Genomic DNA, 144,179 nt, shown 5'->3' with positions numbered 1-144,179 from the left:
CTCTTTGTAGATGGGCTGTACATCTCCGTAGAGAAAAAAAAAAAACTATCTTACCTAAATCATTCTTCAGATGTGCAGCAGTTTTGAGCCATGGCCTGTGTCATGTCTCAACAGGGGGGATGGTGGCACTCATATGGGAAGTATTCACAGCCTAGGGGTTTACAAACTACTTAAAAAAAAATTTTTTTGTCTTGTATTATTTGTGCTAAACACAATGCAGAAGGGAGTATAAGACCAGGAGGGGACCCGATCCTACACATGGGGGATGCTGGGAGAGCTCTGAGTGTAACTTCTATAGAAGGAATGACGAGCGCCATACTGGTAGATCTGCTTCCTGACTTACTGACTGCAATCCCTGCTAGCCATCATAAACCGCTCCTGCAGTCATACCGATTCTGCCGTCGCACGGCTGGATGTCTGACCATTGTCTATGTGTGTGGCATCCCTCGCTCTCCACCTCGCCATACTGTGCACATCTCCACCTCGCCATACCGTGCACATCTCCAGCCCTTTGCTTTCTGTATCACCCCACTATTCGTAGTATGTAAGCTCGTTGGAGCAGGACCCTCACCCCTATTGTTTCCATCAGCTGATTACTATGTAACCGTGGTTCTGTAATGTTTGTACTTTTGTCTTTCTGTATCCCCCTGTCTATGTAAGCGCTGAGGAATATGTTGGCGCTATAAACAAAGATTATTATAGATGTGTGTCAGATGAGGGACTTGTTGGCATTGCACACGAAGGTATAAGGTGTGGCTAGATGCTTGCCTGGCTTGATAGTACTCCTAGTCAGGCCACGTCCCTGGCGGCCATCTTAGTGCTAGTCATGGTCTGCGGCCATTTTAGTATCTGCTGTAAGACCTTCAGCCGCCGCCCAGGCGCCATCTTGGCTGCTTATCTCCCATAGATGTACCTCCTACCTAGCATCCCAATGCTTGCACTTGTAGTACACAACACCAGTGATTAGTGCCTTCTCTGAATTGCATAGGAATAGTCAGAAGCCTCCATCACTGTCCTCTGTGTGTTGATGATATGTTGTCTACCTTATTAAGTGTGTGCTATAAGATAGGCTCAGTATGATATTTAGTCTAGTGAGGAATATATAAGGTCTCCTTCAGATAAGTGTCAGGTAGTGAGGGGACAGGTTGCTATGGGTAACAGTAGTACTGACAAGGATCAGGGATAGTAGACAGAAGGGATGATTACATGATGCAGACAGTCCTGGGATGAGACAGTGAGGGAATGAAAGGTTACAGCAGTATTAGATGAAGATAACAATGGCCTGAGTGCTGCTCTGTGTGGTGGGGTCAGCTCACAAATGGTTAAATCATCTGTTACATTGGAATGCTTGTTTCACCCTCGCCCCCACCTTTCAGCTTTAGAGTTCTGTGAGAAAAAGGGAGGGGGAGTGGGTATGTGACTGACTAGCAATGCTCTGCTTGCTTGATATGAATAGACCTGTAATGAAGATGATCAGGAATGAAGTTTAGTTTAAACCTGTGTGAAGAGGGAACGTTCATTCTTGCTGTTATTTATACATGTCAGTTCTGTGATTGTTTTGCAGTGATTTTGATTGTTAAATGGTGTTTTCAATGTGATAATGTCATGCAAGATATAATAATAATGAAGTTGTTGATAATGTGAGAGCTGAGTGTCCCTATTAAGGGGAGGATATCACAAGGATGCTGCAGTTAGCTGAAGGAGTCCAGCCACAGTTAAAGCTTTGTTTATCTTAGCGGAGCCTGGCCGGAGATGTAGATAGTCGCATCTCAGAGTAGCTCCTGCAAGATCCGACATTCCCATCCTGTTAACGGGACCCAGAGACGCCGAAAGGCAATCAAAAAGCAGCGGAGGCACAGTAGCAAGCTCCGGAGACAGAACAGACAGCAGCAGAGTTAATGATGCGAGGCAAGGAGCGGGGGAAGGCAGATGAAGCCGGCGGCAGGCAGAAACAACATGGTGCCGGAGGGAGGGAGCCGAGAACGCTCATACCGCGGCCCAGCACAAACAGTGCAGACACAGCACGTAAACTGGCAAGGTATGCCAGGGAGGAGGGGGGCAGAAAACAGGACTCCATAAGCCCTAAACAACAGAGGGGAGAGCGGGAGAGCCCACAGAGAAGCACACAAACGGAGGGAGCAGGAGGGGAGGAAGAAACTGCAGACACAGTACATGCAGAAAGTGAAAGTCAAAAGGAAAGAGCAGACAAAGCAAACACAACAACGGACCCTGCTAAACACAGCAAGGACAAGGAAAAACAAAATAGTCTACATGCTGTACAAGATCATGCTGGAAATAAGCAGGAAGTCACAAGTCAGGCAGACAACCCCAACTACAAAAATAAAGGTGCAAACAGTGTCAATCCAGACGAACACTACACAGAAGACAGCATGAATAATGCAAGCAGCCCAGGCATATGCACGCACAGCGCAAATCACGCAGACACCTCAGAAAGCACTATACGAGACACCTCCCAAAGTGCTGAAGATGCCGCCAAAAAAGATCAAAGGCAGGAGGACGAAAGGTGCGCCAGGGAGCCTACGTTGAAAGAAATATTCAGCGAAATCACTAAAGGCAACGCATCACTGAACAACCTTAATATGCAGATGGGGGCGATGCAAAGTAATGTAAACCTGCTACGGCAAGATATGAGGAAAATATCAGAGCGTCTGACAGAAACTGAACAACGTATAAGCGACGTAGAAGACGCAATACAGCCGATGCAGCGAGACGTGGAAAAAAATCTGCATGACATACAATATCTACAGAACAAGGTAGACGACCTAGAAAATAGGTCAAGAAGGAACAACGTGCGGATTGTGGGCCTCCCAGAAAAGACGGAAGGAAGAAACCCTGCAGAATTTTTTGAAACATGGCTGCCCGAACTGTTCGGAAGAAGCACTCTAACTGCAATGTTTGCAGTCGAAAGAGCCCACCGTGTACCGACACGACCCCTCCCCCCGGGGGCTCCAGCCAGACCGATACTCATCAAAGTACTGCATTACAGAGACCGTGATACCATACTCCAAAAGGCCCGCGAAAAGCGTGAAATCCAATATAATGGTGTGAAAGTCTCCTTCTATCCAGATTTCTCCACGGAAATACAAAAGAAGCGAGCAACATTTGTAGAAATAAAAAGACGACTGCGAAACCTACAAGTGCCCTACGGGATGCTGTACCCGGCTAAACTGAGAGTGGCGGCGCTGGGCACGACACAATTCTTTGAAAACCCAAAAGATGCAGGTGCCTGGATAGATCAAAATGAAGAACAGATTCGGAGGGGAAGATCGCCGCGCAAGACACCATGAAGAGGCTGCACCTAAAGAAACGTTCATGCAAAGGGAACCGAAAATTTCTGAAAGGAGCTCCTGGGACGACAGGATGCATCGCGTAGGAGAATGGAGGACTGGTACCCCGATCCGATGAGACAACGGATCAGTGAGTTACATGTTGGGGGTGTCTGTTGTTTGGTCTCTCTCTCGCATATTAGGGGAATATTAGATAAGATACAGTTAAAAGGGATAAGGTTAAACGATAGAAAAATGATTCAGGGTGGGATAAGGGGAAGAAATGTCAACGTAAATGTACAAATGATAAATGTGTTGCAAATAACGAAAATATGTATAGTAAATGTGGATAAATGTCTGTACTGGGGGATGTGGGGGACCAAACCAAAATGTTACTGGAGAAGCCCTATGCGGAGAACAAACAGTAATACACATACACATATACGGGGCGACACGGGCGAGACACAAATACAGAGATGGGGACCCTCCCAGTGCGACTCACTCATAAAAACAAAAAGGGGTGGAGGCGCCCAGAAAATAATAACCCTGCGGAAAACAAAAAACAAGGAAAATGGGTAGTAGGATAAGGGTCGTATCGTGGAACGTGAGAGGTATGAGTGACCAGACAAAACGATCAGCAGTACTGCAAGTCATCAAGGAACAAGGCCCGGCTATTATATGCTTGCAGGAAACACATTTATCAAAAGAAAATACGGACACGTTCAAAATAGGGGGGATGGGTCAGAGCTTCCACTCCACACACACGAGGTATTCCAGGGGGGTCAGCATAGTGATACACAGAAATATACCGTTTAAATGTCTCTCACGAAAAATTGAACCAGAAGGCCGCTTTATATGCCTACACTGCAGAATCTACAACTACACATGCATTATAGCTTCAGTATATATCCCGCCACCATATAATAACATGATAATGAGGCAAGTTATAGGTTTCATAACAGATAAACCGGACATTCCAGTCCTTATCATAGGCGACTTTAATTCGGTCATTAACCCTGCACAGGACAGACTAAGGGCAAGAAACGCAAACGAAGAAAGGAACCTGACACCACTAGGTAAACTACTAAACGAGATATCATTGATAGACATATGGAGAACACGGCACCCCACAAACAAACAATACTCCTGCTACTCATCCACATACCAATGCTTATCTAGAATAGACCTAGCGGTAGGGAATATTCAGATATATAGAGATATAACCTCGATAGAATATCTACCAAGAGTTGTTTCTGACCACTCCATCCTACGTCTGGACATACAGCACAGTAACACTGTGAGTCATTCCCAAAAAAGATGGAATCTGAACTCGCACTGGCTAAACATATTAAACAAGGAAATAGTGAAAAAAACACTAGAGGAATACTTCATATTAAATAAGGATACCACAAGTATGACGGTCTGCTGGGAGGCCATGAAGGCATATATGAGGGGGGTATACATACAGCAAATCACACAGGCAAAAAAAGGACATAGAGAAAGAGGGCAAAAAATACGAGACAAACTAAAAGAATCAGAAGAAAATTACATAAAAGAGAAAACTATAACAACACTCAACCTATGGAAACAGGCCCAAGAGGCCCTTAATAAATACGTCCTAGAAACGGCAGCCACTAAAAATGGGTTCAGGAAACAGACATATTATGAGGAGGGAGAAAAAACGGGACATATGCTGGCAGTTATAGCCCGAGCACAAACTAGCCCCACATACATCATTGAACTAAAAGACGCACAAGGCGAGATAGTCAGGGACGCAACATCCATAAGAGAGATTGCACGGGAATTTTACTCCTCTCTGTATTCCTCGAAACTGGAAAAAACGGTAGAACAAATCGAGGAATACTTGGCGGATATAAGAACACATAAATTGACGGAGGAACAGAGAGAGTTTCTAGATGCACCAATAGACTTGGAGGAGATGCAAGAGGCAGTAAAAGATATGCAAAATAACAAGGCCCCAGGGGAGGATGGTTTCCCAATAGAATTTTACAAACAACATGCAGACACTTTATTACCACAACTCCTGGAGACATGGGCGGGGGCGGAAAAGGAAGGGGAACTACCACAAACAATGCGAAAAGCAAAAATAATAATTCTGTTAAAACCAGAAAAGGACCCCCTGTTGATGGACTCGTATAGGCCGATATCGCTGTTAAACGCGGATGTCAAAATTATAGCAAAAGTTTTAGCCAAGCGGCTATCACAAGTGGCATCCACCTTGGTGCATCCAGACCAGAGTGGGTTTATACCAGCAAGATCAACGGCTACGAACATCCGTAGAGTATTTCTAAACCTACAAATACCCGTAGATAATACCGGAGACAGAATCATATGCTCACTGGACGCGGCCAAGGCGTTTGATAGCGTTGAGTGGCAATACCTGTGGAAGGTACTAGAAAAAATGGGCTGTGGCCCAATATTTGTGAGACGAGTAAAACTCCTATATGCTAGAGCGGAGGCGGATGTGTCCATCAACGGGGGGTCATCAGAAACATTCCCACTACATAGAGGGACAAGGCAGGGATGCCCACTATCGCCACTCCTGTTTGCACTTGCAATAGAGCCCCTAGCATGCAAAATTCGGTCACACCAGGAAATAGTGGGATTCATAAGAGGAAACATGGAGGAGAAAATCGCTTTGTATGCAGACGACATGTTATTATTTTTAGGGGACAGGGAAAAATCTTTAGAAACCACGATGCAAACAATAAAAGAATTTGGAGCCTTCTCAGGACTCGCTATCAATTGGACCAAATCCGAAATACTATCAATAGACACCCCAGACATGCAGGTTGCCAACAGAGAATTAACCCTGAAATGCACCCCAACAATTAAATATCTGGGAGTTAAAATTACGAAAGAGGTCAGTGAGTACGGGAAAATAAACCTGGAACCACTTATGGAAAAATGGAAACAAAAACTTCACATATGGAAAAAACTACCCATGACAATCATAGGAAGAGTGAATCTTATAAAAATGATATGGATGCCCCAATTACTGTATCTAATACACAACTCCCCACACTGGATAACACAAAAATTTTTCCACAAGGCCAAGGGACTGTTTAGAGAACTCATATGGGGAGGGAAGACACCTAGGATAAAATTAGAACTGCTATACAATTCAAAAGAAAAGGGAGGATTAGCCTTGCCCAATCCGTTCTCGTACTTCATGGCCTCCCAGCTGCAACATCTCAGGGGATGGGAGACAGAAGAAACACACGACGCTAGTTTCAGAATCCTTAAAAATCTCTTTAACGGATCACATTTGTTTGAAACCCTGGAACGTGGAGCGTTTAAAAAAAACGGTCAAAGTGCCCCCACGCTATTATTGATACATAAAATATGGTGGAAGACCAGAAACATGCTTGATATAAAAAACTGCACACAACATACCCCCATATGGAATAACCCGCACCTGCCAGAAATCAACAAGCTAAAAGGATTCCAAGGGTGGAAAGACAGGGGAGTTAGGAGAATGGACCAGATGCTGGAGGGGGGGGAACTAAAAACCTTCGAGCAGTTAAGGCAAAACCACGACATCCCCAGTAGTGACTTTTACAAATATCTGCAACTTAGACACGCTATACAAGCGGAAAAAAACACGGCGGAAATAACAATGGTAATAAATATAGTAGCGGACATAATAGGAAAAGCCACCACCACAGCGGGGAAAATATCTGTACTATATTCCCATATACAGGACACGGTCAATGCACACAACCCGTTATCAACAAGAGCAAAATGGGAGGCAGACATAGGGCCCATTGAGGAGTCGCACTGGGAGGAAATCCTACAAATGACACCCAAGCTATCTCTGAGCGAATCACACAGAGTCTCACAAATATTTCTAATACACAGAGTGTACCGCACCCCGGCCTTCTTACACAATATAGGAATGAGAACCTCCCCGATATGTGTAAGGTGCAAAACCCACACGGCGGACCTAATCCACATGCTATGGCGATGTCCGAAATTGCACAGATATTGGATGGGAATAAGAAATGCAATTAACGCGGCATTTGGCATACGTATGGACTTTACACCATACGTGTGCATTCTGGGATACATACAGGATCTAACATTAGATGATCATGAAAAACTAGCGGTAGCCAGACTATTGTATATAGCCAGAAAAACAATAGCCCAGCGCTGGTTGGACGAAGAACCACCCACGCTGGGAGAATTCAAAAATAAGGTCAACCAAATTTTACCGTGGGAAAGGAGTATTTACACTAAGCGTAAGACCAGTCAAAAATATCAGGACATATGGCTGAGATGGATACACGCCCAGAGCAGTAATGTTGGATCAAATACATAGGGAGTGGTGAGCCGTGTGGGGAGGCACCAGTAAACCGGGGATTTACTAAGACATAACAACGTATGTAATGGATATATATAAAGTTTATTGGGAAATGTAGAACAAATTACAGACTCGATATACAATAAAATAAAGTGGTAAGGAGTAATGGGGAAAAGTTAAGAAAGGAGGGATTGGAGAGAGAGAGACCGGGCAACGGGCAAAAGAAATATGACCCCCCCTCGAATGCAACAAAAAATCTAACCCTGAATCAATAAAAGAAAACAGCAAGAAGATAAGCAACACGAAGACCAAAGAAGAAAACAAATATACGTCACAAGAACTGTTATTATTGTTTACAACACAACACTGTGTTCATTCAGAGACAGTTTACCCAAAGAACAGAACGTTGAGAGAGAGATCTTAGGGGGGATGGGGGAGGGAGGGGGGTGAGGGGAAGGGGGTGGGTGAGAGGGGGAGAGGGAGGGAGGGAGGGGAAACCAAAGATTTGTTAAAAAAAATGTTTTAAAATATGCAAAAGGTGAAAAAGTTTAATAAAAAATACTTTAATTTAAAAAAAAAGCTTTGTTTATCTTACTCCATCACCTCTCCCTGATAAGAGAAATTCCTGAGGGGGGGTTGTTAAGGTTGGAGGACCAAGCAACTGCAGATGATTGGAGTAGTAGTAGTTGTGTGAATCTTAATGTTATGCAGTAAATATTGTGTATAGAGAATGTTATTAATAATTATATGAGATAGAAAGACTTGATCCCATGATAGATAAAAGTTAATGACAAGTCTTCAAGCTGTGATGAACGTAAAATGTGTGATTAAGCTTCTTAACTGTACCTACACCCCACAGATAAGTGATCCATGTTATACATTGAGTTTGCTGTTTCCACCTGTGAGCAGGGACCAAATACCTGCTGTTGCCTCTGATCCTGGGGTTATACTTGTTTCGCGCTACCTGGTAATGGGACCAAGGCAGACTACGGGAGACTGCCTGAGGGATGCTGTGCGGAGAGGAGAACCCTAAGGGCACGCTGTCTCTGGGATATGGCCTGAGCTACAGAGAGCACGCGCAGACGTGTGGGGGTTGTGTGGTGACCGGGCCTAGAACAGGTGCCAGGTACAGCCCTAACAGGATTGTGCTTGGTACAACTGATAATACCTGTGTATCTCATGACCTCCGAGGGCAACAGCAAGGGCCGTGTCTGGAGAACAAGGAACTCCTCTCCCAAAGGTTCCTTTGACCCATCGGGGTCCCAAGGGGGGTACCGGACGAGTGTAGGGCGAGAAATCGGATGGCTGCAGGGGGTTTGAGTCTCTTCTTGTATGGTGGGTAACAGTGAATGAAGATGTAGACTGGATTATATATATATATATTATAACCAACAGAGATTTGTTAATTATACAAGAGATGCAATCAGGGGACTAGCAGAACAACTAGGACACACCTTACTCATTGCACGGCAACATAGAATGGCTCTTGTTATATGTTACTAGCAGAGTTTGTAAAATGATTGGAGGATATTGTTGTACTATCATTCCTAATAACACTGCATGAGATGATACCTGAGCACGGGAAGGGTTAAATGCATAATAAAATGAACTAGCTGATAACTCTGGTATAGACAATCCATTCACAGACTGGTTGGAAAACTTGTTTGGACACTGGTCACAAGTCATATACTCCACATTAGTTTCTATGTCAGTATTTGCCTCCATTCTAGTACTCTGTGGTTGCTGTTGTATTCCATGTATCTGAGGACTGTTACAAAACCTTATTAAGACTTCCATCACCAAAACTATGTTCCAAAATATACAAGATGACGAAGAACAAGATGATTTACTGGGTCAGGTGACCACCTCTGTATGACAAGTGATGGTTAAAAGTTCTACGAAGAAAGCGCCATTTTACTTTGATGATTCTGAAGTGTGACATTTTGATTCCAGTGCGTTCTGATTGTATCGGAGGATTGCTCTAATAACTGAGTGACATTTCAATAAGTAAGATTTTATATCATGATGGACAATCATTTATATATGAAGAAAGGAACATCAATCTCATAATAAATCAAGGCCAAGCTTCTCTTTGGGGCGGGCCTAATTTTGGGTACAATTGCTGGAATGACTTATATATATATATATATATATATCAATGTAATGCTTTTATATGAAATAATTATATACTTAGTCTTGAAGTGTGAACCCAGGCGTCCTGGTAATAAAGCTTCGGGCCTGAGCCAGGGGGTCTGTGGTAGAGTCATTATATATGTGTATTACTGTTATACTGTGTTGATGTATTGATCTAAAGTGGGGAATGTTAAGAAAATTGTAGATCAATGTATCAGTTAATTATTCTATATTGCATTGTAGATTAGAAAGATATAGCCTGCTGCTAGTATAAGTACTGAAGGGGTTAAACGAAACCCTTCTATAGGCCTCCATGTCTTCTCAGGAAAATAGATTAAAGATGAGAGTCTGCTAGACCCCCCATGTATGCATATCTATAGACAGGAAACTATAAGACTACAGGGGGTAGGACTGTAAGGTATTACATGCATTCCTTTCTCCTGAATTCATAATGGTCTCATTGTATGTAATAGATACACCCTAGAAGGTGTAACTTATGTTAATCATTTTTTGTTTTAGCCTATTATGTATTCTATTCATCCTGGAGGTATATACTTTTTGCTGTGATGTCATTTAGGGTATATATGCTTTGTCCACCTCAGAATAAAGTAGAAATCATCTAATACTGCACAGGCTGGTGTGATTTGTATTTCTCCTGGGTCCAGACTTCTGCACGAGATCTGGGATCGTCTTCTCTTTGATAAACACATAAATTCTCCTTACACTGTAGGGCCACAGCCCTGTGCATTAGCCACAAGACTATAGGGGTTGTGGTGAGCAGTGGGAGAAGTCCACTTATACTTACTTCCTGCCAGAATATAGGAATACCTTTGGCGGCTAGGGAAGGCATGTTCTACAACTCCAGCGGTACTTTCCCTTCCCCCTTGCAGTGAAGGGAGAGAGGGGCACTGTGGCTGGCAGATCATGGTCAAGTGCCCTCCTTTTCTTCTGGAGTCGGGCACTTAACAGAATAGTTAAGTTCTATTCTCCCGAAAGATATGTGAAGAGCGGTAACAAAAGGTCTGTTTCCTATGGACACCAAGCTAAAACTGGTTATCTTGGTGCTTGCAGGAGAGATATAGCTAGTGGAAAGAGCTAAAACTTTTTTCTGCTTAGTATCCGCCACATAGTGGCAGTAGCTATACCCATGGTCAAAGCTGTGTCCCCACAATCAAAGCTGTGCCCCCCCCCCAATGATACGGACAAGAAAAATTGCTTTACAAAGCTGCACACATATTGCTTTATCTGTGGTTCACCCAGATTCATATCCAGTGGTTACAACCTCTACGCATCACCATTTTACTGGTTAGGCATGCTCAGTGCCTTCAATCTCAGTTTGTACAGTCATGAATGTGTACTTGTCAGTAACTGGCAGTGGGGCATTGTGGGAGATATAATTTTTGCACTTGCCGGCGGTCATTTTAAATAATGTGGAAATATGGAGTTGGCTGGAAAGCAGAGGTGTTGCAGGTTGGCAAAAAAGGGGTCAGTTTGATGATTTAGATGGACATTTGGAATAATGACAATAAGTGGAAAACGTAGGAAAATGTAGTCCAGTCCCCTGAATACCCCTTTAATGTATGTAGTAAGGCATAGGCAACCTGTGGCTCCCATAATATTTAGAATGGCTTGTATCTGTAATTCCACAAAATCTGAAGTACCTCGAAACCTGCCTAAGGTATTGATAAAAAAGTCTTACATTCTCTTGAATAATTGTAGTCAGTGACTTACAGCGTGCAAAACTTGGCCTCTGTTGGTGAAAACGGCAGCTTTTAATGCGTCTGGTGGCTGATCTTGGCACGTATACAGAATTCTTCATTATTGCAGGCTTCATTGCATCAATCTCTGCATTCCTGATACATTCTTCAAAAAACTCTACAGAGAATCAAAACAGTAAGTGTTAATGACAATGGACTGAACTCTCTAAACTTTACTTCATAAATGTCCTTCCCTTAGTCCTTGTTGACTTTACTAGGTTATATTCTCTTCAAGATTTGGAATGTGGAGCAATAAAGGATAATTCATATGGAACTAGATGATATACCCGGCTTTGCCCGAATTAATTTGATACAGGTGTTTACTTGTTGTTCGCACAGAAAAGTTAATGACGTCAAGGTTACTTTAGAGGAACCGAGGAATAAAATACGTATACACATAGAGGAGCGCCAATTTTCATGTTTGTACAACACCTGGAAGTTAAAGAATTAGATTAGGTACATTACATAGAGTGCCAATACTTTTGCACTTAGCATTGAATAATCAAGTTGTGACCCCTTTACTTTTCCTATTTAGGACCTTAAGAGTGGTTGCTCCAAATTTCATGTTTGTATGACACCGGGAAGTTAGAGAATTAGATTAGGTACATTACATAGGGGTACCGATACATTTGCAATTAGCCTTGAATTTTTTGAGTTGTGAGCCCTTTACTTTTCCTATTTAAGAACTAAAGAATGCTACCTGGAAGTTAAGAGAATTAGTGGTGGGTCAGTCGGTGAGGGCTTACACACACACACACTATATATATAACTAGGCTAAGTGTGGTCATAACTACAGTTCTGAAACTGATACTAATTATCTTGTGTTATTTCAAAGTATATAACAGGAGTACCAAAAAATTGCTCTCACACTAATACTTCTCTTATTATATTTTTCTACTAATCTTTTTTATCTACTAGGACATTGTCTACACTTCTTTCTAAACGTATACTTGGGTAACATGGGCTTCATCCAAAAGTTACACCTGTATTCTTCACCTAAATACCAATAACTTCACCTGCCACCATATACTACGATGAAATACTGAAAGTGATTTTATATTTTTGGAGTAAAGAATTGACAAGACGTCTACCTTACACTTACTCTTCAGATGACTGACATCTGCCCTCATTTTTTCCTCTTTGTCTTGGTTTAAGATGGTGGAATTCAGGCCGGCTTCAAGTCTCCTTAAAGCTTCCTCTGCTTCATGAAGCTTTCGCTCAAGGTCTAGTTGCACCTTCAACTGCATCTGATAAAAAAATATAGAATTACATAGAGTGACTATAAAAGAAATGAACACCTTTAATGTTACATAGAACCAAAATCATCAAACAGGCAGACATGCAATATTCCTAGTAGCATAGAGTTGGGATGAAAGCTTTTACAACTAACTTTTCGTGACGTCAGCATCACATGAGCACATGTGGAGCAAAATATTTCATAGCACTGGTGGTTTATGGAAAGGGAAAAGTTCTGGGATACCACCTGTTTCAGAGGAACACATGAACCATGTTGCTGAAAAGGCTCACATCTAAACATAAACGGGCTCACATGTCCGTAAGCGTAAAACGCTGCGGGAATTCTGCAGCATTTCACAGCGTTTTTATAGCTGTGGAGCCAGCCGGGACCCTGTGCAAAGTACACCTGTTTTTTGTATAAATTTCCCGCACCGTTGTCTAGTGAAGGCACATATACACGCCATCCATACACAATGTAATTGCTTATGGGTGTGCAGATATATGCACCCATAGAGAACAATGGGCTCTATTTTGCGTATATACGCGGCAAAATACAACATGCTGCGTTCTTTTTTGTGCTAGCGTATTATGCAATTCCGACATGCTAATGTGATCGGAACTGTGTAAGGCAATGTAATTGACTGCTGCAAGTTACTGCGTATCACACGGGCACACAGAGCCCGGGTAATACATGGTAAACATACGCTCATGTAAGACCAGCCTTCAGGTGTATTTACAATGGAAAAATGTTTTCATCAATTGTATTTACACTTAAGTGGGAGCAGACCTTTCTCTACTGCTGTACTTGGCTGTCTTCATCAGTCCCATAGATAGCGAATGGAGTGGAAGTACGAATGCATGACCATTGTTCCACGGACACAACATAGAACATATGGAAGTTGCTATATTAAAAAGCAACTTCAAATCTCAACATCATAGAAGAATTTGGGAGTACAAGTTTTTAACCATCTTTGACACTCTCAAGAGTGCATCAGTGAAGAATATGAGAAATCCATAGCAGAGATAACACACAGGCCTGGTGACCCCCTAACACCAATATAGAGACCATAAAACTTTACATCCCTTATCAGTGGACTCATATACTCCTCTACTCATTCTGTTCTAGTATTGTTTTAAGTGCAAATTAATCACATCATGTCTGTGCCTTTTCATATATATATATATATATATATATATATATATAACACCTTGTCAGATCTTTTTTTCATTAATCCTAAAGAGAAGAACTCTGCGTAGTTTGAAAAGCTCGCTATAACATCATGTATTTTTGTTAGCCATTGAAAGGTATCATATCTACAAGATTACTTGGTTTCTCTTGCTGAGAACAATCACACATTGTTCCATTCAAACATAGGACTTGGCACCCTGGATTCTCATGATCAATAGGGGTCCCAGAAGTCAGGACCCCATAATTATACATTTATCACCCATGCTATTGATAAGTGATAGATGTTTTTTGTGGTTAGACCTGATCTTCAAAAAAGAGGTATTATGTATTTTGATGATAAAATTGTAACTGTATTAACTTTTTAGTCAATGATATTTAGTATCAGCAGATACTGAGTGCAGTCTATAGATATAATAGACATATGATATTTAAGCTCTCCCAAGCTGACTTTTATGGTTCTTTAAAAAACAATTCTAAGGTCCAAGACTCTATCCTGCCCCATTTATACATTCTACATAAACCATCTAAATGATCTGTTCCATTTTTATGATTCTATTAATATGAATACATAGTGAACAGCTGTACCCATAATACTGCAAACTTGGCCTATGTGTCTTCTTCACAAGTCTAGGAGTTTACATTATACGCCCAATTCAGCATAAGGTTCTTAGCTTATAAAAGGCCTTTTGTTCAGAGAAAGTACAGTATGGCTAGTAAACTTTCCAATTGTAAAAGTGAAACTGGGTCAAGCAGATTGCATTGTTACGGCAGCTCTACAACTTGTCATTTTTCTACCTTCAACTCCTTCTCTGTTTGTTCTTTCTCCACCGTGAGTTCAGCTAAAGAGTTCTGTAGGTCCTGAGACTCAGAAACATAGAAAGCCCTCTCCTTCTCCAGTAATCTGAATCGCTCTTCGTTTTCCTTCATCCTGAGAAGCAGATTATAGTACAGTATTAGAAGATGCAATACTGGCATGCTATATTCATACACTAAATAGTCATCATCATCACTATATATCATTCATATCACAAATGGTCTATTGTTTTTATGTTAAAATTTTCAAAGCTTCTTGGCAAGTTATTTTTATTATTTTAAATGTCACTACTAGAGATGAGCGAACCTACTCGTTTCGAGTAATTACTCGATCAAGCACCGCGATTTTCGAGTACTTCCGTACTCGGGTGAAAAGATTCGGGGGGCGCCGGGGGGCGGTGTGGCGCAGCGGGGGGTAGCAGCGGGGAACAGGGGGGAGCCCTCTCTCTCTCCCTCTCCCCCCCACTCCCCGCTGCAACCCCCCACTCACCCACGGCGCCCCCCGAATCTTTTCGCCCGAGTACGGAAGTACTCGAAAATCGCAGTGCTCGGGCGAAAAAGGGGCGTGGCCGAGTACGCTCGCTCATCTCTAGTCACTACCTATAGTTAATAAAAATCCTGAAATCCTGAAGTTTTCACTCTCACCACTGAACCTCACAATAGGCTGCCACTTCCTGTTCTGCAGAGAGATTTCAGTAGTCATCTCATCACAGGCAGGATTAAAATGACAGGTAACACCTATATAGAGAGATATTACAGGATCAACTATTCACAATTGGTGATGTCACAGCTCACCCCTTCCCCCTTTCTACACCTCTGTATATATCACAGAGACCCACAACACTGCCCGATAAAAGTTACTGGCATGTGAGAGACTTGCTAAAAAATAACATTACTACCGTGTTTCCCTGGAAATAGCACCTACCTTGATAATAAGCCCTACCCTGATTTTCTTGGGGGGGGGGGGGGGCTTGAAATATAAGCCTTACCCCAAGATAAGCCCTAGCTACACTACATGCAAAAAAAAAGCAATACCTAGCAGGCGCTGTCCGGGTACCTCCCCCTGCTCTCCGGTAGGCATCCGTGCACTCCTCAATGCCGACAGAGCATCTCTTGCTGGTGACGGGGAATTTAATACCCTGCCTCCAGCAAGCGATTGGTCCGATTGGTTCATGAGCGCTGCCTCAGCCAATCCAAGCTGACGCTCGATGAACCAATTACAGCATTCATTGAATGACATCATTGAATTAAAATTAATGGTGCAGAGCCTGCAAAGAAGTACAGAGTTGAAGTTTGCAATCAGCAAATAGGTTTGATCGCTACAAAGAACCCGGATTATGCTGTTGACATAATATTCTTAGCTAATGCTGAGATATATATTTATAAAATAAATAAAGTATTTGTCTTTTGTTTTTACATGCTAGGGGATAACAGAGGCTGCAGTTTCCCTGTAAAGGGGCAACAGTTTTATAAATGGCAAATGATACTCATTGGCCCTTTTATAGATTTTGCATCTGGTCTCATAAGTCTTGTTATGACTCTCCCTACCATGAGTCTATAGTATAGGACTGGCCTTGTATGGCAGGTATTAGAATGTCCAATCCATTCTACACAGAATGTCTAAACAATGAGCTTTGCATTAAAAGCTGTCATGTGAGGCTGGATTGTACTTCTTTATAACACCTTTGAATAATTCACAGTGTAAAAGGTACCTTTACAGGGTAAAACTGTTAGGCGCATTAGTGCATGGCAGCCGTGCCAGTGACTATCGCTCCTATGCTTTACACAGGAGCGATAGTCTGTCAGATAACATAGGTGGAGCGCGCCGGGATCGTTCGGCCTGCCACCTTTCACAGTAAACAGGAGTTGCTCATAGATTGGCAGCTACAGTTTACACGGAGCGCGAAGCCACTCAGCAGTCGTCCCCGTTCAGTGAGCTGAAATGGAATGACAAGTGATAATCGAGTGACTTCTTGCTCCGCCCCCTGATGGGGTCATGTGTATATGTGCTAACAGTCCGCCCAAACGCGCATTTGAGTGACTATTGGACCATGTAAAGATACCCTAAGTTAAAACATAGTATTGTGGCTGTGCCTGGAAACTGCTGCATCCTTACATGAGGTAGGGAAGTCTATTTCATTCTCGTTCCCATTTCTTCAAATTATCTGTGATCACTAACTTTGTAGATGTTTTACTATACAGTGACTAGTAAAAACCTAATCTGACATTTATAACGGTCATTAAGAATAGGTTTGGCGTGTTCTTCAAGCAGGTTTCAACGCAGGATCCAATAAGTCTACGAGATTTGGGTTACAAAATTTCTACACATTTATGTGGCTCATCGCACCTGCTTTCAGCCTGAAGCTTCTCCTCTAGTAATTTCTGCATCTTGTTATCGATTTGCTGCAGGTTGCCATGCACACTTGGCTTGGAAGGCTCTGTACAACTGCCGGCGGCATGGGTTTGATGCTGACCGGCTTCCAGTATAGCTATGGCCCTCTGTTTCTCCACAGACAGTTCCTATGTATAAAAGACATGTAGACTGCATTACAACCACATAAAATTACAAAAATTCAACATTTATATATTAGGCTACAATTATTATTTAATGATGGGAGTATGAATGCTGGGACCCAATATGATCCCATGAGACCTCCCCCACTTCAAAAGGACACAGAAGTGATGGAAGTAGACTTGTGACCAATGCCAGATTATGATATGGGCAGTTTGGGCAACTGCCCTGGGCTCAAGCATCGGGAAGGGGGGGGGCAGGGGGGGGGCCATGACCACTTAAATTGCCTCTGTGATGCCCCACCATCACTAAGCACCACTCTTAACACTCACTGTTGCTCGGCCTGTCTCTGCTTGGTGCCCACACCAGGAATGCCAGAAGGCAGTGGTCACAGAAGTGCGCCGCTTACAATCAGGAAGGAACTCTCCTTTTATGTCCCTCCAGTCCAGTGCAGCTGCTTTGGTCCTGGAGGCTCTTGCAGTGGTTACAGGCCATTCATCAGTCATGGGACCTCTAAAACCAAGCCATGACTGCTGAGGTCGGTGATTGGCTTCAGTGGTTACTTGAACGAGGATTGGTCCATAACTACTGGAGCTAGGATTTAGGAGCTTCTTGGATTTGTGCTGCAGGGCTGGACATTTAAAAGGTGAAAAAACCCTTAAATAGCAGTAAAGGGGTTGTTCAAGTTATGGATAAAAACTGAACTTCTTGGAATGCCATAGAATATCAAACTACTAACAACCACTTGTCTGTGTGTGTGTGTGATTCTTATGCTTCACGCCTGGTGATGTCATCGCTCCGCCCCCTGGTGACATCATTAAAGGACCTACAACATATATAAAACACAGAGTCTGACCGACAGAAGAACAACACAGTTAGGGCTCTTGAAAAGGGGAGGACAAAAATAACAGAATGAGAATACAACTAAACTGCTATTATGTCAGACACAACTCAGCAGTCCTGACAGAACACACTGACCTACCTCCACCACAAAGATCCGGTCGGCTAAAGGACCTGTGGTGATATCACTGCTGTGGGAGGAGGCAAGCTGTGCTTTTCTTTTTGTGGTAATCAAGCTGCTGTGTGTGTGATGTGTAGGGATCATAATGGATGTACCATGTAACAGAGCTGTGTGGTGCATTGCGCCACCAGAAACACTGGTACTATAATTTCCTAATAGTTACTAGTAGAGATGAGCGAGCGCACTCGTCTGAGCTTGATGCTCGTTCGAGTATTAGGGTGTTCGAGACGCTTGTTACTCGAGACGAGCACCACGCGGCACTCGACTCCATTACATTTCCTTCCCTGAGAAATTTGCGCCCTTTTCTGGCCAATAGAAACACAGGGAATGCATTACAACTTCCTCCTGTGACGTTCCAGCCCTATCCCACCCCCCGTGCAGTGAGTGGCTGGCGAGATCAAGTGACCCCCGAGTATTTAAATCTGCCCCGCCCGCGGCTCGCCACAGACACACACTAAGAGAGATCAGGGACAGTGCTGCTGATGCTGCTGCTGCTATAGAGACAGTGTTAGCGTCTTCAAGAACCACAACGGTCCTTCTTAGGGCCACAGCTCACCTAGTGCATTACTGTTGTGGCTGCTGTGAGCAGTTTTGCAAATTTTTTTTTTATGTATATCGGGCGTGCAGGCTGTAGCGTTCTCAGGCTGCAGTCTGTACTTCAGTATAGGGGCAGTATTGGTCAGGCAGGGACAGTGGTAGTGTAGAATCCTGTCTACAAGTACCCCAACGGTTCTTCTTAGGGCAACCTGCGACCGTGTGCATTTAACTCCGTGGTTGCTGAGAGTTGTAGTACCTCTGCATTGCACAGCCTAACCTGCGTGCAGCCTTCATTTACAAATATTTTTCTGTCTGCACTTCGCGTAGCCCGACGACAATAGATTGAAAGTGCAATACACACTGCCTAGCCTCAGCCTGCATTGCAGAGTAAAATAAGGAGATTTAAAAAAAAAAAATCCTTTTTACGGCTAACGGTTACCCAGTGCATGTCCCTGCGTGGCCTGTGGGACTTCACGTCCATCCAAGCTGCATAGTTCAAGCTAGGCCTGCGTGCAGCCTTCATTTATAAATATTTTTCTGTCCACACTTCGTGTAGCCTCACTGCAGTGTGCCTCTAAGTGTACGCCAAGAAACCACACATTTTCTACAATGCTCTGTTATACGTGTGCTGTCTCAGACGTTCACGGTCTGCCCGACGCCCATAGATTGAAAGTGCAATACACACTGCCTAGCCTCAGCCTGCATTGCAGAGTAAAATAAGGAGATTTAAAAAAAAAAATTCCTTTTTACGGCTAACGGTTACCCAGTGCAGGTCCCTGCGTGGCCTGTGGGACTTCACGTCCATCCAAGCTGCATAGTTTACAGCTAGGCCTGCGTGCAGCCTTCATTTATAAGTATTTTTCTGTCCGCACTTCGCGTAGCCTCACTGCAGTGTGCCTCTAAGTGTACGCCAAGAAACCACACATTTTCTACAATGCTCTGTTATACGTGTGCTGTCTCAGACGTTCACGGTCTGCCCGACGCCCATAGATTGAAAGTGCAATACACACTGCCTAGCCTCAGCCTCATTGCAGAGTAAAATAAGGAGATTTTTTTTTAAATTCCTTTTTACGGCTAACGGTTACCCAGTGCATGTCCCTGCGTGGCCTGTGGGACTTCACGCCCATCCAAACTGCATAGTTCACAGCTATGCCTGCGTGCAGCCTTCCTTATAATTTATCTCTGGCTTCATTTTGCGTTATATTACCGCTGGCAGCCACCAACTGCGCGGCAATAATTCACAAAAATTTTTACACCGCTCTGTCTCTGCTCGATTCTTAATCCACCATGCTAAGGGGTAGGGGTAGAGGACGTGGACGCGGTCGAGGACGCGGAGGTCCATGTGAGGGTGTGGGCAGAGGTCGAGTTCCTGGTCCAGGTGAATGGCAGCCGGCTGCTGCGGGAGTAGAAGAGAGGACAGTTTCTGGGGTCCCCAGCTTCATATCACAATTTTTGGGTCCACGTCGTAGACCTTTATTAAAAACCGAGCAGTGTGAGCAGGTCCTGTCGTGGATGGCAGAAAGTGCATCCAGCAATCTATCGACCGCCCAGTCTTCTACGCCGTCCACTGCTGCAACTCTGAATCCTCTGGCTGCTGCTCCTCCTTCCTCCCAGCCTCCTCACTCCATGAAAATGACACATTCTGAGGAGCAGGCAGACTCCCAGGGACTGTTCTCGAGCCCCTGCCCAGATTGGGCAGCAATGGTTCCTCTCCCACCGGAGGAGTTTGTCGTGACCGATGCCCAACCTTTGGAAAGTTCCCGGGGTCCGGGGGATGAGGCTGGGGACTTCTGGCAACTGTCTCAAGAGCTTTCAGTGGGTGAGGAGGACGATGACGATGAGACACAGTTGTCTATCAGTGAGGTAGTAGTAAGGGCAGTAAGTCTGAGGGAGGAGCGCACAGAGGATTCGGAGGAAGAGCCGCTGGACGATGAGGTGACTGACCCCACCTGGTGTGATAAGCCAACTGAGGACCGGTCTTCAGAGGGGGAGGCAATTGCAGCCGCAGGACAGGTTGGAAGAGGCACTGGGGCGGCCAGAGGTAGAGGCAGGGCAAGAGCGAATAATCCACCAGCTGTTTCCCAAAGCACCCCCTCGTGCCAATCCACCGTGCAGAGGCCAAGGTGCTCTAAGGTGTGGCAGTTTTTCACTGAGACGCTGGACGACCGACGAACAGTGATGTGCAACCTTTGTCGCGCCAAGATCAGCCGGGGAGCCACCACCACCAGCATGCGCAGGCATATGATGGCCAAGCACCCACGCAAATACGCCGCCACGCACCCGCATGCTCAAGCTTTAAATGTCCACATAGCCAAATTGATCAGTCTGGAGATGCTCCCCTATAGGCTGGTGGAAACTGAGGCGTTCAAAAACATGATGGCGCCGGCAGCCCCACGCTACTGTGTCCCCAGTCGCCACTATTTTTCACGGTGTGCCGTCCCAGCCCTGCACGACCACGTCTCACGCAACATCGTACGCGCCCTCACCAACTCGGTTACTGCCAGGGTCCACTTAACAACGGACATGTGGACAAGCACAGGCGGGCAGGGCCACTATATCTCCCTGACGGCACATTGGGGGAATTTAGTGGAGGCTGGGACCGAGTCAGAGCCTGGGACCGCTCATGTACTACCCACCCCCAGAATTGCGGGCCCCAGATCGGTGCTGGTATCTGTGGCGGTGTATGCCACCTCCACTAAACCTTCCTTCCTCTTCCTCCTCCTCCAACGCAACCTCTACCTCGCAATCAAGACTAGTCAGCAGCAGCCGTCGCCAGCAGTCGGTGTCGCGCGGCGCGGCAGCACAGCGGTGGGCAAGCGTCAGCAGGCCGGGCTGAAACTACTCAGCTTAGAAGAGAAGAGGCACACGGCCCACGAACTGTTGCACGGTCTGACAGAGCAGACCGACTGCTGGCTTTCGCCACTGAGCCTCCAACCGGGCATGGTCGTGTGTGACAATGGCCGTAACCTGGTGGCGGCTCTGCAGCTCGGCAGCTTCACGCACGTGCCATGCCTGGCCCACGTCTTTAATTTGGTGGTTCAGCGGTTTCTGAAAGGCTACCCACACTTGTCAGACCTCCTCGGCAAGGTGCGCCGGGTCAGCGCACATTTCCGCAAGTCCAACACGGACGCTGCCACCCTGCGCACCCTGCAACATCGGTTTAATCTGCCAGTGCACTGACTGCTTTGCGATGTGCCCACATGGTGGAACTTTACGCTTCACATGTTGTCCCGGCTGTATGAGCATTGTAGAGCTATAGTGGAATACCAACTCCAACATGGGCGGCGAAGTGGGAGCCAGCCTCCTCAATTCTTTACAGAGGAGTGGGCCTGGATGGCAGATATTTGCCAGGTCCTTGGAAACTTTGAGGAGTCCACCCTGATGGTGAGCGGCGATGCTGCAGTCATTAGCACCACCATTCCCCTGCTATGCCTGTTGAGAAGTTCCCTGCAAAGCATAAAGGCTGATGCTTTGCGGACGGAAACGGAGGCGGGGGAAGACAGTATGTCGCTGGATAGTCAGAGCACCCTCATGTCTATATCTCAGCGCGTGGAGGAGGAGGGGGAGGAGCCTGAGGAGGAAGAGACAGCTGGGCCCACTGCAGAGGGTACCCATGCTGCTTGCCTCTCATCCATTCAGCGTGTATGGCCTGAGGAGGAGGAGGAGGATACTCAAAGTGATCCTCCTAGTGAGGACAGCCATATGTTGCGTACAGGTACCCTGGCACACATGGCTGACTTTATGTTAGCATGCCTTTCTCGTGACCTTCGTGTTAGACGCATTCTGGCCACTACGGATTACTGGGTGTACACACTGCTTGACCCACGGTATAAGGAGAATCTTTCCACTCTCATTCTCGAAGAGGAAAGGGGTTTGAGAGTGATGCAATACCACAGGGCCCTGGTGGACAAACTGATGTTAAACTTCCCATCTGACAGCGCTAGTGGCAGAAGGCACAGTTCCGAGGGCCAAGTAGAAAGGGGGGGCGCGGAGATCAGGCAGCATGTTCAGCGCAGGCAGGAGAACACTCTCCAAGGCCTTTGCCAGCTTTATGGCTCCCCAGCAAGACTGTCTCACACCTCCCCAGTCCAGGCTGAGTCGGAGGGAGCACTGTAAGAAGATGGTGAGGGAGTACGCAGCCGATTGTACCACCGTTCTCCGTGACGCCTCTGCTCCGTACAACTACTGGGTGTCAAAGCTGGACACGTGGCCTGAACTCGCGCTGTATGCTCTGGAGGTGCTGGCGTGCCCTGCGGCTAGCGTCTTGTCAGAGAGGGTGTTTAGTGCAGCTTGGGGAATCATCACGGACAAGCGTACCCGCCTGTCAACTGACAGCGCCGACAGGCTTACACTCATAAAGATGAACAAAGCCTGGATTTCCCCAGACTTCTCTTCTCCACCAGCGGACAGCAGCGCTATCTAAAGATCTTTGTCAATCTGTGTATGATATTCGTTGTCCTCCTCCGGCTCCTCCTCCTGATATCTCTCGTAATCACCGCGAACGGGCAATTTTTCTGTGGGCCAAAAGGCTCATATAACTTTTCTAAATAATATTTATCTGTTTCAATTATCATTTAAGCATTGAAACTTCCACCTGAACCAATTGTTTTTTAGACTGGGCTGCCTCCAGGCCTAGTTAAAAATTAAGCCACATTACGCAAAGCGATTAATGGGTTTCACCTGCCCTCTGGGTTGGGCATGGGCAATTTTTCTGGGGTACATTTGTACTGTCGGTACAACAATTTTTCGGGCCCTCGCCGCCAATGTATTCCACGTAATTTTTATGGGCTTCGCCTCCACTCATGGTACACCACTGTGTCTGGGGTTGGCCTACACTTTTGCTACAGAAATGTAACTCTGTTCTGCCTACCTATACTTCTGCCACAGTAATGGTACAGGGGTCTGACTATACTTCAGCAACAGAAATGTTACTTCGGTCTGCCGATACTTCTGCTCCTGAAATGTTACCTTGGTTGGTGTATACTGTTACTACTGTAATTTTACTAATACTGGGCTCTGCCCATAATGCTTCAACGGAAATGTTACTGGGGCAGGTCTATACTGCTATAACAGAAATGTAACTAATAGTGGGCTCTGCCCATACTGCTTCTACGTTAATGTTACTGGGGCCTGTCTATACTGCTACTACTGAAATCTTACCAATACAATGCTCTCCCTACACTCCTGCCAGGGAAATGTTTATCTGCTGCTTTGCCCATACTGCTTCTACGTTACTGTTACTGGGGTCTGACTATACTGCTACTACTGAAATGTTACAAATGCTGTGCTCTCCCTACACTGCTGCCAGGGAAATGTGAATCTGCTGCTTTGTCCCTACTGCTTCTACGTTAATGTTACTGGGGCCTGTCTATACTGCTACTACTGAAATCTTACCAATACAATGCTCTCCCTACACTCCTGCCAGGGAAATGTGAATCTGCTGCTTTGCCCATACTGCTTCGATGTAAATCTTACTGGGGCCTGTCTATACTGCTACTACTGAAATCTTACCAATACTATGCTCTCCCTACACTGCTGCCAGGGAAATGTTTATCTGCTGCTTTGCCAATACTGCTTCTACGTAACTGTTACTGGGGTCTGACTATACTGCTACTACTGAAATGTTACAAATACTTTGCCCTCCCTACACTGCTGCCAGGGAAATGTTTATCTGCTGCTTTGCCCATACTGCTTCTACGTAACTGTTACTGGGGTCTGACTATACTGCTACTACTGAAATGTTACAAATGCAGTGCTCTCCCTACACTGCTGCAAGGGAAATGTGAATCTGCTGCTTTGTCCCTACTGCTTTTACGTTACTGTTGCTGGGGCCTGACTATACTCCTACTACTGAAATCTTACCAATACTATGCTCTCCCTACACTGCTGCCAATGAAATGTTACAGGGGTTTGTGCATACTCTTACCGATGAAATGTTACTAATTCTCGGCTCTGCCTATACTGCTACTACTGCAATGTTACAGGGTAGTGGAAACGGAGGCTTCCCAAAACGCTCTTTTCTCCTTAGGGAGAGCAACTATATACTATAAACTAAGTGAGGAGACTCAAATGGCCACGCACGCTCCTCTGGGTAATATGCAATATTGATTCCCAGTCATTGTAACAAGACTTGTATAAAAAGTCCCACTTTGACTCGAAGGAATGCTGCCTTTCAATAGGTGGCACTGTGGAGGATTTATTCCATCTCCCTTATTTAGGCTTCCCAAACACATGATGGTGGCGAGGCCACGCTACTAGGTTCCACAGGCACGACAACTTTTCAGCGACGCGGTCACTGGGAAGGTGCATATAACCACGGACATGGGGACAGGACACGTACTGCATCAAAAACTTCCCCGTCCTCCTCCTCCAACAATGAAAACATTCTTGGCCGAAGCCCACCTGCATTTAATCTGACGTTAGCTCTGCTGTCCAGGGCACTGCAATGGGATATATTTATGTACCGCCGGTGGGTTCCAGGGAGCCACCCATGCTGTGGGTCCACAGGGAATTCACATAGGGGATTTGTACCTGCCTGTGTCTATGTATTAAAAACCCCGGGTAGGTTGGGGCATGCAGTGTGGGCCGAAGCCCACCTGCATTTAATCTGACGTTACCTCAGCTGTGCTGGGCAATGCAATGGGATTTATTTATGTACCGCCGGTGGCTTCCTGGGACCCACCCATGCTGTCGGTCCACACGGAGTTGTAACTGCATGTGTCTACTTATAAAGAACCCCAGTCAGACTGGGGCATGCAGTGTGGGCCTAAGCCCACCTGTATTTAATCTGACGTTAGCTCTACTATCCGTGGCACTGCATTGGGACAAACTACAGGAGCAATACAGCGCTAATGAGACGTGTACAGCTACGCTAGCATAGGAGTCCGCTGTAGGCCCGCGATTGCTGAGGGTTTGTGCAGAGGCCTAAGTCCTGGGTGCAGTGAAAGTCCGCTTCCTGCCTAGGATTGCTGAATCTGTGGGCCGAGGCCTTAGCGGAGCATGGGTGATATACAAAAATGCTCGAGTTGCCCATTGACTTCAATGGGGTTCGTTACTCGAAACGAACCCTTGAGCATTGCGGAAAGTTCGACTCGAGCAACGAGCACCCGAGCATTTTGGTGCTCGCTCATCTCTAGTTACTAGTAATAAGTTATATACACCAGTTTAATCCTGCAGCACCGCTACTCCTGTCCTTCCTGTTGGGCTTTGTTTACTTGAATTCAGGGGTGACGTTCTATATACATACATGACTGCTGCAGCCAATCACTGTCCTCAGCGGGGTACAGTATGAGACCACTGATTTGCTGTAGCGGTCTTTTGACATGTCACTGCTGCACTGCATTGTGGGAACAAAGACCAGTAGCGACCACTGGTATAGCAGTCATGTGTATATATATATATATATATGGAACGTCATCCCTGAAGCCAAGTAAATAAAGCCAAACAGAAAGGACTGGAGCAGCAGTGCTGGAGGATCAAACTGGTGCATACAGCTTACAAAATAACAGGTGAGGGATACATCAATACAAACATATCACAGGATGTGGCCATGCTTACTCATATACTGATACAAAGTACAAGGGCAGGTGTAGAGCTACATCTCTCAGCATGCAGACAGCCAAACTGCTATATGGAGGAGCATTGCACAGATGCAAGATACTGATGAACCAGCGCCCATACACCTACCACATATTGGGGGGGGCTGCTTAGTCTGGCTGTCTGCATGCTGGAGGATGTAGTTCTACACCTACCCTTGTATTTTGTATCAGTAAGTATGGACGCTGGCAGTGATTTTTGTAGTGAATACAGCTTATTGTATTATTTGTATCAAAATCCAAGCAGTTAATTTTTTTTATTCAGAACATGGGAAACCGCTTTAATCCCCTAGTGACTGGCCTCATTTTTTTCTGTTTTTCAATTGTCACATTGCAAGGGCCATTTTTCCATCAACATGCCCACACTAGGGGGTTGTTTATCTGCAGGATAAATGCTCTTTTTTAAGTGCACTCTTTTGAGGTATTTATGATTGTATAATTTGTGTTTTATTTTTCTGTATCCCTTTAATAGTAGCAGAATGGATTGTGTATTTGGCTGCTGCTCACTACAACACTGCTCTCAAACATGCCCTGGAGGAAGCGGCGCCCCCCAGGACCCGAGCCATTCAATGTAGAACGCGGCAAACCTGGCTCACGCCACAAACGCGCTTCATCCGGCGGTGCTCTAGAAGTGCTGAGCGGCTGTGGAGGAAATCGCAAACGTCCGCAGACTTCATCCACTACAAATTCATGCTCAGAACCTACAACCTCGCTCTCCACCATGCCAAACAAGTCTATTTCACCTCTGTAGCCTCCTCACTATCGCACCACCCTAAACGGCTCTTTGATACTTTTCACTCCCTTCTCAGCCCTAAACCGCAGCCCCCTGTGACGGATCTCAGTGCTGAAGAGCTGGCTGCTAACTTCAAAAAGAAAATTGATGACATCCGTCAGAAAATAACTTCCCAATCCCAGACTAGCCCTGACCCTAGTCTTGTCAGCACCGTATCTAGCTCCTGCTCACTGTCTGTAGTCAGACCAGCGACAGAGGAAGAAGCCTCCAAATTGCTCTTCTCTGCTCGCCCCACCACCTGCGCTAGCGACCCCCTCCCCTCACACCTCCTCCGTTCCTTCTCCCCAGTGGTCATCTCCCATCTCACCACTATATTCAACCTCTCTCTAACCTCTGGCATCTTTCCCTTTTCTTTCAAACATGCCATCATATCCCCACTGCTAAAGAAGCCGACTCTAGATGCGACTGATGTTGCCAACTACCGACCCATCTCAAAACTCCCCTTCATCTCCAAACTACTTTAACGACTGGTTTTACTCCCGCCTTGTAAGTCATCTATAAGAGCACTCTCTCCTAGACCCCCTACAGTCTGGCTTCCGACCTCAACACTCGACAGAAACTGCCCTTACAAGGGTATCCAATGACCTACTGACAGCCAAATCGAGGGGCGATTACTCCCTACTGATCCTTCTCGACCTTTTCACAGCATTTGACACTGTTGACCACAAACTCCTCCTCAGTATGCTTCGCTCCATTGGCCCAAAGGACACTGCTCTCTCCTGGTTCTCCTCCTACCTATCTGACCGCTCTTTCAGTGTCTCCTTTGCTGGCTCTATCTCCCCTCCTCTTCCTCTTGCTGTTGGGGTCCCCCAGGGCTCGGTCCTTGGCCCCCTTCTTTTCTCTATCTACACAGCCCCTATTGGACAAACCATCAGGAGATTTGGCCTCCAATACCACCTGTATGCTGACGACACCCAGCTATACACTTCTGCTCGTGACATCTCTGCACCTTTCCTTCAAAACATCACCGACTGTCTGTCCGCTGTCTCTAACACTATGTCCTCTCTCTACCTAAAACTAAACCTCTCTAAAACTGACTTACTGGTATTTCCACCCTCCACTAACCGAACTCATCCTGACATCTCCATCTCAGTGTGTGGCGCCACCATAACTCCTAGACAATATGCCCGCTGCCTTGATGTCATATTTGACTCTGATCTCTTACCCCCTACATCCAATCTCTGGCCCGTACATGTCAGCTGCACCTCAAGAACATCGCAAGAATCTGCTCTTTTCTCACTGTGGACACGTTAAAAAAACGCTTACTGCTGCCCTAATCCACTCCCGGCTCAATTATTGCAACTCGTTGCTGATCGGTCTCCCCTGCACCAGACTCTACCCTCTCCAATCCATCCTGAATGCGGCAGCCAGGCTATCTTCCTGTCCAGCCGCTACCCGGACGCCTCTGCCCTGTGCCAGTCACTGCACTGGCTGCCCGTTAAATACAGAATTCAATTTAAACTCGCTACCTCCATGCACAAAGCCCTCCGCAGCGCAGCGCCCCCCCATATTGCTTCCCTCATCTCAATCCATCACCCAGCCCTGGCTCTCCGCTCTGCTAATGAAACCAGACTGAGTGCCCCTTTAATTCGAACGTCTCATTCCCGCCTCCAAGACTTCTCCAGAGCAGCACCGGTCCTCTGGAACGCACTACCAAAGGCTACCTGAGCAATCCAGGACTCGCAGAACTTCAGGCGTGCTCTAAAAACGCACCTCTTCAGGGAGGCATACCGCATTCCCTAAACAAACCCCTCTGTACTCTGCCTGATAACATGCTCTCTCTCCTAGTGACTGCAATCCCTGCTAGCGATCATAAACCGCTCCTGCAGTCACACCGTTTCTGCCGTCACTAAATATCTGACCATTGTCTATGTGTGTAGCATCCCTCACTCTCCACTTTGCCATACCGTGCACATCTCCAGCCCCTTTACCTTCTGTATCACCCCACTATTCGTAGTATGTAAGCTCGTTGGAGCAGGACCCTCACCCCTATTGTATCAATCAACTGATTACTATATGTAACCGTGGTTCTGTAATTTTTGTATTTTGTCTTTCTGTATTCCCCCTGTCTATGGCGCTGCGGAATTGGTTGGCGCTATACAAATAAAGTTTATTATTATTATTTGCTGTAGCTAGGTTATAATTATTATTATGACTGTTTCCAACATAACATGGACACTGAAGGAATTGATTATGATCATGTTTATATGATGGACCTACCTCCATAGTCTTCTGCAGGTTCTGGGTGAGGCTGCACAGCTCTTGTTTCTCTTCTCCTACTCCTTTCAGACAATGTATAGTCACCTCCAGCTCCCTAAGATCACAGTGTTGTTCAGACAACAATGTAGGGCATATAGTTGCAAGAAAAAGTAAGTGAACTCTTTGGAATTACCTGGATGTCGGCAATGCTAATAAAATGTAATCTGATTGTTATCCAAGTCGCAATTATAGACAAAAACAATTAAACTAAACTAGTAATCAAACAAAACCAAACAATTATACCATTCATGTCTTAGGCCCAATGTCCACGGGCGGATTTGATTTGCGGAATTTGCACGTGGCACCCACGCATGAGATCCACAAATCAAGCCATCCATAGGCAAGCATTGGGCGTCTGTGGATTTGTTTTTATTTCATTTGCGGATGCCATGTGCAGATAAAAAAATCGCAGCATGCTCCATTTCACCGCGGATCATGCGCGGATGGGCTAGATTCAACTCTATGGAAGCTTACGATCCGCAGTGCATCCGTTAATACATTTGCGAATGTACTGCAGATTTGACGGTTACAATCAATTAGGGAGGTGGGGTTGCGGATTTTTCTACGTGGATGATCCGACCACAGTGCATCTGCGTACATTCGCACGGAAAAGACGCAACCCGTGATCTTTTGCAAGCAAGAAAATAATTAAATGATGACTCACAGTGCATCTGTTGCAGAAATCCGCATGAAAAATCTGCACATGCCATGAACATTAGGCCTAATTGAGCACACTGGGTAAATGGCCCCAGGGCAGGCAAAAAAAGGTAAGTGGCCCCTCAAATTTAATAATACACATTCCCTTTAGCAGCAATCACCTTCAACAAATTTTTCCTGTAGTCGCAAATAAGATTTACATAACATTGAAGAAGAATTTTGGCCCATTCCTCTGTATAAATGTGTTTCAGTTTCATTAAAGGGGTTGTCTCGCGGCAGCAAGAGGGGTTAAGCACTTCTGTATGGCCATATTAATGCACTTTGTAATATACATCGTGCATTAAATATGAGCCATACAGAAGTTATTCACTTACCTTCCCTGCGCTGGCATCCCCGTCTCCATGGCTCCGTCTAACTTCAGCGTCTAATCGCCCGATTAGACGCGCTTGCGCAGAAGGGTCTTCTGCCTTCGGGTCTGTCCGGCAGCAGCGGCGTTCTGGCTCCGCCCCCTTCTACGTGTCATCGCGTAGCTCTGCCCCGTCACGTGTGCCAATTCCAGCCTCCTGATTGACTGGAATCGGCACATGCGAGGGGCGGAGCTACGCAATGACGCGTAGAAGGGGGCGGAGCCAAAACGCCGTTGCTGCCGGACAGACCCAAAGGCAGAAGACCCTTCTGCACAAGCGCGTCTAATCGGGCGATTAGACGCTGAAGTTAGACGGAGCCATGGAGACGGGGACGCCAGCGCAGGGAAGGTAAGTGAATAACTTCTGTATGGCTCATATTTAATGCACGATGTATATTACAAAGTGCATTAATATGGCCATACAGAAGTGCTTAACCCCGCTTGCTGCCGCGAGACAACCCCTTTAATATTTCTGGATTCCCTTGTGTGCCCAGCCCTCTTCGGGTCATGCAAATGCATCTTGATGGGGTTACAGTCAGGACTGACTCAGCCATTCCAAAACATAGATGTGCTTTTTCAACAATTCTTTAGTTGCTTTACTTGTGTGCTTTTAGTCATTGTCTTGTTGCATCCCCCAACATTTCTTCAGCTTGAGGTCAGGGCCTTTTGCTCTTACATTCTCTTGTAATATGCTTTGATACACCTTAGAATTCATTGTTCCCTCAATGATTATCAGGTGCAAGGCCCTGAGGAAGCAAAGTAACCCCCAAAGTATGATGCTCCCTCAGCTATGCTTCACAGTTGGGATGAGGTTTTGCTGTTGGTATGCAGTGATTTTGTTTCTCTAGAGTTGTGTATTTGTACTAAAAAGTCCATTATGGAGTCAGAAGTCATTATGGCAATGAAACAACTAGCCAAAAATAAAGCATCAGACATACCGTAGATAACATACCGGCAGAGCTATTGCTGACAGTACTAGTGAAAACCATCACAGTGCTGTGCCAAGCAGTATGGGTATCCACTCAAGGGCCAGGATCTGTCTTCATCCATCTACCAAAGAAAGGCGCTTCCCAGAATTGCTCCAACTACAGAACAATAGCCCTCATTCCACATGCAAGCAAGATCATTCTTAAAATTATACAGAAAAAAAAAGACTGAGACCAGTAGTCGAGGTGGCACTCCTTGATGCACAGGAAGAATTCTGATGAGGACGCAGCACCCACGACCATATTGCAAACCTGCTATGGACCATGGAAAAACCAAAAGAATATCTACATGTGCTTCATCAACTGCATCAAGGCCTTTGACTGCAACGACCATGACAAGCTATGGTAGGCCCTATGAGAGCTGGGCGTATTGGCACATCTACTCAAGCTAATAAAATCACTTTATACCAATCAAGAAGCCACTGTAAGAACACAGTATGGGGACACAGATTGGTTTGGGATCGGCCAAGGCGTCCGACAGGGCTGCATCCTCTAATAGGATGCAGCCTATATGCAGAAGGAATCCTATGAAAAATGGACCTAGACAAATTGGAATTCGGTGTAAAAATAGGTGGCAGAAACATCAACAATGAGGTCAGAGAATGTTGTGAGACTTCATCTTCCTTGGTTCAAAGATTGACTAGGCAACAGATTTGTCTATATAGAAAAAAGAAACTGCCTCATACACAAAGAATGTGGACCGAAAAATGAAGACAGACTGAGTATATGTCAATTATATCTGTTTATTCATAACATTTCTCCACAAAGTTGTAATCACTGTTTATTCACGGCAGACAAAATAAAAACCGTTTGAATCTAAAAATTGACCAGGCTTGAGAATATATGCCAGAAATTAAACGTAGGAAAGCATTGGGGTGCAGCACAATGCTAAACATGGACAAAATCTGGAAAAGTAAGGATATCAGTATAGCAACTAAACGCAGGATAGTGCAAACCACTGTTTTCCCCATAGCCATGTATGGATGGGAAAGCTGGACTGTGAAAAAAGCTGATCCGAGGATAGATGCGTTTGAGCTGTGGTGCTGGTGAAAGCTGCTGCGTATACCCTGGACGGCGAGAGTAACAAACAGAGAAGTCCTGAATCGTATAAGACCCGATATATCACTGGAGGGCAAGATGGCCGGACTCAGACTCATGTATTTTGGCCATGTAATATAAGCAGAGTCGCTAGAAAAATCTATAATGCTTGGACAGCTCAGTGACAAAAGAAGACCTGACCGCCAAAGAAGACGATCGCTGATACTGTCAGAGCTGATACTGGCATGGATATCACACAACTGAAAGAAGCAGCACAAAACCGGAAACCCTGGAGGGAGGGAGCCTTTTTCCCAAAAGCACTGCGGAATACCCAGGTGGTCTTAGACAAACTTGAAACGGCTACAATGATTTTTTGGGGAGCAGCAACGCCTTCCTTCCATGGGCACCATTCTTCTTCAATGTTTTCCTAATAGTGGAGACATACACGGAAGTTTTTGCAGTTTGTAGAGTGTTCTGTAGGTCTTTTGCATTTACACTTGTGTTCTTTCTCATCTCTTTCAGGATTGCCCACTGTGTTTTTGGAATGATCTGAACAGGATGCCCATTCATAGAGAGAATATCAATAGTCCTCATTGTTCTCCATTTGTAGATATTTTGTCTAATTGCAGACTGATGTACACCAAGGTCTTCAGCAACACTTTCTTCGGAAGAACAGATTATTCAGTAACCAGGCTTTTTGCGCCTTTGGCTTTGGGCAAAGCACCCATGAAACCCACAGTTCAAATCCCATCTCTTTAACTGAAACTCCATTTTCAAAGAGCAACAGTAATTGGCAAAGTCATTAACACATAGAGTGGGTGAACTTTTCTCCCTGTATTGTGGATATTATTTACTCAATGTGCTCAATAAAAGACAAGAACGGTACAACTGTTTGTGTGTTATTAGTTTAGTTAGATTGTGTTTGTCAATAATTATGAATTGCATTACAAACAGAACAAATTTTATCAGCTATCAATGCTCAGGTAATTCCAAAGTGTTTACTTACTTTTTCTTGCAACTTGTATCATATTTAAGAAGAACAAAGAAAACAGAGAATGGGAACATGAGGGAATAAGTGGGGATATCAGGACTATGGTACATCAAAGGGGTTTGGGTGACAAAAAAATCACCATAGCCTCTTCACTTAGAAAAGCTAGTGTAAAAAAGTAAACCAGTACTGCTATACCCAGTGACTTTAAGACTGCTGCCTCCCTCCAGTAGAAATAAATCTGTACAATATATCTGAATGGAGCAGACGGGTACAAAGAGTGATGGTCTAGATTCAGAGGTCAAAAGCCAGAAAAGAAGCCACGGGAGAATATAGCAGAGGTAAGTATTTTTTTGTTTAACTCTTTGCAGGAGACTGGACCTTATAAATGTCCATCCACACTGGCACTTCACAGACATTTCATATGTGCAAGAAAAGTATATGAAAAAATGTGTAAAAACGCATGCATTTTAAGCATACATTTACGTTTTATTGTATTAAATTGTATGTGCGGTATATGTTTTGATATAAGAAACGTATACGTTTTTCAGTCTAAACTTTTTTTAATAAAGTTTTAAAGTTCAACATTTCTTTTCCTTAAGGTATTTGATCACAAAAAAAGTTTATGTTAAGTGTATGAAAATGTTTAAGCATACATTTCCATACTTTTCCATTGACCGCAATGCTAAAAAATAGAAAAGTATTCATTTCCACATTTTATTTTCTGGGACAGAAAAACATAGTAGACTACACTTTTCAATTCCACAAAAAAAACTGCACAAAAAAGTATGTCTTGCTAAACTTAGTCAAATATATCCATTGTGTGACTATGTCACGAGGCATATAGCCTATGCGTCTGTTAGACGTATGCTTTCATTTGTTTTTTGGAGTAAAAATATGTGTGTTTCAGGGATGTCCACATGACAGTGTGGATGGGCTCTAATGTAATTTCCTGCAGACATCCCTAGTTTAGAATGTAGAATACTAATTATGTGTTTGGTGAATTGGTAGGATTTGTGTATTGGCTTCTATAGAGTCCACAGAAGATGATAACATTAGTTTTGGTAATAGTTGTCCCTTCTTACCTACAGACATACATACATAGCTGAGTTTTTACTGTCACAAGTTACACTTAAACAGCAATAATCAGAAACTTAACTGCTTGATTTTCTCTTGCTCCTGTCTGAGCTCTTGCACAAGATCTTCAAACCGACTCTTTTCAGTCTCCAAGACCTGATTTAATTTTTCCAGTTCCTATAGAGAAATTAAAAAAAAAAAAAAGGTTAGAAATGTAGACTGAATCTACAAAATAAAATGTTACTTTTATTGCATGTCCATCTGAAAAAGTCCTTGTGTCCAACAAGGCGCCCATGTTTGGTCATCCCCCCCAATGAAGAGATTGGGAATTATGGAAACCACAAAGTACTCCACATTTACAGTTTACCTTTCCAATCCAGATTTTATTTATAGCAGAAAATGTATCACTTACCTTATAGGATGGGGTCATTTGATAAAGCTACAAGGCCGTCCTGCTCTCCATTCTGCATCTTCTCTGCCTCCCCTAAGGCCCTCATACACATTAGTTTAGTCATGCAAACGCACCCATAACGGTGGAGCCGGACAACTCTCTAATGTGTTTGAGGGTGGCTCATCTTTTCTCCAACAGCTAACATTGGATGACAGAAGAATTGGGAATGCCAAATTTCAATGTTCAATCCTTTTGTTCTCTGAGAGGTAAGATAGCGCCAAATCTGGATTAAGGGGGTTTCCAGGAATAGCATATAATGCCTTCTGTCAGTGCAGACAATGGAAACCCATCCTATGATGGAAGAATTCACATACAGTGTGGAAGGAGAAGGGAGTGGGGTTGCAGGCGGGGAAGGGGTCTAACACTACACTAATTTAAACAGTCTAACATTAGGCTCCATGCCCGCAGCCCCCTCTTCCTCCACTCTGCACATGAATTCTCCTATCCTAGGATGAGTTTCCATAGGCCTCACTGATGGCAACCATTCTATAGCATCCCTGGACAATCTGTAACTCATTAAACACACACTCAGTCGAGACAAATGTTCACGTATATAGGGAAGCCGGTGGAAGCAGCATTTGTTTGTCCAACAGTTGTTGAAGGTATATGGGCACCTTTACTGTCTACAGTCACTGTGGTCCCCCCTAATGACCTTATTGAGCCAATAAGTGTCATGCGTCAAGGAGATCGCACACTGAATAAATATACTAAGGGCCCTTTCACATGGACCGGTTATCGTTCAGCTAATCATTGGATCTCATGAAATTGAACAATAATTATTTACTGTAACCACAGCCGATTAAACGACCAACAATAATTAGTTTGTTGTTCAGTTTACGCAGGCATAAAAACCTGCTGATAATTGGCCTGTGTAAATAGGGAGTTGTTGATCTAAATGCCGGTTTACTGTGAATAGAGGCGGGTAGCCAGAAGACATCTCCGATGCGCTCCGACTCCATTCAATGAGCCATTACTGCTCCCAAGTGAAAGCAAAGGAGCGATAATCGTTGGGAGGACTGTCAGGTGCTTCAGCACTCGATAACTGTTCCGTGTAAAAGGACCCTGAAAATGTCACAGCTTTCAGCGAGGAAGATATGGTGATATAACATCCAGCTGTATGGAAATTTTATCTGCAATAAAAGGTAAGAAAATAAAGCCGTTTTTTTTTCCCCCAGTGCTTCACACCTCTTTCTGTTCTCGCTGCGAACAAAGTTCCTCTGTTTCCTCCATTAGTTTATCTGCAAGGAAAACAAATCAGAAATAAGTTGATGAACTGGCACACGTTGATAACAGTATGACGTAGACCTAGAGAAAGTTATGAATGCACTATTGTTAAATGTTTCCTTATGTACAGTTATGCTCTACTGGACCATAAATACAGTGTTATAAATGTCGCTCCACTGCTTTACACAGGTGGAGCAGGCCAGATATAGGTCCAGCCTCCGGACCCCATTTACAGTAAATAGCCAGTTGTTCATAGTTGAATGACTGCCTGTTTCAAGGGCCGACAATCACCTGGTTTTTAGCTCGGCTAAAGACCAAGCCGCTCCAACAAGTAAGCGATTTCTTGCTCAGTGCTTTGTCAGAGGCGGCTTCTACATGGGTCAATTATTGCCCAAATTAGCTGTTTCCAGTGATAATCCCCCCATCTAAAGGTACCTTTATAGTGCTTCCTAATTCCATAGTTTATTTGTATAGCGAATAACAATGTTTGTAAAGTGTTAAAGTGCTTTTACACGGAATGATTATCATTTGGATTCCCGCGATCTAGCAAGAATCTGAACAATTATCGTTTAGTGTAAATGCATGCACAACTAAACAACGAATGAGAACTTGTTCGCTTTTTGTTTTTGTTCATTTTCTGCATGCAGAAAACTGGATGGATTGTTCCGTATAAACAGGCAGTCGTTCACTTATGAGTGAATGGAAGTGGGCGGGCCGAAATGATCGGCGTGCAAGTCAGACATCTGACTCTTTTAAGAGTCCCATACATGCACTCTCCCATAGACTTGTATAGGAGAGCACATGCACGGATTTTACTGGGTTACATTGTTGGATTGTGGGAGTGAACAGGTATAAAAAATACATCACCCAAGCCCCTGTCAAGTCCTCTAAAGGCTCTATAACATTTCATTTACTGACAGGAGCCTTTTAAGGCTATGTTGACGTATACATTATAAATCCCATTTTTTTGTTTCATCATAGAAGCAGAAAAACGGAATTCAAGCTGTGACAAACACAAACAACACCCAATGGACCCCACTGACTTATAATGAGGTCCATCGGGTTCTGTCATGATGTGCGTCCTTTTATAGGAAAAAGAGTGCTGACATAAACTGCAACAGAGCCTTCAAGCAGAGCATTCAATGCAAATTTGAACAGACCTTAAAGGGCCTTTTACAGACAAAGAAGATCACTCAAAATATGTTTTTTTGAGCGATCATTTTGCATACACTACTAATTGGTACTAATGCCAATTAGAAGCTTATTAATGCGTGTGAGCCGCTGGGAGCTATATTCAGAGAACAGTGGGTGGTCTGTTCTCTGAATACATTCCCTTGGTTCTGCCATGGGGCTGACAACTGAGGCAATGTTATCAGCGCTCCCTGCGAAGAACACAGCGTTATGTCCCTGCTATCGACTATTCTACCGAACAATGGATTTTAGGCCGAAAAGTGAAAGATGGGCACATTTACGCGCGATAAATGGCTTTTGAGCGATAATCGTTGTGCGTAAAAGGGCCTTAAGAATTTGGAATTGCAACAATTGTGGTAAACATGTTGTAGTAAATTTACCACTGTGTTTTATAATACCTTATATTTTTAAAAACAAACTAACCAAAATATTCTTGTCTCTCCTTGGCAAGCTGTAGGCCCTGAGCCTCAAGGCTCTCAATCATTGCCTCACCAAGCTGGGCGTTCTGCCAGGTCCTATGAGGAAAAGCAATATGCATTAGCACAATTAGAACTTGGGGTCTACCACTGCCAAATCAAGGTAGCTGCTACCCGACATATCGCACAATGGGACAGATATATCGAGCAGGGATATGGCAGAAGACTGAGTATCCCAGAGGATGCAAAGTGTTGAGGAACTGTCTAGAGCTAGGAAACAGATGACAAGATAAATCACAGCTGGGATCTGGTTGGTAACAACAACCCCTTCATGTCTTTGTGCACCAGCTTGCAGAAATAATCCTCACTCAAAGGGTATTTTGTGATTCTATGTAAATAATATATAATAGAAATTTTTTTAATGCACTTTGTTTCACCATTTTTACAATCTCTGCTATCAGTGAATGGAAGCATTATTGACATTCAAGGGCTGAAAACTGCCCTGAGTATATGCAACTAACACCTCTTTGAGGTTTGTGCATTACAAGACGCACAAATATGAACCCCATTCTTTGAGCGATGTAAAAAAAATTGCAGCATGTCCTATCTTTTTGCATTCCTTGGAAAGCATTGCCCACTGTTTTCAATGGGACAGTAAAACATATTACATGCCGTGCAATGTGCATGCGAGGTTTCCCATTGAAAACAATGGGAATCCCTTGCCAATTTTCCGAGGTGGGTGAAATCTGTGGCGGAGGATTGCTACTTTACTGAAGTGATGAGGCGTTTTTGCCAGAAAAACGTTTTGCATCAGCGTGATAACGCACGATAGTGAGCGTGATATCGGTCCGAGTTTCTCAGCCCGATATTAGGCTCGCCTGTGTGTAGGTAGTCTAAGGCATCTTTCACACGACCATATGCGGCTAAAAAACGCATTAATGAAGAATAGCCGCGATCAAGTCCCAATCTTAATTAACGTTTTCTCTTCTATTCACAAAGGCGACTGCGGCATATCGGCACACAATAAACTGCAGTGTGGAAATCCCTCGGTCGGCAGAAATCCTCAGAATGACTGCTAATGTTTAAATAGAGCCAGCTGTCTCCTTTTCCCAGCACTGGTCGCAGCTAAACTCTCTCCCCCTCCCGTTTTTGTAGCTCCCATAGAAGTCCATGGGCGCTTCCAGTGTATCTCGTCAAAAGATTCAAGCAGGTGGCACACGGCCAGCCCAAGATACAAAAATGTAATAAGAGGCCTCTTATTACATTTGATGCATCTTACTCTATCATCCCTTATCTAAGACTGGCATCTAAAACACCAGATAAATGTAACTCTAATTGCAGCATTCTCTTCTTCAAAGTCTAACAGATGTCTAAATTTCCATCTAGAATGTTTTTTTCATTCACTGACCGCCAACAGAGATCTTAAAAACAAATGAGGAATTGAAATACAAACAAATTTGAATGTTTAGTAAATCTATGCCCCATCATTGTGCATAATTGTCACTACTGAAGCCACTTGGGATGTGTGCAGTGATTGTAGGTCCTTCCGACACTTGGTGTGTCCTGCGGTGTCAGAGAAGCCTTTACTGTAAACAACCAACCATTCACATTAGTGGCATTTTAGTTGAAGTATTGACAGATTTCCAGTAAAAGAGCGGTAACAAAGGGGGTTATGCTCTCTCCAGAGCCCTTCAATCTGGAAATCATGTACATTTCCATTTTACTGTAATCAATACTAAATTAAAAAGTGAAAACAGAAGCTGCCCATTAATAAAGATCAATGGTTTTTCCACAGTCATAAACACTATTTCTATTGCCGAGGAGTTTCCTTGCTGAAAACAGGCGCTGTATGACCAATCATTGACTGAAACTACTTTTGAGGCATGGGGTAGGGTTAGACTACTTCCACAATAAATTTCTGTAATCTGTTTAACGTATGCACCAAGAAGGCTCCCGGGACATTTGTCAAACAGAACCATAGGTCCATGTTCATTGTACGGAAACCCTTTTAGCCTCTGTTCTGTTATATTATTGGGATCGGTGGGTGAGACCCTGCTAATCAGACTTTTATTACCTATCCTATAGACAGATGATGGTACAACCCCTTTAACAGATACCTCATGAGCTTTTAAATAGTTTTCCATTAGATATCCATTAACCCCTTGAGTGGCGGGTTTCCTACCACCCTGTCAGACCCACCAGGGCAGGTTTTTTAAATGGTTTAATCATTAAATTTCAATTAATTTTGCAGTTGCGTTCCAAGAGCCATAACTTTTTCATTTTTCCATTGACCAGGCCATATGAGGGCTTGTTTTTTGCGGGACAAGTTGTACTTTTTGATGGCATCATTTTTGGGTATATATAATGTATTGCATAACTTTTGTAAAAACATTTGTAGGGAGATTAGGGGAAAAAAAGAAATTCTGCCATTTGCTTTTTGGATTTCATTTTTACGGCATTCAACATGCAGAATAAATAATGTGATAACGTTATTCTCTGAGTGACACGATTCCGGCAATATCAAGTTTATACAGTTTTTATGTTTCAGGGAGGAAAAAAAGAAATGGGGAAAAAAGAAAAAAAGGGGCCATGTCATTAAGAGGTTAAATAATGTACCAACTTCCTTCTCTGGGTCATTACGACGCACGGATACCACATGTGTGATTTTATTTTACCTTTTTTTACAAAGTAAAGGGAGACAATTGTTTTTATTTTTATTTATTTTTATAATTTTTTAACTTTTTTTTTTTTTACTTTTTTTTATTTTTGGCCCTTTAGGGGACTTCCACAGGGACCTATCAGGACCCCCTGATCACTTTCCAGGGGTCCAATGGTGACAGCCCTTTACATGCTGCAGTCACAGCCCTTTACATGCTGCAGTCACATAGACTGCAGCATGTAAAGGGTTAACACAGCAGAGATGAGAGGTTTTCTCTGATCTCTGCTGTAAGAGCTGGTGCCTGCTTGTCCTCTGACAGCCAAGCACCAGCTCTCCCTGCCACAGAGATCATCAGCTTGCTTCTGACAAGCCGATGGTCTCTATGGCAACCTATAAACAAAGCAGGAGATTTAGAAGCAGGAGATTGCCGGCATATCGGCAATATCTTCTGCTTCTCAATGTCCTGCTTTGTTCTCTGTGGGACTGTGCAGGCAGAGCACACTGCCACAGCTTGTGGCAGTGTGCTCTGCAGCTCCCATAGTGATACATAGCCCGGAAATCTTCTGGGCTATATCGCTATGAGCAGTGGAGCTCGTCCCGGAAAATTTCCGGGCGTGCCACTCAAGGGGTTAATGGATACCACTATAGCCTATGGGTGATGGTTCTGTTACACAGATGACTAAACTGTGACATTCATCACTCATAGGCTAAAATGGAATCCGTTTAACAGATAGATTTTTTACAGGATGCCATTATATCCAATAGGTGGCAGATGCCACTGTCCGACATCCGGCACAACCTCCGTTAAACATATACATTCGGAAGCTTTTCTGGTCCATACATTTAACAGGATCCATTAACAAAGTGTGAGAAAAGCCTTAATTTAAGCAGCATTCACACCTCGTGGTTTTTCCAATGTTTTTGAACCACAGCAAAAATCTTCATGCATTTTGAAAATCGCATGCCTTTTTTATTCTGTGGTTCAAAAGCGCAGCAAAAAACTCCAAGTGTGAACGCAGCCTTATCTGGCCACAGTAATCTGGATTTGATCATTGGTTGAAGCTGGTGAAAAAATCTGTAATTGCAAAAATAATTACTGTGTAAGCCGTCTAGACAAAATGAATAAATCTGGAACCAAAAATGATCCAACCTGGTAATTCTAATCAATCTAAAGCTGCGATTGGATTGTAAACTCCATTATGCGGAATAAGACTTTTTTAAAATCAATTTGTTCATTTTTATTTTTGGGCAGGACAAAAGCAGAAAAAAATGATTATACTTACACTTTGCCAGATTCATGCAGCATTTCCAGCCATTGACTTTGCTCAGTCTCAGACTCTGCTGCCAGCAGGATGTTCCCCTGCAGAGGACAATGAGAGAGCTGCAGTGCTTGGAAACAGCATATTCTAGCAGAAGCAGTGAACATACCCTCATCGGGGCTGAAAATAACTGCTTGTCTGTACATATTTACCACTGTCCAAAATCATATATAACTGTGAGAAAGTATCTTAACTGACAAGGGTAAATCCCTTCCTCTATGTGAAGTGTGAACTTATACAGTGCTCCCCTCTTCAAGGGGTACACTGCCTTTAAAAGGTTCAAGGGGGCAATATAAGAGCCTCCTGCACAATTGGACCCCACTATGATTTTGGCTCCCTCCCATGCGTATTATACTGCTGCACACAGGGGAGTAGCTAAAGGCTCATGGGCCTGGGTGCAAAAGTTTATCTTGGGGCCCCCCAACATCTTTTAACCCCTTAATGGAGAGGCGTAACTTAAAGGGGTTGTCCCGCGCCGAAACGGGTTTGTTTTTTTTCAATAGGCCCCCCGTTCGGCGCGAGACAAACCCAATGCATGTGTTAAAAAAAAAAAACCGTTTAGTACTTACCCGAATCCCTGCGCTGCAGCGACTTCTTCCTTACCTTAGCAAGATGGCCGCCGGGATCTTCACCCACGATGCACCGCGGGTCTTCTCCGATGGTGCACCGTGGGCTCTGTGCGGTCCATTGCCGATTCCAGCCTCCTGATTGGCTGGAATCGGCACACGTGACGGGGCGGAGCTACGAGGACCAGCTCTCCGGCACGAGCGGCCCCATTCACCAGGGAGAAGACCGGACTGCGCAAGCGCGTCTAATCGGGCGATTAGACGCTGAAATTAGACGGCACCATGGAGACGAGGACGCTAGCAACGGAACAGGTAAGTGAATAACGTCTGTATGGCTCATAATTAATGCACGATGTACATTACAAAGTGCATTAATATGGCCATACAGAAGTGTATAACCCCACTTGCTTTCGCGGGACAACCCCTTTAAGCTCCTGGGCCCCAATGCAAAACCTGTAACAGGGCCCCCATCTATAATGCTTTATTCATAGTACTGGGCTCCCTATATGGAGAGGAGAGGCCTTATGGGCCCCCTAAGGGTCCAGGGACTGGATGCAACTGCATCCTCTATAGTTACGCCAGTGGCTGCATACCTTTACTATTAACTTGCTGTGTGAGATTATTAAGGAAGAAACTTAAGAGATGCACCTAACTGGAAATACTTGGCAGTAAAATAAGTGGAAGTTTTTGACTTGCTACCACTAACCAAAGACGACACAGAGTTACTAATGGACAAGCAAAAAGACTGCTTGCACATATTCACAAGAACATAACATGTTTTTAGGAGATAAAGCCCCCTGTATATTATTTTAAGGCTTCTGTTTGTTATCAAGAATTTTTTTTATATTTACAGGTTCTGATCATTCAGATCTCTTACCAAAATTGATCGCCCCGCCGTAGAAGCATAAAAGCAACTTCAATACACAGGATACATCTGCTTACATTATCCTCATTTGTAGCCTGCTATGAATAAGTGCTCGTCGTCTGCAGCGGTTAAGCAGATGTATCCTGCGTGATGAAGTTGTTTTTATCCCTGTCTCTGCTTGTTAACGTGAAGGAATAAAGAACTACGGTTCACAGATGATCTAAGTGTTGCTGACCTTGAAGTCCGTGTGTTCAGTGCAATTGTATAGAAGAAACTAAGACAGCACCACTCATCCGAGAGCAATAATAGATGTCGCTAGTCTCGTTCTAAGGCCGGATTCACACAAACATATTTGCGCGTAATATGTAGAAAATGGAACCCATTGATTTCAGTGGGTTTGCTCATACGCACATATTCAGCGGGCCCAATTACGTTGTGTAAAAAATACACAGCATGTTCTATTTTCCTGCGCATTTTGCACAAGGAAAGAACACATCTTGAACTCATTAAACTAATTGGCCATTTCAATGGAATTGGTGCGTGTTGTTGGCACATGCAAAAAGTACAGTAAAAAAAACACAGTTGCTTGCACAAATACACAACGCCCGATGCGCAAAAATGTGCATACGCTTGTGTGAATCCGGCCTTATTGAGAAGGCGTCATAGTAAGATAAATGCTGTACATACATGGAAATCTTCATGTGAGATCTTTATGGCAAACGGCATCCCAGGTTCTTCTTTAGCATCCACCCTGCAGCCACTTAGGGGTATCACTCCCTAGGAAAAGACCACATGTTATCCTGAAAGCATTCAGTGATCTATACATAAACTTCTGTCAATTCTATTTGTGTTTTGCTATTATAAAGTACAATATGAAAGCTTGTCTGACCAATGATCATAAACGACTTAGATGACTTGTAATATCCTTAGAATCACCTTGCATGGAATGACACCCTTCAACATTGATCGCCAGCTGTGTGAGACATGTCGCGAAGGTGTCAGGGATGTGACAAATGTGAGTTCATGGGTGCAACAGTTCTAAGAAGGCTGAATGTCATGTTAGAATGGACCAAAGGAGCCTCAGTCACGCGCCAGCTGATCCGACAACGTGACTGTGTGAGTGGAGCAAGTGTTTATGGAGAACCGCTGATTGACTGTGGAAGAGATTTCCTGCAAAGTCGGCATTTCTGTAGGATCTGTGCACACTAAGATGTGGAAAGTTTCTCGAATCCATCAAGACGGCGCTCCTACTCATCAAGCGACCTTATTCAGGGGTTTCTTCATGACAACAACTTTGAAGTGGTTCCTCATGCTCCCTATTCACCTGACCTAGCGACGTTTTAGCTTTTTACAATGATGAAGGACGTTCTTCATGGCCACAGGTTTACCAGTTGTGCTGCTCTTGCATTAGCAACCTTCCAGTAGGCAAAACAGACTCCTAAAAAAACAGTGGGTGCGGCCATTCAATCACAGTGTCAACGTTGTGGAAAATCTGTACGTCATAAGGGGGATTATGTTGAGAAGTGACAAGACTTTCAGACCTTAGAACTTGAAAGCACCTCGTACATATCTGTCAGCCCTCCTATGACTCCATATCTAAGGGAAGCATAGGGTAGTGGAAGAGACGCTCAATTCTGGGATATATCATTTTCTGTAATGCAATTTTGTATTTTTATATACAATTGCTGCCAGAGAAAGCCTGTCTGGCTTCACTTCATCCACCCTGAGTGATTGACACCTCTCTCTGGTATATAAACTCATACTGAAAAAACTATCAATTATTCTATGTAGGCGGGTCAAAGCAGGACTCACAGGCTTTCTCTAGGAGTCCTGGAGCATTTAAAGGGAACCTGTTCTAAAGGGAACATGGCGGCTGATCTGTTAGCAGAAGGATGAGCTGAGCAGATGGATATATAGTTTTACGGGTAAAGATGCAGTACAAAATGTATTGATTTAAATTTTCAGAACAGACGAAGAAGTGATTTTAATCAATAAGTTATACAGAATCTTTCCCCATAAATCTATATACAATCTGCTCAGCTCCTCCTGCTCTATAACATGATGCCAGTAGATCGCTGATGACATGCTCCCTTTAAATAGCTTTCTACCCAAAAATACTGACAATAAGATATTAGGTTTCAAAGCTCAGCATCCCTCCCCTCTGTCCAATGCTGCCCTCAAATTAGAAACCTGGGAGATCTGTTATAAGAAAAGTAGAATTGCCCTAATTACACTAACCATCACTATTTATATCAGTCACCTACATATCAAAAGATTTAGGGTTCTTTCACACGGGCTTGATTTTATTGCAGTATAGGCTTGACAAAAGAATTGTGGCTAAACTGCAGTAAAAATCACGTGAATGGGCAATTTTGTCATGCACAGAAGACCCGAGCTTCATGCGGGTGAAAATAGTGCATTTACTGGAACAGCATAATGATTTTAAAAAGTGCAGCTGCTCCAGGAGCAGAGAAAGATGAAGCCCCGCAGGACTTTGGTATTTCCCGATAGCATGGAGAGTGTGGGGATGGGGCAACAGGGGATTAACCCATAGCAGGGAGAGAGAAAGTGGGGCTATGGGGATCCCCAAGGGATATCCCCATAGTGCAGAGAAATAGGGGGCAGGACTACAGGGGATCCCCGAGGGATATCCCCATAGTGCAGAAAGAGTGGGTAGGTCTAGAGAGAGGGCGGGGCTAGATGGCTTCTCACAGGGATTCCCCATGACCCTCTATCCGCGCCCTCTCCCCCCATGCTCTCGGGGGGAAGCCCTCTAACCACACACCCCTCTCTCTCCCCACTGTTTGGAAATCCCTTAGGGAACCAGCTGCTGGGGAGAGAGGTGGAGCGAGTCCCCTGCTGCCCCCCTTTCCTGCTACTGGGGAATTGCCCAGCAGCGGGGCTGGAGGAATTCCCTGCTGCCTACAGCAGGGCATTTAAAACTTGCTGCCCAGTAGCACATTTTAAATGTCCCGCTGTAAACTCCTGTTATTCCCTGTGGGGAATAAGGGAACCCACGGGGAGATAAATGGAACCCTCTGGGCTTTCCCTCAACCCAGCGGGGACTAACAGGAGTTTACAGCAATACATTTAAAATGGGCTTCTGGGTTCAGCGGAGCTGCTGCTATCTGGAATTCCCTCAGTCAGCAGAAATGCTCCTAATGACTTGCAGTTAGAGAAGAGCGAGCGTACTCGCTACGGCAAATTACTTGAGCGAATATTGCCTTTTCGAGTACCTGTCCGCTCGTCTCAAAAGATTCGGGGGGCGGGGAGCGTCGGGGGAGAGCGGGGAGGAACGGGGGGGGGGGGAGAGATTTCTCTCTCCCCCCTGCTCACTCCCGCAACTCACCGCTCACCCCCGCCAGCACTCGAATCTTTTGAGACGAGCGGGCAGGTACTCGCAAAAGGCAATACTCACTCGAGTAATTTGCCATATTGAGTACGCTCGCTCATCTCTACTTGCAATATTCTTTTCCGAGCGTCTGACACAGCTAAACTCCAGCTCCCATATGAGTTTATGGAGCCTCCTGCGCATCACGCACCAAAGAGAGGTCAGGTCCTATCTTTTCACACAGCGCGGACCTTTGATGCGTGCATTGAAGTCACGCATGTGCTATCTTTTTAAGCTGCGAGTTTTTTGCGCTTCTAAAATTTCTTCATCTAAACGTTTCTATAGGAAACCATTGGTTCTAATAGACGTGTTTTTTTACATGCCTATTCTGTGTGAAAACAATGCCCGTGTGAAAGAGCTCTTACATGTATAGTTGTATACACATTTTACCAAGCGCTGATGACTATAACACCTGACAAATGATGCATCATACATAGTCAGACCTTAGTATATTTTTGCGTATGGTTGAATAGATCACAGTATGTCAATGTGTGCAAATGACACAATGGACTAACATTAATGACAGTAAAACATTGAGATTTCTAGCTGTAGTTATGGGTCTCTCAGTAGCTAGCAATACTTACCTTGGGGTGTATATTAAAATATCTGTTGCTTTCAAAGTTTCGTCTTTCGTTCTCTGCATAATAAAGTAGAAAGCTGTCCTTTATTATAAAAAACCTGTAACAAGTAGAAATGTGCATCTCAATTTACTGATCCTGTGCCAGAACTCTTATTAAAAATAGGGCTAAATCTTAATTTCACATCAATTGCTAGCAGAGAAGTGATGGCATACTAACAGCGTGCTTTGTATTAGAACGGCAAATACTGCATCTCATAACTTATCTTACCTCTTGGACCATTTGGCAGAATTTCTTCCAAAGGGTCTTTTCCACAGTACGCCCAGCAGCTGCACCTTGGTTCTAATATCCAAATTATCCGTGTCAGTGTGGTCCATGGATGGAGATGGAGAAACAGAGCTTGATTTAGAGGTGAACATCTTCCTTCAGGCGTGGTCCTAACTAAGGCTGCCAGAGGACAATCGGATGTTATGGCCTGGATGGGAGGGTGGGAGAGGATGCAGGCAGAAAGGGAGGGGGAGCAAAGTAAAGGGAGGCAGAATGAGAACTGACCGAATAAAAGAACTCATGAAACGGAGTTAAAAATGAATGCTAGAAGCAATTGCACTGTGGGTGTTATTATATAATAAAGCAATAATTAGAAGCATGAACTGGAGAGAGGCAGACGGGGTAGAGGAGAGTGATGGGAAGCTTCTACTTTCAATCAATAGCTGCTCTGCTGAGTCAATACATGCCTCTGTAAATGAAAGTTCATGGCCATCTCTGATCATTTGTCTAATGACACAAAAAGCCAGGAGCCAGCAATCAGCTTGGAGGAGAGAGGGCCGTCTGTCCCCACGGTCCAGTGTCTTCAAATGCACTATAGTCACTACATCCAAGTTACTGCTGCCCTGACCTCCTTTACAGGGTTTTCAGTGCTCATTATTAATCTACTTGTCAGTAACATCAATTTACAGCTCACAGAACCTCAGCAGTCTTCAGTTTATTCCTTCTGACTTTGTTATAAAGGTGTCAAACACTTTAGAGATTCCCTCTGCAAGGGGTAAGGCTTGGACTAGATGAGAAACTGAAGTCATTTCTGTAATCTGAGCCAGCAGTGTGGCACAAAGCATGTACCATATGTATATATACTCTGATACGTCTTGCGTAATATTGTTATTTGTATTACTGCATTTGCAGGAAGATTCAAAAGCTTTGCAAATAAAAATCAAATTCCGCATCCAATTTTACAATAGTACATACAAAACCAAGTTATGTCCAACAGCTTTAGGGTTGTTTTACACCTGCGCTGGGGATTTCATTTTCTTGCTCCATAAGGGCAGCAGCAAAGGGGAATCCCCACTGCTGAAAGCTTCCGTCTCTGGACAGAACCGAACATAGTAACATAGTATGAGTACTGTTGTATTATGTTGCCACTGGCAGTTAGGGGTGGAGACATAATTCAGCTGGGTTGATGCCCCTAGTTAGTGATTGGCTGTCCCCGCTGCCCTGTCGGCTCTGATTGTCTTGCCTGTCCCTGCTGCCCTCTCGGCTCTGAAGTGCTGTGCAGACACAGATCGGTGCCCCACCGCCGGCAACACTGTTCTTACCTCTGGCCAGGCCACTGCCGGCAACACTGTTCCGCCCCTGTGCTGTAGTGCCCCTTACCACACTCGATGAGGCGGTTCCAACGCTCTCTGCACTTTCAGGGGATGCGATCGTTGACGGTTACTCCGCTCCACTGCCTCCGCTCCCTATAGCAGCTGTTACCGACGCCGCTGCCGAGAGGTGGATGGGGAGAGAAATAGCCCTCAGTGGCCGCATCTCCCACCACTCCGCGCTCCCTTCCACAGCTGTCAGGGACGCAGATGCCAACAGCCAGTGACAAATGCACAGGGGAGCGGAGTAGCCCTCAGCGGCTGCATCTCGCCACTACAGCAGGGGAAGGACAGTCTGCATGGCACATCACAGCCGAGAGCCCAGCGGGGACAGCCAATCATTAACTGGGGCCGTCAACCCACCTGAATTATGTCACCAACCCTAACTTCTGGTGGCGACATAATACAACAGTACCCATAGTATGTAATGCTGACAAAAAGACATATGTCCATCAGTTCAGCCTATTATCCACCAATGTTTATCCAGAGGAAGGCAAAAAAAAACCAATAAGGTAACATAGTATGTTAGGCTGAAGGGAAAGGTCCAGCCTGTTTACCCCCCTTGATGTAGCCAATTTTCCCCATTTAAGGGGAAAAAAATCCTTTCTGACTTCAATCTGACAATCAGAATAATTCTTTAATAAACTTTAATGAATTTATTAATGATTATAACATGTGATATTGTATCGCTCAAGAAAGACGTCCAGGCACCTGACTACAATGGGGTCCATTCACTTTCCGCCCAGCTGCCTGGCTTTTCGACTGCATGCAGCACTTTTTCTTCCGGTATTTTCAGTCGGATCTGTGACAAAACTTCAATCCAGGGGTTGCGACACAGATATGAAACTGACCTTACCCTTCTGTGTTTTGGCTTGTTCACATCTGCTTTCCAACTCTGTGTACCGTTTTTGGAATAGAGAAAAGAAATGAAAACTGAAAGCTTTCAGTTTGCTTCTGTTCCGTCAGGTTCCTGTTTTTTAACAGAACAAATGAGCACAGTGTTGCAGCACTATTTGTTCCATTAAAAAAGCAAAACCTAACAGAATGGAAGCAAACTGAAAGCTTTTAGTTTTTTCTTTTTAAACCCCATTGAAATCAATGGAGAAAAAAAAGGAAATGTTTATTTCAGTTTTAATTCCATTTTTCTGCTCCAAAAGAGGAACAGAGAGACAGAAAGCCCTAACACAGATATGAACGAGCCCTAACGCAGACTCTCTTACCGCTAACATGCACTAGTAACCTCCAGCTCTTAGTAACTGGCATACAAAGTAGATGCAACTGTGAATGTTACATAATGGGCAATATTGTGAAAACAAAAGGAGGCCCGTGACACTGCTGCGGCACCACCCCATGCTGCCAGTGTGACTGATGACAACAGATGTCACCATAGAGGCCCTATAGTAGGGCTGCTGGAACTACTTTATCAAGCTCATCATCTCTCTGCTACTTCACTCGAAATGGGCCAGAGAGATCAGGCTTGCTGCAAATTGGAATGAACATGCTTCATTCTGATTTTCTGGAAGCATGTCATTAATCTTTAAAGACACACTGCCCCTTGGGGACACACAGAAAGACACGGCACGCCACCTGTGCCCCCCGTGTAGCAGCCTAGAGCAAAACACCAGACACTCTGGAGATGAAAAGACATTGAGTATCCACAGCACACCCAAGAACTGATACAAATAATGTCTGATTTATTAATTACAGCATCCCACTTATTGTGATTATTACAGACATCGTTTCTATCAATTCCTTGAATGCGCCCTGGATACTTCTCTGCGTGTGTTTGGATTAAAGAGAATCCTTCTACATCGCACTTGAGCACTAGTATGTGCAGTACAATCGCATTTACAACTCTGGAGGTCGGAGACGAACCCTAATGTCATCTTGATGCAGCGTCAAGGCACCCCCATAAACTTTGCAGCCTTTGACTCACTTGTCAATCCATAAACAGAGCCCCATTAATAACCGGCAAATGACGTAGGGCTATGCAATAAAATCTGAATATTTGTTGGTTTCTGCAGGACTGTGGCACTCCTGAGAGTGTTAGTCTTGTATATACATAGCAGTGGAGCCAAGTGTCTTTGGGGAGAGAGGAATAGATCGCTGCCAGCCACCTTTGGGAGCTGATCTCCCATTGTTCCAAAGGATCAAGCACGTTGAAATGCAACATGTCCCATCTTTTTTTCCCTAAACATCCACCATTGTGGAAACTTCCTCAAGAGCATGGTCTGATCCTATCAGAGTTGGCAAGCTTGTCCAACTTAGCCCCAAGTGTATGGCCAGCTTCAGATTATTTGCTCTAGCACACACATCAAACATAAGGCCATGGGCTGAATGCGACCAACCAACTCATTTTATGTGGCCCTCCAGCCGTGGAGCAAACCTAACAGGCATTCTAGTCTCCGAGCCTGCAGGTCTGGTCCGGCAGCAGTGTAGAGTCTGTGGTCACCAATCTCTCCCTCCCCGTATCTGTATGTGCCGTCTTATATGCAGCGCAGACGCCGAGGTGAGAGGTCAGTGGTCACAGACTCAGCAGTGGCAGCCGTCACCAGTCTAGGGCACTACGGGGGTCACTATTACTACTAGAACCGCTGTGGGGAACAATAAATGTTGGGGCCACTATGAGCTTCACTGTTACTACTATAACCATTATGGAGGTCATTAGGGCTCACTCACATGAGCATAAGTGCATTTCGTTCATGCAAATACGCCTGTGCCTACAATTTCCAGCTGCTCCAGCATGTTTTTATAAGTGTAAATACATTTGTGCACGTAAAAAAACAACACACACGGGCCCATTGAAAATGGTGAGCAAATACACAGTGAGTCCGCAGGTTTCCTGCGGATTTGCTGTGGCCCATTCATTTCAATGGCCTATTGCGGTGCGCAATACGCACCAAAGTACATCATGCCATGTATTGAAAAAATACACTAAAGGGAACTAAACCATTGAAATCAATGGGTTCTATGCACTGCGTATTGCACACAGTGTCAAAGAGCCCTTATTATACAGTCTGAGGACTTATTCATACGAGCATGGGCGCAACTACGCTCACCGACATGGAGCATTGTTGTGACTGAACAAGCAGAATTTCTTCTTCTACGTTGGCTTTTCAAACTCTGCACCAGAGCCCAGGAGTTTGAAAGTAACCGCGGGAAGATAGGTGCCGCCCAATCTGCACGTAGAGTTCACTATGTCCTATCTTTTCTTGACCGTACAATTAACAGAATCTCGATAGCGAAAACAAAACCAGTGAAATCCATTGATATCAATGGTTTCATTTTGTTCCGTTATGCAGCCGTGATTATCACAGCCGCATAAAGGGACAAAGCCACTTTTGTCTGTATCCACCCCTACAATCGTCTTTTTGACTGACACCATAAGGCTGGTGTGGCCTCCAGTGGAAATGAGTTTGACGCCCCTGCTGTAGTATATTGGAATTTTCGCTCTGGCTCATTACAGGGATACTGGTTTTTCCCATGAACCAGCAGTGCCATAATAGAATTAATGCTTATGATAAAAAAACAGAAGCTTCCTGACTCATGACTCACAGATACTATGACTGTTGCACAAATAATGTTTTGCAGCAGCTTCTCCACAAAGTCACAGCCACAACAAGCAAAAGATGACAGACTGGTTTTCCCGACCGCAGGACAGTATGCCATGCTCCTGTGGTACAGTTGCTATGTCGTATGGCTGGCATGCAAGCCTCTAAAATGTTCCCCTAGCTTAATACATGGGGAATATTATTGTCCTATAAACACTAGTATAGCTTGTTTAACCTGAAAGACAACTATCGTGAAGCAAATAAGGAAGATGGAACAATACGTCTGCAGCGTCACCTATTGGATGGCAGCATTCCTGCAAATCAGTGTCCGACCCTTTATATAGGTCTTTATAACGATGATTGGGTATTGAAAACCAAGCCAGAATCCATACACAGACAGCTGTTTCAGGGTTTTTGCCCCTTATCCGTATGCAGTAGGAGTCTTGGTTGGCTAGTGAGATGCCTATTATGTGGGTCGAGAGTGGTATCAACACTCCTTAAGGAGAGCACCTAGTAGGTGAGTGGGGAGACTTATACGGCCATGCATGCTCCTCTGGGAAATATATGCAAATAAGGAAGATGGAACAATATCTTTACAGCGCCACTTATTGGATGGCAGTATTCCTGCAAATCAGTGTCTGTGAAGGTGATGGTAATGGTTTGTTGTAGGGAAGCTTATGTTGGTGTCTCCAATTCACTTCTTCCTTTAGTAGATATCTCTTAAAGTAAGACTAATCCATTCTTGGACAAACCAAGAGAGCTGCACTGCTTCTCTGATTACCTGACGTATGCTGAGCACCGGTAGTTTAAGCCACTACATGCTACTTTGATTGGCCACTACTACTCACATGAACAGCACTTGCTAATCAGGGAGCAAATACTAGTGTCTGAAGGTCCATTTACACGAGAAGAATGTTGGACGAATGATGCCCGACACTTATTTCCGCATGTCCTTGCTCCTGTGCTGTCATACGGTAGCTAGTATTGCTGGCTCGCTCACGGAGCGGCCAGCAGGGGGGCGGGGAGGCTGCAGCAGATTTCTCTCCTCTCGCTCCCCTGCCCATCTCCATTCACTTAACCCCTTAGTGACGGAGCATTTTTGCTTTTTTCCTTTTTCGTTTTTTCCTCCTCCCGTTTTAAAACTTTGTAGCGCCTTTTCTTATGCATCGACATCGCTGTATGAGGGCTTGTTTTTTGCGGGACGAGATGTATTTTTCAATTGTGCTATTTATTGTACCATATAATGTACTGAAAAACTTTTAAAAAATTCTAAGTGGAGAGAAATAGAAAAAAAAACGACATTCCACCATCTTTTGGTGCGTCCTGTTTTTACGGCGCACAAACTGCAACAAAAATGACCCAATAACTTTATTCTATGGGTCAGTACGATTACAATGATACTTATATGTTTTTTTTTGCTGTACTACTTGTATTTTTTTAAGATATTTAATTTTTTTAAATTATTTTCTGTCCATTTCCTGCACACAATAACTTTTTTATTTTTCTGTCAACATAGTTGAGTGAGGGCTCATTTTGTGCGGTATGTCCTGTCATTTATGTTGGTACCATTGTTGCCTACAATTGACTTTTTGATCACTTTTTATTTCATTTTTTTCGGAGATAGGGTGACCAAAAAAGTGCATTTCTGGCGTTCTTTATTTTTTTTCTCAGACCACGTTCAACGTGCAGGGTAAATAATGAATTACTTTGATAGATAGGACTTTTACGGACGCAGCGATACCAAACACGTATTTTTGGTTTATTGTTTTGATTTTTTTATTGCAAGTGAGGCAAAATGTTTTTTTTTAAACTTTTATTACTTAAAAAAAAAAAATAATTTGTAAAACTTTTTTGCTCTTATTTTTACACTTTCTTTTAGTCCTCCTTGAGGACTACAACCAGTGGTGCTTTGATCGCTCCTGCAGCATAATGTAATGCTATAGGATTACGTCATACTGCTTTTTGACAGGCAGTCTATCAAGCCACCCCACAGAGATGGCTTGATAGGCAGTCTACTAAGGCAGCCCTGGGGCCTATCAGAAGGCCCCCGGCTGCCATGACACCTGCACGGCTCCCCCGATCTGACCTCGGGGGGGTGCGTACGGGACATTTAAATGCCGCTGACAGCGGCATTTAAAGGGTTAATAGCTGCGATCGGCCATATGGCCGACTGCGGCTATTGCCCGTGGGTGTCAGCTGTAATAAACAGCTGACGCCCGCACTGTATAGAGGGAGATAGCAGTGCTATCTCCCTCCATACACGTCCTGCAACAGCAGGGCGTAAAAACACTATAGGGCCATCACTAAGGGGTTAATAAAGCGGACGTTCAGTACTGAACGTCCGCTATTTACACTGAATGATGAGCTCATCGTCCATCGTTTATGCTTCATCGCTCATCGTTAAGTGTAAATAGCGGCATTCAGTAATGAACGGCCACTGTATTTAGTGAATGGAGAGGGGCGGGGTTCATTCTCATTACTCTTTTTTTGCTTTTGCACACTGCAGTCTATAGGAGGTGCCAAATGCAAAATATGCTGCGCAATTCCACAGGATAAAGACATCAGGAATTCAGCCTAAATATCCTTTAAAATCACAGCAGTGGTGTGTCCCACGCCCATGTGAACTGGCCCTGTGAGCGTAAAAAGCACTGTAATATGTGCAAAAGCGCATTGTTCGCGGCACAAATGCGTTGTGCTTACAGAAGCCTTTTTGCACATACTCTTGTGTGAAGGGGCCCTAGTTTTTTAAAAGGAGATTTTAAATACTATTTATTAAAGGAGTTTTCCAGGGAAAACCTATTGATGACCTATCCTCAGGCTAGATTATCAATAGTTAACTGGTAAGTGTGCACTGCTTGAGATCCCAGCCCATTAGTTGATTGGGCGCCTGCTGTCAGTGCGGCTTCAAACAGGAAAAGGGAGCTGCTGCTCCGACCCTGTGTAGTGGCCAGCACTTGTAACTGCAGGTGCAGCTCCCATTGATTTTAATGAAAGCAGCACCTACAACTACCAGCACCGGCCAGCATACTGCAGTCATATAAACTGCTTCTGCTGCTTACCCCTTCATGTAGCGACACTGACAGTGGGCACCTGATCAGGACCCCAGCTGATCAACTATTGATGACCTATCTCGAGGATAGGCCATCCGTAGTACTTCCCTGGAAAGCTCTTTTACTCTTTAACTCTTGACCAAAAATGTGACAATTAAAGGTATTGATAGGGAAAAGTTAGGTCTGGCTGTACATTAAAACAACAGCTGTCAATAGTCTGTATCCTCAAGCACTTAGCATCATCATTTATGGAAAACTAAATGGAAACCATTATTTTGATATTAAAAATTAAATAAAGGTAATGTAATGGAAGCATTGATGTTCAATTGTTATAGTAGAGAGGAATCAGAATGAGAAAGTAATCTCACAAGGACAATTCACGTAGAGTAAAATATGAAGACTAATGTTAAAGCTAAAATAGATTTTGTAATGTCTGACACCCTCATGTATATGTCCTTCCCACATATACCATCTCTAATACTGACATATGTGTAGACACAGTATTAGACTTGATCTTCATTGCTGATTCGAGAGGGGTATCATCAAAGCTGGTCTCCAAAGCTTCTTGTGGACAGACAATCCGCAATATATATGTGATGATGAGGGAGATACTGGGGGTTATTAATACAGTATAGAAGCACAACGAATGAGCTGAAGCTAAAAGGAGTCATCTGGTTTGGACTTCCTTAATCCTTGTGATTAGTGTAAGGGCTTATCCACAAGAGCGTATATAAGCTCCGCCCCGTCCCTCCCATTGCTGGCTGCAGACAAGGGGCGGGGGGCGGGAGCTCAGCTCCACCCCACCCCCTCGCATTGCAAACAGCCGGAGGGAAGGAGTGAGGCAGAGTCGGTGAGGGGGAGGGAAGGGGGAAGACAGCTCAGATGGTAGCGTATAACAGCCAGCCGTGAAAACGGTGGCCGCTATATACTCGTGTGAATAAGCCCTGAGGCTGTATTTACATGGGCAAGAATAACGTGCGATTGTGAGACGCACAGAACTCGCAAATTGTAATAACCCATTATTTTAAATGGAGCGATTTTTCGCTTGCACTGATAGTTTGGGCTTCATCAGAGCTTTCCATCTCTGTTCCATTTCTGGAGCAGAGAAAGGAATTAAAACAGAATTAAATGCTTCCTTTTCCCCCCACATTAATTTCAATGGGTTTAGTAAAAAAAAATTACAGAAAGCTTTTGCTTTGCTTGTGTTTATTTGTTTTTTTTTAACAGAATAGATAAAGCTACAGACTGCGCTATTTGTTCCTGTGGAAATAACAGAAACACTAATGGAATGGCAGCAAACTTTAAAGGCCATCGTTTGTGCGATCATGTTTGTGGTGTAAATGCACATTAAGCCTTTCATTTGCTTTGGTACACACTAACTGTTTGGGGGACTCATTGGAGAATGCAGCACTGTAATTGTGGGGTTCGCATAAGGAGGCACTATTAACTGTATGGGGTGCAATGTAACTGTGGGAGACAACAGCAGGGTGCACTATTAGGGCTTATTCACAGGAGCGTATATCGGCCGCCGTTTTCATGGCCGGATGACATACACTACCATGTAAGCTGTCTCTCTCTTGCCTCCGCCTCGTCAGCTCTCTGCCTCTCTCCTCTGGCTGTTTGCAATGGGAGGGGACGGGGCAGGCTAAGATCTCACCCCCTCCCTGCCCCTTATCCACAGCTAGCAATAAGAGAGGGCAGGACAGGGCTTTGCTAAGCTCTGCCCCTACCCTTCCCATTGCAAACAGCGGGAGGGGAGGAGAGAGGCAGAGATCCGGCAAGGGGGAGAGAAAGGGGAAAACAGCTCAGATGGTAGGGTATATTGGCCGGCCATGAAAGCAGCAGCCGATATACGCTCGTGTAAATAAGCCCTTAGTGTTTAGGTAGCACTGAGAGGAGTTGGTAGCGGCTGGATAGGGAAGGCTTGCAGTGCTAAGTAGTGGCTGGAAGATATCATAATGGTCAGAAAGCTCAAAAACAAAAAATGGATTATGCCAAAAAAGGCTTTACCGGCGATCAGTTTTCTAACAGATATGTTCTGGGTGCTTTAATATTGTCCTTCTCTTTTGGTGGGGGTGATGCATGTGTGCCTGCGCAACAGAATGTTTGAGGCGGATCACAGCCAGCAGCCATGAAGAGTAGTAGGGAGGGGGCCCAAGCTGAACATCTTGCACCCAGGCCTATGGGCCTTTACCTACACCCCTGACAGTCTGCTTTATATTTCTTCCTAAATCATCCTAACCTCTTCTTCATCTGGGTTCAGAAAGTATAGAAGTAGCCAAGTTCAACAGTACTAGAGCTTTCCTTTTGCAACAATATTATTCATAGAATTGCATAGTTTTAGCTCCTCCCCTCCTGAATTCAATGCATTCTCTGAATTACAGCAATCTGTCAGTGAATGGAAAAAAAGGAAAAATAGGTGATGAGATAGTTACAATAAAACCAGAGAAAATGTGCTAGTTCTCACTATTGGAGGCATGTATGGCAATGAGTTAAAATTTGTTAGTCTATTGAATCACCATCTGGATTGGGACACAGGATATAGTATGTGGACTTGTACCAGAAGTAAAATGCGCAACTGACGGACCTTATATACTGAACGGTTATCATTCAGATTCTCACTGGATCTTGCAAACCTGAAGGATAATTGTTCAGTGTAACCGCTGCGAGCGACGGAACAAAAATTTGCTTAGAATTAATTGTTCAGTTTGGGCAGGCATAAAAACTGAACGATGACTTGCATTTATGAACGACTGCTGTTTACAATGAATGGCGGCTGAGAGAGATCTCTGGCGCGCTGCAGCCTTATTTGCGTAACGATTATCTTTCCTGTATGAATGCACTGAAGTGATACCTGCCCAATATCAATTCTCTGAATTGTCCTGTCAAAGAGAAGGTTTCTCTGTACCTTCTCTGCCAGCGATGTACCTTGTTGTGTGATTTACGTTATATTTCAGTTACCGCTATAGAACATTGTGAGCATAGACTAATGCAGCTAGCGGAGTCCTTGCTACTTCTCCTTGGTGCTCTTAAGAAGATCTCAGAGTGCAGGGATCATTCTGTACTCCTGTGTAAATATCTAGAAGCACTCTACACTACCAACAACTTCAGTTGATCCATTAATATGAATAATTCAATTAACCCTGAATAGTTTAGCTTTGCTTTATGTGAGTGACAAAACTAATGTTATTTCTAAGGTAAGTAGAGTTAATGTTACCAGACCCAAGTCAACGATCAGAAAAAAAGCAAACTGCTAGGGTGTTGCAAGAAGCAGCTGGAAGTGGATTTCTGCCAGTCCCATATACTTCATGCATGATCTTGTGAGCTCAAAAACAGTGTGCTGCAATCTCACCAATCATCTAGAGGCTGAATAATAAGATCTACTCCCATTACGTGTCAATACGTGGAATAAAGTATCAAGCTCAACAATGAATAACCCCTCTTTTGTACAAAAAGGTTACACTGTTAATCTATTAAAGAGGTTGTCTGAGAAAATTGGTTATTTTTTAAAAGGTAGGCAATAAAAGGCTATACTCACCAATTCAACTTTAGTGGTCCACTGGGCTTTGTTCACATGGTTGAAGTGGTGACATGTCATTTATACCCAATAGTGTATAGACAGTGAAAGCAAGTGGAAAAAAACATCATATATAAACAAAGAAACGATCTGCAAACATGACAAACCGGTATTAATGGAAGAGTAACGTCACAACAAACATGAATTAAAGGGGTATTCCCACCCAGGACATTTATTTATAACTAGTGTTTGGGTCAGCTCTGCCTTTGGGGTATGCGCCGTTACTAAGAGAGATATGAGAGGAGGTTGTCACCTAGCAAATGAATGTATGATGAGTAGAGATGAGCGAGCACCAAAATGCTTGGGTGCTCGTTACTCGGGACGAAATTTTCGCGATGCTCGAGGGTTCGTTTCGAGTAACGAACCCCATTGAAGTCAATGGGCGACCCGAGCATTTTTGTATATCGCCGATGCTCGCTAAGGTTTCCATTTGTGAAAATCTGGGCAATTCAAGAAAGTGATGGGAACGACACAGCAACGGATAGGGCAGGCGAGGGGCTACATGTTGGGCTGCATCTCAAGTTCCCAGGTCCCACTATTAAGCCACAATAGCGGCAAGAGTGCCCCCCCCCTCCCAACAATTTTTACATCTGAAAAGCCCTCATTAGCAATGCATACCTTAGCTAAGCACCACACTACCTCCAACAAAGCACAATCACTGCCTGCATGACACTCCGCTGCCACTTCTCCTGGATTATTTGCTGCCCAACCCAACCCCCCCCCCCGCACGACCCAGTGTCTACAGCGCACACCAAAGTGTCCCTGCGCAGCCTTCAGCTGCCCTCATGCCACACCACCCTCATGTCTATTTATAAGTGCGTCTGCCATGAGGAGGAACCGCAGGCACACACTGCAGAGAGTTGGCATAGCTAGGCAGCGACCCTCTTTAAAAGGGGCGGGGCTATAACCCACAATGCTGTACAGAAGCAATGAGAAATCCAATCCTGTGCCACCTCCATCAAGAGCTGCACACGTGGGCATAGCAATGGGGAACCTATGTGCCACACACTATTCATTCTGTCAAGGTGTCTGCATGCCCCAGTCAGACCGCGGTTTTTTATAAATAGTCACAGGCAGGTACAACTCCGCAATGGGAATTCCGTGTGCACCCACAGCATGGGTGGCTCCCTGGAACCTACCGGCTGTACATAAATGTATCCCATTGCAGTGCCCTGGACAGCAGAGCTAACGTCAGATTAAATGCAGGTGGGCTTCGGCCCACACTGCATGCCCCAACCTGACCGGGGTTTTTAATTCATAGACACAGGCAGGTACAACTCCCTATTGTGAAGTCCCTGTGGACCGACAGCATGGGTGGGTGCCAGGAAGCCACCGGCGGTACATAAATACATCCCATTGCATTGCCCATCACAGCTGAGGTAATGTCATGTTTAATGCAGGTGGGCTTCGGCCCACACTGCATGCCCCAGTCAGACTGGGGTTCTTTAGAAGTGCACACATGCAGTTACAACTCCGTGTGGACCGACAGCATGGGTGGGTGCCAGGAAGCCACCGGCGGTACATAAATATATCCCATTGCATTGCCCATCACAGCTGAGGTAATGTCATGTTTAATGCAGGTGGGCTTCGGCCCACACTGCATGCCCCAGTCAGACTGGGGTTCTTTAGAAGTGGACACATGCAGTTACAACTCCGTGTGGACCCACAGCATGGGTGGGTGCCAGGAAGCCACCGGCGGTACATAAATATATCCCATTGCAGTGCCCAGCACAGCTGAGGTAATGTCATGTTTAATGCAGGTGGGCTTTGGCCCACACTGCATGCCCCAGTCAGACTGGGGTTCTTTAGAAGTGGACACATGCAGTTACAACTCCGTGTGGACCGACAGCATGGGTGGCTCCCTGGAACCCACCGGCGGTACATAAATATATCCCATTGCAGTGCCCATCCCAGCTGAGGTAAAGTCAGGTTTAATGCAGGTGGGCTTCGGCCCACACTGCATGCCCCAGTCAGACTGGGGTTCTTTAGAAGTAGACACATGCAGTTACAACTCCCTGTGGACCCACAGCATGGGTGGCTCCCTGGAACCCACCGGTGGTACATAAATATATCCCATTGCAGTGCCCAGCACAGCTGATGTAACGTCAGCTTTAATGCAGGTGGGCAAAAAATTAATTGGATTACACTGTAGGCGAGGGCCCCAAAAAATTGGTGTACCAACAGTACTACTGTACCTCAGAAAAATTGCCCATGCCCAACCAAGAGAGCAGGTGAAACCCATTAATCGCTTTGGTTAATGTGGCTTAATTTGTAACTAGGCCTGGAGGCAGCCCAGTTAAAATAAAAATTGGTTCAGGCTTTAATGAGCATTGAAACATATAAAAATTGTTTACAAAAATTATATGACTGAGCCTTGTGGGCCTAAGAAAAATTGCCCGTTCGGCGTGATTACGTGAGGTTTCAGGAGGAGGAGCAGGAGGAGGAGGATGAATATAATACACAGATTGATGAAGCTAAAAGGTCCCCGTTTTTGATGGTGATAGAGAACGATGCTTCCATCCGCTGGTGCAGCCTACGTATTGTTTAGGTATCGCTGCTGTCCACTGGTGGAGAAGAAAAGTCTGGGGAAATCCAGGCTTTGTTCATCTTTATGAGTGTAAGCCTGTCGGCACTGTCGGTTGACAGGCGGGTACGCTTATCCGTGATGATTCCCCCAGCCGCACTAAACACCCTCTCTGACAAGATGCTAGCCGCAGGACAAGCAAGCACCTCCAGGGCATAGAGCGCGAGTTCAGGCCACGTGTCCAGCTTCGACACCCAGTAGTTGTAGGGGGCAGAGGCGTCACGGAGGACGGTCGTGCGATCGGCTACGTACTCCCTTGCCATCCTTTTACAGTGCTCCCGCCGACTCAGCCTTGACTGGGGAGCGGTGACACAGTCTTGCTGGGGAGCCAGAAAGCTGTCAAAGGCCTTAGAGAGTGTTCCCCTGCCTGCGCTGTACATGCTGCCTGATCTCCGCGCCTCCCCTGCTACCTGGCCCTCGGAACTGCGCCTTCTGCCACTAGCGCTGTCGGATGGGAATTTTACCATCAGCTTGTCCGCCAGGGTCCTGTGGTATAGCATCACTCTCGAACCCCTTTCCTCTTCGAGAATGAGAGTGGAAAGGTTCTCCTCATACCGTGGGTCGAGCAGTGTGTACACCCAGTAATCCGTAGTGGCCAGAATGCATGTAACGCGAGGGTCACGAGAAAGGCATCCTAACATGAAGTCAGCCATGTGTGCCAGGGTACCTGTACGCAACACATGGCTGTCCTCACTAGGAAGATCACTTTCAGGATCCTCCTCCTCCTCCTCCTCCTCAGGCCATACACGCTGAAAGGATGACAGGCAAGCAGCATGGGTACCCTCAGCAGTGGGCCAAGCTGTCTCTTCCCCCTCCTCCCCCTCCTCCTCCTCAACGCGCTGAGATATAGACAGGAGGGTGCTCTGACTATCCAGCGACATACTGTCTTCCCCCGCCTCTGTTTCCGAGCGCAAAGCGTCTGCCTTTATGCTTTGCAGGCAACTTCTCAAGAGGCATAGCAGAGGAATGGTGACGCTAATGATTGCAGCATCGCCGCTCACCATCTGGGTAGACTCCTCAAAGTTTCCAAGGACCTGGCAGATGTCTGCCAACCAGGCCCACTCTTCTGTAAAGAATTGAGGAGGCTGACTCCCACTGCGCCGCCCATGTTGGAGTTGGTATTCCACTATAGCTCTACGCTGCTCTTAGAGCCTGGGCAACATGTGGAGCGTAGAGTTCCACCGTGTGGGCACGTCGCACAGCAGTCAGTGCACTGGCAGATTAAACCGATGTTGCAGGGTGCGCAGGGTGGCAGCATCCGTGTGGGACTTGCAGAAATATGCGCAGAGCCGGCGCACCTTTCCGAGCAGGTCTGACAAGCGTGGGTAGCTTTTCAGAAAGCGCTGAACCACCAAATTAAAGACGTGGGCCAGGCATGGCACGTGCGTGAGGCTGCTGAGCTGCAGAGCCGCCACCAGGTTACGACCGTTGTCACACACGACCATGCCCGGTTGGAGGCTCAGCGGCGCAAGCCAGCAGTCGGTCTGCTCTGTCAGACCCTGCAGCAGTTCGTGGGCTGTGTGCCTCTTCTCTCCTAAGCTGAGTAGTTTCAGCACGGCCTGCTAACGCTTGCCCACCGCTGTGCTGCCGTGCCGCGCGACACCGACTGCTGGCGACGTGCTGCTGCTGACACATCTTGATTGCGAGACAGAGGTTGCGTAGGAGGAGGAGGGTGGTTTAGTGGAGGAAGTATACACCGCCGCAGATACCACCACCGAGCTGGGGCCCACAATTCTGGGGGTGGGTAGGACGTGAGCGGTCCCAGGCTCTGACTCTGTCCCAGCCTCCACTAAATTCACCCAATGTGCCGTCAGGGAGATATAGTGGCCCTGCCCGCCTGTGCTTGTCCACGTGTCCTTTGGTAAGTGGACCTTGGCAGTAACCGCGTTGGTGAGGGCGCGTACAATGTTGCGGGAGACGTGGTCGTGCAGGGCTGGGACGGCACATCGGGAAAAGTAGTGGCGACTGGGAACTGAGTAGCGCGGGGCCACGGCCGCCATCATACCTTTGAAAGCCTCCGTTTCCACAACCCTATACGGCAGCATCTCCAGGCTGATAAATTTGGCTATGTGCACGTTTAACACTTGAGCGTGCGGGTGCGTGGCGGCGTACTTGCGCTTGCGCTCCAACACTTGCGCTAGCGACGGCTGGACAGTGCGCTGAGAGACATTGGTGGATGGGGCCGAGGTCAGCAAAGTTGAGGGTGTGGGTGCAGGCCAGGAGACGGTAGTGCCTGTGTCCTGAGAGGGGGGTTGGATCTCAGTGGCAGGTTGGGGCACAGGGGGAGAGGCAGCGGTGCAAACCGGAGGCGGTGAATGGCCTTCGTCCCACCTTGTTGGGTGCTTGGCCATCATATGTCTGCGCATGCTGGTGGTGGTGAGGCTGGTGGTGGTGGCTCCCCGGCTGATCTTGGCGCGACAAAGGTTGCACACCACTGTTCGTCGGTCGTCTGCACTCTCAGTGAAAAACTGCCAGACCTTTGAGCACCTCGGCCTCTGCAGGGTGGCATGGCGCGAGGGGGCGCTTTGGGAAACAGTTGGTGGATTATTCGGTCTGGCCCTGCCTCTACCCCTGGCCACCGCACTGCCTCTTCCAACCTGCCCTGCTGCTGCACTTGCCTCCCCCTCTGAAGACCTGTCCTCAGTAGGCGTAGCAAACCAGGTGGGGTCAGTCACCTCATCGTCCTACTGCTCTTCCTCCGAATCCTCTGTGCGCTCCTCCCTCGGACTTACTACAATTACTACTACCTGAGTGATAGACAACTGTGTCTCATCGTCATCGTCCTCCTCACCCACTGAAAGCTCTTGAGACAGTTGCCGGAAGTCCCCAGCCTCATCCCCCGAACCTCGGGAACTTTCCAAAGGTTGGGCATCGATCACGACAAACTCCTCCGGTGGGAGAGGAACCATTGCTGGCCATTCTGGGCAGGGGCCCGGGAACAGTTCCTGGGAGTCTGCTTGCTCCTCAGAATGTGTCATGGTAATGGAGTGAGGAGGCTGGGAGGAAGGAGGAGCAGCAGCCAGAGGATTCAGAGTTGCAGCAGTGGACGGCGCAGAATTCTGGGTGGTCGATAGATTGCTGGATGCACTTTCTGCCATCCACGACAGGACCTGCTCACACTGCTTATTTTCTAATAAAGGTCTACTGCGTGGACCCATTAATTGTGAGATGAATGTGGGGATGCCAGAAACGTGCCTCTCTCCTAATCCCGCAGCAGTCGGCTGCGATACACCTGGATCAGGAGCTCGGCCTGTGCCCACACCCTGACTTGGGCCTCCGCGTCCTCACCCGCGTCCACGTCCTCTAGGCCTACCCCTACCCCTCAGCATGCTGTATTACCAGTAGTGCAGAAACAGAACGCTGTAATTAAATGTGCCGCTTATTGGCCTGTAGTTGGAGGCTGACTTCCCTTACGGAACGCACAGCAGAGCCAGGAAACAATTTTGCGCACACCTGTAGTGAGACGTAGGTGCGTATGATTGAGCTAGTGGAATTCACAGCGCAGAAGCAGTCAAGTGGCCTAAGGCCAGTAGTAGGCCTTAAGTATTTTGCTTCTATTTTTTTAAAATGCTGAGCTGATACAGCAGACAGATACTGTAGGCAGCGTATAATATTATGTATACTGTTTCCCTCTGGCGGGATGACGGCGGTGATGTAACAGAGACAGCAGACCCAGGAAACAATTTTACGCAAGCCTGCTGTAACGCTTAGCTGCGTATTAATTAGGACTACTACCCCCAGCAGACAGATACTGTAGGCAGCGTATAATATTATGTATACTGTTTCCCTCTGGCGGGGTGACGGCAGTGATGTAACAGAGACAGCAGACCCAGGAAACAATTTTGCGCAAGCCTGCTGTAACGCTTAGCTGCGTATTAATTAGGACTACTATCCCCAGCAGACAGATACTGTAGGCAGCGTATAATATTATGTATACTGTTTCCCTCTGGCGGGATGACGGCGGTGATGTAACAGAGACAGCAGACCCAGGAAACAATTTTGCGCAAGCCTGCTGAAACGCTTAGCTGCGTATTAATTAGGACTACTACCCCCAGCAGACAGATACTGTAGGCAGCGTATATTATTATGTATACTGTTTCCCTCTGGCGGGATGACGGTGGTGATGTAACAGAGACAGCAGACCCAGGAAACAATTTTGCGCAAGCCTGCTGAAACGCTTAGCTGCGTATTAATTAGGACTACTACCCCCAGCAGACAGATACTGTAGGCAGCGTATAATATTATGTATACTGTTTCCCTCTGGCGGGGTGACGGCAGTGATGTAACAGAGACAGCAGACCCAGGAAACAATTTTGCGCAAGCCTGCTGTAACGCTTAGCTGCGTATTAATTAGGACTACTATCCCCAGCAGACAGATACTGTAGGCAGCGTATAATATTATGTATACTGTTTCCCTCTGGCGGGATGACGGCGGTGATGTAACAGAGACAGCAGACCCAGGAAACAATTTTGCGCAAGCCTGCTGAAACGATTAGCTGCGTATTAATTAGGACTACTACCCCCAGCAGACAGATACTGTAGGCAGCGTATAATATTATGTATACTGTTTCCCTCTGGCGGGATGACGGCGGTGATGTAACAGAGACAGCAGACCCAGGAAACAATTTTGCGCAAGCCTGCTGAAACGCTTAGCTGCGTATTAATTAGGACTACTACCCCCAGCAGACAGATACTGTAGGCAGCGTATAATATTATGTATACTGTTTCCTTCTGGCGGGATGACGGCGGTGATGTAACAGAGACAGCAGACCCAGGAAACAATTTTGCACAAGCCTGCTGTAACGCTTAGCTGCGTATTAATTAGGACTACTACCCCCAGCAGACAGATACTGTAGGCAGCGTATAATATTATGTATACTGTTTCTCTCTGGCGGGATGACGGCGGTGATGTAACAGAGACAGCAGATCCAGGAAACAATTTTGCGCAAGCCTGCTGTAACGCTTAGCTGCGTGTTAATTAGGACTACTACCCCCAGCAGATACTGTAGGCAGCGTATAATATTATGTATACTGTTTCCCTCTGGCGGGATGACGGCGGTGATGTAACAGAGACAGCAGACCCAGGAAACAATTTTGCGCAAGCCTGCTGTAACGCTTAGCTGCGTATTAATTAGGACTACTACCCCCAGCAGACACGCAGTAAACTGAAGACGGTCACAGGCAGCCCAAAAATAGTATTTTTCCCCAATTTTTTTGAAAAAGCCCACTGCCTATATAGCCTGGATATCTCTTTCCCTGCCTCACCAGTACTGGCCCTATACTCTGTACAATGACTGCAGACTGAGGACGCAATGCTCTGCACGCCCGATATACAAAAAAAAAAAAAAATTGTGCAACACTGCTAAAAGCAGCCTCAACAGTACTGCACACGGTCAGATGTGGCCCTAAGAAGGACCGTTGGGGTTTTTGAAGCCTAAAATCACTCCTAACGCTCTCCCTATAGCAGCTCCGGCATCAGCAGCACTTTCCCTGATCTCTGTCAGAATGCATCTGTGGCGAGCCGCGGGAGGGGCCGATTTATATACTCGGGAGACACCTGATCTCGCCAGCCACTCACTGCAGGGGGGTGGTATAGGGCTTGAACGTCGCAGGGGGAAGTTGTAATGCCTTCCCTGTCTTTCTATTGGCCAGAAAAGCGCGCTAACGTCTCAGAGATGAAAGTGAAAGTAACTCGAACATCTCGTGGTGCTCGCCTCTAGTAACGAGCATCTCGAACACGCTAATACTCGAACGAGTATCAAGCTCGGACGAGTACGTTCGCTCATCTCTAATGATGAGTGCATGCTAATACAGGTAGCAGTCTATTGGCTGAGTTCATTTATGGACAGCTAGGGTGTGTTGAAACAGATAGCAGTCTACTGACTGACGATGCATATAGCTAGCAGCTCATTACACACAATATAGAGCTGTGTAAAGGCCCATTTAGACGGGACGAATGTCCAGCAAACGATGCCCAACACTCGTCCCTGCATACACTCTCTCTCTTGTGCTGCTGCAGGGGAGCTAGTATTGCTGGTTCACAGCGGGGAGGCTGCAGGAGATTTCACTCCTCGCTCTCCCCCACCCCTCTCCATTGACTTAACATAGTGGCCGTTCAGTTCTGAACGGCTGCTATTTATACTGAACGATCATCCTTCAGCTCATCATCTATCGTTTATGCTGCATAATCGATGGACGATGAGCTGATCAATGAGTGTTCAGTGTAAATAGCAGCCATTCAGTACTGAAAGACCGCTATGTTAAGTCAATGGAGAGGGGCGGGGGAGAGCGAGGAGTGAAATCTCCTGCAGCCTCTCCGCTGCCAGCGATACTAGCACCTGTGCAACAGCACGTGAGTGAGTGTATGCAGGGATGAGCGTTGGGCATCGTTTGCCTAACAGTCATCCTGTCTAAATGGGCCTTGAGAGCTAGGTACCAAAATTAAAGGCATCCATTAATGACAATGCTCCCTACATGTTGGATTGTATCTTACATAAGACCTCTGAAGAGATAATTCTGTTGAAACACATATAGTCTATACTTAGGATAAATGAGTGGGTTGCAATACAGCAACAGTAGTGCAGCGTTTATCAAGCATTTAGAGTTGCTTGAAAATTAAGACTTTTTTTTTTCCAAAGAAGTGAATATTAATAAAGGTTAGGTTTTATTAAGTCAGTGATCTAATTTGCAGTGGGGGTTCAATAATTTTGACTGCAACTGTATAAACACACATTGTGTCTTTTTAATACTGAGACACCATGTGACATGTCCTTTTTCTTTGGACAAGCCTAGAGGCAATGATCAATATCAGCTGAGCATTAACCCTTTCCAATCCAATTTCCCTGCCATCCCCATCCTGCTTAGCTCTTATAAAGGCCAGGCTCACAAGAACGGGTCGGATTCCGCATGCGGTAGGCCCGCAGCGGGTTCCGGCTGTGAGCCCAGCCAGTTACCCTGCATACCTGATTTCTCTGTATTGTGGATGGCTCGTAGTCAGTCATGAGCAATATTTTTTTTTCCTTAATTATTTGTATTTTGCGTGCCATCGCTAAGTGATGATGTGGGTACCAGAATCTCATGCGAAATGTTAATTGCGTATGGGCAGCGGGTTGGATGCCTCCATTGAATGCAATGGAGACTGTCCGCGGCAGAACTGAGCATGCTGCGGTTTTTCTTTCACTCGTGGAATACTGATATTTGCAAGTGCTAAGGAAAAAGTGAACATTCATACCTTTTAATGACTGCATTTTGCCGCGGATCCTCCATGCGGACCGCGATTGTGGATTCTGCAATTAGAATCTGTTCATGTGGGACCCCCCCCCCCCCTTATTTTGGGTTGGAAAGGTCTTTGTGGATTCCTTAGAATTAACAGAAACACAAAGATGAACTCCGTTGATGATTTTATTAGCAATGTTTTGAAAATTAAACGAGTTAATGATATATATTAATATAAACTTAAGTATAACAGACATATGTATATTATATTTGTATATTACAGTATGCAGAAAGAGGCCCAACATCAGACCTCTCTCCCACATCTTGTAATATACATATGCAGAAGAGAATGCAAATGACAGACCTCGCTTTCTGCATAGTGTTAGAAACGTGTTTGACCTCACCCAACATGGGAGCTATGCAGGGAAATCTCAATATCGGACGAGGTCCGTCACTGGATCGGAAAGGGTTAAAAAACAAACAATGCCTATAGAAGACTTTTTAATAAGTGTATTCTCAGCTGAGTTGGTTACCATCTGATCTAATGTGAAATTGCTATGCTATGTGCAAGAAACTCAGCTGCTCATATTCTACTTTGCATCTAAGTGACTTGGGGGTGTGATTTCCAAAAACTACAAGCATGAAATTTAAGAGATATCTAACAAATCTAATCTTCAGATAATAATTTTTATATAGCGCCAACATATTCTGCAGTGCTTAGGCCTCATGTCCATGGCAAAAATGGAATTTTAAAAACCGTGTGTGCAATCCGCACCCATAGGAAAGCACCTTCAGATAATTAAATACCTGCAGATGTCATTTTCGCCCGGTGTGCGGATCGCACGTCCAGCAAAACTACTGAATGCTTTTTTGTGCGGTTTTCCTGCAAGCCAATGTCACTACGTCCGTGCCACGAGACAGCAGGAGTTTACTAAAGAAAAAAAAAAAAAAAAGCAGGGCGGATGCCATCAGTATCCCGAGCACATCCACCGTGCAGAAAAGATCCGGCCTGCACGGAGGAGAGCCCCGCAGTGTCCGGATAGGTAAGTATATTGTATTCTCTGCCCTCACGTCTGCAGGCCGCGTGGAATCCATACAGGCCCGTGGACATGAGGCCTTACGAAAACAGGGGGATACAGAACAAAAGTACGAAAACCACAGTAACATGTAGTAATCAATTGATGGAAGTAGTAGGGGGTGAGTGGCTCCAACGAGCTTACATACTACAGATAATGGGGTGATACAGAAGGTAAAGGGGCTGGAGATGTGCCGGGTATGGCGAGGTGGGGAGCGTGGGATGCTATACACACAGACAATGGTCAGATAAGTTGTATAGTGGCTGAATCGGTATGACAGAGGGCGGTTGATGGCGGCTAGCAGGGATTGCAGTCAGTAGGACAGGGAGCATGTTATCAGGCGAAGTACAGAGGGGTTTGGTTTAGGGGATGTGGTATGCCTCCCTGAAGAGGTACGTTTTTAGAGCACGCCTGAAGTTTTGTGTGACGGGGATTACGCAGATAGTTTTAGGTAGTGCATTCCAGAGGACTGGTGCTGCTCTGGAGAGGACTTGAAGCGGGAATGACAGGTTCGAATTAAAGGGGCACTCAGTCTGATTTAGTTAGCAGAGGTCCCAAAGTTGGGTGGTGGATTGAGATGAGGAAGGCAATGTAGGGCGGTGCGGTGCTATGGAGAGCTTTGTGGCTGAAGGTAGTTTAAATGGAATTCTGTATTTGAAGGGCAGCAAGTGCAGTGACAGGCACAGGGCAGAGGCATCCAAGTAGCAGCTGGACATTAAGATGAGCCTAGCTGCCACATTCAGGATGGATTGGAGAGAGGATAAACTGGGGCAAGTTGCAGTAATTGAGCCGAGAGTGGATGAGGGCAACAGTGAGTTTTTAGTGTGCCCACAGTGAGAAAAGGGCGTATTCTTGTGATGTTGTGGAGGTGCAGGTGACACGTTCGAGTCAAAGACTGGATATAGGGGGTAAAGGAGAGATCAGAGTTAAATATAACCCCCAGACACCGGGCACACTGCCTGGGAGTTATGGTGGTGCCACACACTGAGATGGAGATGTCAGGATGAGGTCAGTTAGTAGAGAGTGGAAACACCAGTAGGGCAGTTTTAGAGAGGTTTAGTTTTAGGTAGAGTAAGGACATAGCGTTAGAAACAGCAGATAGACAGTCGGTGATGTTTTGGAGGAAAGGTGCAGAGATGTCACAGGAAGAGGTATATAGCTGGGTGTCGTCAGTGTAGAGGTGGTATTGGAGGCCAAATCTCCTGATGGTTTGCCCAATTGGGGCTGTGTAGATGGAGAAAAGGAGGGCACCAAGGACTGATCTTTGGGGGACTCCAACAGCAAGGGTAAGAGGGGGGGGGGGGGGGGGGGGAAGGGGAGAACCAGCAAAGGAGACACTGAATAAGCAGTCAGATAGGTAGAAAGAGAACCAGGAGAGAGCAGTGTCCTTTAAGGCCAATGCAGCGAAGCATAGCAAGGAGTTTGTGTTCAACAGTTTAAAATGCTGCAGAGGTCGAGGAAGATCAGTCACCCCTTGATTTGGCTGTCAGGAGGTTGTTTGACCTTTGTAAGGGCAGTTTCTGTCGAGAGTAGGGGGCAGAGGCCGTACTGTAGGGCATCAAGAAGAGAGTTTTCTGATAGATAGCTTATAAGGCGGGAGTAACCCAGGCATTCTAGTAGTTTGGAGATGAAAAGGAGATTTGAGATGGGTCGATAGTTAGCGGCATCAGTTGAGTCAAGAGTCAGTTTCTTTAGCAGTGGGGATATGAGAGCATGTTTAAAAAAGAGGAGAGAAAAATGGCAGAAGTCAAGGAGATGTTGTATATAGTGGTCAGATGGGAGATGACCACCAGGGAGAGGGACCAGAGGTGGTGCGAGGGAAGAGGGTCGCTAGCACAGGTGGTGGGGCAAGCAGAGGGAAGCAATCTGGAGACTTCTTCCTCTGTCGTTGGTATGAGTACAGAGAGTGAGCAGAAGCTAGATGCAGTGCTGATGAGACTATGGTCAGGGCTAGTTTGGGATTGGGAGGTTATTTCCTGCTGGATGACGTTAATTTTCTTTTTGAAGTAAGCAGACAGATCTTCAGCACTGAGATCCGTCATGGGGGCTGCAGTTTAGGGCTGAGAAGGGAGTGAAAAGTATCAAAGAGTCATGAGATAGTGAGGAAACAAGATAGGTGAAGTAGACTTGTTTGGCGTGGTAGAGGGCGAGGTTGTAGGTTCTGAGCATGAATTTGAAGTGGAGAAAGTCCGCAAACGTTTGGGACTTTCTCCACAGCCGTTCAGCACATCTAGAGCACCGCCAAATGAAGTGCGTTTGAGGCGTGAGCCATGGTTGCCGTGGTCTGCACCGGATGGCTTGGGTCATAATTGTATAATTCAGAATACATATAAGTATACAGTATTTATAATGGTGTTTAAAAGCAGAGTCTACCTTAAAGGAATTAGAGACAGGCATACGTTTATTTCGATGATTTAACATTTAATCAAGTAAAATACATTATACATAAAATGTATAGTTAAAAATCAATGTACTATTCACAATTAAATTGAAAAAAAAAAAAACAAGGCAATAAATGTTGGAATGATTTCATGTACATAAAAAAAATTGAACTTCTAGCTAGAAATAGCCAGGAACTCTAAACCAAGGGAGATTTTCAAGCTTTCAAAGCGCATTTGCCCTTCTGGAGTACAGCTCACAAGAGTTCACTTCCTTCCTCAGGGTTCGAGTGGCAAGCACTGGATACAGCCAGTCGATATTGCACATTAGCAAGTCAATAAAATCCAGAGCGATAATAAACAGGCAGAAAGCATTCAAGGATTTTTGAGGAATTCACACTCTTCTGTCATTTTCCAAATTTCTGTCTGCATCCTGCTTCGGATGAGGTAAAACATATGCGATGAAGATAAACCAAGGTAAAAACACATCACAGGACACTGCTTCTACACATGAACAGTTACTACATTGTTATATTGAAAACCAATGTTATGGAAAATAAGGGAAAACCATTCTACCTGGAACCTGTTTGAATGGATGAAAAGACACAAAAAACTAAACAAACAGCCCCCACATGTAGTAAATGTTGAAACCACTGAGCCATAAAGTACAAACGATTACCACCGCTGATTAAAAGTAGACTGCAGAAAACTGGTTCACCGGCCCGCACCACGTTTATGGTTTCATGTCGGCCATTCTCCATGCACACAACAGACAAGCTGTAATCCTGTACAAATGCTACATGTTGTTGGCTGTATAGCAAAAAGAAGGATCATTGCTTCATGAATATACGCAGTATTTTTTCATTGCAAGGGCAACTCGATCTCCAGTTGAGAAAGCCTTGGGAGTACAGACGTCTGCAAGAGAAGTTTAAAGGGCGCTTTCACACAGGTGGAATTAGCACGCAGGACGGACCGCATGCCAAGGTAGATTCCACACCAAAATCTGATGGGCTACCTGTAGATTTTGATGTAGAATTGAAAATGGCTTAAGTTAGACTTGCTGATTTTAGTGTGGAATTCTGTAGCGGCAGAATAAGCTGTCAGTTTTGGTGCATATTGGGCCTAATTGTAGAATGTGTGAAAGCATTCTAACAGTAGCCATTACAGGACAAGCATGAAGAGCACACAACTGCAAAACTTTAAAAAGTTGATAAAATTGCCCCCCTCCCCGGTTATTCCCTACACGCAAAATGGATACTGAATTTGGGCAGGACAGACAATACTCACCCAAAAACACTGAGAAGTCATTAACGAATACTTCATGTAAAACACTGCCGACAGGAGCAATGAAGGGACACCTTTTTGTACCAAGCTAACCTTCTGTGTAACAGTGATAGTGGAGGTTGGGGATAGAACATGCGACTACTCTTATGCATTTTTCAATCTATTTAGCGTTTAACATGATTGAATTAGGGTGGTTTCACATCTATGGCAGGGATTCCGCTTTCCTGCAGGCTTTTGGATGGAAGAAGTAGTGCTGCGTGCAGCGCTTTTTTTCCCGGCATTCTCAGCCAGATCCGCAACAGAACCTCCAACTGGCGGTGCCAACGCATATATAAAACCGGTTCGCTAAAGTTTAAAGAGAACGGGTCAGCTCTTCTGAATACAGTTAGCAAATATTTGTATTCTCCATAAGAACAATTCTACAGCAACTTTTCTTACAACTACATTGTTATGTTATTCTTGGTTATCTCTCCTGAAAATATATGACCAAATTGAAAACTGATGTCTCCATTTCCACTGTCACAGACGCTGTCCACTCCGCGCTGACAGTGTCACTCAGTGTATGGACACTTGCTATTGAAACGTTAAACTGTTTATTCCTCCTGGAAATGTATTTAATAATACATTTCTGGGAGGAATAAAACAGAGGAACAGCACAACGCAGCATTCTAAGGGGAAAAAAAAGCGCACCAACATTATTATTTCATGGGTAATGCAATTATTACTGAAACAACATTTTGCCTGGTCCCCACTGACTAATCACCTATCTCTACAAAACTGCTTTACCAAACATGTATAAATGGCCCTTTTACACGGTCTAACAGTCGTTTAAACAACTGCATGAGCGCCGATGTCACCACTAAGATCGTCAACGCTCGTGCAGAGCGTTTACACTGAAAGACATATGGCGGGCTTCTCGCTCAGCGCTTCACCTTCTATGAGAGCAATTACATAAACAGTGAGCAATTTTTTTTTGCATGATGGATTTACATGAATAAACCTTTTAAACTAGAAGTGGAAGTGCGCTGCAGCTACTTGCCAGACAGTCTTGAAATTTCAAGATCACAGTAGAACATATCATAGATAAAGCCCTGGTAAATGGCATTAAGCATGCTGGTAAATGCATGCCACAGGCAGCTGCTGCATAGCGCTCATAGCTTCCCTGTAAGGAAAATAATTCTGAGGATGTTCCTCAAGTGATCCTCAAATCAGACAATGAGCAGAATGTTCTGTAGTCGAAAGAAAAATTCAAAGAAGTTTAAAAAAAACAAACAGAAAAAAAAAAAAGAATCCATAGTTTATCCAATTTCTTGATGTCACCACTCTAAATGTCCCTGAATGCACAGTATCCCGAACATGAAACACATGACATGTATATACAGGGTGAAAGTCTGTGGTCACCGAACTGTAAAGACAATAAAAACCACCCCAGCAGGATATTCCAATTCCATTAAAGTCATTTTCAACTACACAATAATTCACTTTAAACACACATCGGTCTTAAGAGCGTCCTCACGTTTGTCCAGTGTAATTAGTTTAGGAATACACAGACTCGGACTTCAGTGTTGATGTCCTATAGATAAGACCAGAGGTATTAAACATCCCACTACTAAGGCAAGTACTTCCATGCGACTCAGTCCTTTAGCAGCACCTGACTCTGGCTTGTGGCTGTGTCCCATTCCACCGACTTCTGGAAGTACATGGACTGTGGCTACATAGAGGAAAGTCCCGGCAGAGAAGAGCATGGCAACACCTGTGGCATTCACCTCGGAGAGTGCCTCTTTACTGCTCTGTGAAGAGAACACAAATGGACATTATTATACGGGCTACTGGATGACATAACTTACACTGTCATTATGTATTTGAGGTGGAAATATAACAATTTTAGAAATCTGTTGCTGAAATGGATATGACTCCATGTTCTATCTTACGTGTAGCCATTTTGTTAGCCTCTACCCATCTTCTGTGTCTCTTTTCACTGTATTGACTTGTCCTTTCTCTGGAAGATTTATAGATATTAAATATTTTTTTAATAAACCTTAAGTGAATCACTAAGGCCCCCTGCACACGGGCAGAAATTCTGCGGCGGGATTTCCGCCAGTGCCCGTTGCCATAGGATTGCATTATATAATGCAATCCTATGCAGACAGCCGCGATTTGACCGCGTGAAAACTCGCGCAGTAAACAAATTGCGGCATGTCCCATTTCTGTGCGAGCCTCGCACGCCAGCCGGCACATCACAGTGCAGACTAAAAGATGCCAGATGGGTCAGTATAAGCTCAATACTGTGGCATGGGTCGTATTCCGCTGCGAGAATTCTCACACCGGGATCCGACTTGGCTGTGTGCAGGAGGCCTAAGGCTTTTGTTCCAGAAGATAGCTATATGGCCTTTAGACTGGCCGGCGGATCAAACTGACATGTTCCTATATGTTCCTAAACATTCTTTCTAAACAAACTTATTGTTTAGATTTATTGTTCCAAGACGTTGATCATGTATGGTCCACTCTGCGCCTACGTGCGTTTGATTGGCATTTTATATGTTAAATCCCTTACCTTGTATATATTTTGTTTATATTTCTTTGACCAATTGTAACAAATCAATTACAATAAATCAAATCTATTATAATTTAACATGTGGCCCTATAAAACCGTTTGTTTGTAATTGAACATTACTTTGGATCACATCCTCTGCTGTGTGATTTAATGTTAGTCTCCTTAACTCAGCTCATCTCTAAGAATTTGGACCCTAATAGCATATCGTATAGCAAATATTGGTTTGCACTAACAGATCTGTGATGTCACTTTTAGCTGAGTGGCTGAGAAAGAGTAATGAAATTCAATTATATGGTGTGTCTCTAAACTAAGGAAACATCCTTATAAAATAAAATGGCTTTGTGGATGATTATCCAATTTTAGACAGAAGCTGCGGAGGAGGAGATAAACCCGTTAGGCCATGACACCAGTATGAAGGCCATTTTGACTGTCGCCAACTTGGATTCAACTTCTCTTTTCCCAATGGGAAGGTAAGTGTGTAACAGGAATTTCACCAGGAAAACAAAGGTGTGCTTCATGTTGACATAACATTATTCGTTCTCTTGTTAAACAATGATTTTTTAGTCAGTACAGGCAGTGCGATTGCAGAACGTGTTGAGTTCATCCTCATTTCCCACAGGAACAAAGCACAAGTGTCACTGCAGAAGATCTCAACCAACACCACCCAAACAAGCCTCCCATTACCCGTACTACAGCTGGTAAACTTCTTGCCAGATTCTGTGCTGTTGACAATAAACTGAAAGCTGGTCGACCAATAACTGCTATGGATGTAGCAAAACAATCGCTGCTCTGGCATCATTCATCAAGAACCCACAATGCAGCACTCATCATCTGTCCTAGGAATGAGGGGTTAGCCATGCCTCAATTCAGCAAGCATTGCCCACTCATAAATGGCATCCTTACAAAATTCAGATGTTGCAACATGGATGACCCAGACTGTTGGATAGAATGGGTAACACAGCAAGTTCGGATAAACTCGTTTCCCGATCAGGTGCTTTTCAGTGATGACGCACATTTAGAAAGCAATTTGCCAGCTGCACTATGGGTAAGGTGAGGTCTGTCTGGGTTGCACTGGTTATCACTTACCGTGTTACAGCACCACTAAACATCCCTCCTGGGAAAGCAGAAAAAAAATTAAAAGCGCTGTACACTCAAAGATGGATCCGGACACATGGATCCATGTACACAAAGTTTCAAATGCAAAAGTGTAGAGTGAGCAGCAGAGGTGCAAAAATGAGTAATACTCACAAAGAGTTCTTCTTATAAAGTCCTTTATTCTTATCCATACATTCACTGCATAGCAACGTTTCAACTACTGCCAGCAGTCTTAGTCATATGCTTGACAAAGACTGCTGACGGCAGTTGAAGCGTTGCTATGCAGTGGCTGCATGGATAAGAATAAAGGACTTTATAAGAAGAACTCTTTGTGAGTATTACTCATTTTTGCACCTCTGCTGCTCACTCTACAATTCTGCATTTCTGTTGCATTGGTTGAAATCTCCTGCAATGAAACATGCTTTGTTATCGTGAAAAATGAGGACAGTCTCATTCTGCTTGGGTTAAACTTTATCAATCACATTGCCTGTATAGAATTATCAAAAAAAAAAATCACTGTTTTAACAAGGTAACAAATAATGTCATGCTGACATGAAGAACACCGTTCTTTTTTCTGATGGAATTCTCTACCAATCTGATGTGTCATACACCAACCTTCCCATTGGAAAAACTGAAGTTGAATCCAAGATGTTGGCAATTAAAATGGCTTTTATAAACACATTAGGCCATGCTGGTGACATGACCTAATGGGTTCATCTCTTCTTCCACAGCTTGTGTCTAAAATTGGATCATCATACACCAGTTTTCATTTTATTTGGGCGTTTCCATACTTTTAGACACCCTGTACACTGAATGTATGTATTTTTCTCTCTCTTAAGCATGTTAGAACAAATGCATATTATTTGGCATAATGTCCAACATAATTTGGTCATTGACCTATGTGTGTATAACAGGCAACACTTATTTTCTAGTTGGCTTACCTTACTTAATCCCAAGTATGTCAACATTGATAGTACAGGAGCTGCAAGTGCAAATACAAGCAAATGTTTTCTGATGCGATTACGCTCCAAACCTGCATGCATAAGGAAAGAAACCAAACCAAACGCAGCTGGAGCCTATTAAAAAAAAAGGTTAAAAATGAATTGCCAAATATATAAGATAGTTATTTTTCTGTGTTGTTGCAGCAATAGCTGACTACAGTACTGTATCCTCCAAGACACCAAAGTTTGCTTCATATGGTTCCCATCTGAATACGTGAAATCAGTACTCAAACACCATCTTATGACCAAACATGGACGTAATCCCAACCCAAAAGCATCATAGACCCATATAATGGAAGCCAAGAAAGGAGAAAAATTAAAAGGGCTAATAAAGCTTAATCGCCATATAATTGAAAAAGTATTCATCTTTCTAACATACCCTATGTTTCAATTCCTCACTATCATCACTATATTAGTTTGCTGTCAGTGAATGAGCACAAGCAAAGTCTGGAAACCACACATACCTAGTCTTGCTCTCAGCTGAGAAGTGGATAGAACCATGTACAGTCCAACAATGCTCTGTGAGCTGCTGCACAAGTCACTCTGCTAGTTTGTTACAATATATCAGTATCAGTCGGCAGTTCAGACTGTCTAGCCTCACAGAGCATTGTCTAGACTGGATACAATTGTATCTACTTCTAATCTGAAAAGTAAGCCCTTCACAGACTAGATTCTTTAAAATGATTATTCTTTATTGAAAAGTATCTAAAAACACACACACAAGAGCTAGACCAAATGGGATAGGGGTAAAAAATGCCCCCAAACCCCATGAAAAACACACAAAAACAGACTCAGACACAAATAAGAACTAGGAGACACCGCTCTCCAGTAAAGTCCAATCAAGGGCTAAAGATGGTGATACGAGAAGAGGACCCAATGCACATCCGTATCCCTAGTGTTAGGGTCAGGTGTAATAGATAAGGAGCAGAGGGTCTCAATAGAAGTGCATTGGGGTTAATTATTGTTGACAAATGAGCATCACTACAGGTTTGGGGGCATTTTTACCCCTATCCCATTTGGTCTAGGCTTTGTGTGTATGTTTTTAGATACTTTTCAATAAAGATTAATCATTTTAAAGAGTCTAGTCTGTAAAGAGCTTCGAATATTTCTAGACTTTCTGCACGCTGTGAATTCTAATCTGAAAGTAAAGATGCATTTACACACACAGATGATCGCTCAAAATTCGCCAGAAACTGACAGTTTTGAGCAATCATTTTGCATAGGGACTAATGGGCTAATCAGCCCTTTAGTACTTCATTGCACGTATTTAGAGAACAGCGGGTGGTCTGTTCTCTAAATATATCGCTATTGTTCTCCAGCGGGACAGTGGCTGTTAACAGCTGTTAAAGAATGTTATCAGTGCTGCCCGCGGAGAACACAGTGTGCGGTCCATCTTATCGGACCTGAAGTCAGCGATGGACGAAAAGTGCACAATAGGCGCACATTTACACACAACGAGGATCGCTCAAAAGCTATCCTTTGTGTGTAAAAGGGCCTCAAGACTAAGTATGTACTAGTTTTCAGACACTGCATGTAAACAACAATGTTCTCTTTCACTAACTGCAAACTAATATTCTGAAAATGGTAAGAGATTGAAATACAAGGTATATAAAGAATTTGTAGAACCCCAAAAAAGCCAGCTTTACTTAAAGAGCAGCCTCAAACCTGAGACAGTGCAGCAACATGTATCTGACAAAACTAAAAATGTGATTTTTTTTTTTTTCAGAAGCCATAATCCTATTCTTACATGTTACCAGTAATTATATTGTAAACGTTCACATTTCAGGGGCAGAGCCATCACCTTTGAGCACATAAACAGTTATGGGGCTCAAAGGTGAGGAAACGGGAAGTCCAGGGAGGTATCTTTCATACTCACTGGTGTCCCCGTTCCTGTGCTGTGCCCCAGCGAAACTTGACTTTTTTTATGCATGCACATCCCATTCATCTTTGTGCAGAAAGAATCAAGCTGCTTTCACACGGGGACATAGCGCTGGAACAGGACGCCCAGCAAGTATGAAAGCTAACTCCCTGGACTCCCTGTTCCCAAAACTTAGCTGTTGGGGCTCAAAGGTGTTGACTGTGTCTTTAAATTACAATCACTAAGTAATGTCTGTGGGCTTCCATTTTCATTTGGCCATTTTTTTTAGAAACATCTGTCTGAAAAGGCTTAGGGAAACCAACTTTGCCATCACTACATCATTCACAGAGGGCATGACTAAGATTTTCAAAAGTTCAGAATAGTAAATTTACATGCAGTAATAGAAGAATGGGTTCATATTACCAAACAAGTCAAAGTTAAAGGGGTTGTCTCGCGAAAGCAAGTGGGGTTAAGCACTTCTGTATGGCCATATTAATGCACTTTGTAATATACATCGTGCATTAAATATGAGCCATACAGAAGTTATTCACTTACCTTCCCTGCGCGCTGGCGTCCCCGTCTCCATGGCTCCGTCTAACTTCAGCGTCTAATCGCCCGATTAGACGCGCTTGCGCAGAAGGGTCTTCTGCCTTCGGGTCTGTCCGGCAGCAGCGGCGTTCTGGCTCCGCCCCCTTGTACGCGTCATCGCGTAGCTCCGCCCCGTCACGTGTGCCGATTACAGCCTCCTGATTGGCTGGAATCGGCAGACGTGACAGGGGGGAGCTACGCGATGACGCGTAGAAGGGGGCGAAGCCAGAACGCCGCTGCTGCCGGACAGACCCGAAGGCAGAAGACCCTTCTGCGCAAGCGCGTCTAATCGGGCGATTAGACGCTGAAGTTAGACGGAGCCATGGAAACGGGGACGCCAGCGCAGGGAAGGTAAGTGAATAACTTCTGTATGGCTCATATTTAATGCACGATGTATATTACAAAGTGCATTAATATGGCCATACAGAAGTGCTTAACCCCACTTGCTTTCGCGAGACAACCCCTTTAAGAGCCTAGATAAGATGGGTGTCGAGGTCTTCAGAAAGCTACGCTTAGTGTTGCAATAAAACTGTCTGTACAGCCATGGGGTGCCAAGCAGACATTGAAGTAGTTGTTTAAGAAAATTGAAAAACACGATACATGACAACGATGAGTTTTAGGGTGAAAACTTACCTTATGCAGCATGATGGCCACAAATACAATAAGCTGCACACTGGTTTGTGATGTGGATGCTGCAGCCCCTAGAGCAACTCCATCAGCTGAAAAAAAAAGGGTAAAAATTATTATTTATATATTATAGATGTGTGCGTGTGTGTGTATATATATGTATAATATTACACACACACACACACACACACACCAAAGTATCAATTTTACGTATAGCTCTATATCATGCTTTACCTGCAGCGTGCACTACAAGTCCCAGAGTGGTGGTGATCTTAGAACTGGCCGCTCTAGCTGCCTCTGGGTCTAAGAAAGAAAGTAAATCTGTCAAATGCTCAGAGACAGAACTGCTGTACCCATACTCATGTCATCAACACTCACCTTCTGTAGCGTGTACATGAGAGCTGCCGATCTGATCCACCAGCAACATGAAGACAAAGCCCAGTACTAGGGAGACCCCAATGTAAGCGTGAAGTTTAGAATGGTCGTGCTCGTGGACTGTGGAGACCTCTGGGCCGGTCTCTGCTTCCTTTACTTTCTGGTTTTCTAGTTCATGGTGTTTTGCTAAAAAAATAGAACGTATTAATCTTCATATTAATGTGCATAAATGGAGTTAGAAAGCTTCAGAAAAACTATGAATCTATGGATCACTGCGGCAGCGGTACCACCGCTTATTGTGAACACAAGTTGAGCGGACTAATTAGCTGATACATTATCATTACAAATATACTAGGAATCCGGAATTCCAAATAAGGGTTAAGCAGTGGGTCTAAAGGCAGCACAAAATACACACAGCAGCCCGCCTCTTCGTTCACAGACGTCTCCCCTTGTATCTTTACCACCAGTTTGCACAGCGTCGTCCCTCTCAGTCAGCTGCCAATATAGACTTGGAACACGATTAATAAGTATCTGTACCAAGTCTATGGACAAAACTTTATATTTACTAGAAATTGGACACACTTTACAGAAAGATAGCACTACGTTTAGCGAGGATCTAAGCCTTATACAAGACTATGGAGTTATAGACTAAGGAACATGTGTTACCAGAAGGCACTTTAACAGAACTTCTATGGAGAGTTGCTAAACTGAACTGCACTATCCAATGACCAGACTTCATTAAAGACCCATCTACTACCTTTTATTTTTAAAAAGTTGTAAAAAATTTTTCCAAATACATATTTTTTTTAAAGCAGCATAGTTAGGGCTCATGCCCACAAGTGTGATTTCACCGCGTATTAAGCACGCGATGTACGCCTGTGTAGTATGCGGTGCATGGAGTCAATGAAAGTACAATGATTTGCATTGAGCCCTTCACGTTAGCGTATATACATTGCGTGCAACTACGTGCGTGAAAAAGATCGCAGCATTCTCTTTTTCACCCGATATTACGCTTGTACAGTCCTATTATCTATGGGTAGCGTATTGAACTTAGTACATTGCCTATGAGCGGCGTTGCATACACAACTACGCTATGAGAGAGCGGGAAATTAAAAAACAAAAACTGTGTGCCTGAGATACGCTTTCATGTGCAATGCACTATTACTGCCATACGTGGTGATAAAACAGTAAAATGGTGCATCACGCAGTGTGTTACGCATACGCCCGTGGGCACGAGCCTGTAGCATCTCATTAATGTGCAAACTGTATGCAAATTAGGCAACTCCATCAGAAGAGTTGCCACCAGTGAGCCTAAAGGCCCATTTAGACCCAACGATTCTCACCCAAAATTCATTCAAAGACGTCTTCTGAACGAGAATCGTTGGGTCTAAATGCACAGACATCGTTCAGTTTTTGCGCACAAGTCGTTCCTCGCTCAATTCTAGTTTTCTTGAATTGAGCAATGAACTCTTATCAGCGGTGCAGGCTGTTATCACAGTCAGCAGCGCTGATAAGATTCTTTCAGCTCGCGTCCTGCTAGTAGTTCACAGCGGGACACCGACTGTAATTGCAGAGAACAATACAGCCGTTCAGTGTAAATAGGGTCTTACTGGAAATTTTCAGCGTGCCTGTGCCCTGACATCAGCACAATCTCTGCTGCTTACAAGACATTCCCGACACGTGGTTGTGCGGCAGCCTCTGTGCAAACACTGTACAGCTGCAGGCAGGGAGTGCTCGCTTGTTATCCATCTCAAGCCCGATAAAAGTGGTGTGCGGTTATTAGGCAGTACAGGCTGTGCACTGTTCTTATGGCCCTTTTACACGGGACAATTATCATTTAGAATCATCCCATGTAAATGCATACAGCAACTGAATGAGAATTAATCAGTCATTCAATTACTGCATTCAGAAAACTGAATGAAGTGCCATTTAGTGTAAACAGCAGTCGTTCACTGAACGTGGGCAGGGGGAGAGCGCTCCATTCCAGCAGCACTATGAACAATGCAGACTATGCTCGTTCCTAAGTAACAGCATGACGGGCAGCTCGTCCCATCTAAAAGAACCATTAGTTATACAGGGGGCCAGTGCTACTCCAGAGCCATGATTAGTGGCTACACTCCTGTATACTACGTGGTTTTGAATTGTGTGGCTAGATCAGGTGAAGCATGTTTATCACCTATACAAGCCATACAGCTGGAGACCCAAGACCAGTGCACAACCCGTGTCTCTAGTAATCACACACTGCTTTCATCTATAACAAGCACACTGCACACTACTGAGCGAAGTTGCCGCCACTACCTTTAGAAACGGATGCCATTCAAGGTAAAGACACACTGAGTGGCAATGAAGCGAGTCATCACGCACCCGCTCAAATTTTTACATTTATTAAGTGGTCACAAGACTTTGCTGTAAAACAGTTGTTTTATCTGCAAAACCGTGTGGGCACTACGATTAGGTAATGCCTTGCAAATGAAATAGCCGTCACTCTGTGAACCTGTACCATAAAACTGTATTCAGATGGTGTGGCTGTGGTGCGTTTTTGCTGTGGTTGCAGTTTTCACTCGCAACAGCACCAAAAACAGCAGTAAATTATGGTAAAAATCACAAGCAGTTTTTCTGATGCAATTTTGACCGCATCTCCACTGCACCGCCTGTAGTCTTAGGCTGCGGTCCTGCAGAAAACTCACGGAATAAACGCAGTGGGACTGCATGGAAATTCCACAAAACGTCCGCGGCAGAAAGGCAGCTTAAACACCCGCACTGTCTGCCGCAAAGTTTGAAGTGGCTTCGTCGCCTGTATTCCACTGCAGCCATTACTCCCTATAGAGAGGAGAGAGCCCGCAGCAGAAACGGCGATAAAATTGACATGCCGTGGCTTTGAATTCCACGTGGCATGTCAGTTTCATGGTGGCTTAGACGCAACGAACTGTCCAGAGCATGTGAACGTGATTTTTGCAAATCTCGTCCACTTTGCTACTTAGGCTCGGGTTTAAGATTGCTGGCAGAATTTCTGTGTTGTGGCAACACCTGGTGGTCTATGCCAGAATCAACCATACGGTACCTAAGAACTGATTAATAATGATCTTTATTTGTATAGCGCCAACTTATTCCGCAGCGCTATTCACTGCTAGCCATGCTATACTCAACACATCGGCTGATGGGGTACTAATGCTGGCCATGAAAATGCCTACCCAAGGAAAAAAGCTCTGGGGATGATGATAGCTGCTGCGACATTACTGCTGGCCATGCCAGGGTCTACTAGTGGTACCTCCAAAACAAATAAGTAAGCTGGGTTTCTTAGTGCAAAAAATTTTGTTCCTTTATTATTTTCTTCTGTTACATAGTGGGACAGACAGATAAAACCACTAGAAAGGCCATTTTTCATCCGAAAGGCATATAGCGGTTTTATCTGTGTGTCCTATCGCTATGATTCTTCGCTCGTGGACAGGAGGTTGCGCTTTCCATAGCAACGCTATGGAAAGTGTGCACTGCATTACCCGTGGCCGGATTATCGCTGCGAGTAACGTAATGCACAAACACCCGTGGACAGGAGCCCTAAGATGCTGGCCTTAACTAAGGCAGAATATTTAGGGTACAGATCGGTAATAAAGCAAGTCTAGGAAGCAGACTGATTCTTTTCAGTATTCAGGCAATAAGAGCTTTCATAGACATCAAGAGAAAAGAACCAAAAAGTGGAGCAAAGCAAGAAGTTTCTACGCACATTATCTGCATGTGTTTGTTCAGCCCACCACGATGCAAAACCACTTGTTTTAGCACTGGTCGGGGTGCAATGCGGCTATATATATGACACTGTGGACCAAGACAGATGTACACATCTCTACACAGAACTTCATTCCTGCATCTAGTTCTACTTCAGGCTTTCTTGCTACTGTATTCTCTATCACTAACCTTCTAGTGCTTCTTCATAGAGAGCATGGACACCTTCTGGTACAATGACCGCTAATGCAGTGCCACAAAGGAGACCTGCACCCAATACTGTCACCAGCTTTAAACGCTCCTAAAAATCAAAATGACATAATATGAGACAAAAGAAAATAAGATAATATGAGGCAATAGAAAACAGGATATTACACGCTATCAAAATTTCAACATTACATGCAAAAAAAATAAAAAATTGTATACAAATGTAGCTAAAATGTGTATAATCATAATAATCCATGAAAATTAAAGGCGGTTTCCCACTAATGACATTTATCTCCTAGATAAGGGATAAATGTCTGATCACTGGGACCCCCAGCGATCCTGAGATCTGTGCACCTCAAATCCTCCCTGAAAATGGAGCAATGCACGTGTGACCACCGGTCCCATTCACTTCTATGGGATGGAAGATTAATAAGTGCATTGACTTCCCTCTGTCCCACAGAAGTAAACGAATCAATAGTCACACATATACTACCACTCCATTCTCATGTGGGATTTGGGGCGTACAGATCTTGGGATCACTAGAGGCCCCAGAAATCAGACATTTATCCCCTTATCCTGTGAATAGGAGGTGTGTGTCATTAGTGGGAAACCTCCCTTTAGAGTTTAAAAATACAATTTTTTTTTATTCAACAAGAAATGTTCTTCAATCCATAATGGCCAAAAGACAATGTAAACCATGCAATCTATTAAACCGGTTCCATTTGTTCAGAAGATGCTAAATCTTAAGATTAGGAGATGATTTGCACTTGTTTCATAATTAAAGACCTCAGATCCTGCCTCTATACAAGTGATGTAGAGTATTATCCCACAAGACTGCTTTAGAGAAGCATAGTATATCATGAGCAATGCAGGTAAGACTACTGTGGCTCACTGCCCAGTGAGATACATAGAGCACAGTGTCATTTGGTAGGCGGCTACAAGGCAATATAAGCCACGTAGGAGCTTGGCATAACTGAGCTATGCTGCAGAGGAAGAACGACCCCGAACACAACACGAGCTACTCTACCCCTACACAGGTATACATAGCAGGGAGCATGTTAGTCAAACATGTGTAGGATTTCCCTTCATGACTTCATTTTCCACAATTATGACTTGAAGTCACTTTATTATATGACATAAAGAGCAGTAAAATCAAGCTTAGCCAACACCTTTTGTACTTGTTCCAAGCACTTCCTCAGGTGCCGCTGTAGCTGTCACTCAGAGTAGGGGGGATGGGTTGTGAAGTACAACCCATCCGCAGGGACCATGGAGAGGCAAGGTAGATGCATACTTACATCTAGGCCTCCTGCAGTACAACAGAGCTGTCATGTGTTATTAAAACCCCATCCTCTGCTGACTTGTCACAGTCTACACAGCCAAGCTAATGACTAGTGGGCTTCAGAAAACGTCAGCCTATCCTATGTGCTCTAGTGGCCACTGGAAGTTTTGAAGACTATAATATCTATCCATCTATTTTTTCAGATTAAAAAAAGTTCAGCAAAAACTAAAAAGTTTTAATAAAAACCTAATTAGCATGACATTTTTTGACGCCAGTGTCTTTAAGGCATCATGCACACAGGTGGATTTGAATTGCGGAATCCGCAATCAGCACCCACGTGGGAGATCCCCTGTTCAAATCACCCATAGAAAAGCATAGAACATCCTCAGCTCCACGCCCACATGCAGATTTCATTTGCGGATTTCACTAGTGGAAAATAAATCGCAGCATGCTCCATTTTAGCGCGAATTTCATGCGGACGGGCTCAAGGATCTCTATGGAAGCATTCGATACGCAATTACATTGTGGATGCATTGCAGATTTGTAGGCGGATACTTCTTAGGTTGCTTGGAGACCAGACAGGGAGGTAGGGGAAAGCACCATTGGGCCTGGAGATGATCCGCTGTGCATCCGCGAGGAAAAACCATTAAATCTGCGATCTCCCGCAAGCATTTAAACTTAATTTACACAATGACTCGCAGGTCATCCGCGGCAGAAATCCGCATGTGATGTGTGCATGAGGCCTAAATGCAAGTACTTTTTATCTGTCCTATCAAGCATGAAATAGCTTGTGCAGTGATGCATAATCTTCACCAAGAACGCACACAGAAGAGTCGATAACCTTCACAGAATGGCATAATCCATACCTCGGAGAAGTTAACTGCCAGCGGGATTATTCCGGACACATAACAGCCCACCAGCATGGCCAGTGACAGCAGGCTGATAGAGCTGAAGTCATCCATGACTGCTAGAAGGATTCAGGCTCCACTCTGTAATACAATATAGCAGAAAGGGTTATAGGAGGGTTTCTCTCCTATATCCTACAATGCAGGATATAGGAGAGAAATACTTCACCGTTCCTAACACGGGGGCATCTGACTGCAGGATGTGGTCACCACAACACATGTCCATATGGCCGGGGTGACGGAGTCCCATTTTCAGTCAGCGTGCAGACCTCAGCAGCGGGTACCAGGAAGTGGGCGATTATAAAAAAAATACAGCAGCTGCCTCCCTGTCACCTCACCGCCCCCACCTAGTTTATGGTGCTTTAGGCAGGTGAACAGTTCCCTTTAAGCTCACTTTCTTCAGTGACATTTTACACATAAACTTATCTTAACCGCAAACGAATCTGATGTGCAAGTAAAGAGCAAGAGCCTTACTAACGGCTGTCGGCAGCCAGAAGCCGTCAAGATAAAGGTTATGTGGAAACAGGAAAATAAGAATCTAGACAAGCTGCACTGAAGGGCTTTATGAATTATAATGTATGCTCACACATACAGCTGAGCAGACTGTATATAGAGTCATGGGGAAAGATTCTGTCTAACTCGTATTTTATACATTTCGGCTGGGCTCACACGGCCACAAACGGAACCCACCTCTGGAGGGCTGCCGATGATTCCAGCTGTCACCCCAGCCGTGACACTGCGTACGGTCGCATATGATGGAAAAATTATACTACGCATGACCACAGGCGGCCATGCATAACACACCTTTTTGGGGGTTTAGATTTCCCATGCTGTCGCTTAGCGATGATGCGGATACCCACAGCCCATACGCAATGTAATTGTATATGGGCTGCAGATACACCCACGACCATAGAGAATAACGGGCTCTAGTTTGAGGATAGATACAGTAAAACAGAACGTGTTGCATTTTATTTTTCACTCGCGGATTGTGCAATTCTGACACAAATATAATCGAAACTGCGTAATTCAATGCACTTTATTAAGCCACATATTACCACGGATCCCGTAATGCAAATCCGGTCGTGCGAGACCGGCCTTATATCCCTGCACATTCTAAACTGAACAGTCCAGTGGGCAGTCCTACCAGTAATTGACAGTTGCGAATGACTGTATTTACCAGGGTAGCTGTCAATCACTGATAGGACCGCCCATTTGACTAAGGCCTCATGTCCACGGGATAATTGTTATTTAAAATCTGCAGCGTTTTTCCCGCACGCGGATCCGCGCCCCATAGGGATGCATGGGACACCTGAGGGGTAGTTAAATACCTGCGGATGTCATTTTCCCTTCAGGCGTGGATTGCGTGTGCGGGAAAAAAAAACGCGACATGCTCCATTTTAGTGCGGGTCTCCCGCAGGCTTCTATTGAAGCCTATGGAAGCCGTCTGGATCCGCGGAACACCCGTACCTGAATTAAAATTTACCTCTCCGGACGCTGCGGATCTTCCCTCCGTCGCGGCCGGATCTTCTTTGTTCGGTCCGGCGGATGTGCCCGGCGCATGCACACGGCACGCTGCCGATGTGTCGAGCACATCCGCCGGGCCGAAGAAAGAAGTTCCGGCCACGACGGAGGGAAGATCCGCAGCATCCGGACAGGTGAGTTTAATCTTACTTTCAGCCTCATGTCCCCGGGAAAGGAGGGACCCCCTGCGGGATTCTGAATGGAGAATCTGTGGCGGGCCTGATTTTCCCCGTGGACATGAGGCCTAAGTTATACTAAAGCTTTCCCCATAAAACTATATACAATCTGCTCAGCTGCTCCCGCTCCATAAAATCATGCCTACAGTTTGGACAGCATGTTCATGCTGACAGATTCCCTTTAAAGGGGTTCTGTCAGGAAAAAAAAAATTTCATATTCACCTGTACCTTACGGTCACCGGGAAGCTGCTGCTCTTCTTTCCCTCCGGCAGCTGTCCGATCGCAGGGCAGAGGCTGGCAAAGTTCCAGCTTCCGCCCCCTGCCGCCCGGGTCAGTGGTCGACACGTCACACAAGTCTCTATCCTCTGCCATCCTCGGATAGTCGACAGCGAGTGTGCATGTGTTCCCCTTCCCGGCATGCTTGCGCACTCGCCGTGGACTCTCCGAGGACGGCAGAAGATAAACACGGCTAGTTCTACGAGAGCGCGCAGGAGCCAACCCCTCACGCCTCAGGCAAACAGCGGAGGGTAGAACAACGGGATTAAGTGAGTTAGCTTTGGTTTTTTTTACTCTACAGGGATGCAGCGCAGGATGCGGGCGAGTATACATTTTTTTATTTTACTGACAGAACCCCTTTAAGTCCGCATGCATGCAGCAGAGCCAGATTCTACATGCAGAATCCGTCCCTGGCAGCAGCGGCGTCTTAGCTTTATTGATCATCTGTACTGCGGATGGTCCACACGGCCCGCCATCAGACATGCACAGTACAGATTTTTTTTTTAAATTACGGCTTTTCCCGCGGAATCCACGGCCCGGCCGCAATGTCAATTGCAGATGGGCTGCGGATCAGACAGCTTCCATTGACTTCAAAAGAAACCATCCATGCGGACACCAAAGGAAAATGAGCATGCTGTGATTTTTCATCCGTGAGAAGAAACCGCAATTGGTTTCCGCACGTGTACATGAAGAATTACTTTTGCATTGCATGTTATCGGCGGTACTTGCTGAGGAATCCGGAGTCGGTCAACCCGCTCCGGACTCCGCAGTTCCAATCTGTGTACATTCACTCTAAGGCCCAATGTCCACCGGTGGATTTGATTTGCGGAATTCGCAGGAATCACCCGAGCGGAAGATCCGCAATTCAAAGTGCCCATAGGGAAGCATAAGCATGGGCAACTGAATTTAAGCATACGGATTTGATTTGCGGACCGTTTGGTGTGGAAAACAAATCGCAGCATGCTCCACTTCAGTGCGGACGGGCTCAATAGAAGTCAATGGGAGCGGACGATCCGCAGGGCATCCGCAAATACAATTGCGGATGCATTGCGTATTTGAAGGTTAAACATCAATTAGGGAGGTGGGGTTGCGGATTTTTATTTCCCGTGTGGATGTTCCGCAGGGCAACCGTGTACATCCGCATGAAAAACCATTACATCCACGATCTCCCACAAGAAGTTTCCGCAGGTCTCCAGCTGTGGAAATCCGAATGCAGAATCTGATCCGCCCATGGACATGAGGCCTAAGGCTGCAGAACTTTTCCTTTTTTTTTGGTTTCAATTTTTAAAAAATCTTAACATTATTTTTCCCTTAACATCGGTCTGAGGGCTTCGATTTTTGCAGGACAAGCTGTATTTTGCAATGGTACTATTTAATATACCATAAAATGTACACACTGCGCCAAAGACGTTACTTGGTGGGTCAGTAGGATTACGACAATAACAAATTTTGTTTTGCTGTATTATTTTTAAAGTATTAAATCTTTTGAAAAAAAATTCTTCTGCCATCCTCTGACTACAATTTATCATCTTTCCGTCGATAGGATTGTGAGAGGACTCTTTCTGTGGGATGTCCTGTCGTTTCTATTGATATCATTTGGAAGTACATAAAAGGTTTTTGTTTTAAATCTAGCTGACGTTCACCATGCAGGATAAATGATGCGTCATTCTGGTAGATTGACCTTTTACGGACACGACGATACCAAATCTGCTTTGCTTGTTTTTTTCTTTAGACGTCCTTTGATAATGGATACAGGAAAAGAGAGATTTAAAAAAAAAACCAACTTTTAGTATCCCTTTTTCTAATTATAAAGAAAAACCGTTATTTTTCACCGATTTTCACTTTTTTTTTTTAGTACCCATAGTGGACTTGAACTCTGTCCACCCTGCATCTGCACAGGTCACATTAAATTCAGTGCAATACCAACCGAGCTGCAATGCACCATGGACAGAGCCGTCTGCTTCTAGCACACTGACAACTAGCCGGCAAACAGCTGACGGATGTGAACCCCGAACCGATGACGACCACCGATTAACTATTGAGGATAGATCAACCACCATTACAGGGGTTTTCCAAGTAAATACTATTGATGACCCATTCTCAGGACAGGCCATCGTTAGCGGATCAGTGAATGTGAACAAGCCAGCTGAAATCAACGTGGTGCTTACAAGGGGTGCCCAATCAGTTGGGGTCCTGAGCTGCAGACCCCGGCTGTTCAGCCATTGATGAACTCTAAGGAAAGGCCATTATTAGTACTTGTCTGGAAAATGCCTTTAAAAGATACGTTCACCATGAAGCGGAAATGCTGCAAGTGGCACCACCTGACCATGTGCTCACAGGACACCGCCGGGTGAAGGGCTGCGAGGCAAGGGGGGGCAGTGTGACCACTGCAATGTTGCCGGTGGGTTCGGTGTGCGATTCCCTATGTGTAATCCGTGGGTGCCCGCGGACATCAGACCTTACTGAAGTGATAGGAGGCAGTTATGTGAGACAACCATCTCGCATCCGCAGGGTCATCGCACGTTGTCGAGAGCGATATTGGTTGACTTTTATGGCCTGATGTCACGCTCGGCTGGCCGTGTGCAGGAAGCCCAAGTCCTGGAAACCCCTTTATGGCCCCACACACCGGCTCTATAGCAGACCACCAGGAGTGCGCAGGGACAGAAAGACCATTGCAGGTCTCCCCCCATACTCCTGGAAAGCTGCACTTTACACCATTGTCGGTGCGGGCAGTGTGTGAGAATAGAACGAAGAGGACCCAGGATTGGCGAGTCTGGAAGAGCTGGATGGTGCCCCCTACAGGTGCCACAATGGTGGTCAGTGGATGTTGTAGACAGCGAGGGGGGACATATTACTGCAGGGTGAAGCCCCTAATAGTGACCCACCCAGCCCCCCGAGCTGTCCGTAAGCCGGTCCTATGTAATGGCCCCAGCACACCGACCACATACAAGGTGGGGAGGGAGCACAGCGCTCTCACCCGTATAATGCCGGCTGTTCAACAAGACGTCCCGCGGTGTATCTGTGGCGACAATCCCGGCACACCTCTCTCACAGCTGCGGACCGCAGGCCTCAGCAGGTAACACATCCACAGGCCGCCATCTTGCTACCTCAGGGCCTCTAGCTGCCATGGTGTCACTACACAGACTACTTCCGGGTCACACGGCCGCTGACGTCATCCGTTGTAATGCGTGGAGTCCGTGCGCATATTACCCCATTCAGCCGGATTTCTCCGGCGCGGCCGATGCAGCCAATCAGCTGGCTGGAATCAGCACCACGCGACTCAGCGGCGTGCCCGCGCATTGCCGTGCACGATGAGCTGTGCCCGCGTGTCACGTGAGCTGTGACGTCACCGAGCCTTGAATTTGCCCGCGGATTCTGATCACTATTCATCTACAGAGGAAGCTGATGGTTGGACGCCTTTTTCCCAATTTACAAGATGGGAGAGTAAGATTTGTGCGCTACGTGTGGTGAGTAGCCACCTGAGATTTGTGTGCTGTGCGCTACGTGTGGAGATGCGGCCACCTGAGATTTGTGCGCTACGTGTGTAGACGCGGTCACCTGAGATTAGTGCGCTGTGCGCTACGTGTGGAGACGCGGTCACCTAAGATTTGTGCGCTACGTGTGGAGACGCGGCCACCTGAGATTAGTGCGCTGTGCGCGGAGACGCGGTCACCTGAGATTTGTGCGCTGTACGCTACGTGTGGAGACGCGGTCACCTAAGATTTGTGCGCTACGTGTGGAGACGCGGCCACCTGAGATTTGTGCGCTGTGCGCTACATGTGGAGACGCGGCCACCTGAGATTGGTGCGCTGTGCGCTACGTGTGGAGACGAGGTCACCTGAGATTTGTGTGCTGTGCGCTACGTGTGGAGACGCGGCCACCTGAGATTTGTGCGCTACGTGTGGAGACGCGGCCACCTGAGATTTGTGCGCTGTGCGCTACGTGTGGAGACGCGGCCACCTGAGATTTGTGCGCTGTGCGCTACGTGTGGAGACGCGGCCACCTGAGATTTGTGCGCTGTGCGCTACGTGTGGAGACGCGGCCACCTGAGATTTGTGCGCCGTGCGCTACGTGTGGAGACGCGGTCACCTGAGATTTGTGCGCCGTGCGCTACGTGTGGAGACGCGGTCACCTGAGATTTGTGCGCCGTGCGCTACGTGTGGAGACGCGGTCACCTGAGATTTGTGCGCCGTGCGCTACGTGTGGAGACGCGGTCACCTGAGATTTGTGCGCCGTGCGCTACGTGTGGAGACGCGGTCACCTGAGATTTGTGTGCCGTGCGCTACGTGTGGAGACGCGGTCACCTGAGATTTGCGCGCTCTGCGCTACGTGTGGAGACGTGGTCACCTGAGATTTGTGCGCCGTGCGCTACGTGTGGAGACGCGGTCACCTGAGATTTGCGCATGTATGCATACATGTATGCGTGCATGTATGCATACATGTATGCATGCGTGCGTACATGCACGCATGCATGCATGTGTGCATGCACGCGTGCATGCATGCGTGTATGCATGCATGCGTGCGTGCATACATGTATGCGTGCGTGCGTGTATGCATACATGTGTGCGTGCGTGTATGCATACATGTATGTGTGCGTGTATGCATACATGTATGCGTGCGTGCGTGTATGCATACATGTATGCGTGCGTGTATGCATACATGTATGTGTGCGTGTATGCATACATGTATGTGTGCGTGTATGCATACATGTATGTGTGCGTGTATGCATACATGTATGTGTGCGTGTATGCATACATGTGTGCGTGCGTGTATGCATACATGTATGCGTGCGTGCGTGCGTGTGTGCATACATGTATGCGTGCGTGTGTGCATACATGCGTGCGTGTGTGTATGCGTGCGTGCGTGTGTGCATACGTGCGTGCGTGCATACATGCGTGCGTGTATGCATACGTGCGTGCATACATGCGTGCGTGCGTGCATACATGCGTGCGTGCATGCATACGTGCGTGCATACATGCGTGCGTGTGTGCATACATGCGTGCGTGTATGCATACGTGCGTGCATACATGCGTGCGTGCGTGTATGCATGCGTACGTGCGTGTATGCATACGTGCGTGCGTGTATGCATGCGTACGTGCGTGTATGCATACATGCGTGCGTGCGTGTATGCGTGCGTGCGTGTATGCGTGCGTGCGTGTATGCATGCGTGCGTGCGTGTATGCGTGCGTGTGTGCATACGTGTATGTGTGCGTGCATGTGTGGAGACGTCACCTGAGATTTGTGCGCTACGTGTGGAGACGCGGTCACCTGAGATTTGCGCATGTATGCGTGCATGTACGCATGCATGTACGCGTGCATGTACGCGTGCATGTATGCGTGCATGTACGCGTGCATGTATGCGTGCATGTACGCGTACATGTATGCGTGCATGTACGCGTACATGTATGCGTGCATGTACGCGTACATGTATGTGTGCATGTACGCGTGCATGTATGTGTGCATGTACGCGTGCATGTACGCGTGCATGTACGCGTGCATGTACGCATACATGTACGCGTACATGCGCGCGTACATGCACGCATACATGTATGCATACATGCACGCATACATGTATGCATACATGCACGCATACATGTATGCATACATGCACGCATACATGCATGCATACATGCATGTGTGCGTGTATGCATGCATGTGTGTGTGCATGCATGTGTGTGTGCATGCGTGTATGCATACATGTATGTGTGCGTGTATGCATACATGTATGTGTGCGTGTATGCATACATGTATGCGTGCGTGTATGCATACATGTATGCGTGCGTGTATGCATACATGTATGCGTGCGTGTATGCATACATGTGTGCGTGCGTGTATGCATACATGTGTGCGTGCGTGTATGCATACATGTGTGCGTGCGTGTATGCATACATATATGCGTGCGTGTGTGCATACATGCGTGCGTGTGTGTATGCGTGCGTGCGTGTGTGCATACGTGCGTGCGTGCGTGCGTGCATACGTGCGTGCGTGCATACATGCGTGCGTGTATGCATACGTGCGTGCATACATGCGTGCGTGTGTGCATACATGCGTGCGTGTATGCATACGTGCGTGCATACGTGCGTGCGTGTATGCATGCGTGCGTGCGTGTATGCATACGTGCGTGCGTGTATGCGTGCGTGCGTGTATGCATGCGTGCGTGCGTGTATGCATACGTGCGTGCGTGTATGCATACGTGCGTGCGTGTATGCATACATTCGTGCGTGCGTGTATGCGTGCGTGTGTGCATACGTGTATGTGTGCGTGCATGTATACATGTATGCGTGCATGTATACATGTGTGCGTGTATACGTGCGTGTATACGTGTGTGTGTGCATGTGTGTGTGCATGTGTGTGTGCATGTGTGTGTGCATGTGTGTGTGCATGTGTGCGTGCATGTGTGTGTGCATGTATGCGTGTATGTATGTATACATACATGTATGTATGCTCACCCACTTACACACACTCTTGCTGTGTTAAATTTGTCTTATTGGCCGAAAAAGACATAACATTAGATTTGAGCATTTAATTCCTTTTTTTAGCAAACGTACAGGTTCCATCCCAATACTGCACCTAATCTGCACTAACTGAACAAACCTTCGGAGAAACATACCAATTGTCCAAATAGGATGTCTTTATCTATTAAAGTAGGAGTGAAGAAAAGCAGGGACAGTGCAATAACTATGAAAACCCACGGAATTAAGCCAATTGCAGGCAGGGTTAATTTTTTTTCTCTTCCTCGTTATAGGTCAGCTGATAGGTTTTGGTCAGAATACTGCACTGTGGTAACCGTTTCCGGTGCTCGCAACCACAGAGTTGAATCACCAGAGAGCCAGAAGTTCCCAGATGTTGGCTCAGGAGGACGCTTAAAAGCTGGAAATGGCCCATCACCTGCTATGGAAATACATCATCAGGATCTGATGGAGCAGTACGATAAAGATTATCAGGTTGCATGTGATGCTGCTCACTGTCCCTCGTTAGTCGGTTCACAGTTTATACACTAAGCTATTTATCCCCTTAGAGAACAAGCCTGTTTGTGCCTTAGTGACAGACCGAAAATTTGGAACTTTACATGTGTCACTTGACATATCAGTCCGTAAAGGTTTTGCATATCCAAGTGACTGTGACATTTTTTTCTTCCCCTTGTTGTACTTCTGTTAGGTAGTAAAAAAGGACTGTTAAAAGTTGTGTATATTTATTAAAATTGCTACTTTGCACAATTTTGAATTTTCATTTTTTCACATTGTCAAATGTCATATATAAAATAAGTGCAAACATTCTGTACAAATCTTTGCTAACATATAGATTTCCATCTGTTCACTTTATTCTGGATGCACGGTTTAAAACTTTTGTAAATTTATTTTTTCCATTTAGGAGACGTACAAATTTAACATTACTTTTCAGAATTTTGAGGAACACTTAGTTTTCCTACACCAATCCAAGTTTGCAAAGGCTGCTAGGTGTCATAATTAAGGATGAGCGAGTATACTCGCTAAGGCACTACTCGTTCGAGTAGTGTGCCTTAGACGAGTATCTCCCTGCTCGTCCACAAAGATTCGGGGACCGCTGCGGCTGACAGGTGAGTCGCAGGGGAGAGAGAGATCTCCCTTCCGTTCCTCCCCGCTCTTCCCCGCGGCGGCCCCCGAATCTTTATGGACGAGCAGGGAGATACTCGTCTAAGGCACATTACTCGAACGAGTAGTGCCTTAGCGAGTATACTCGCTCATCCTTAGTCATAATGATAGATACCCTTACAAATTACCACATTTTAAAAACTGCACCCCTTAATGTATTCGCTGAGAGGGTCAGGAGTATTTTGACCCCACATTTATTTTGGAATTAATGCAATTTAGGAGACCAAATATTTAATTTTTAGAAAACATGTCCTTTTCAAGACCTTTTTTTTTTTCTATATTGCGCATCAAAAGGAGGATTGAACCTCCGAAATGGATACCCCTGTTTTGTCTCGTGTTCACAAGTATACACATTGTGGCCCTAATGTTATGTGTATGCACAACTGGGCCCAAAAAGAAAGGAGTAGTCAGTGGCTTTCTGAACAGACTGTTACAATCGTGTGAGCAGATAAAGCAGAGGGCCCACACGATCATGACTAAAGGAGTGGTAGTCTAGTAGTATACACGCACACAAGAGAGTCACACAGAATCCAGGCAACCAAGCCTGTGCTACAGGGAGGATGACAGTGGCCCTACCTAAGCGGGGACATCAGCCCAGTAAGAGGGCGGCCCAGCGATCTTAAGAACTGGGCCCTAGCAGATCCGAGGAGCCACACCACAGAACAGGAGTCATACACATGCCACATAACAGACACCGCCAACTGCATCAGGAGCAGGACAGGGCACACCACCAACTGCAACGTATAGTGAAAACCAGGCAGACTCCACCCAATTCAGATTTTATAATTTATTGCTAGTGTGGATGTTACACCAAGGTTCATTCCGTGATATAGACAAAAGGCCGCTGTGTTTGTGGGTCTTTTCTGTTTACTGCATTGCAGTAAAATATTGCACAGTTTTTCAGGATCCTCCGTCATAATTCTTTTAAAAAAAAAAGCGTATTAAAAAAAAGGGAGTCACTGGGAAAAAACAGTTCATAAAAAGAAGGGTTTCAAGATTGCTGAACGTCGAGGGTCTCTTCACTGTCTGCCAGCCTTCCCGTTCTCAAGGACGTCAGATCTGCAGGATATGACGAGAAATCAGCAGGTTAACAGTCACATCCCACCAGTATTACTGATTCCTAGATCCGCTCAACCCACTTACAATGACCACTACTCCCCCAACCAGGTCAGAAGAATTATACATACATACATACATACATACATACATACATACATGCATGTACATATGAGCAGATGCAAGCAATGAAAAATTTGGCAGATGCAGCAGCTTACCTCGCCGAGTGACGTCAGGTGGTGTCCTAGCGAAGCGAAATTCCTCTCCAGAAGAGCCGTCCTCTCCAAAAGGCGGTGGGCAAATGTGAGATCAGCACCTAAACCGCCAATCTCCGGTTCCGTACGTTGTACAAAACGCAGCCAGATGTCAGGTTCCTCTCCACACGAGTCGTCCTGTGGAAAACGGAGAGCATATCACCACATGCAAGCAAAAACCTGCAAATATGCACATATCAGGTGATGCAGGAGAAAACCTGCAAATATGCGCATATGAGCAGATGCATGCGATGAAAATTTTGGCAGATGCAGCAGCTTACCTCGCTGAGTGATGTCAGATGGTGTCCGAGCGAAGCGAAATTCTTCTCGAAACGCGTCCAAACGTCAGGATCCTCTCCACATGTAATTTTGCAATAAGGCGCACAAATCTCGGGTGGCGTCTCCACACATAGCGCACAAATCTCGGGTGGCGCGTCTCCACACGTAGCGCACAAATCTGCAAAAAAAGTCAGGTGGCGTCGCGCAAATCTCAGGTGACGTACTCCCCACACGTAGCGCACAAATCTCAGGTGACGTACTCACCACACGTAGCGCACAAATCTCGGGTGGCGTCTCCACACGTAGTGCACAAATCTGCAAAAAAAGTCAGGTGGCGTCGCACAAATCTCAGGTGACGTACTCACCACACGTAGCGCACAAATCTCGAGTGTCGTCTCCACACGTAGCACACAAATCTGCAAAAAAAGTCAGGTCGCGTCAGATGGCGTCGCGCAATTCTCAGGTGACGTACTCACCACACGTAGCGCACAAATCTCGGGTGGCGTCTCCACACGTAGCCCACAAATCTTGGGTGTCGTCTCCACACGTAGCGCACAAATCTGCAAAAAAAAGTCAGGTCGCGTCAGATGGCGTCGCGCAAATCTCAGGTGACGTACTCACCACACATAGCGCACAAATCTCGGGTGGCGTCTCCACACGTAGCGCACAAATCTTGGGTGTCGTCTCCACACGTAGCGCACAAATCTGCAAAAAAAGTCAGGTCGCGTCAGATGGCGTCGCGCAAATCTCAGGTCGCGTAGTCTCCACACATAGCGCCCAGCGCACAAATCTCAGGTGACCGCGTCTACACACGTAGCGCACTAATCTCAGGTGGCCGCGTCTCCACACGTAGCGCACAGCACGCAAATCTCAGGTGACCGCGTCCATACACGTAGCGCACAGCGCACTAATCTCAGGTGACCGCGTCTACACACGTAGCGCACAGCGCACAAATCTCAGGTGACGGCATCTCCACACGTAGCGCACGGCACACAAATCTCAGGTGACCGCGTCTACACACGTAGCGCACAGCGCACAAATCTCAGGTGACCGCATCTCCACACGTAGCACACAGCGCGCAAATCTCAGGTGACCGCGTCTTCACACGTAGCGCACGGCGCACAAATCTCAGGTGACCGCGTCTCCACACGTAGCGCACAGCGCAAATCTCAGGTGACCGCGTCTCCACACGTAGCGCACAGCGCACAAATCTCAGGTGACCGCGTCTCCACACGTAGCGCACAGCGCACAAATCTCAGGTGACCGCGTCTCCACGCGTAGCGCACAGCGCACAAATCTCAGGTGACCGCGTCTCCACACGTAGCGCACAGCGCACAAATCTCAGGTGACCGCGTCTCCACACGTAGCGCACAGCGCACAAATCTCAGGTGACCGCGTCTCCACACGTAGCGCACAGCGCACAAATCTCAGGTGACGGCGTCTCCACACGTAGCGCACAGCGCACAAATCTCAGGTGACGGCGTCTCCACACGTAGCGCACAGCGCACAAATCTCAGGTGACCGCGTCTCCACACGTAGCGCACGGCGCACAAATCTCAGGTGGCCGCGTCTCCACACGTAGCGCACGGCGCACAAATCTCAGGTGACCGCGTCTCCACACGTAGTGCACAGCGCACTAATCTCAGGTGACGGCGTCTCCACACGTAGCGCACAGCGCACAAATCTCAGGTGACCGCGTCTCCACACGTAGCGCACAGCGCACAAATCTCAGGTGGCCGCGTCTCCACACGTAGCGCACAAATCTCAGGTGACCGCGTCTCCACACGTAGTGCACAGCGCACTAATCTCAGGTGACGGCGTCTCCACACGTAGCGCACAGCGCACAAATCTCAGGTGACCGCGTCTCCACACGTAGCGCACAGCGCACTAATCTCAGATGGCCGCGTCTCCACACGTAGCGCACAGCACACAAATCTCAGGTGACCACGTCTCCACACGTAGCGCACGGCGCACAAATCTCAGGTGACCGCGTCTACACACGTAGCGCACAGCGCACAAATCTCAGGTGACCGCGTCAACACACGTAGCGCATAGCGCACTAATCTCAGGTGGCCGCGTCTCCACACGTAGCGCACAGCACACAAATCTCAGGTGACCGCGTCTACACACGTAGCGCACAGCGCACAAATCTCAGGTGGCCGCGTCTCCACACGTAGCGCACAGCACACAAATCTCAGGTGACCGCGTCTCTACACGTAGCGCACAGCGCACTAATCTCAGGTGGCCGCGTCTCCACACGTAGCGCACAGCACACAAATCTCAGGTGACCGCGTCTTCACACGTAGCGCACAGCGCACAAATCTCAGGTGGCCACGTCTCCACACGTAGCGCACAGCGCACAAATCTCAGGTGGCCGCGTCTCCACACATAGCGCACAGCGCACAAATCTCAGGTGGCCGCGTCTCCACACGTAGCGTACAGCGCACAAATCTCAGGTGACCGCGTCTCCACACGTAGCGCACAGCGCACTAATCTCAGGTGGCCGCGTCTCCACACGTAGCGCACAAATCTTAGGTGACCACGTCTCCACACGTAGCGCACAGCGCACTAATCTCAGGTGACCGCGTCTACACACGTAGCGCACAAATCTCAGGTGGCCGCGTCTCCACACGTAGCGCACAGCACGCAAATCTCAGGTGGCTACTCACCACACGTAGCGCACAAATCTTACTCTCCCATCTTGTAAATTGGGAAAAAGGCGTCCAACCATCAGCTTCCTCTGTAGATGAATATTGGTCAGAATCCGCGGGCAAATTCAAGGCTCGGTGACGTCACAGCTCACATGACGCGCGGGCACGCCGCTGAGTCACGTGGTGCCGATTCCAGCCAGCTGATTGGCTGCATTGGCCACGCCGGAGAAATCCGGCTGAATGGGGTAATATGCAGTCCGTGCGTCTCTGCAGGCAGTTGAAGCGTTGCCCATAGCAACCAATCAGAACTCTTCTCTAATCTGCTAGGAAAAGATAAAAACTGGAATCTGATTGGTTGTTTTGGCAATATGTCCCCTTTCTCTGTGCACTAGTTTATTTCAAAAATCTCTATAACAGCCAACTTTTTTATTTATTTTTTTCAGCCATGTTTATTGAATTTTCATAATGGGGGGGTGTCACTCACACGGGTTCTAATTGTGAAATCAGCAATCGCTGTCTGCGGCAAAATGCAGGCATTAAAGGCCGTGCATTTTTGATTTTTCCATCACACTTGCAGATACTAATTGCGTATTCCACAAGCGGAAGAAAAATAGCAGCATGTTCTATTTTGCCGCAGACTTCACGTGACGGCCTCCATTATTATCAGTAGAATTCAGCAACTCTCAAACCAACAGATATTTAATGCGGAATCCACGAGCGGAGGAAATATCATAGCATGCTCTATTTTGCTGCGGACTCAGCATGGACGACCTCCATAGAAGTCATGCCGCGGTCAAGTGCATTACAGAGAAATCAGGTGCGCAGCATGACCAGAATCTGCTGCGGCCTACCACATGCGGAATCCGACCTGTTCGTAAGAGCCCGGCCTCAGATCTTTCCTGTTTTTTTTTCCTCACTGCATTGTTCCATGCGCAAAATTGACTTCAATGAGTACTTTTATTGCATAATATGCACAAATATAGAACATGCTGCATGTTTTTTCACGCGAAAAATACGCAAATGTGAACAAACCCATTGAAATCGATGTGTTCTATACACTGCGTAATACGATGTGATCTCTATGGATGCGTTTGATCCATAGTGCATACGCAATTAACATTGCGTATGGGCGCAGGTTTGCTCATAAGTTGCTAGGAGACCAGATACAAATGGTATAAAAAAGCAGGAATTTGTGGGCAGACAATGCAAGACAGTCTAGGGAGCAACACACCATCCAGACTACTGGCAGCATCCTCCGCTTATTCTTCTAGGCTCTTCCTCCACAAGAAGTGTTGTTTTTTAAGTGGTTTATACTACTTCCAAAATAAGTAGTATAAAACCAGCCGATCATAGAGAGCAATATCCCGTCCTGAAGGCTCTTAGAACATCTCACCACGACAGCACAAGGGAATGTCGCCTGGACGGTCGCCTGAGCCATAGAATGGTGTTTCCAGCGGGTTGGGCAACTTTCTGATGTCATTCCCGGCTTGCGTCCGTTCTTCCACGCGGACAATGCGCTGTGCTTAAATGTACATCTTCACAGAAAACCGTATGCATACGCGACCATACGCAATTCAATCCCGTAATCATACACTGGTATGCTGCTGCGGATGTCCACTCATGGAATCCGCCCCATTCGTGTGAGCCTGGCCTTAGTATTTCTTTGCTGGGCCAGCTTTAAAAGAGTAACATCAAAGCTATGTAGACGTTTCAGTGCGGCTTTAATTTATCATGGAGGAAACAACACAGAAGTAAAAGCCTCCCTGTCACATTGTGCTCCTGGAACTTGTAGTTCTGCAGGTTTCAGGACCATAACGTGACACAAATTCTTGTAAAAAAACATGACAAGAATGTTTCATCCCAGACACACAATTCCAGTTGCTAAAGGAATTCCTACCTAAGACATTTAGGCCGCTTTCAAATGAGCGACAAAATTGCACAATTTTCTCGCGATGTGACGGAGCTACAAATCGCATGTATGTGAAGCCCACGCTTTCCTATGGGATCCTTCACATTAGTGATGTTTTGTAGGCTGCTACAAGAAAAAAAAATTGTGGCATGCTCTCTACAGCTGCAATTTGCGATTTTATAGCCCATGTTTCCGTATGGAGCCTTCCTTTGTGTTGCATCGCACGAAATCACAATTTTTGTGTGGTGTGATACAACTTTTACAGTAGAAAGTACTACTGTTTGTCCCTAAAATAAGCCCTGGCTGCATTGAAAAAGAAAACAAAAAAAAAAACCAATACATTATCTAACAGGCTCTGTCTGCTCCGCCGCATTTCCGTGGCACTTGTTTGTAGTCTTCAGCCAGCGCTTCCTGGTTAGGGGGCTCATAATTCCCGCCTCCAGAAAGCGCTGGCTCTGATTGGTTCTCAAGTGCCGCAGCTCAGCCAATCACTGCAGCCCTCGATGAACCAATCACAGGCATCGCTATGAATGGCTCCTTCCTGGAGGTGGAATTTTCGAACCCCCTGCCAGGAAGTGCTGTCTAAGGAAGAAGTGCGATGAAGTGGACAGCACCTGTTAGGTAATGTATTTTTTTTTTTTCAATGTAGCTAGGGGTTATTTTTGGGGTGGGGCTTATATTTCAAGCCCCCTTGAAAATCCCGACAAAAGAGCGCTACAAAGTTGTGTGACTTTGTAGAGCCACGCGTGACTTTGTAGCACAACAAAATTGCAATGTTGTTGCGAGAAAACACAGCAATATTGCACAGGACACAGCTGCGATATTGGTCGCAGATTTTCAGGTGTGGAATCAGCACCCTAATTCCACAACCAAGTACAGCAAAATGTTAGTGAATAGGGTTTTATAAATTCCATTTACTAACGGTGTAAAGAAAAATCCACAGCAGATTCTAGACATGCTGAAAGCTTTAAATCTGCCGCATGGCCTCTCAGTTGTAGAAATGCCACAGACTCACTGCAATGTAATGAGTGAAATCCATTACTAAATTTTACACCAAAACCAACCATAAAATCAGATTGCGGATTTCATTGCGAATTTGGGTATGGCATAATTTCTGCAACAGAAATGTCCCATAATTAAAGGGGCTATCTACAGAGGTCCTATTGAAATGAATAGAGCAGCAGTGTGCATGATTGTGCATCCACCATGTCCTCACATCAGGACACTGTTCTCATGATTGTGGGGGCCCTGGTAGTCGGACCCCCACCAATCTCAAAGTTATTGACTATCTTATGGATGGCAGGGTTTGTATGGAGCAGGGGTGGAATCTGCGCCCGCTCCATACATGGTGGCTGGTGGTCCACAGAGCTGCCATGTATTTTTCAATATACCCTGTTTCCCTGAAAATAAGACAGGGTCTTATATTAATTCTTGCTCCAAAAGAGTATAGCTGCCTGGACACTATTTACATTCATTGCCTTTTTTTAAATAACTGTAACTAGGGCTTAATTATGGAGTAGTGCTTATTGTTCAAGCATCCTCAAAAATCCTGAAAAATCATTCTGCATCCTCAACAATTCTAAAAAATCATGCTAGGGCTTGTTTCTGGGGTAGGTCTTATTTTCAGAGAAACGGTGTAGGTCTGTGGCACGTCTTAATAAAATGCATGCAGAAATACCATATACTATACTAAAATATTGTAGTATTGTATAAACAATCAAATAATGACAAGTTGAAATAAAAAAAAGTAAAAAATAAGTGAGTTTTTTATTGTAAAAAAACAAGTATATTAAAAGTTTAAAAAACGTTTCCCATATTTCTAATTAGAAAAAAAGATATTTGGTATCACCGCATCCATAAGTGTCTCCTCTATTAAAATAACACATTTATACCACACGGTGAATCATGTCAGAAAACTTAAAATACGCGGTGCCAGAATTGCACTTCATGGATTACTCCGTCTCCAAGGTAAAATGTAATAAAAAAGCATTCAAAAAGTCATAGGCACTCCAAAATAGTACCAATAGAAACTACAGGTTTCCCCACAAAAAACAACTCCATCAACGCAAAGATAAAAAAAAGTTATGGCGGTCAGAGAATGGCAACAGAAAATACTTGTTTTGTAATGTTATTTTATTTTTTACACGAGTACAGCAAAAAAATGTGGTATCATCGTAGGCTTACTAACCCACAGAATAAGGTTGTCGTATCTTGCTGCAGTGTGTACAGCATAAGAACAATATCCCCCCCAAAGATGGCGAAATTGCATTTATTTTGCATTTCCCTCCACTTAGAAATTGTTAAACATTTTTCAGTACATTCCATTAAATAGCACCAATAAGAGGTATAGCTTATACCACAAAAAAACAAGCCCTTAGACAATTACGTAGACGGAAAAATAAGAGTTATGATTTTTTAAGAATGTGGAGGAGAAACAAAAATTAACAAAGGGCCGTTTCCTTAAAGGGGTTCTGTCAGCAAAAAATGCATACTCACCTGTGGCTTACCAGGCCAGCCACCAGGAAGCTGCTGCTCTTCTCCTCTCCCTCCTGCAGCCTTTCTATCACAGTGCAGAAGCTAGCAAAGTTCCAGCTTCTGCCACTAACTGGCCTGGCCGTGTCTAACCTGTGACGTCCCGGAGAGTCGACGGTGAGTGCACATGCGCTCCTCTTTCCCAGCACGCTTGTGTTAGAATGTACAGGGATGCAGGGCACAGCTAAAAAAGGGGTTTTGCTGACAGAACCCCTTTAAGGAGTTAATGGTCCTACATCAGTAGATGTGTTTATCCCTAACCTCTACACCACTGGGCGTAACTATAGGGGATGCGGTTGCACCCATGCCCAGGAGCCTTAGGGGGCCCAAAGGCCTGTCTTCTCCATTTAGGGAGCCCAGTACTATGAATAAAGCATTATAGTTGGGGGCCCTGTTACAGGCTTTGCATTGGAGCGCAAGAGATTCAAGTTACGCCTCTGTGTTAAGAGGTTAAGAGAAGTTGGGGGGGCCCCACCCAGGCCCATGAGACTTTAGCTACACTCCTGCTCTACACAACAAAATAAGACAGCAGCGGCCAGGTATAGGAGAGCTCTATCAGAAATCTATAGGACGTAACAACGAAGCATTGGGGGCCATTCAGAACATTCTACCGGCAAACTGCGAATTGAGTCGTAAAACTAGAATAAAGTAAAAAACATTTATTGTTAAACGGATATTCTTGTTACATAAATGAATGGTAATCCAAAGTTCACAATGTGGTTCTGTTTTAGATATTGTTCCTGTAGCTCTATAAACCATCACCTTCTCCCGACACTTCAGAAGTGTTTATTCCCAGGTTGCCCCTGGATACGTCCTGTAGGCATTCCAGCGTTTCCGGTCGGGCATGCTCAGTAAGAACATCCATGGACGGCTTCTTTTTCTCTTCGGCGCTTGGGACCAGATTGCTGACTAATAGCAGGGCAGCACTTAGTGGGAACTTGCACAGGAAAGAAGTACAGAGTGGGGAATTGTTCGAAATGTAAGTTCAAGCTGCATGTCAGCAGGGATGCGGTGGCCATCTTGGAAAATAGTGATGTGGGTTAACATGGGAAACGAAAGGCAGGATAAGAAAGTAATGGCTGCACGATTTATACCCACAACCAGCTGTGCATAAACATGGCGGAAACACCTTTCATATCTGCAAATTTTGAAAATATGCTCCACAACCAGAATGCCCATTTTAGGACAACTAAGTTCTATGTCAAATACATTTACATCAAATATCAATCCAAAATCTACAATAAAAATGTGACATTTTCAGGAAGGTTTTTCCAATTTTTAACATGACTGGTTATAGTGATGGGGGGTGGGGCAAAAAAGCCAATCTAGTAACAAGGCCGAAGAAAGACAGATGTCCATCCAGTTCAGCCTATAACACCCCAATGATGATCCAGAGGAAGGTAAAAAAAACACCAATGAGGTAGAAGCCAATTTTTCTCATTTAAGGGAAAAACTCCTTCCCAACTCCAATCTGGCAATCAAAATAAACCCTGGATCACCGACCCTTCTGAGTAGTCAGTGATATAACATATAATATTGTATCGCTCAAGAAAGGCGTCCAGGCCCCTCTTGTACTCCTTTAGTGAGTTCCCCGTCACCACGTCCTCAGGCAGAGAGTTCCATAGTCTCACTGCTCTTACAGTAAAGAACCCCCTTCTATGTTGGTGTAGAAATCTTCTTTCCTCTAGACATAGAGGGTGCCCCCTTGTTACAGTCCTGGGTATAAATAGATGATGGGAGAGATCTCTGTATTGTCCCCTGATATATCTATACATAGTTATTAGGTTGCCCCTTAGCCATCTTTGTTCCAAACTAAAAAAACCCAATTTTGATAACCTCTCTGGGTATTGTAGTCCGGCAATTCCATTTATTACTTTAGTTGTCCGTCTTTGAACCTACTCAAGCTCTGATATGTCTTCTTGAGTACCGATTCCCCCAAACTGTCCACAATATTCCATGTGTGGTCTAAGCAAGGTTAATGAAGAAAAAGATGAAAAATTCAAAAAAGAAGGAAAAGGAGGAAGAAAAAAGAAAAAAAGAAGCAATAAAAAACAGAATATAAATAGAAAAATGCAGAATTTTAGCTGGTTCGGCCGGTTTGGGTTTGTGCTGAACTGAAGCTTTAGCGCAGTTCTACCCAAAACAGGGTTCCTGCTCACTCACCACTAATAACAAGGGCTCCCTCACATGAGCATTTTTTACATGTTCGTGTAACATGCAGTAATTAACCTACATTACTTTCCTACACAGCATGCAAAACAGAACGCAGCATGCGCTATCTTGGCGAGTAGTATACGTGCGGTGTATGAGGATTTATTGGTAATGCATAAGGCACTGCTGTGTACGCCCGCGGCACGCTGCAGAAACTGCTAGCGTGAGAGAGCTCGTTACTATCATAAATACATGTAGACCCATTTCCCTAATTTCTTCAGAATAAGAGAAGTCTAACCACTAGGGGGAACCAGTGGTATATCTTTACGGGGGCTGCAGGGTAAACCATTGTATGTTTTCCCCTCCTCTCTACTGCCCCCTACACATAAACAGAGCCAACTACAACAGCTCTGAAGCACCGTGAACTATCGCGAGATCGGGTGGCGTGAAGCGCCGTGACGTCAGCGCGCCTCACTTCCGGTTACTGATAGCATGTACGGCCTCATTTTTACCGGAAGTGGCAGCTAGTGTTTCCGGGCGGATCTACCGTTAGTCTGTGCTTACTGCGGAGCCTGAGGATGGTGAGTGAGGAGGCGGCGGCACCTGTCCGGTAGCTCCTGTGGGGGTCGCCGCTGTACACACGTGTATGTCGGGGCGCTCTGTGGTGACCTGAGCGGTCCTCATGTGGGAGCTGGTTACTATAACATAGCAGTCACCTAGAAGACCCTGTATGTACAGTGAGTGCAGCCATAATGGCTGCGGCTATGGGAGCTCCCATGTAGTGCAGACGCCCCCATTCTGCAGGGAGGTTCTAGAAGCTTCCTAACAAGATGTTAGTGGATTAGAGGGGGATGGTTCTGTTGAGGCCGCTTTCACATCCGTTCGGAGGTTCAGTTGCAGTTTCATCCGCTAAAATGTGGGATAGCTGAGTGGAAACAAAAATGGCCCCATTGTAGTCCATGGTGTTCTGGTCAGTTCAGCCATGGTGATTCCGCAAACGGAGCTGGAAAACCGAACCCCTGAGGCAAATGTGAAAACAGTCTAAGGCCGAGCGTATCCGGCAGCGTGCAAACTGCGAGATCTACGCTTGCGTCGCGATGATATTGCCGCCAGTAGCCATGTGCTGTCTTGGAGAGTATGTGCCAAGGTAGAGCATGCTAAGACTTTTCTTGCGCATGTGTTTAGCTGAGTGGCAACATGGCCACCTATGGCAGATTGGTACAGTGCATTATGTGCGCAAGTCCCCCTCACGGAATACGCTTTCTGATGTGCTTGTGTGAGCCCGCTCTAACCCGTTAGCTACCAGGCATTTTGGGGAGATTTATTTATTTTTTTTCATCCTGACCTTTTTCAGAAGCCATAATATTATTTTTACATTGTGTTTGTTTGTGGGAGTAGTGTGTGTGTTATTATTATTATGATTATTATGATTATTATTATTATTATGATTATTATTATTATTATTATTATTTATTTTTTTATATATATATTTTTCTTTTCTTTTTTTATGCACCATATAACGGATTGGAAAACCTTTTGTAGTAGCAAGGGGCGGCTCATCCAATGGTTTGGGAAAAGCAAAACTTTCTTTAGTCGTTTGACGGGCCGCAGGTGGGACGGCTCCCACTGACTTCAATGGAAGCCGCCCATGTTGGAACCACAGAAAAATAAAGCATGCCGCAATTTACCTTTTTTTTTTTTATCAGCGAGATGAAATTGCAATTGGTTTCCGCCTGTGTGCATGAAGAATCACATTTCCATAGCATGCTATGGAGGGTTATTGCTACGGATTCTGCTGCAAAAAGCCTCGCGTGTGCATGAGGCCTTAGTCGTTACAAAAAGTTTTACTAATTTGTAGGGTGAAATGGGGGAAAAAAACACAAGTGCATCATTTTTTAGAGGGTTTGCTTCTGCAGTTTTCACCTTGCAGTAAAACATGTTAACAAGAGATGAGCGAACCTACTCGGCCACGCCCCTTTTTCGCCCGAGCGCCGCGATTCGAGTACTTCCGTACTTGGGCGAAAAGATTCGGGGGGCGCTGTGGGTGAGTGGGGGGTTGCAGCAGGGAGTGGGGGGGGGGGGGAGAGAGAGAGGGCTCCCCCCTGTTCCCCGCTGCTACCCCCTCCCCCCCGCTCCGCCACGCCTCCCGGCGCCCCCCGAATCTTTTCATCCGAGTACGGAAGTACTCGAAAATCGCGGTGATCGAGTAATTACTTGACACGAGTATATTCGCTCATCTCTAATGTTAACCCTTTAAGGACTGGGCCTATTTTAACCCCGAGGACACAACAATTTATTGAAGAGTCTCATCTCCATTTTTCAAAAGCCATTCACAGGATGTGTGTTCACTTCCTGTTGCGTTAAGTATCCCGCAGACGGGACATAAACTTGCATTCTGTAGCGTAAAGGGGGTTAAATGTGTTCTCCAGGCCTTTTCCTATTGATGATATATCCTCTCTTGTAATGATTTGATTGCTTCTACAATGTACTGCAATACTTGGAAGAGTACTTTCATTTTCTGAGCGCCACAGCTCCTTGCGGCAGTTGAACATGACGTCATGTAGCTCTATGTAGAGCCGTCTTCAGCTGCTGGAAGGAGCCCAAAACAGCTGGCGTGGCAGAAGCACTCTGAAGTGAAAGTGCAGGTACTCTTTTAGTATTGCAGTATATTGTATTTTTAACATTCACATTTGTCATAGGTGGGGCTTAAAAGGGTTGTCTACTTGCAAACTATTGATGAAACCTATCTGCAGGATGGGCCATCTGTAGTAGATTGATGGGGTTTGGCTCTCCAGCTCACTTCATACCCAACCCGCACCTGTAAGACGTACATTTATCTCAGAGGGGAAAAGGGTTAAAAAGGAATTGAAGGGTGATCGCCGGTCTTTGTTTTCTAGTCTGCAGCAATAATGTTGTGACATGGGACTTCCACAGCCAATCGCTGGCCTCTGGCACACACGGGGTAGAGACTCCAACGGCCAGTGATTGGTTGCAGCAGTCATGTGTTGTCAACATGACATTGGTGCAGTCTAGTAAACTAGGACCATCAGAGCTGTGGCACTGGCATGACGGGGAAATGGCAGGTAAGTACATTTATTATTTTTTTAAGTCTCTCCTACTTGCCATTTTTTTCTTTTAAACAGACGACTTATTTAAAGGGGTTGTCTCGCGCCGAAATGGTTTTTTGTTTTTTTTCCATAGGTCCCCCGTTCGGCGCAGGACAACCCCAAGGGATGTGTTTAAAAAAAAGCATATTACTTACCCGAATCCCCGCTCTGCGACGTCTTCCTTCTCCTTCCTTCACCAAGATGGCCGCCGGGATCTTCACCCACGATGCACCGCGGGTCCTTTCCCATGGTGCACCGTGGGCTCTGTGCGGTCCATTGCTGATTCCAGCCTCCTGATTGGCTGGAATCGGCACACGTGGCGGGGCTACGAGGACCAGCTCTCCGGCACGAGCGTCCCCATTCACCAGGAAGAAGACCGCACAGCGCAAGCGCGTCTAAAAAAGCAAGAAGACATCAGAATTAGACGGATCCATGGCGACGGGGACGCTAGCAACGGAGCAGGTAAGTGAATAACTTCTGTATGGCTCATATTTAATGCACGATGTATATTACAAAGTGCATTAATATGGCCATACAGAAGTGTATAACCCCACTTGCTGCCGCGAGACAACCCCTTTAAGACAGTAAAGACTCCTAGTAATACTGATTGGTGACAGACGGGTTATGCCATTGGTATGTTTATAACCACAGGGAGCACCATGCTCACACGATCGAAGGGCCTGTAGTGCTTAGTGGAGTGCCGCTACAGCGCTATCATGCATACGGTGCTATATCTGGTATTCCAGCGAAGCTCCGTTAAACTGAATGAGGCTGATCTACTATATCTGAAACGGTGGCTGAATAACAATGGTGCTGCATCTGGTAAGAGCTGTTGTGGCTGTAGCAAGACCTAAACTTTTGTGAGCAATGGAGATCCCAGCAGTTGGACTCGCACTCATCATGTATCAGGAACAGCTGCCAGCTGTTGGGATGCCGCTTGTCACCAGCAAAACACAGGGTACGGGGTGGAAGCAGATGGCTCAACGCCTGTGTAGTGACCAGCGCTGGTCACTGTAGGTGCCGCTCCTATTTATGTGTTTGCAATTCCCAGCGCCGGCCCTACACAGAGATCGTAGTTATCTGCTTCCGCTCCGTACCCTTTGTTTTGTCGGTGACAGCAGGCTTGACAAAGACTAATACAGTTGAAACGTCGCTGATTTTAATGTGGAGGAATAAAATGGACTTTTAATTTGTTTTCACCATACTTGCTGCCACTTCTCTTTCTTGCTATATAGGTGACAGCGGGTGTTCCAACAGCTGATCAGCCAGGCTATAGCTCATTAATAAAAAAAAATATCCCAGAAAACCAAGTGTCTGTAACTTTTTTTCCAGGGAGCCTTGCCTAGGATACACTTTAAACCCCTTGTTTTTGTATGGTAACAGCCTGGTAATGTATATTTTAACTAATGGTGTAATTTCTCGTTTTCTCTTCCAGTCTCACACAATCTTGCTGGTCCAGCCTACAAAGAGGCCTGAAGGAAGAACATACGCAGATTATGAATCTGTCAATGAATGCATGGAAGGTATGACGTTGTTTGACAAATTCTAGTGCTTTAGATCAGGCACTATGGGCTCTTTTACACTGAATGATGATCGTTGAGTGTAAATGCTGTCGGTGACTGAGCAACAGATGATTAGTTATTATAGTTTATTCCTGTAGGCCTACAAATCAAACTACTATTGGTTGTTCATCTATGAATTGAGGCGGGTGACCAAAACTATATCCATCCTGCTCTGCATCCATTCAATGATTGCTCCTGTGTAAAAGTGCAGGAGCCATTTATCGCTGGGATGACTGTCGGGCACTTAAGATTGGACAGTTAGAATCCCACCTGTCCAGTCCTTGTATCTGCTTGCATTCTCTAGAGGAAAAAAGTGAAAAAGCTACTATATCTAAGGCTTCTCAGCTTTGGGAAATGATAGTTCTGCTACAAATCAGGTTGCTGCTGCTTTCTTATGTTCTAGTTTTTTCTCCACATGTTTTGGTTAATGTTTGCCGGATACAGAACTTGGCAGATTACCCTCATGAAAAGCAGCATGTTACTTTAACCCCTTAATGACGTGGCCCCTTTTTCTTTTCCCATTTTCGTTTTTTCCTCCCCCCCCCCCCCCCCCCCCCCCCTTCACAAAAATCGTAACTCCTTTATTTATCCATCTACATCGCTGTATGAGGGCTTGTTTTTTGCGGGACGAGTTGTATTTTTCAATGGTGCTATTTAAAGTACCATATAATGTACCGAAAAACTTTTTCAATTCTAAGTGGAGTAAAATGAAAAAAAAACACATTTCGCCATCTTTTAGTGCGTCTTGTTTCTACGGTGCGCAAACGGCAACAAAAGCGACATGATAACTTTATTCTATGGGTCGGTACGATTACTACAATACCAAACTTGTATAGTTTTTTTTTTTTTTTTTTTTTAAACTACTTTTTTTTTCTCAGACATTTAATTTTTTCAATTTTCTGCGGTCATTTTGTGTGCGCAATAACTTTATTTTTCTGTCGACGTAGTTGAGCAAGGGCTCATTTTTTTGCAGGATGTCCTGTAGTTTCTGATAGTACCAATTTTGAATACATACGATTTTTTTGATCGCTTTTTATTGCGTCTTTTCTGGGAAACAGGGTAACTAAAAAAGTGCATTTCTGGCATTCTTTATTTTATTTTTCGGACGACGTTCACCGTGCGGGAAAAATAATGCACTACTTTGATCGTTCGGACTTTTACGGATGCGACGATACCAAATACATATTTTAATTTTATGATTTAGATTTTTTAATAGATATGGGAAAAGGAGTGATTTAAACTTTTACAAATTTTTTTTTATAATTAAAAAACTTTATTGATTTTTTTAAAATTTATTTATATTTTTTTACATTACTTTGAAAGCGATGCTTTGATCGCTCCTGCAGTATGACGTAATGCTATAGCATGGCTTGATAGGCAGTCTGGTAAGGCAGCCCTGGGGCCTTTCATTAGGCCCCCGGCTGCCATGATAGCTGCACGGCTCCCCCGATCTCACCGCGGGGGGGCTGTGCGGGACCCCCGAACATCGTGCGGGGTATTTAAATGCCGCTGTCAGAATTGACAGCGGCATTTAAATGGTTAATAGCCGTGATCGGCCACGCGCCCGAACGCGGCTATTGCCCGCAGGTGTCAGCTGTTATAAACAGCTGACGCCCCCACTGTATGAAGAGGTTGCCACGCAACCTCTCTTCATACATACACCGCGGCTCCATGACGTACCGGTACGTCATGGAGCGGGAAGGGGTTAATCACTAGGCTTTCTGGACCGGTGCTCAGAATCACTGCACCGGAGCACAGGAAGTACACTAACTTTGTTTAGTGATATTTCAAGTATATAACTTTTTTTAATATTTTGACAGTTCTGCGCCCTTTTCAGAATCAGTATATCTAAGTTTTATTTGGTATCACAAACTCATTTCAGATTTTGTATTTAGTGTTCACATATTGTTAATGTAGTATTACACGAGCCATATGATATTTTATGTCCTGCAGCTTACCCAACAGTTCGTTTCTTCGAATTCGCCAGTATCGACTGTCTGAAATAGGATATCTTGTCTTAATTCCTTTACTACGTTGCGGCATTCTGGGACAGAAGGTCATTTGCTAGTTCTCAGGAAGAATAGCAAGGATGTCTCCCACATCTCTCATTACTGTCCTTTGTTTTATTATACAGGAGTGTGTAAGATGTATGAGGAGCATTTAAAGAGAATGAATCCCAATAGCCCATCCATCACGTATGATATCAGTCAGCTCTTTGACTTCATTGATGATCTAGCAGACCTCAGCTGCCTAGTGTAAGTATTCATGGCATGTTATAGAGTTGAGGAGATTGTATCTAGTTCTATGGGGAACGATTCAGCATAACTTGTATCTTACTCATTTATATCCTTGCTTATTATGAGCTGAACAGTCCAATGGCTAGGACTGTGGCAAGACGGATTGTACCAAGATTGACTCTTGGCACCTATCCACAGGCTAGGTGATAAAAAATGTCTGGGTGGAGGTCTTATTGCTGAGACCCATCGATCCCAAGAGCAGGTGTTGCCATCACTGCCGGCTTTTTCCGCAACCTGCGCAGTGAGGAGGAGTTTAAATGGCGCTGTGGTAATGCATGCACGGCACCGCTCCAATTATTTTTAGTGCGACTGCCGGAGGTAGCTGAGTGCTTAAATTCAGCTATTTCCAGCAGCCCCATTTAAATGGATTGAGTGCTGCTATGCATATTTGACCACCGCTCCATTCAATCTGACATCATTGTGGTTGGGTGCAGTGATAGAAGGGGATTTGGGATCCCAATTCTTGGGATTGATGGGGGGTGCCAGCTGTGAGGCCCCCATCAACCAGACCTATTCTGTGGGTAAGTGATAAGTCTATCTTGGTACAACCCCCTTTAATGTAGGGTCAGTTCATTGGCGTGTTATAAACATTGCCTCATTTCAAATAAATTGCCTTACAGCAAGTTTAAGTGCAGCCCCAGTACTACAGCTCTTTTGAACAATGATTCCACCTAAAGGCACCATAAGGCTCCTTGTCCATGTGCATTGCGGTATCTGCCGCAGGAGCCGCTGCCGATTCTCCGCCAGTCAGCCCTATCTGATAGATAGACTGACTGCAAAGAATCTGGACAATTCGCAGCATGCTGCGAAGTGCCCGCCGCGAGCGGAGAATTGCAATGCTTCTCCACTCATGGACAGTGTGTCGGCGCTTTCCATAGCAGTGCTATGGAAGGCGTAAGAGGGCGTGATTCACCAGCGGTTTACAGCCGGCAAAATCACGCCTGTGGACAGGCACCCTAAGTTAGTTTTAACAATGATTTTACCCCCCAGCAGATTACACTAGATGAAATCAAAGACTTGCTTACTCATCTTTTTCCAACACTTTCCATTGTGGGTAAATTTGGGATGCCCTCTTACATATAAATAAAATAAATAAATCTTGGTATTTGTATAGCATATACATATCTAATGTATACAGCCTGTTTTAGTCATGCGAAATCGCAGCTGCGCACTGACTTTTATTCGTTACACGCGCAATTGTTACCCCACAAAACTTGCTCCAAGAAGTAATAGTTTTGTGTATGATGTTGCCAGATACGTACATTTCATCTTGTACAACTATAAGGTCTAAGATGTATTGACAACTACTCTGTTACTATGACCCTCCCATCCACATCATTTCAATCAGTCACCATGATAAAAATAACAACCATAGGAACTGGAACAAGGCTACTTTCTGCCACAACTACGTTTGTCATTAATTGATCCAAATCCTAATTTTTCCATTCTTTTCTGTCATATTGTCTTTCAGGTATCGGGCAGACACTCAGACATATCAGCCCTATAACAAAGACTGGATCAAAGAGAAGATTTATGTCCTCCTCCGTCGACAGGCTCAACAAGCAGGAAAATAAACAGCCGTGTACCTCGGGCAGTAGAGGGCCTTTGTTTTGTAATATAGTGGTTTGTGTTATGTTTATGCTATAGGGGACAATGTTTTAGATCAATGTGGAAACTGTTATGTTTAAAAACATTTTTGTTAAGTTTTCTTTGCGCTGACCAGCAGAATTGAAACAGTGACTGGTTGTATGCTTGTACCCCTAGGAGTCCTTGCAGAGTCCAGCTCTTCCAGCCCGGGATAGCTGCATTGTGCAACGTTTTTCAAAGCCCCTTTTTGGCTGGATTCACTATACCATAAATTTAATATTTTAGACAAAAGCAATAAAATGACTTGGTAGTTAAAATGTCTGTATGTCTTTCTTTACACATCCATAATAATTAGTAGAATTAAGTATATTTTAATTTGCTTATTAGCAGGCTTCAGTCGCCAGAGGGAATTATTTTCCACAAGTGCTTGCTTTTATATAGGATTGCCAGCATAATGATTGACTCTGCTTCTTTATAGGATAATTGAGCTTTGGAAGTCTTTGTCAGTGGTTTTGCCTGTCATTATGTAACATCCCATAGGAGGAGGTGTAGTTATCCACTGAAGTCTTTGAATAGTTACGATGGGAAGAAAGTCAGCATTTCCCTTTTCAAAAACCTCCTGAAAAATATTTAGTATAGTAATGTCAATTCCAGAATAATTTCTAGTATATAGGGGAAACTTGTAGGCATTATACAGGGAGAGGAAATTCTGGACACCTGTTTTAGTGGTGTAATTGGGAGAAAACAGACTTTCAATGTGTGAAAGTATTAATTGGGAGGGAGACTGCATTTTTTTTTTTTTTTGGTGGAGGGAATGTTTTTGGTAGCCATTTTGTAATCTCTCATATCAAATTCAGTTTAGGTTTTTCCAGTGCAAAAGGGGTCATCTGCTATCAGTCTTGGCTAGAATTTACTCAGAATTGCACTGGAAGTGTCAGTTTTATGTTGGCTTTAATTTTTTAGCACAAAACTTTGCCCTGGTTTAGCTACTAAGGTCATAATTTGGTGTGGTATCTGGGAGACTCGTATCATAAGGCCTTTGTTCATTGCTGGATCACTTAATAGTGAGGAGGACCTCCAGCTGTTATAGAATACCATATTTCCTGTGGTCAATAAGAACAGTGCACTTCCATGTTGCTTTTAACAGGATGGTGCACCTATGCACTTTGCTGTAACTGTATGCAGATGGCAGGATGTGTAATTCCGTGGCCACTGGACTGGGCGTAGAAGCCCGCTAGAATAGCCACTAAGGCCACCAGACTTGATGCTTTTTATCTCTGGGCCCATTTAAAGTCCTTTTGTATGCCGAAGAAATACGTTATGGTTCACCTGAAACAGTAAAGTCTACAGTGCTGTGAAACCTCACCTGCAGTTCTTCAGCATTTTCTTGTAAAGTGGGTTAAACACTTAAAGGGGTTGTCCCGCGCCGAAACGGGTTTTTTTTTTTTTCAACCCCCCCCCCCGTTCGGCGCGAGACAACCCCGATGCAGGGACCTAAAGAAAGCTTACCGGAGCGCTTACCTTAATCCCCGCGCTCCGGTGACTTCTATACTTACCTGCTGAAGATGGCCGCCGGGAACCTCTTCCTCCGTGGACCGCAGCTCTTCTGTGCGGTCCATTGCCGATTCCAGCCTCCTGATTGGCTGGAATCGGCACGTGACGGGGCGGAGCTACACGGAGCCCCATAGAGAACAGGAGAAGACCTGGACTGCGCAAGCGCGGCTAATTTGGCCATCGGAGGGCGAAAATTAGTCGGCACCATGGAGACGAGGACGCCAGCAACGGAGCAGGTAAGTATAAAACTTTTTATAACTTCTGTATGGCTCATAATTAATGCACAATGTATATTACAAAGTGCATTATTATGGCCATACAGAAGTGTATAGACCCACTTGCTGCCGCGGGACAACCCCTTTAAGCCTATGCATTAAGCAGAATGGTGGACACATCATGTAAAGCACTTAGTAATACTTTGCTCTCACTGAAACTGTTTCCTCCACCAAAAAATGCAGCCTCCTTTCTAATTAATACTTCTACATATTGGAAGACACTTGTCTCCTGACTATACTAATCCCCTTAGTGACCAAGACTGTCTGCACCTTAATGAGGCCAAATTTTGGAAAACTGACATGTCACTAACATAAAATAACTCTGTAAAGGTTTTGCATATCCTATTAACATAGTATGTAAGGCCGAATGAAGACAATGTCCATCTAGTCCAGCCTGTCTATCCTACTGTGTTGATCCAGAGGAAGGCAAAAAACCCCAAGGCCAGAAGTGATTCTGACATTGTTTTTTCGCCACATATCGTACGTCATTGAGGTGGTAAAAATAGACCGATACAATGTGTATATATTAAAAGCCCCAAATTGTCTTTTTCACATTTTCAACTGCAATATGTCAAATCTGTGCAAACCTACTGTACAAATTTGCATCTTTCCATCATTCTGGAAGTATATTGGAAAAACGTCATCATTTTATTTATTTTTTTAACCACTTTAGGAAATGGACAAATTTTAACATTAATTAACATTTTGAGGAACACTTTTCTTGCACCAAACCAAGATTGCAAAGGCTCATAGGTGTCAGAATGATAGATACCCCCACAAATGGTACATAATTTCATCTTGCCTCAGTTATCCTTGAGGGGAGAAAACTTAAAGGGGTTGTCCCGCAAAAGCAAGTGGGGTTAAAGGGGTTGTCTCGTGAAATCAAGTGGGGGGTTATACACTTCTGTATGGCCATATTAATGCACTTTGTAATATACATCGTGCATTAAATATGAGCCATACAGAAGTTATTCACTTACCTGCTCCGTTGCTAGCGTCCACGTCTCCATGGTTCTGTCTAATTTCGCTGGCGGCTTGCTTTTTTAGACGCGCTTGCGCAGTCCGGTCTTCTGCTCTGAGCACAAGCCGCTTCAGCGTGCTCGCCGCTACAGCTCTTTTGCGCATGCGCAGACGAGCTGTAACTTCTCGGGAGCGCGCTGGAGCGGCCATTCTGCTACCATCCTCTCAGAGGAAGTTGCAGAAACTTGAGCCGCCGAGCAGATGCCCAGGTAAGTGATGGGTGACGGACTTACAGGGGTGACGAGTGACGGACTGCCGCTGTGGCCCCGGAGCCTGGCGCCGGGTGACTGTGGCCCAAGAGCGTGTGCTGTGGTCGGCGGCCGCAGTGGGTCCGGTCGGCGGCTGCGGGGCGTCTGATTGTCAGGGAGACACAGCTGGTAGCGTCTCGGGAGTGCGCACGTCGGGCTACAGCAAACGATGGGAAAAGAGCTGGTGGCCATTTTGGGGAAACTTTTTATAAGTTGCTGAAACGCTGGAACTGTAAGTAGAAACCGGCTAGAAAAGTCATTTACATGGGTGCTTAGTAATGTATGCTTAAGGGGGACCGGGCAAAAAAAAAAAATTCACTGCTTCCTCGAGACAACCCCTTTAAGCACTTCTGTATGGCCATATTAATGCACTTTGTAATATACATTGTCAGAGATGGGGATGCCAACACCGGAGGGGGTAAGTGTATAACTTCTGTATGGCTAATATTTAATGCATGATGTATATTAAAGTGCATTAATATGACCATACAGAAGTGCTTAACCCCACTTGCTTTCACAGGACAACCCCTTTAAGTTTAACTTTTTAGTACTTTTTTTTTTTACTTTACATGATCGCTGTTATCCATTGGATAACAGCGATTATGTGACCAGGACTTGCATACAGTGGCTTCCGGGGATATCTCCCTGCTATCCATACGAGCCGGCGGCAGGGAGATTTTAAATCTCCCCGGTCTTCTGCACATGCGCAGAAGCCTGTGGTAGATCCTGGAAGGGCCAGAACGTTGCAGGACATCGGAGGACGGAGGTGAGTAGTTTCTGCTCCCCTCATGGATTTGATCCATGTGGTGAGTTAAAACTTTAACTTTGCATGAGATTTTCCCAGATCTCACCCTGATATCGCAGGTGCAGGCAAAACACAGGGAGACCAAACCCAGGGAAGGCAGTAGGTGGCGGAGGACTGCAGCAGCCTGCAGGTAAGCAGTTTCAGTCCACTAAAGTGATCGGATCGCTGAGGGGAGCTGAAACGGGTCTTCCCAGCGCAAACATTTATTTGCTTGACTCATTATAGGAAGCAAGCAAAAAATATCAGAAGCCCCATAGAGGAACTGCTAGAGAGACATTGACTGAAATGAGGTCTGTCTGACTACCAACATGGCACCTGAAATGTTTCCCTAGGAATTACGCAGCATGCTGCGCTAATTCACCTGGGATTGTGTGACTGATCTGTGCTAGAAGCTCCAAATGGAACATTCATCACAGATGTGAACAGGGCCTTAAATTGTTCGGTTCCTGAAAAAAAACGAGCTAAACTCCTCAAACCAAAGGGGTAGGAGGACACAGTCCACTGTGGAGCTTTTTTTTTTATAGTTTAGTGTGGCTTCATACAAGCGTATGCGCAAATACGCTCACCTGAGCAGAACATATTTGCGCATGAACGAGGTGGGATGATTTGCTCACGTCTGTGCATAGCACTGTACTTTATGCGCACGCAGGGCCAGTTCACACATGCTTGCACGACAACGTTTGTGGATTAAAGGCTATTTGCCTAATGAGGTCCAGATATGTTCTTTTTCCAGCAGTTTTGCACAGTGTTTCACACATCACGTTGTGTATTTGCATACCTTCCATAGACTTATGGGGGCCCTTACTCTGCTAGACATAGAAAGAGCAGCTTCAATTTTTTCCCCACATGCGCAAAATGCACTAACACAAATCCATTGAAATCAAAAGGTTCTATTCCCTGTGTTTTGCGCATGTATGTTTTAAACGTGCAAATACGGTCGTGTGAAGAAGCCCTTATACAGAAATATTTTTTTAGTTAATATATCGCAAGTATGCTCGTTTTTTGCATGAAGTACATTTGCAGTTGCGACATTTACATGACTCCACAGGAATGAGAAGCGGGAATGTTGGTATGGAGCAGAATACTAAGGATACTCGGGGGACATCAACTAGCAGAAATTTCTCCCCATGACAAGCAGTCTACTGAACCCCTGCAGGCTGCTGATACTATGTACAGCGGCACTAGCTGCATGCTGGGGGAATACAGCCGTCCAATCGCTGACAGTCACAACACATTGTAGGAAGACCATTCTTACATTGTAACTACTGGACAAATATTCATCTGTTTTTGCTAAATAAAAATTAGCAATATGGAGGCAAATAGGGCAATAATAGGTCATGCTGCAATTTAAAAAAACGGCAGTGAAAAATACAAGATAAGACACCCCTCCTGACCCACGTCACTGGCCTCTCACGAGCTAAGCCAGAAACCTACTGCACACTGATGAGGGGCAAACACCCCCCAAAAAGCTGTCTGTGCATGGTCCTCTGGCTTCCTATTCCCAATCATTGTTAGACTTGTTTGAAAGTCACATTGATTTGAAGGAATGCTGCCATCCAATAGGTGGCGCTGCAGAGGTATTTTTCCAAACCCACATGTGTAAGGACAACGTACAAACTGGAACACGCTGTGTGCAAAACCTGCAGAGTCACACAAGACTCTGCAGGTTTTGCACACAGCATGCAGAGTCACACAAAGCAGACTTTGATGCTGCTGCTTGATGACACTGGGCTGCTGCATACAGGGCACAGCCCAAACCCAGCCCTTAGTCTCCAGCTGTCAGAGAGGGGGATAAGTCAGGCAATATAGTGGCATCAGGCAGCAGTGTCAGTGGCAAAGTACACTACATTTGTCTTGGCCGCTTCATTGCTTTCTTCTGAGTTTTGGGGTCAGACTGGCAGAGGCCCAACATCTCAGTTACTATGTGGAGGGGGGCCTCTGCATGCAGCCGGGTCAGGTCAAGTCTGGATGTTCCGAGAGGAGACCGTGGGGAACATGATGGTGGGTCACGATGGCTCTACTGTCTCCCCTACCCAAGGTCTGGACTTGGCCACTGCACCTGTATGTAATTTACAGTGCCAGTGAAGAAGAATCCTGGACTTCTCTCTGGCAAGTTACTGCTCCCTTTTCTATAACCCCATTTCCAAAAAAGTTTGTATGCTGTATAAAATGTAAATAAAAAAAAAAGGAGTGCAATTATTTGGAAATCTCATAACCATATTTTATTCACAATAGAACTTAGGACACACATCAGAAGGTGAAAGGGAGACATTTTTCCATTTCATTTGAAAAAAAATTACCCATTTGGAAACTGATGGCAACACATCTCACAAAACTTGGGCCAGGGCAATGTCTACCACTGAGTAGCATCCCCTCTTCTATTTACAACAGACTGAACATCTGATAAGCGAGGAGGCCAATTACTGGAGTTGTGGGAGCGGAATCTTGTCCTATTCTTGTACGATGTAGGATTATAGCTACTGAACAGTCCTGGGTCTTCTGTCGGATTTTTCATTTTATAATGCGCCAAATCTTTTCTATTGGTGAAAGGTCTGGACTGCAGGCGACCAATTCAGCATCTTGTACGAAGCCATGCTGTTGTGATAGATGCAGTACATGGTTAATTATTGCCTTGCTAAAATATACAAAGGTCTTTCCCAAAAAAAAGACATCTGGATGGGAGCATATGTAGTTCTAAAAGCTCTAAATCAGGAGTCACATTCTCACTGAGGACCTTATATCAACCTAGGGGCTCACACCCACTTACTTTTTTAACACTGTGATATCGCTGCTTTTTTTTAAAACGCAATTGTCAATGGGACTTTCTAATGTTAAAAACGCATTGCAAGTTGGTGTTTTGCAATTTTTGTGCGATGCGTTTTTAACATTAGAAAGTCCTATTGACAATCGCATGAAAAAAACCGCAGCAATATCACATGAAATAAACGTGCAAGACAAACGCAAGTGTGCAGGAGCCCATATGGCTGCCTTTAAATTGCCAATTGTAATTGTATAGCCAGGCTCGTTCACGTTACCATATTTGCGCAGCATATTTTACTGGCCAAGAGAGACCGATGTAGATGATATTTGGTTGCACAAATACGCGTTGTATTTTTACAACCAGAATGAGCTTACACCTTTGAACGAGCCCCAATAGTAACCTCCATAGTGGAACCAGAAGTAACAGTGACCCCCATAGTAGCTCCAGGGATGCTGCCTGGCCTGAGGCCAATAGCAACCCCCGTATTGGCTTCTGGCTAGGCAGCATTCCTACAGGCTTTCTAATCATCATGGCTGCCGTGGCAGAGTCTGACTGCTGACCTCTCACCTCAACACAAATAGCCAGCTGTCGGACTCTGCATTGCCGGACGGGAGCTACATCCGGGTGAGTAGAATTCCTGTAAAGAGGTTATCCTGGCAGTGCCCACCTGTATACACAGGGATGGGAGCAGTGGCTTCCACTAGGATCCTGATGTATCCAGGCGGTTGCTGCCAGGATAACCCCTTTAAATGTTTAATGCACAGCCAGCGAGCCACATAAAACAGGACACGAGCACATCCATTGACAGTGCCCACACTAAACCTGGATTAGTCGCTGAAGACAACCCGGTTACACTCCATGGCAATCCAGTTTCTTCGTTTGTAGTGGTGTCATAAATAGAGGTGAAGGTGGATGCGTGTCGAAGGCAGTATACATAATGGACGCCAATAAATAGAAGTTTGCTAGCAGCACAGCTTCCTCACCATAATATGGTAGGACAGGTTTATGATGCCCAGTCACCAAAGGATCTGATCCCAGGGTCCACTTTATCCACAGAAAATAGGTAGCGGTGACAGCAGAGGGTGCAAATAAAAACGTTCATTTATTCCTCCATAGTTTACATGCAACGTTGACTCCAAAGGAGTCTTTTTCAAGCATTTCATTAATAAAAAAGACACCGTGAGACCAAATCTCCTTCAGTCAAGTGCCTGGATATGGTTTCGCCAGACACAAGGGCCTTTGTCGTTGGTTCTTCCTGTCTCTGGATGGCAGACAAGGAAACAGTTGAAGCTGCTTGTGCATTTCTGAAAAAAAAAAGAGCATTTTTTAACCTCTTCCCTCCATATGACACAAGGGTACGTCCATGTGAAATGGACCCTAATCAGGGGCCGAGTGGGATTAACCCCTTCCCTCCATATGACGTAAGTGTACGTCCTGGAGGCAGGTTACTTCTCACAACTGGACGTACCCTTAGGTCATAGTGATAGCGCAAGATCTTATGATCTTGCACTATCCGGCAGCGGGAGACAGCTGTCACTGATAGCCGGTCTTCCGCTGCAACAGCTAGGGTCCATCAGAGATGCGCTCCCCACTGTTAACCCCTTCTCTGCTAAGATCTATATAGATTGCGGCATCGGAAGGGTTCACAGAGGGAGCGCGTGATGTTATCGGGCTCTCGCGATATAATAGCAGAGAGCCCGGCAGGCTGCCATGGTAACAGGATGCCAACTACAGGCGTCCTGTATTACCATTGCCTGTAATCGCTGTAATAAGCGATAAGGCATTGCAAGAGATAAGTCCTGCAATGCCTTATCATCAATCATTAGTGGTATGATGCAAGTCCCCCACAGGTACACAAATGGTGTAAAAAATAAAATAAAATAACAAAGAAAAATAAAATAAATAGTACAGAAAATATATCTGTAAACAAAAACCCCTTTGGTATTGTGTCCGTAACGACACGTACAATAAGTTGAACACTTTATCCTGCACGACAAAAAAAAAAAATATTCAAAAATTTTTTTTAATCCTTAGCATTTTGCCTCCCAAAAAATGCAATAAAAGTGATCTAAAAAGCTGTAGCTTTTATTGGTACCTTTCAAGCCCCGCATTCAGAAAGCAATGCTGCGTCGGGGACGAGGAGCGAGCGACATCCTGCCGGAGCGCGACAGAACGCCGGGGGAGGTGAGTAATGATTTTTTTTTTCTCCACTGTATTACCGGCGTATAAGGTGAAAGTTGGGGGGTCGTCTTATACGCCCCGTCGCCTTATACGCCGGTATATACGGTAGTATATTTTGGGGGCACGGAGTACATTTATTTCTGGGGCTCAGTGTGTATTATAATAAATTAAAGGGGCATGGTATAAAATTATAGACACCGTGCCTCCGTGAAGGACGCCGCTGATCTGCCAGGAGGAACAACCTGAGGCCAGTGTTCTCTGCAGCAGCAGCACCCAGGAAAGGGCTAACCCGCTCATTGAGAGCTGCGCTGCATGGCAACTGACGGCTTCATGGCAGCGTGGGATGCAGGGACCGGAACGGTGTGCAGACCCAGGCTCTTCTTTCCAGGGATCATCGGCACAGCGTGCCCTTTGGTGGACTAACCCCCGGAACTTGCATCTGGCCATCGTAGGGACATGAAGACACTGAGGAGATGGTGGAGGGGAGGTGCTTTATGGGCTCTTCCTGTCCCTACCGAGGTCAGAGGGCAATCTACATATGTAATGGGGCCGTAGGGATGATGACCAGGGAAACATATGTACACTATGCCTCTGAAATATAAAAACTGTTAAGAATTGCCAACTTTTTTACAATTTTTTTTCTTGACAAAAAGACCGCCCCGCCGCTGGAGCCCCCCGCCAGAGAGAGACCGCCCCGCCGCTGGAGCCCCCCGCCAGAGAGAGACCGCCCCGCCGCTGGAGCCCCCCGCCAGAGAGAGACCGCCCCGCCGCTGGAGCCCCCCGCCAGAGAGAGACCGCCCCGCCGCTGGAGCCCCCCGCCAGAGAGAGACCGCCCCGCCGCTGGAGCCCCCCGCCAGAGAGAGACCGCCCCGCCGCTGGAGCCCCCCGCCAGAGAGAGACCGCCCCGCCGCTGGAGCCTCCGCGGTCTCTGAAGAAAAAAAAAAGATACAAAAACCCCAAATCGCTTGTGTAATTTAATCCATTCAAAAGAGTAGATAGCAAAAAAACTGATGTGAGAATATTGTTCATGTGAATAAGCCCTTATAAGGAGAAAAACAGTCTGAAAATTGTAACTTTCTAAATTTTCAGTAAATATTGATTTTTATTAATAAAAAGACTGCATTTATTGTTGAAAATTTACCACTAACAAGTAAAAGCATTCAAAAGTTATCAGCGTATTGAGTGACAGATGTCAGATTGAAAAATAAGTCTTAGTCATTAAGAGGTAAAAAAATTAAAGTTAAACCACACATTTGATATCACTGCATGCGTAACCACCAGTATAATAAAAGGAACACTGTTTGACCTGCAGGGAGGAAAAAAAAAAAAAGGGCCAAAATGTTTCATTTATTCATTTTGACTCAATTTATTTTTTTTTTTTAAATGATCACAAAAGCCGTATCCACCCCAAAATAGTACCAATAAAAACCTACAGCTTGGATATAGAAGGAACAATAGAAGCTCGATCTTGCAGTTTTGCACAGATAACTGCAGCTACATATTGATCATCGCATCTCAATTACATTCTTCACATTGGAAAATTGCAGCTAAAATCCGCATGCCGCACTGTTCAGTGTGGGGTGCAAATAATTACCGGGTAGTTTTGTGGATAAACTGACGTTTACCTGAAAAACAGCCTTTAAAGCTGAACAATATAGCAGTTTACCTGGAAAATCGTGTAGCCATTAACTACAACTGAAAACCACGCAGGACTGCAGGTCAGCAAGTTTTTAGACGACAAGTGTGAACGCAGCCAGAGGTGGATAACAAACTGGGTGGAAAAGCAAAGAAAACATCTAAAATAAAATTAAAATCACATGTAAAACATCTGCGTTTCTTTAAAAAAACTACTAATTAGTAGTGATCCTATTAAAAAATGAATAAAAACACTGAGGGGCCGGACTATCGAGAGTCTTTGGATCATCAACAGAATATAGCTTTTTATTCTCTATTACTATTCTAAGGGGGTGATATAGACCCTATTAGCCAGAGGGCTCGCCCGAGCCGCGCCTGGACCGGACAGATGGGCCCCCCCCCCCCGCCAGAGGGCCCGCCCGAGCCTGGAGCGGACGGATGCCCCCCCCCCCCGCCAGAGGGCCCGCCCGAGCCGCGCCTGGACCGGACGGATGGGCCCCCCCCCCCCCCGTCAGAGGGCCCGCCCGAGCCACGCCTGGACCGGACAGATGGGCCCCCCCCCCGCCAGAGGGCCCGCCTGAGCCTGGACCGGACGGATGGCCCCCCCCCCCCGACAGAGGGCCCACCCGGGCCGCGCCTGGACCGGACGGATGGCCCCCCCCCGCCAGAGGGCCGGCCCGGGCCTGGACCGGACGGATGGCCCCCCCCACCCCCGCCAGAGGGCCCACCCGGGCCGCGCCTGGACCGGACGGATGGCCCCCCCCCGCCAGAGGGCCCGCCCGGGCCGCGCCTGGACCGGACGGAAGGCCCCCCCACCCCCGCCAGAGGGCCCGCCCGGGCCGCGCCTGGACCGGACGGATGGCCCCCCCCCCCCGACAGAGGGCCCACCCGGGCCACGCCTGGACCGGACGGATGGCCCCCCCCCCGACAGAGGGCCCACCTGGGCCGCGCCTGGACCGGACGGATGGCCCCCCCCCCCGACAGAGGGCCCACCCGGGCCACGCCTGGACCGGACGGATGGCCCCCCCCCGACAGAGGGCCCACCCGGGCCGCGCCTGGACCGGACGGATGGCCCCCCCGCCAGAGGGCCCGCCCGAGCCGCGCCTGGACCGGACGGATGGCCCTTGCCAGAGGGCCCGCCCGGGCCGCGCCTGGACCGGACGGAAGGCCCCCTCACCCCCGCCAGAGGGCCCGCCCGGGCCGCGCCTGGACCAGACGGATGGCCCCCCCCCCCCCGACAGAGGGCCCACCCGGGCCACGCCTGGACCGGACGGATGGCCCCCCCCCCCGACAGAGGGCCCACCCGGGCCGCGCCTGGACCGGACGGATGGCCCCCCGCCAGAGGGCCCGCCCGGGCCGCGCCTGGACCGGACGGATGGCCCCCCCCCGCCAGAGGGCCCGCCCGGGCCTGGACCGGACGGATGGCCCCCCCCACCCCCGCCAGAGGGCCCACCCGGGCCGCGCCTGGACCGGACGGATGGCCCCCCCCCCGCCAGAGGGCCCGCCCGGGCCGCGCCTGGACCGGACGGATGGCCCCCCCACCCCCGCCGGATGGCCCCCGCCAGGATAGGACTTGCCACAGAGCAGAAAAATATATAAATATGTATATTTAAATAAATAATATTTTTTTTAAAGAAGGAAAATCGCTCATGTGTATGATCCTAATCAAAAAAATGGGGTTTATTTTCATGTGAGATTTATGCACCTTCAACACACAAATCTTGCACAATTTTCCCAGCCATTTTAAAAAGGCCTTACATGGAGGGCAATTTCTCCACAACAAATCTGCAGCATTTTATTTTTTTTTAAACCCTGAAAATTATAAATTATGTCTCTTTAGGATGTGAATTTCTGCAGCGGAATTTAACCCCCCAAATACCAAGGTTTAAATCCGCAGCAGATTGGTAAGCAAACGTACAGCCAAATTTATATCATGAGGCTAATTTCACACGACGAGTGTGATATCGGGCCGTATAATTTGGCCTGATATTGCGCTCTCCAACATGCTATGTCCCTGCAGTCACCAGGTTATTTTGTATTAAAACCGTTTCACTTTGGGGAATTAGCATTCCTCTCCCATTGCTAAAAGTATCGTGAAGGGTTTCCTATTGGTTTTAATGGGAAAACATTGCATCACACTAGTGTGCAGCTCGCACGCCCTGCAATGCTGTGTGGGCCCCCTTTGAAAACAATGGGTGATTCCATGCGACGCATTCCAAAAGAATGCCCAAAGATAGGACATGCTGCGATTATTCCCGCGCCAAAACATTAATAACTTATGTATATGACACCATTCAAAAGAACGTGGTTCATAATCGAACATGATTTGCCCTTAAGGTGCAGATTTAATGCTTATTTTCTGCAGAAAGCCTGCACCGGATACACTTTGTGTGAAGATAGCCTTCGGGTACGTTTACACGTAGCAGCAATGCTGCATCACCCCGCATGTTACTTGTGCGAATAAAATTGCAGCATGCTCTATCTTGATCTGTACTACGTGCACATACACGCCAAGTAAGTACATAGGGATTGGCAGCATGCAGATAGTATGCATGTCATCTCGTACTTGCTGCATGCCCCCATGCCAGTACACACGGTCGCGTGAGCCCAGCCTAAGTCACGGTCAAATCTCACATTTAGCTGTGATTGTTGTAGAATGATAGTAAAACCAATAACAGTTTGAACAGAATGTGTGAACATAACTTCATATACCTTATACTAAGGCCCCCTGTCCACGGACGCGATTTCGCCGGCGACAAATCACTGGCGAATCACGCCGCGTGAACCTTTGCATATGGAAAGCACTGGCCCCGTGTCAATGAGCAGAGAATCATTGCGATTCTCTGCTGGCGGTCGGCAATTCGCTGCATGCTCACATGCGGCGACTCCCGCGGCAGAGATCCGCCACGGGATACCGCTACGCTCGTGGACAGGGGACCTAAGGCTTTGTTCAGACAATGCAGTAAAACAACAAATGCAGTGAAAGAAAGCAAACTAATTTTACAGCAATTATATATTTTTTTAAAAAAAGCTCCCATATTTTTGCTGACTAGTCACATAGGCGAGCGCGATACGTGTCCGAGAAAGTTAGACCAGGACCAATATTGTGCTTTTAACCCTTTCCAATCCAATTTGTATCCTGGTCGGCTTACTCTTTTTCTGCCATTATACAATGGCGCTAGATGTTGGCTAAAGCCAGTACTGCATAAGGTGTCACGTTGGATAGGCTCCGACAGCAGAGAGGCCGGCAATATACAGTAAGAGAACCCCGACAGATGTCTTCCAACATCGGAGCTGTACAGCCTTAAATCATAATGTCTTCAGAGGTCAGACAGTGGATTGGAAAGGGTTAAAGATACGTTAAAAAAAAAGTCTGATTGCACTTGTCTGCCATGCAAGTGTGATTCTCTTTATTTTTATAGATCCCATAGGAAATAATGAGTGATTCCTTGAAAGAAATGAGCCGAAAACAGGATATGCAGCGATTTTTAAAAATTTTTGCAGCTTAACTGCGATTTTTTTTTTTCTTGCAACATCGCATCAATTAAAACATCACAAATGTGAAGGAAACCATTGAAAATCATTGGGTTTATAATTCTGCACTTCTCACAAAAAAAAAAAGAAATTGCACGATTTTATCGCCCGTGTGAAACCAGCCAAGAAGTGATCGAAAAAGCCATGTGTAGCCCAAAATGGTACCAACAAAAACTGCAGCTTGACGCACAAATGCAAAGTAAAAAAATCATTTTTGTACCGTTGTAACCGCAAGATTAGGGCTTATTTACACAAGCGTATATCACTTGCGTTTTTATGCCCAACTGATATACGCTTCCATCTACGCAGTCCCCCCCCCCCAGCTCTCTGCCTCTCTCCTCTAGTCCAGCATTTGCAATGGGAGGGGGCGAAACAGGGACAAAGCAAAGCTCCGCTCTGTCCTGCCCACTCCCATTGCCGGCTATAAACAAGGGGCGGGGACCACTCCCCCACTGCCGGCTATGAACAAGGGGCGGGGACCACTCCCCCACTGCCGGCTATGAACAAGGGGCGGGGACCACTCCCCCACTGCCGGCTATGAACAAGGGGCGGGGACCACTCCCCCACTGCCGGCTATGAACAAGGGGCGGGGACCACTCCCCCACTGCCGGCTATGAACAAGGGGCGGGGACCACTCCCCCACTGCCGGCTATGAACAAGGGGCGGGGACCACTCCCCCACTGCCGGCTATGAACAAGGGGCGGGGACCACTCCCCCACTGCCGGCTATGAACAAGGGGCGGGGACCACTCCCCCACTGCCGACTATGAACAAGGGGCGGGGACCACTCCCCCACTGCCGACTATGAACAAGGGGCGGGGACCACTCCCCCACTGCCATTGCAGACTGCTTGGAGGGTAGGCGAGAGACAGAGAGGGGGAGGGCTGCTCAGATGGAAGCATATATATCGGCCAGCCATGAAAATGCCAGCCGATATACGCTCGTGTAAATAAGCCCTTAAGGCTGTTAAAAAAAAAAAAAATTTTAAAAGCCAAAAGTGGTATTTTTTTTTCCTCTTTGGCCTCCAAATTTTTTTAAAGATGTACAATACATTATATGTACCCCAAAAAAGGTACAATAAAAACTACACCTTACCATGCAAAGAACAAGTCCTCATATGGCCAGAAATTCCCCCCCCAAAATAATCATGTCCTTAAAGGGGTTGTCCCGCGGCAGCAAGTGGGTCTATACACTTCTGTATGGCCATATTAATGCACTTTGTAATGTACATTGTGCATTAATTATGAGCCATACAGAAGTTATAAAAAGTTTTATACTTACCTGCTCCGTTGCTAGCGTCCTCGTTCCCATGGAGCCGACTAATTTTCGCCCTCCGATGGCCAAATTAGCCGCGCTTGCGCAGTCCAGGTCTTCTCCTGTTCTCTATGGGGCTCCGTGTAGCTCCGCCCCGTCACGTGCCGATTCCAGCCAATCAGGAGGCTGGAATCGGCAATGGACCGCACAGAAGAGCTGCGGTCCACGGAGGAAGAGGATCCCGGCGGCCATCTTCACCGGTAAGTATAGACGTCACTGGAGCGCGGGGATTAAGGTAAGCGCTCCGGTAAGCTTTCTTTAGGTCCCTGCATCGGGGTTGTCTCGCGCCGAACGGGGGGGGGGGGTTGAAAAAAAAAAAAACCCGTTTCGGCGCGGGACAACCCCTTTAAGACAAAACTAGGCCAGATTATTAAGGGTTAAAATAGATCACACATAAAAGCCTATGGGAGCGTACACAAAACGCAGTGAGCACAGATGTTACATGCGTGTGCACTTTGTTTTCTTAACTATGCATGTTTCCAAGAGAGAAAAAAAATAAAAAATTTCCCAAAAAACACCACGATTTTCACATGACGCGCGAGGGAGTGAAGACGCAGAGTTGTGAAACCAATGGTTTAATTGTTTCATACCCATTTACGTTTTTTTTCCCCCACGTTTCCCTATGGAACCTCCTTTTTATCGCATCGCAAAGCATGAACTTATGATTTTCATGAAATGCATTTTAACATTAGAAACTGCGCTTTTGCTGAGATTTTCTCATGGCGATATCGCGTTTACCAATGGGAAGGAGCCCTCAGTGATCCTCTACCAGTGGGGTCATTCTACCTGCACAGACCAGAACCATCAGAAGTCCTTCCCCTGTTCTCACCTCCTCCTGTCTGCTCGTCTTATAGGCGTCACCCACTAGTACTCCTTATAAAGACTCACCTGTTCCATCAGAGCAGCAGCCATAATCCACCAGGTGGAATGAGGGTTGGGGATCTTCCAAGCTATTCTCCAACCAGGTTCCAGGACCCTCTCGATGCTGTTAGTGCAGTAAATAGCCTTATTCATTTTTGTATCCATCTTCCATTTTAAGAAAAGTCTGCCTAGTGACTAGGATGTTAATCAATGATAATAAATGAGTTGTAGTAAATTATAATTATTACAGGTGGGGCGTGTTCTAGTCCTGTTGCAAATGTCTTTTGGTATGTATACTTCTGCTTGATAATTGAATAAACAGATGGCTTCCAATCACATCAGCTTGTGTGTAGTTTGCTAGTTACTTTGAGCACAATCATAAAACAACTAACTTGGAAACATAGCTTGTGGGCTGGATTCACACGAACGTATATCGGCTCGGTTTTCACGCCGAGCCAATATACGTCGTCCTCATCTGCAGGGGGGGGGGATGGAAGAGCCGGGAGCAGGAAATGAGCTCCCGCCCCCTCTCTGCCTCCTCTCTGCCCCTCTGCACTATTTGCAATGAGGAGAGGCGGGGCTCCCTTCACCTTTCTCCCCAAGAGATTTCCCTATGGCGGGGGGAGAGAGAGGAAGTTACAGGGCTTTACCGAGAGCGTGGGAGAAGAGGACAAGGCTAGAGGGATCTGCCCTCGAGCCCCGCCCCCTATCTGTTTGCTAAGGGGAATCCCTGTGAGAAGGCCTATAGCCCCACCCCCTCTGTAGCCCTGCCCACTCTCTCTGCGATATGGGGATATCCCTCGGAGATCCCCAGAGCAGGGAGAGAGAAGGGGGGCTACGGATTAATCTGCCATAGCAGGGAGAGGTATTGGGGCTATGAGGGATTAACTCATAGCAGGGAGAGACAGAGCAAAGCTGTGGGTTAATCCCTCATAGCCCCGTTCTCTCTCTCCCTGCTATGGGGAAATCACGAAGTCCTGTGGGGTTTCTTCTCTCCCTCCTGGAGTAGCTGCCTGTTCACACAATTTTTAGCGCAGCATAGATGCATTTTTTTCATGCACCTTTACTGTTCTAAAACCATGCTTGTGTGAATGAGGCCTAAAGAAAAACTTTACTGCTTTCACTAATAATGCTTCACTGAGATAGAACACAGTTTCCTTCTAGGTTCAAATTCCATGGGGCTGATTTGTTAGGACAGAAGCTTTGTCTGCTGGTCTTATCATGCAGCCTCGCTATCAGAAGATGGGCTTAATTTATGAAGAGGTGCAGGGATTCTGTCAAACGCTGCAGCGCTTCAGAATGAAGACACTTAATGACAGGCTCACAAGCGTCATTTATTAGTGTATTACGTGGTGAATGGAGTCAGTGAAAAGTACATTGATTTTCATTGATCCATTCACACTTGTTTATATACATTGCATATAATACCCCCATAAAAAAGAACACTGCATGTTCTACTTTACTGCGTATTACACACAATAGAGCCCTATTGTTCTCTATGGGTGTGTAATAAACACTGTACATATGCAATTACTTTGCGTATGTACAGAGTTTATAAGTCGCTAAGCCACTGATCGGGAAATTTTTTGTAAAAAGCCATAATGCGAATGACAGCGTGCGTGAGATATATGCAGCTGTGAATGAACCCATTGAAATCAATGGGCTCTATTCACTGTGTAATACGTTGCATATTTACATCCCTGTGAATGAGCGCTAACACATTTGCAAAATAAAATAAAGCTGTTATGTGCCGTAAAAAACCTCTGCCATACACAGCGGTAAAATGCTGCGCTATACATGTAAAGTTTGACTTAGAGCTATGCTCTGAGTCATAGAGCCGGCAGCGCCAGCCGCTCCCTGCCCGCTGCATGAAGACTGAAGACTGACAGCCTCTCCCCTTTTGTATCTCATTATCATAGGATAATGATCTGAGGGTGAGTGATTGATGATGTAACAATTCTTATCCAGCAGAGTCTCTGTACATACATTTAAATGCCCTGACCGATGTTTGGGGGATCCTACACTGCCCCCCACGCTAAGATCGCAGGTTGCCGTGCGATTGCAATGGCAGCCGAGGGCCTTTTGAAAGCATTTTTACAACACTGCATCAGAAGCTGCCAGAGGGAATGGGTGTTCTGCTGGATAGTAGCCTGGCACTTGCTCAAACAGCGAGGACTGGAGAGACCTCCGATCCCCGCTGTTTAACACTTCGCATGCCACAGTCAATGACCACGGCATATAAAAGGGCTGACAGAGGGAGGGGCTCCCTCTGCCACTCATCGGACCCCTGCATTGTGATCATAGGGTGCCAATATGTCGCTATGGCACCTGGAGACTTGAATATGGCCTCCGTGTCTGCCAGCCATTTTTTGTTTTCTTCCCTCCTATCTTCTATTCCCTTAATATTTCTTTATTAAAGCATTTTTTTCTTTTGCCCTTTTTATTTGATACATTTCATGTGTCTCACCCTCCTGGCTTTTATTATCTTTTGATTATTATTTTTTTTTACGACTGATGACAATGCGATTTGCTGACCAGCTTTTATACATGTTTTTTTGGCTATTCATTTTGTTTATCAATTGCTGTTGTAACACACGGTGGGTAATACATTTGAACACTGGGACTTGTATGTGCTACAATTCCACTTACTGTGGGTATGGCTGGAGGCCTAGTCCCTGTCACAGTGTAGCCGAGTGGTACCACGAGGGGAAATGTTTGTAGAAGTATATATCATGTTGTGACGCCACCGTTCCCACTTCGTTATTCTATACGGTGGAGTAATAAACACAGAGATTTGTGTATCGTAGGTTGGGAGGAAAAACACACAGGAACAATACGGCCCTATAGTCTACGTCATCTATATGTCACCGGTCCTGGACATTAAGTATACTCCGGAGGAGGTAAAAGGTAGTGGTCTCTCCACTTACACTCTGGCAGGCAATCACTTAGAAGAAGGCTTAGCCTAGATGCACCCCACACATTCTCTGCGTGGGTGTCACAATCCTTTGTGTGGTGATCCTAATGGCGGATAGCCACACAGGAAAAATAATGCCTGTAGTGTGAATAAGTACCTGTTTTAGTGGACTGGGATTTGTTGCACTCGCTCTCTCTTTCTCTGTCTCCCTGGAACGGACTCACTCCTATTACATCCACTCTCCATGCGCTACGGGTAGTCGTTCCTCCTCCTCCATCTTCACCAACATGGAAGCTAAAGGTGCTTCCATGTGGTTCTGTGTTAGTCCCGAGCAGCAGGTAAGATGGAACCCTACTCTAAGGGCTAATGCCCATGGCCGGATTTACGCCGCATGAACTGCAACGGAAATCCGCGGCGTTTCACTGCAGCTATTAGGTTCTATTGAACCTAATAGCTCAATGTACACGCTGCGGAATTCCACCGCAGAATTCCGCAGCATGAAATTACCCGCAGCATGTCCTATTTGCTGCGGGAATACGCATTGTAGTCAATGGAGGCCGCCTGTCAAGCTATACTTCGGCTGTAGCACAGCGGAAGTATAGCGTGAATACCGCAGGCCGCGTCATATGACACCGCCGGCACCGTACTGCACATGTGTGCCAGCGCTTCATGCGGAAGCTACACAGCAGATCCGGAGGAGAGTATGGGGTCTTTGAGGGGGGCGCTGTGACCGATTCCGCTTGCGGAGCCCGTCACGGCCGTGGGCATGAGCCCTAACACCGATTGAAGAAGAACACTCTCTGCTCCCAGGCACTCACTTTTATAACCTCACTTGTACCACATGACTCAGTAGGAAAGATACATTCAGCAGCAGAGCTGACAGGCAATGATTGTATGGGAGTTAACTCTTCAGACACTGCAACTGTGCAACACACATACAGAAAATGGACATGACAGTTTTGCACAGTGCATCCACATGAGACAGAACATGTATGACAATCATGGAGGGGACCAGGATGTTATTCTGGGACACTACACTGTTCCTGGAATTTTAATTTTATTATTGCATTGAAGCACCGTTATATGTTTTACCCTGATATACTGCATACAGCTCATACATAAAGCCCCATGCCGGTCTTTCCCTTCTCAGCCCGGCCGTGTACCCGAACAACAGTTTATGTCCACATATGGGGCATTTCTAAAAACTGCAGACTCCGAATAATAAATTCTGAGTTTTGTTTCTCTGCTAACTCCTAATGTGTTATAGAAAAAAATGGTTTTAGGCTACATTCACACAGGCGTGCACGATATTGGCCCGTTACAGCGCTTGCCAACATGTGTTTTTCATGCCGATGTGTGGAATTTTTCATTTAAAAATGCCTCAAATCGCTTTTGTGAAATTGCAATCCTCAGGCAATATCAATGGGAATCTTCACGTTGCATGGTAAGGAATTGCAGGGCACTCTATTTACAGGCTTCAATGTCCTGCATTCAGTTCTGCAATGTGAAATAAAGGGCATAAAGTCACATTCTGACCTCATTTTACTGTTTGGTGTAATTTCCGTTGTTAAAAATCTTGAAAATGAAAATATCAGAAGCTTCAGATGCAACAGTGATAGTCAGACCCCATTGGCTATAATGGGGTCTATCCAGATTCTAGCATGGCCCCTGAAATTATGCAGTATGAAATATTGCAGCGCCATGCACTGCTTCATCTGGGATTTTGTGACTGATTTTCGCCAGAGACTCCAAATGGAGTTCCCATTACAGACGTGAACAGGATTTTGAACAGTTTGGATCAGAGTTTTTTTTTATTTAGCTTTTTTCAAGAACCAAAGAGCTTTTGTTTCCTTTTTTATATTTTTATTGTTTATAAAGAAAAATAAAATATTACAAAAAGTATCTCTTGATAGATCCTGCTATTTTCTAAGGAACTGAAACTACAAGTTCTACATATAGCGCATGTATACTCACTTTTTTGCATGAAGTACATTTGCAGTTGTGACATTTACATGACTCTCCACAGGAACAAGAAGCACCTAGGAGAGAAACAGGAATGTTGGTATGGAGCAGAATATTAAGGATACTCGGGGGACCTAAACTAGCAGAGATTTCTCTCCATGACAATAAACAGTCTAATGAACCCCTGCAGGCTGTTGATACTACTATGTACAGCGGCACTAGCTGCATGCTGGGGGAATACAGCCGTCCCATCGCTGACCGTCACAACACATTGTAGGAAGAACATTCTGACATTGTAACATGGAAAAATATTTTACTACAATCATCATTTTCCATTTCTGACTGTAGTAAAATGTATCCTCATATTGCATTGCATTGCCCTAAATGGATATTCTTGGCCAATTTATTAAACGCTGAGGGCTTATTCACACGGACGTATATTGGCCGAGTTTACACACCAGGCCCATATACGTTGCCCCACTCTGCAAAGGGAGGAGGTGAGATGAGGTGGGAGCTTGTGTGCTGAGCTCCCACCCCCTCTCCGCCCCTTAGCACTGTTTGCAAACAGTGGCAGGGGGCGGGAGCTCAGCACACTAGCTCCCACCTCGTCCCGCCTCCTCCCCTTACAGAGAGGGGCAACGTATATCGGCCAGGCGTTAAAAACCCAACTGATGTATGTCCATGTGAATAAGCCCTAAAACTGAATGACAACGAACAACTAAAAATAATTTTCAGGCCACTTTTAGACGATCGTACATAATACGGATGCGTTACAGAAGACATTACAACCGTACATTATCAATATTTCATCACTATTTGATAAGTATTTGCCTCTGTGTATATTTGTTTTTTTGCTACTGGACAAATATTGACCTGTTTTTGCTAAATAAAAAATAGCAATATGGTGGCAAATGCGGCAAAATTATGTCATGCTGCATTTTTAACCCCTTAACACTACAGGATGTACAGTTACATCCTGCAGCTTCTGGGTATGTATGAAGGGAGATCGCGGGGTGATCTCGCTCCATAAAACATGGGTGCCGGCTATTCCTTAAAGCCGGCATCCGCCCGCAACCGCTCTGATAAGCTGCGCCGCTGATGAGATCGTCGGTTGCCATGTGGGTGTCATAGCAGCCAGGGGCCTTCTGAAAGGCACCTGGGTTGCCATTGCAGAGTGCCTCTAGAGTGATAGATTGCCTGTCAGATCGCGGTATAATGTAATGCTATGGCATTACATAATACTGTAGGAGTGAATAACCCCTTAAGGACATGGCCTATATTGAGCTTAAAGGGGTTCTATCAATACCATCTGTATTTTTTAAATCAATAAATCTGCCCTGCCTAGCACAGGCGGTTGTCAACAACACATACAAAATGTTTTTTTCAGAAGTAGTACTTACCAGTGCTCCAATTTTCAGCTCCATGCTTTGTTTACATCTTCAGCCCCTCCTGCTAGAAGGTCAACTCCCAGGTCTCCTTGCTGTGACGATCACTTCCGCCCAATTGAGGGCAGTGAATAGAGCTGTGCCTACTACACCAAGCACAGTGTACTAAAGCCCGCTAGTGCTTAAATCTGTCTCTCTCTCTGAACACTCAAGCTTTTCCAAGGGCTATCAGATCTTGTTTGCTATCTCACAGTAGTCACTCCACATGCTAAAAACAGAAAATACACGACTGCTTCTTTTTTCCCTCTGACTTTCCCCATGCAATGTATTGTATGACTGTATAATGTATATACATTAATTTATCCATGTGTGTGTGTGTATATATATATATATATATATATACACACATGTAATATGCAATATATATATGTATATATATATACACACTTATGTATTATGCAATATATTATATATTGGGAGGGATTAGCGTTTAGGATCGGTAGCAACCTGGGCATAAGCAGTCAGAGACAGTGACACATAGGATAAAGTCTTTAGTCCAGGCTTTGCCTGGGTTTATTTCCAAGCAAACAAAGCAAAATACAGGCCTTTACATCAGGCAAACATAAAGTAAATCCTGCTCGTCTGAGCACTTACTATACATGGAGCGTCCCTGTCTACACACTGGTAACCAAAATGGCTCCTGCACACAGCCAGCCAGGACTCTCAGACCTGCAGAGGTCTCAGCTCTTCTCTAGGCCCTGTAGGCCCAGGCTTTATAAGGCCTGGTACCAGCCTCACCTGGTACATGGGAGTGACCATCCCACCCTTCACTTTGGTCACTCCAGGAAAAGCCGGCCCGGATTATGCGGCTTGGAGCCACTTACTTGCTACAACGTGTCAGTAACTTAGTGTTACTGACACCATACTGCCGGCTTCCTCCACCGAGCCCAGGCTGCTCGGTGGCACGTATCTGCCCAAGTGCTCCCTAAAGCCGCATAGGAGAGCATCCTAGGCGAAATGTAACGGCCCTCCAGCACTTTGCCGGTCACTGTCTCACATACCCTCCCCCTCTGTTCGAGCCTGTGGGGTCGGACACCTTTAGCTGCCATGCAATGCGTCCTTGACAAGGCATCGGCATTGCCCTGTAGCTTTCCTGCCCTGTGTTCGACAGAGAAACTGAAGTTTTGAAGTGTCAGGAACCATCTAGTGACTCTGGCATTTCTTTCTTTTGCCTGTGACATCCAGGTTAAGGGGGAGTGGTCTGTGATCAGCCTGAAGTGCCGACCTAGCAGGAAGTATTTTAGGGATTCCAGGGCCCATTTGATGGCTAGGCACTCCCGTTCAACAATGCTGTAATTTTTCTCGGGTGGCGTGAGCTTCCTGCTTAGATAAATCACGGGATGTTCCTCTCCCTCTACTTCTTGGGACAGAACTGCTCCCAGTCCCACGTCGGACGCGTCTGTCTGAACAATAAATTCTCTTTTAAAATTAGGTGTGACCAACACTGGACGTCTACAGAGGGCCCGTTTTAACTCCTGGAACGCCTTTTCTGCGTCAGGGTTCCACTTGACCATGACTGACTTACTGTTCTTGGTCAAGTCTGTTAGGGGTGCTGCTATGCTAGCAAAGTTTTGCACGAACCGCCTATAGTACCCTACAATGCCTAAAAAAGCTCTCACCTGCTTTTTAGTTGTGGGTTGTGGCCAGTCCTGAACGGCTTCAACTTTATTGACCTGGGGTTTTATAATACCCCTACCTATTATATACCCCAGGTATCGTGCTTCTTCAAGACCCAGGGCGCACTTCTTTGGGTTTGCTGTGAGCCCTGCTTTTCTAAGGGAGTTTAGTACTGCCTGTACCTTGGGTAGATGGCTGTCCCAGTCTTCGCTAAAGATGATGATATCATCTAAATATGCTGACGCATATTGACGATGGGGTTTGAGTATGATATCCATCAATCTTTGGAAGGTTGCTGGGGCTCCATGCAAACCGAAGGGTAGGCAGATGTACTGAAACAACCCTTCTGGTGTGGCAAACGCAGTCTTTTCTTTCGCGCTCTCTGTAAGGGGAACCTGCCAGTAGCCTTTAGTAAGGTCGAGAGTGGAAAAGTACCTGGCATGACCCAGTCTCTCAATTAACTCGTCCACTCTCGGCATTGGGTATGCATCAAATTTTGACACGTCATTTAGCTTCCGGAAGTCGTTACAGAAGCGCAGAGAGCCATCAGGTTTTGGTATCAGCACGATAGGGCTGGACCATTCGCTTTTCGACTCCTCAATTACTCCGAGGTCTAGCATTTTCTTGACCTCCTCTGAGATGGCTCGTCTGCGGGCTTCTGGAACCCTGTACGGTTTCAACTGAACCTTTATCCCTGGTTCAGTTATAATGTCGTGTTTTATGATACCAGTACGCCCTGGTATATCGGAGAACACATCTGAATTACGTTGTATAAATTCCCTCGACTCTTGTTGTTGACGCCCTGGTATATCGGAGAACACATCTGAATTACGTTGTATAAATTCCCTCGACTCTTGTTGTTGGGATTTGGACAGGGACCCTGATACACACACCTCTGGGACCCCACCATGGGGGGTGCTCACTGCAGTCAGGGCTTCTCTGTCCTTCCATGGCTTAATTAGGTTTACATGGTACAACTGTTCTGGTTTCCGCCTACCTGGCTGGTGTACCTTATAATTTACCTCTCCGACTTTCTCAATTATTTCATAGGGCCCTTGCCATTTTGCTAGGAATTTACTTTCTAGGGTGGGCACCAACACTAGTACCCGATCCCCAGGGTTGAAGGTTCTCACCTTGGCGGAGCGGTTATATACCCGGCTTTGGGCTTCTTGAGCCTGCTGTAAATGTTCTCTAACAATGGGCATGACCGCCGCAATTCGATCTTGCATGAGGGAGATGTGTTCAATAACACTCCTGTAGCGGGTGGACTCGTGCTCCCAGGTCTCCTTAGCTACATCAAGGAGCCCTCGGGGATGTCTACCATAAACTAATTCAAAGGGAGAGAACCCAGTGGAGGATTGTGGGACTTCACGGATTGAGAACATTAAATATGGCAGCAGACAGTCCCAGTCCTTCCCATCCTTATTGACTACCCTTTTTAGCATGCTTTTTAGGGTCTTATTAAATCTCTCAACCAGACCATCCGTCTGTCGGTGGTACACCGACGTCCGTAAGTGCTTAATATTCAGCAGCTTACACAATTCCTTCATGACCTTTGACATAAAGGGGGTTCCTTGGTCCGTCAGGATCTCTTTTGGTATGCCCGTGCGGGAGAACATGTGAAGTAGTTCCTTTGCAATACCCTTGGATGACGTATTGCGTAAAGGAATGGCTTCGGGGTAACAAGTGGCATAGTCTACAACCACTAATATATGTTGGTGACCCCGGGCAGACTTTACCAAGGGCCCAACTAGGTCCATAGCGATCCGCTCAAACGGCACCTCTATGATGGGCAAGGGCACTAAGGGGCTCTGGTAATGGGGCATAGGAGCTGTTATTTGACACTCCGGGCACGACTCACAGTAACGTTTTACATCCCCATGTACCCCCGGCCAGAAAAAACACTGAAGGATGCGTTCCCTAGTCTTTTCGCTCCCGAGATGACCTCCCAGCACATGCTTGTGCGCCAGGTCTAAGACCATCCTACGATAGGACTGAGGTACCACCAGCTGTTCCACAACCTCCCCACGGACCTTGTCAACCTGATACAACAATTCCTGGTTGACTGCCAGGTGTGGAAACACAATATCAGCCCCTGGAAATTGAGGCTCCCCATTTATCACTTTAACATTTTCCCTGGCTTTTACTAAGGTGGGTGTCATCTTTTGTAAGGCCGCCTGTACCGCGGTACGGGTGGTGGGGAGCGAACCAGCCGATCTCTGCACACTTTGCGCCACCGCCAGGAGTTGCTCTTGCAGCTGTTGGTTAACCCGCTGTTGCTCCTGCAAGGCTAAATGATTGGCTTCCACCAGTAGAGCATTAGTCTTGGCCTGAGCTCTCATGGCCTCCTCATGGACCTTTTGCTGGGTCGCCGTCATTAGCGTCAGCTGTTTCATCAGATCCTCCATCTTGGCTGTATCTGATGGCTGTGCCGTTGCAGCTTTCACCCAGAACCTGGGGGTTACAGCACTCTCCAGTCAATCTCTCTTGGGCGGTTGCCCTTAGCAACGGTTCTCCAGCTGCTGCAGCAAAATGTCCATTAATTGGTGTATGTCTCTTTAAGACCGCTGCCTGCATCCAAACACCATATGTGAGGGATTAGTGTTTAGGATCGGTAGCAACCTGGGCATAAGCAGTCAGAGACAGTGACACATAGGATAAAGTCTTTAGTCCAGGCTTTGCCTGGGTTTATTTCCAAGCAAACAAAGCAAAATACAGGCCTTTACATCAGGCAAACATAAAGTAAATCCTGCTCATCTGAGCACTTACTATACATGGAGCGTACCTGGCTACACACTGGTAACCAAAATGGCTCCTGCACACAGCCAGCCAGGACTCTCAGACCTGCAGAGGTCTCAGCTCTTCTCTAGGCCCTGTAGGCCCAGGCTTTATAAGGCCTGGTACCAGCCTCACCTGGTACGTGGGAGTGACCATCCCACCCTTCACTTTGGTCACTCCAGGAAAAGCCGGCCCGGATTATGCGGCTTGGAGCCACTTACTTGCTACAACGTGTCAGTAACTTAGTGTTACTGACACCATACTGCCGGCTTCCTCCACCGAGCCCAGGCTGCTCGGTGGCACGTATCTGCCCAAGTGCTCCCTAAAGCCGCATAGGAGAGCATCCTAGGCGAAATGTAACGGCCCTCCAGCACTTTGCCGGTCACTGTCTCACAATATACATACACACATACATACAGTCATACTTCTAGTTTCGTTGGTAATCTGTCCGAAAACAATTG

The 144,179-nt window shown here is 45.8% G+C and overlaps 3 protein-coding genes and 1 long non-coding RNA gene across 5 annotated transcripts in view; 1 reads left to right on the top strand and 3 right to left on the bottom strand.

The window, feature by feature from the left end:
• Positions 1 to 47,696, bottom strand: part of PLEKHD1 (pleckstrin homology and coiled-coil domain containing D1) — a 61,745-nt gene extending 14,049 nt beyond the window's left edge. Inside the window, exons 1-12 of the mRNA XM_066608495.1 lie at positions 47,539 to 47,696; positions 47,275 to 47,368; positions 43,987 to 44,076; positions 41,833 to 41,909; positions 37,898 to 37,989; positions 36,245 to 36,297; positions 34,691 to 34,785; positions 29,418 to 29,511; positions 17,087 to 17,259; positions 14,722 to 14,854; positions 12,604 to 12,748; positions 11,476 to 11,619 (exon numbers count right to left, since the gene is read on the bottom strand). Of these exons, the coding sequence (XP_066464592.1) occupies positions 11,476 to 11,619; positions 12,604 to 12,748; positions 14,722 to 14,854; positions 17,087 to 17,259; positions 29,418 to 29,511; positions 34,691 to 34,785; positions 36,245 to 36,297; positions 37,898 to 37,989; positions 41,833 to 41,909; positions 43,987 to 44,076; positions 47,275 to 47,368; positions 47,539 to 47,687 (1,339 nt within the window). The 5' untranslated portion in view covers positions 47,688 to 47,696. The remainder of the gene's footprint in view (positions 1 to 11,475; positions 11,620 to 12,603; positions 12,749 to 14,721; positions 14,855 to 17,086; positions 17,260 to 29,417; positions 29,512 to 34,690; positions 34,786 to 36,244; positions 36,298 to 37,897; positions 37,990 to 41,832; positions 41,910 to 43,986; positions 44,077 to 47,274; positions 47,369 to 47,538) is intronic.
• A 24,656-nt stretch (positions 47,697 to 72,352) lies between these two features.
• SLC39A9 (solute carrier family 39 member 9) lies at positions 72,353 to 92,931 on the bottom strand. Its single transcript, XM_066608494.1, has 8 exons — positions 92,777 to 92,931; positions 87,788 to 87,910; positions 85,628 to 85,736; positions 81,722 to 81,904; positions 81,578 to 81,646; positions 81,350 to 81,435; positions 78,211 to 78,345; positions 72,353 to 75,410 (listed from the first exon to the last, which is right to left on the bottom strand). The coding sequence occupies exons 2-8, from the start codon at positions 87,881 to 87,883 to the stop codon at positions 75,180 to 75,182; spliced, it is 909 nt and encodes a 302-aa protein (XP_066464591.1). The 5' UTR covers positions 87,884 to 87,910; positions 92,777 to 92,931; the 3' UTR covers positions 72,353 to 75,179.
• Positions 92,932 to 98,202: 5,271 nt separating this feature from the next.
• LOC136631562 (uncharacterized) lies at positions 98,203 to 101,777 on the bottom strand. Of its 2 annotated transcripts, XR_010793057.1 has the most exons (4): positions 101,689 to 101,777; positions 99,022 to 99,129; positions 98,705 to 98,878; positions 98,203 to 98,489 (listed from the first exon to the last, which is right to left on the bottom strand). It is a non-coding gene; the product is annotated as an uncharacterized lncRNA (long non-coding RNA). The 2 variants fall into 2 exon arrangements; XR_010793056.1 differs by lacking the exon at positions 101,689 to 101,777 and having other exon boundaries at positions 99,022 to 99,167.
• A 6,930-nt stretch (positions 101,778 to 108,707) lies between these two features.
• Positions 108,708 to 117,132, top strand: ERH (ERH mRNA splicing and mitosis factor). Its single transcript, XM_066608493.1, has 4 exons — positions 108,708 to 108,843; positions 112,805 to 112,892; positions 115,066 to 115,186; positions 116,700 to 117,132. Exons 1-4 carry the CDS (start codon positions 108,841 to 108,843, stop codon positions 116,800 to 116,802), a joined length of 315 nt encoding a protein of 104 aa, XP_066464590.1. The 5' UTR covers positions 108,708 to 108,840; the 3' UTR covers positions 116,803 to 117,132.
• The last annotated feature ends 27,047 nt before the right edge of the window (positions 117,133 to 144,179 follow it).

Source organism: Eleutherodactylus coqui, chromosome 6, assembly GCF_035609145.1.
Source record: "Eleutherodactylus coqui strain aEleCoq1 chromosome 6, aEleCoq1.hap1, whole genome shotgun sequence".
NCBI classification, from domain to species: Eukaryota; Metazoa; Chordata; class Amphibia; order Anura; family Eleutherodactylidae; genus Eleutherodactylus; species Eleutherodactylus coqui.
This window is presented reverse-complemented; position numbering and strand designations above follow the sequence as displayed.

What these genes read in the sequence shown, in the direction of transcription:
- ERH (XM_066608493.1), top strand. An exon ending in TGTCAATGAATGCATGGAAG is followed by an intron (nt 112,893 to 115,065) that starts GTATGACGTTGT and finishes TTTATTATACAG; the next exon opens with GAGTGTGTAAGATGTATGAG. An exon ending in GCAGACCTCAGCTGCCTAGT is followed by an intron (nt 115,187 to 116,699) that starts GTAAGTATTCAT and finishes ATTGTCTTTCAG; the next exon opens with GTATCGGGCAGACACTCAGA.
- SLC39A9 (XM_066608494.1), bottom strand. Translation starts at nt 87,883, where the DNA reads ATGGATGACTTCAGCTCTATCAGCCTGCTGTCACTGGCCATGCTGGTG. An exon ending in TGGCAGTTAACTTCTCCGAG is followed by an intron (nt 85,737 to 87,787) that starts GTATGGATTATG and finishes TTTGATTTTTAG; the next exon opens with GAGCGTTTAAAGCTGGTGAC. An exon ending in CATACTTGGGATTAAGTAAG is followed by an intron (nt 75,411 to 78,210) that starts GTAAGCCAACTA and finishes TTCTCTTCACAG; the next exon opens with AGCAGTAAAGAGGCACTCTC.